This window comes from Amblyraja radiata, chromosome 7 (assembly GCF_010909765.2).
Source record: "Amblyraja radiata isolate CabotCenter1 chromosome 7, sAmbRad1.1.pri, whole genome shotgun sequence".
Taxonomy (NCBI): domain Eukaryota; kingdom Metazoa; phylum Chordata; class Chondrichthyes; order Rajiformes; family Rajidae; genus Amblyraja; species Amblyraja radiata.
In genome coordinates, this window is record NC_045962.1 from 44,131,334 (window position 1) to 44,251,777 (window position 120,444).

At 44.3% G+C, this 120,444-nt stretch overlaps 1 protein-coding gene across 3 annotated transcripts; it reads left to right on the top strand.

The window, feature by feature from the left end:
• The first annotated feature begins 9,911 nt into the window (after positions 1-9,911).
• Positions 9,912-116,907, top strand: ino80d (INO80 complex subunit D). 3 transcript variants are annotated; one of them, XM_033024350.1, is made up of 11 exons: positions 9,912-10,100; positions 48,975-49,059; positions 52,579-52,825; positions 57,189-58,003; positions 72,677-72,785; positions 86,188-86,412; positions 93,764-93,873; positions 98,080-98,213; positions 102,924-103,135; positions 104,562-104,719; positions 110,774-116,907. In XM_033024350.1, exons 3-11 carry the CDS (start codon positions 52,608-52,610, stop codon positions 111,901-111,903), a joined length of 3,111 nt encoding a protein of 1,036 aa, XP_032880241.1. In that variant the 5' UTR covers positions 9,912-10,100; positions 48,975-49,059; positions 52,579-52,607; the 3' UTR covers positions 111,904-116,907. The 3 variants fall into 3 exon arrangements, with proteins under 3 accessions (XP_032880241.1, XP_032880240.1, XP_032880242.1); XM_033024349.1 differs by having other exon boundaries at positions 48,979-49,059; XM_033024351.1 differs by lacking the exon at positions 48,975-49,059.
• The last annotated feature ends 3,537 nt before the right edge of the window (positions 116,908-120,444 follow it).

The following is a 120,444-nucleotide window of genomic DNA, read 5'->3' on the forward strand; positions in this document are numbered from 1 at the left end:
GCCAGATGACATCCGCTTAATGCTCGCCGGTGCCGACTTCACCGAACCCATGCAGCAAGATGGTGGGACCATCAACCCAGTCTCCGCGCCCACCTGCCAGTCGCCTCGATGGGACAGCAGAGATGCCCCGCCCACCACTACCACTGTAGAGCCGCAGCCACGTGCTGGTGACCGGGGTAAGCGCAAATTGTGCTTTTACCATCTCCGATGCCGTCAGCCCTGCTCTTTTTTGGGAAATGCCTCGGCCGATCGTCTGTAGAGGCGATCGCTATCGGCCCGAACAACCGCCTCTACGTGCGCGGCCGTCGCTCCGGCCTGCGTTTTCTCGTTGATTCTGGGTCCATCGTAAGCATATTTCCACCGACTGGACCGGACACCCCGTGCTGGTAGGCGGGGCATCTGCTCACGGCCGTAAATCGTAGTACGATTCGAACCTACGGCACACGGATCCTCTCCCTGTCCTTTGACTTCCACCCTTATGAATGGACCTTCATCATCGTGGACATTGCGCAACCGCTCCTCGGTGCCGGTTTCCTCCGGGCTTTCTCGTGTGCGGGGTGGGCGCATGATTCCGGCAACGGACCTCGGACCCACGGCCCCCGGTTCGACCCAGCCCACAGCTCAGCGCCATTGCCGAGGTTGAAGGCCGCTATGCCTCTTTCCTCGCCGAGTTCCCGAAGCTCCTCACCCTGTTTCAGCACGGCGGCCCCCAATCATGGGGTCGTCCATCATATCGCCATCGTGGGCCCGACTGTGCACGCCGACTTCCACCCAACAAGCTGCGCATCGCCCGGGAGGAGTTCCACCTCATGGAAGACATGGGGATTGTCCGGCACTCGGACAGCCTGTGGGCATCCCCGCTACACATGGTCCCCAAGGCATCTGGGGGGTGGAGACCATGTAGGGACTATGGGCGTCTGAACGCCATAACAACCGCAGACCGCTGCCCCACATCCAAGACTTTTTCGCCCACCTCGAGGACGCTACTTTCTTTTCCAACGTCGACCTGGTCCGCGGTTATAACCAAATCCCTGTCTACCCGGATGACGTTCCCAAGACCGCGCTGTTCGAGTGGCTTTGCATGCTCTTTGGTTTAAAAAATGCCGCACAGGCGTTCCAAAGGCTCATGGTCATGGTCGGTAGGGATTTACCTTTTGTCTATATTTATCCCGACGACATCCTGGTCGCGAGCCGCACCCAGCAAAAGCACTTCGAGCGCCTGCGGACCCTGTTCCAGCGGCTCCTGGACCACAACCTCATCATCAACCCCTCCAAATGCCAATTCGGCCTCCGCCCCATTTCATTCCTGGGGCACAGTCATGTCTCAGGGCGCCGCCCCTTTACCCTCATAGGTGGAGGCCATTCGGTAGTTTTCCTGGCCGCGCACGGTAAAAGGGTTGGAGGAATTTGTCGGCATGGTAAATCTTTACCACTGTTTCATGCCGGCAGCGGCCCAAATCATGCGCCCCCTCTTCCAGTGCCTCGCGGGCAAGCCGCGGGAGCTCGAATGGTCTGCCGAGGCAGACGCGGCGTTCGAGGGCGCCAAAGCAGCCCTGGCCAATGCCACGGGCCTCAGGCTCGACGGCCCTCACTGTAGATGCCTCTGACAATGCTGTGAGCGGCGTATTGGAGCAGCTAATTGATGGCCGCTGGCAACCGCTGGCCTTTTTCAGCCATCAGCTGCAGGCCCTTGAACGCAACTACAGCGCTTTCGACAGGGAGCTCCTCGCTCTATACCTGGCCATCCGGCATTTCCGTTACTTTCTGGAGGACCACCCTTTCACCGACCATAAGCCTCTAACTTTCGCCCTGGGTAAGGTGTCACGCCAGCAGCGACATCTCGCCTTTATTTCTGAATTTACCACGGATGTGCAGCACGTCGCGGGCAAGTGCAACACGGTCGCTGATGCCCTGGCCCGCCCTGCCCTCCCTGACGTGGCGACCGTGGACCACGGCATGAACTACGCGGAACTGGCTGCGTTGCGGCGCGGATGCTGGGATGGCAGACTACCGCACTGCTGCTTCTGGCCTCCGGTTAGCCGACGTCCCGTGCGGGTCCTTGGGCACGGTGGTACTCTTTGACATCTCCACTGGTCGACCTCGACCCATCTTCATCGTCATCCACGGCCTGGCCCACCCGTCCATCCGGGCGACCTCGGCGCTGTGCATGTGCAGTGAGGACCCCGGTGCAGGATTTTGCTGTCTCTTTGGCCTGATTTCTGCACATTCCCGTCGACTTGGTGGGTCCGTTACCGACATCCCGAGGTGCCACTCACCTACTCACCATCGTGGTGAGGTGGCCGGAGGCTATCCCGCTTTCCGACACTTCCGCCGCGTCTTGTGCTCGAGCCCTGCCGGCCAACTGGATTGCCCGGTTTGGGGTTCCATCAGATATCTCTACCGACCAGGGGGCACAATTCACGTCCTCTTTGTGGACAGCTCTGGCACAAGTGAACGTGGCGCGGTTGCACCACACCACCGCCTACCACCTAGAAGCCAACGGGCTTGTCGAGCGCTTCCACCGCCTCCTCAAGTCGGCGCTGAAAGCTCGGCTCACGGGTCCGGACAGGGTAGACCAGTTGCCTTGGGTGCTGCTGGGTATCCGCACCGCTCCCAAGGCGGACTTGGATACATCGTCCGCCGGCTCGGCTCTGCGGGTGCCCGGGAATTTTCTTCCTGCAGGCGGTCTCGGCGTTGTTAGTGACCTTCCAGGAGTGGGGGAGCGGGCTGGCTCCGGTGCCTACCTCGCGCCACGGGCTGACCGCGGTACACATGCTGCCGGTCCTGCAGAACTATGTTTGTTTTTGTCCACAGGGATGCTCACCGGTCCCCGTTGCAACGCGTCTACGAGGGACCATTCCGGGTGTTGCACTCTGGTGTCGCAACCTTCACCTTAGACTTGGGTGCCGGGAAGAAATCATCTCTGTCGCCCGGCTCAAGCCTGCTCAAGTGGACGTTGACAGCCCAGTGGTGGTGGCGTAGCCCCGACGTAGAGGTCGTCCGCCGGCTGATCCCGCTGCACCTGTTGTGCCTGTTTCCCCCGACCCGGTTGTTTCTGTTTCTCCCGCCCTGTTAGTCCTAAGGCTTTGTTCTGCCAGCCCCCTCTGTTACGCCCGACCTGTCTCCAGTCATCACGCGTTCTGGTCGCCGTGTCCGGCCCCCTGCTCGGTTCCGCACCTCGGGTTCTGGGGGGGAGGTCCTGTAGCGACACCTGGTGGTGGCCCTGGGGAGTCGAACCCTCGTGATTGGCTGGAGGAATCACATGAGCGCGGGTGGTTTTATTCGTGGGCTTTTTACCAAAGATCTTATAGCAGAGCAAGATGGGTTACTCTCACGCAAACGTGTAGTACGCTCATGGGCGGAATCATGGGTGATTATAGGACTCATTTTAGCTACCAGCCGCCGCCATCTTGCTTCCGGCCAAAGATCTGATTTTTGCTTCCGCCTCCGCTCCCGTATCTTCACTTTGGTCTTTGACTTTGACCATGCCGTCCACATCTACGAGTGTTGCCTACTGCGCTGCGGTAAATTGTTCCAATCGCCAATGTAGGCGACCCGACTTATCTTTCTTCAGGTTCCCCGTTAAAGAGGAAAGGTAAGAGAACTTTTATTACTTATGTTGCATATAGAAAATCTTATTTTGCCTGTACAATCTCACTGTAGTTAGATCATAGAGCTCAGATAGTCGAGCCTTCATGGCAGCATACGTAAAAATCTTTCTACCTCTCCGTTATTTAATGCAGAATAAGCACATATTGACTCTGTTGTACACTGAGAATTTTATTCGGTCTGCACAAACTTTCAATATAGTTCAGACCTTAAAGCTGGGTGCTCCCCTTTGTCCCAGATGCAGTCGAGGCATCATGGCAGCATACTTGTAAAAATCTTTCTACCTCTCTGTTATTTAATGCAGAATAAGCACATATTGACTCTGTTGTACACTGAGAATTTTATTCGGTCTGCCCGAACTTTCAATATAGCACTGCCCGAACTATCAATATAGGTTCCTTAAAGCCTGCCTTCTCTCCATGCCCCCTGATCCCTTTAGCCACAAGGGCCACATCTAACTACCTCTTAAATCTAGCCAATGAGCTGGCCTCAACTACCTTCTGTTGCAGAGAATTCCACAGATTCACCACTGTGTGTAAAAAAAAAGATTTTCTCATCTCGGTCCTAAAAGATTCCCCCTTATCCTTAAACTGTGACCCCTTGTTCTGGACTTCCCCAACATTGGGACTAACCTTCCTGCATCTAGCCTGTCCAACCCCGTACGAATTTTCTTCTCAGGAGCATTTCCCCAATAGCACCCCTCAAGAGCTTTTTCTTTCTACCTCTGTTATTTAATGTAGAATAAGAACATATTGACTGCATGATATTTTCTGTAATTTCAGATGTCGACAGTGGGTGCAGAATACCCGCCGACATGATCTCCTACATCGAACTGCGGCGTATTTGTCACATAACTGCCGTCTTTGTTCTGAGCATTTCGAACTTAGCCAGTTTTCCAACAAGCAGACCAAGAACAGGCTAGTTTGGGATGCAGTTCCAACGCTCTTTGACATCCCTAACCCTCCGAAACAACTGTACACTCAACGCAGGATACTTGAGGAATAATGAGAACCTTCCATCTTCACCGAAGCCTTCAAAGCAGCAAAGGGGCAAGTAATTTTAAAATAAACATTTAATTTCTCTCTTTTGCAAAATCTATCACAATGTAATATCCTAACTGATACAATTGTCCGTGCACAATATGAAATATCATGTATGGCACTAACATTTTCATGTGTGAGATCTTTCAGAACATTCCAGAGCTAACGCCGGAACGCCGCTTGCCAACCGTGTGACTCGGTGGCATGCGAACACCTTCAGCCGTGGTGAGAGAGGAGCGGTCAAAGAGGGACCCTGACTGGGACCGGAGCAGCGGACAGCCTCACTGAGCAATGCATCCTGGGACAAAGTTTCGCGCAAGATCACTATTTTACTTACAATTTTTGTAGCATGAATTGGGTATCTCACATTGATTTAAAATGAGAATTACCCGTGGATGCAAATTTATTTACATGTATATGCATATGCTAAATCCATTTCATTTGTATACCTCTTTTAAGCCCTTTCCCTCGGCAGTGTCACACAACATACAGCCCGACCATTGTTACTGCTTAGCTGCGGACCGGAGTCGTGAGGAAGGACTTCAATTCACACCAGATGTAACTCACAGAGTGTCACACAACATACAGGCCGACCATTCTTACTGCTTAGCTACGGACCAGATTCGTGAGAATGTTATTCAATTCACACCAGTTGTAAATCACAGAAGAGCTCTGAAGAAGGAAAGACAGCGTACTTTCCGCCTCAAGAAAAGGGTGCAACAGATGAAGAAATCAGCGAGAAGTGGAGCTACAGAAAGCTTGATCAGTTTAGATTTTTTACAAGAGCCAGTAAAGTCTTTTTTTGAATCACAATTGCGGAATGCGCCAGGGCGTAGAAGCGCAAGAGGAAGACGATGGGATTATGCACACAAGATACTTGCCTTGTCCCTCTACCACAAGAGTCCCAACACATATCAGTTGTACCAGAGCATATTCACACTTCCATCAATTTCATCGCTGCGTAGATGGTTGTGTAATGTCGAAGTAAGATCCCACTAAGATCTTCGCGCTTTGGAAGGACAGGGTAGCAGGCATGTCAGAGAGTGATAGAGTCTGTATAGTCTCCTTTGATGAAATGAGTCTACGTTCAGGCCTCTCGTACAATATTACAGAAGATTCAGTTGAAGGTTTTGAGGACTTTGGATCGCTAGGGAAGACGTCACGGCCTGCCAACCATGCTCTTGTTTTCATGGTTAGAGGCCTGTTTGGGAAATGGAAACAACCTGTGGGTTACTTTCTGTCGCGAGACTGCACAAGGGCGGACAAACTGCAAGCATTACTCAATGAATGCTTGCATAAGGTTAAGGCAATTGGACTACAGCCTAAGGCCGTGGTTTGTGACCAAGGCCCAAGCAATGTTCGGTTGTACAACAACTTGGGTGTGACAGAAAAACATCCTTTCTTCTTCCACGTGGGAGCCAAGATCTTTTGCCTGCATGACCCGCCACACTTGCTAAAAAACACGAGAACAAATTTGGAGAAGTATGTTTTTGAGGTAACAGGAGAGGATGGCGGAAAGAAACATATCAAGTGGGCACATATTCGCGCATTTTATGAAAAGGATTCACAGTTTCCCGTTAGGAAAGGCCATAAACTGACCAGAGCCCACTTTGCTACTGAACAGCTTCTCCAAAATGAGAGTCAACAAAGCAGTGCAGGTGCTCAGTCATTCGGTGTCAGCAGGCATGTTAACCTATTCAACTATGGGACAGTTGCCTGGGGGTGCTGCTTATACTGTGGATTTCATTGCAATGATAGATGGACTGTTTGATGCATTTAACGGCAGGAGTCTCAAGACAATAAAAAAATTGAGGAGGCCCATGTCTGAAAAATCGGCGCATTGGTCATTCTTTGAATCATGCTTGCCTGTACTGCAAAGCTTAAAAGTGCTTGGAGCGAAAAATGTATTGTTTGTCAAAGGATGGCAGCTTGCAATTTCTTACATTACACAGCTGTGGCAGCACATAAAGGAAAATACAGACGCTTGTTTCATGCTCACATCCAGGGTTAATCAGGATGTCGTTGAGAATTTATTCGCGACCATTCGGCGAAAGGGCGGATTCCGAGAAAACCCATCAGCAAAGGAATTTCGCTGTGCTTTAAGAATGGTCATGGTAGCTGAACTGATAAAGCCTTCTCTAAGTGCAAACTGTAAACCTGACGATGCTAAATTTCTCTTATCACTGCAAACACTGACAAAAGACAGAGTCAAGAAACCATCTCCATCTATCTCCCATCACAATAAGGCACAACATAACACTGTATTTTGCAGCAAGTCACTTGATCTCCCGGAAGAGAACACACTGGCTTACATCGCAGGCCACATCTGCCGTAGATTCCTCACCTCACATGAACTGATCTCAAAATGTCACATATGCAGAGAAGTTCTGCTACGACCTGATACAACCTTAGTTGATCCTGCCCTCATATTCATCCACCATAAGGCATATGACACATCGACATCAGACTTCGGCTCCCTGATGGTGCCTTCAGAAGTTTCTCGCATTCTGTCAGGTGTGCGAGAAAGTGTTCCGCACAGAATTCGACAATGCTAACATGACCAGGAACAACATCTCCAATCTAATAAATACAGCGATACACAATACTAAGGAATACAACGACATGAACTTATGCTGCCAGAGAGTCAAGGCGCGAATTGTAGCTATCTTTGTCAGTGTCCGCATACATTATGGACTCAAATTCAAGAATAGAGACCTGCAGGACCTGACCATTAAAAGGAAGTGTAAGAAAGTTCTAAAAGTGACGCATAAGTAAAGTACATGATGTTAAATTATTTATTGATGAAATGTCAGAAATAAAGTGTTGACCATTGATTAGTATTATGAATTATTTAAAATTGAGTGGGTTGGTGCAATATACTGCTAATGTGCCGTTATGAGATATTCACACTAAAATCTTACCATGTATGACAGAATGAAAGGTGTTATCCTTGCTTGTTTATGGATCTTGCCTTTGAATTATTAAAATTGAGTGGGTTAGTGCAATGTTGGCTCCATGTGCTGCTAATCAGCACGGCCAAAACACCAGAGTGAAGCTGCGGGGAGGTTTACAATTTTTTACAATGTTTATTATTTAATGTCCCTTGTCTGGTCTGAAATAAAGTTCAACATTGGATATAAAAATCAGAATAAATATAATTGTGTGTGTTATATGATTATATACATCTATATCACATTCATGTATGTGTGTTCCTTCCAGCACAATCTAGTCAGTTGTATGCTCGCTGAATAAAACCATCCTTAAGTTATACATCATTTATAAATCTTGCTTAAACAAATTTAATTTTGTGAAATTCTACAATTAGATAATCCCACCATTACAGACCGATCTAATTCCACTCTCTGGTTATTGGGAAGACCAGACCCCGTTTATTGTGGAGAAACAACTCCGTAGAAAATAGAAAATAAGCACAAAAACTTTAAGTAACATTTCAGGGCTAGAGCAACTGTAATCTTCATATTGCTATTATTTTCCCAAATAGTGCAGATGTGAACAGTGTGATTACATTAATGTGATTAGATGAATGAATTACAGAGTGCAAGTGTAATACAAAATCAACTCAAACACAGCATATGAGCCATTAAAAAGAACTGATTTTAAAAACATTAAAAAGGAAAATTACCAGAGGCAAAATTTATAAACATTTTTTTCTTTAACAAGAATTAAGAGAATTATGAACTAACATAATTACGAATCGAACCCTATATCACACACAAAAACTTCCCCGCAACGTTGATTACCCTGCGAGTCTGGTCGGGTCGGCTAGGTTCCGGTTAACACAAAATCTACTCAAACACAGCCTATGAACCATTTAAAAAGAAATTATTTAAAAAACATTAAAAAAAACACTATTACCAGAGTCAAATTTTATTCTTGACAAGCATTAACAGAGGTGAGAACTAACAGAATTACACCTAACATCCTATAACTCTGCTATAAGATTACATTGGATTACATTGCGAGTCGGGTCAGGTTACTAAAATGGGCGGAGAAAAATGCCCAGGATTCCCTCCGTAGCGTACTACACGTCAGCCCATTGTATTTCGCAGGTGTAGCCCATCTTGCTCTGCTCTAAGATCTTTGCTTTTTACCAAAGATTAGAGTAGTGTCTTTGCTTTTTACTGTATTGAGTCATTCTAGCGCCACAGTGTGGATTCAACATCATGCTTTTGACTGTCTCAATCGATTTGAGTAATCTCGTTGTTTTCGTGTTCAAAATAAAACAATTTTATTTACTCACCGTCTCGACTCGCCAAAACAGATTAAAAACAAAGCGAAAATGAAAGAAGGGCTTGCCAGGGAAAATAATCAGTTGCAACAAAACTATTTTGCCCACAATAAATGTGTGTACCTATCGAAGGTACACAAAATTGCTGGGGAAACTCAGCGGGTGCAGCAGCATCTATGGAGCGAAGGAAATAGGCGACGTTTCGGGCCGAAACCCTTCTTCAGTACCTATCGTTTCGTTTATCTTGTTTCAAGAATGCTCCCGGGGCTGTCATAATGCTTCTATTCGGCTGCTGGTGTTGGTTAACGGGGCGAAGGAGCAGAGTCTGATGAAGGGATCCGACGCGAAAGGTCGCCTATCCGTGTCCTCCAGAGACGTTACCTGACCCGCTTGTGTTCTGCTGTATGTAGGAAGGAACACTAGATGCTGGTTTACGCCGAAGATAGACACAAAAAGCTGGAGTAACTCAGCGGGACAGGCAGCATCTCTGGAGAGAGGGAATGGGTAACTTTTCGGATCGAGACGCTTCTCCAAACCACGGACTGGTTCGAGGACGGTGCTCTAAAAGTTTCGCTATTAAAAAAAAAAACGACTTTAAATGAGCGTTTTATCTTTCTCACCGGTTCAACTTCGGTTGCGCTTTACGGAACAAATGTTTCCTTTAATCAGGGGAAAACATGCTCGAAAGCTTTAAAAACCTGGAATACACCCTCTCAACTAAATAAAAGCCAAAATCATCAGCAGCGACCCACTGTTTCCTCGTCCACCGCTCACCTGAAGACTGGAGCGGCACAACCTGGGCGCCCCTGCTTTCAACCAAAGATACTAGTATCTGCTTTCAACTGAGTGAGAGGAAAAAGATCGAGCCGACCGAGTGAGTGTGCGGCGCCCGCCCGCCCGCCCGGCGCAGCGGTGGCGCCTGCGCAGTGGTGGCCTGCTGGTTGCTTCCCTCCCCCCAGCCTTCCCCTTCTCTAGCTCGGGCTGCCTTGGCCACCCCTCCCCCACCGCTCCCGCCCGCCCGCCCGCCCCTCGCAGCCCGGAGCCAGCCCGGCCAGCACAGCGAGCCAGCAACGGCAAGCCTCCGCCACAGCGCCTCCACAGCACAGGCCTCCCACATCCACGGGCTCTCGTTGCAGGCGGCGCCCGGGAACAGGCGCCCTGAGCCGGGCGGCGGTTTACAAATTTAGACCGGGGATCGAGAGGTGGGTTTTATTTTTTTTCCTGTTTTCTTCCTTCCACGCGTGTTTATTAATTTAACATCGAGGTGATGGGGTGGGTGGGCGGAGGCCGCGCCGGCGGTGGGTGTGGGGAGAGGCGGGCCCCGCGGCCCGTTGTGGTGGGGTTTTTTTTAGCTCGGGTGATTTGGCGGCCGCAGGCCGCGCGGCCTAACCACCCGGTCCGGTCCCGTCCCCTCCCCCGGGCTCCCATCCGCCTTTGTGTGCCGAGTTTCACGCCCACTGACCCTGTGACGAGGGGCGGAGAGTCCTCGCCCGGCCTTCGGCCCGATCCAGCTGCCTTGCAAGCGCAGGCCCCGGCCGGGGCCTCGGGCGCCCCGCTGCCTGTCAGCCGGTCCATTCCCGGCTTCTATTGTTTGCTGGCCGGTGTGTGGGGGTTGCGGGTCGGAGGCAGGGCTCGGTTGCCGGCTACTTGTACGGGGGACACCCACCTCTCTCTGGCAACATTATACCGCTGCCCTGCCCGCCCGGAGTTGGATGCACTCCTCACCTTCACCTGTCCCCTTCCTTCCCTCGCTTCCTCTCAGCACAGATCTGGGTTACACACAGAGTAGTCTGGTACGATTACACACCCCTCTCCGGTTTACAGAGCAGAGCTCTCTCATATGCATATAACCCGTGGAGATGTCCCTTGCACATCTTACTGATTTAGATTCTTAAACTATGGTTCCAATAGATTCGGTTTAGCTGTGAAGTCAGTCTTATACTTGTCATCGTACATTGTGGGGAGATCTCCTTTGTAACTGTTCCCCCTTAACATTTGCAGTACTAATGCTCTGCAAAGTTCTCCTGTTTGGCTGCATAGGACATCTCGTGCATTAATACAGATTTTTATGTGTATGGATGATAGTTGCAATTAAATGCATTTCTAGCATGAATCGCCCCCTCGTGTATGCTGTCATTGAACAAGATCATGGCGGAATTGCAACTTCAACTTGACCTTCTTGGTATCCATCAGTTCCATTATTGTCTTAGAATCAGTGGATCACTTGACTTGAATGTGCTAATACTTGAGCATCTGCAGCTCGTTTGAAAGTATACAATTATAAACATTCACAACCCTTGGAATGAAGAAAATTCTTCTTATCCTCTGTCTGAAATAACCATCCCCTTATCCTGAAGATGTGATCCTAGTTCTTTACTCTGCAGCTGGGTGAAGCAGTCTCTCAGCATCTGTGTAGATCTTATAGATTGTGCCCTAAGAATTGAAGGCAGATTTTTTTTCCAGCAAGACAGAGATCATATAGAAACATATTATAGAACATATAGCGAGAGAGATTTTCATTGTAGTCGCATGTGGATCAGTAAGGGAGTGCCCTTTTTTCTATACTTGCGTAAAAGTTAAGACTTTTACTAAGAAATTGATGTTCTTTTCAGATGAAAACAGAACTCTGTGTGATTTGATTGTACAAAGAAATCTATCAAACCAGCTTTGTACTTTAATATCTAAATTGCAATGATTCAGATTTTTTTGTGACTACGTATTTATTACAAGTGTATGTTACTTGCTGCGATCTGATGGCCTTTAAATGGTGGAATTGTTGGACTGTTACTTATTGGTGAATGAAGGTTTAGTTTATATTTAATATGTATATATTTTTCAAGTTTTCCGCCTTACCTTATTTTGTTCTTCAGAAACAGTGGTGGCAAGTCAGCCTGTCCAATTATACTGAGGATAGTACATAGAACCCATTACAGGCTTTGTATTGTATGGGAAAACTCGAGGTTGAGAAGAATGTTTACCTAAATTTACTAGAGAAAAAGTTAGCATCTGGCTAACTGAAAGATGGTGATTGGAGTCAACTATGTTATTCCTTGTATAGGATATTTGGGAAGTGACTGAATCATGTAAGCAAATGTATTTTTATTGAATACTTTGTTATGAGAGTCCACCTTTCATGTCACAATGTTAATAATTTGCTGGCAAGCCACTTGTACCCTCTTAACTCTGGTTATACACTGGCTCCCTTTCATTCACGCCTCAGTGCCAATTGACCAAGATGTGTTGCCGACCTGTCAACGCCTCTCCATGTGGCCTTAGCTCTCCTTATCTCAGTATGCCCTTCCAGGTCATCAACCCTGAGAAATTTTGCCAAAATTCATTTTGTGCACAACAGAACATCCCCACTTTTCATCACTCCTCCATTCAACTGCCATGCATTCTCTTCAACATTTCTCTTCCAAAACATATTTCGGTTAATTGTGTTATCCTCTAAAGCATTCAGTATTAAAAGTTTGTTTCTTAACCCAACAGTAAGATGTTTTCATAAATTGGAGGTGCTATATAAAAGCATGTCCTAAATTCATACATTAAACATTATTTGCAAATGAGAATTCAAAGTGCAACAGCAGAAGTTGCCTCTATATTTTTCATATAGTCTATATGCTACTGAACTGTCTGTAGTCTTTGGAGATATTGACCACACCATCCAAGTTGCTTTCCACCATTAGCAAATGCTTGTTTGTTTCCATTCCGAATCTGTTGCAGCAAGCGGATGGCCTGCAATGACTTTTTGCATCATTGCCTCAGGTGTCCTCCAAAGTATAATCTTTGGCCCCTTCCAATTTTCTACTTGCATGTTTTCTGTTTACAACGTAAACCGTACACCAGCAACATCCATGTGTACCTTGCCATTATGGCTCATGATCTCTCCAGTCTCTTTCTGTGCCTAACTGGCATGGAATGAGCAGAAGTTTTCTCCAAATGAATATCAGGTAGGCAAGGACCCATAGGCTTTGCTTCCTAACCATTGATTCTGTCACTTTCCCAGGCAATATGCTGATGCTCAGCCAGATTGTTCACAACTTTGGCGTCACTTTTGACCCCTATATGAGCTCTCGGCTACGAATCCATGCCATCACTCAAATTTACTATTTTCATCTCCGTAACAGTGTCTGACTCTGCAGCTGTTTACCCTGTTTTCCATTACCCTCATTCATGCCATTATTGCCCCTAGTCCTGACAGTTCTGCACATTCCTTGCCTGCCTTCCTTGTTCTATCATTCATAGGTTAATGGTCACCCAAAACGGGTGTTCATATCCTGGAAACCATACCAAGCGACCTACACTGACGTCCGGATCAGTGACAAATTAATTGTTAAATTCTTACTAATTTTAGCTCCCCTCTGGCCACCTTCCTTCTCCAAAGGGCTCAATGAGATTACAGAACCAAAGCCCTTTGATAAATACTGGAGTAACTTTGCGGTCCAGGCAGCATCTCTGGAGAGAAGGAATGGGTGACGTTTTCGGGTCGAGACTCTTCTTCAGACTCCAGCATTTTGTGTCTACCGATTTAAACCAGCATCTGCAGTTCTTTCCTACACCCTTTGATAAATAAATGCTTCTCCATTTTGAGTCTCTTAAGCACCCCCCTGATTTTAATTGATTCACTCTAGTTCAGTGCTTTCAGCTTCCAAGAAATTTCTGTCCTTAACCGTACTATTTTTCTTCTTTTGAGATGTCCCTCAAACTCTATTCAAACTTTAATCATCCATCCTAACATCTCATGTTGCTCATTTACAAATTTAGTTTCACATGGCTACTTTGAAGCCCTTCAGAATGTTTTAACTTGTTAGTGGCACCATATATATACAAGTAATTCAAACCATTGACAGCTGCATTTCACTATTTCCTTGCTTGTGACCGTTACCCTTAAAATTCTGCATAAAGATATGATGTTAAGTGGCTGGAATGTAATGTGGAAAAATGTGAGGTCACCTGCTTCTGTGTAGAAACAGAAAAACTGTATTCTTAAAAAGGTGATGAATTGGTCGGGTTGATGGGTTCAATGGACCAGAGTATGTTTGTACACAGGTTACTGAAAGCCAACGATACAAGAGCATTACTTGACAAGGAAGGTAAAAAGTATGTCATCCTTTATTACAAGAGGATTTGAACGCAGGAGTACAAAGATTGTACTGAGATTATGTGGGACCACGGTGAGACTGCACCTCAAGTAATGTGTAGAAACCAGGAATTGCAGATGCTGGTTTATTTTAAAATAAAGACACAAAGTGCTGGAATATCTCAGCGGATCAGGCAGCATGCCCTGGAGAACATGAATAGGTGATGTTTCAGGCCAGGACCCTTCTTTAGACAGTCAGAAACAGGGTCCTGACCCAAAAAGTCACCTATACATGTATTCCAGGGATGCTGTCTGACCTGCAGAGTAACTCCAGCACTAGGTGTCTTTTTTGTTTGTACTTGTCCTAGGAGTGCAGTGGAGGTTCATCGTACTGTTTCCAGGGATGGAGAGCTTGCCGCTTGAGGGGCGATTGAGTGGTTTAAGTCTAGAGTTCAGAAGATTGAGAGGTGATTTCAGATAGGATGTTTTATCCTGAACAAGGCTCGTAGTCTCAGAATAAGGGCGCAGCTGTTTAGGAATAAGATGAGAAATGTCTTCACTCAGAGGATGGTGATCTTTATAATTGTTTACCCTGGATGGCTTTGGCTGCTTATTTATTGATAATAATAATAATAATAATAAATACTTTATTAATCCCCTTTTCAGGGGAAATTCAGATGTCTTTGCAGCACACTAATAAAAATACAACATAGCATTAAAGAAGAAGTTTAACATTAAAACATAAAAACATGATGGCATTCAAAATCAAAATTGATAGCTCTCTGAATTTTTGAGGAATATGGGATAATGCAGGAATATTGTGTTAAGGTGGCCAAATGGCCTTTTGCTCTGAGTACTTATGTTATTGGCAGATTGGATGTGAAATTGTGAAGAACAGTTATGCATCAGTTTCATATCCTTGAATGTTTGATGCTGTTCATGTATTGGGTGCTGAAATTAAAGAATGCAGTGGATAACACTCTAGTATGTATATGTGGTCTTGTATGTATAAGTGGTGAGATGTGGTTTACTGCTTGAAAGTTTCCCATAAAGTGAGTTCCTGATCTGCGTTAGTCTGTAGATTGTAGGGGGTGGGGTGGGGGGGGGGGGGGGGTGCCCTGGTGGTCACTAGGGGAAGGAGGTGAGTGGGGAAAATTAAATGCTGCCCTTTGCCCTATAAAGAAATATGCAAAAATTAACTTGGAAAACACTTGCGAGCTAATCATACATGGTTACAAATACTGTAGATGAATCTAAATATGGAACTGAAGTGGATTTGACAATTCCCGCTATTTTATTTTATCCAGGGGTTTGTACGGAGTGAGATATTATATATAATATATATATTTATGATTGATTTTAATCCTTGTTCCATTTTGGCAGGATCTTCAAAGGGCTTTGATAGAATGGAAAGGATGTAAATCCAGCAATGGTCTGAATTGTCTTTGACTTGTATGGTTCCCTGGTTGGACATCGTTCCATTACACAATAGGTTAGATTTCTCAATTGGGTCAGTTCATATTGTACTATGCATATTGGCACTCAACTGGCAGCTGATTTCTCTGAGTCCTAGGAGGAAGCTAACACAATAGACAATAGGTGCAGGAGTAGGCCATTCGGCCCTTCGAGCCAGCACCGCCATTCAATGTGATCGTGGCTGATCATCCACAATCAGTACCCCATTCCTGTCTCCTCCCCATATCCCTGGACTCTGCTATCTTTAAGAGCTCTATCTAACTTTCTTGAAAGCATCCAGAGAACCGGTTACCGCCCTCTGAGGCAGAGAATTCCACAGACTGACAACTCTCTTTGTGTAAAGGTATTTGCTCATCTCTGTTCTAAATGGCTTACCTCTTATTCTTAAACTGTGGCCCCTGGTTCTGGACTCTCCCAACATCGGGAACATGTTTCCTGCCTCTTGCATGTCCAAACCATTAATAAGTTAATTAATAAACTTTATTTCGGACCCAAGGTCCAGACAAGGGACAACATTACATAAAAATACATTGCATATAAAAACACCGGCGGCTCCCAAGGGTCGTGCCATCATATTGTCGAACCCCTCGGCACGGGAGTGGTTCAGTCCGGAGGCGGCCCTTAGCCAGAGGGTTTAAAGGCAGGGGTTTGGGTGCCATCTTTCTCTTGTTTGGTCTTCCCTACAACCGGGAGGAACATAATAAAAGGTGCCTCTCAAAACACTGGACTTCGTGCTTCCTTTTGAGACCCACGCACTACATTGGTGACCCCGACGCTCCATTGGCGTCATGATGGAGAGAAGAGAAAGCCCTACCTCCTCACAGGCTGGCCCGGCCCTGTCTCTGGACGCGGTCTCGTTGAAACTGCCCAACTTCTGGACCACCCGGCCGTTCATCTGGTTCCAGCAGGCGGAGGCCCAGTTCAACCTGCGGGGCATCTCGGTCGATGCCACCCGCTTCTATTACCTGGTGGGGGCCCTCGACCAGGACACGGTTGAAGAGGTCACGGACTTCCTCGCAGCCCCCCCGGACACTGATAAGTATCTCGGCCTTAAGGAGCTCCTGCTCCAGATTTATAGCCTAAGCAGGATGGAGCGTGCTGCTAGGATCCTGCATATGGAGGGCCTAGGCGACCGACGGCCATCTAGCCTCCTAAAGGAGATGGTGGCTCTCATGGATGGGCACACGCCGTGCCTGTTGTTCGAGTATACATACCTGCATCTGCTGCCGGCCTACATCCGTCTGCAGCTCACAGACGCCTCCTTTGCTGACCTCGGGAGGCGCGCCGACGCGCTGTGGATGGCGCGCCCTGATGACGTCACCCCGGCAGCTCCCGATTTCCTCCGGTGGGGCGGGGGAGCTGTGGAAGGAGTGACAGCTCCAGCCCGACGGCCCGCTCGATCGCCCCCAGCGGCAGTGAGGGGTACTGCACCTGCAGTCCAGCGCCAGCAAGCTGCAGGCACCACCAGCAGGAGCAGGCAAGCTCCAAGTAACACAAACTTGAGGCGCTGATGCTATTTCCATCAGCGCTGGGGTGCTGCAGCACGACAATGCCGCCAGCCGTGCACGTTCCCGGGAAACGCCTGGGCCGGATGCCAATAGTCCCCGCGGCAGCTGGCCAAATTCACCGTCTTTTCGCCTGGGATCGGCGCTCCGGGACCCGCTTCCTCGTGGATACTGGAGCGGAGCTCAGCGTCCTGCCCCCTTCGCTGGCCGACATTCGTTCCGGTAAGCGGGGGCCCGTCCTCACCGCGGCGAATGGCAGCCCCATCGCACATATGGAGTGCGCATGGTTCAGATCGTGTTCGGCTCCTGCCATTTCTCGTGGCGGTTTACCATTGCCGACGTCTCCCAGCCATTGCTCGGGGCCGATTTCCTCCGGGCGCATTCCCTCATGGTGGACGTCAGGCGTCATCGTTTGGTCAACGCCGCTACAATGGAGCCGATCATGTTGCGTTTGTATCAACTGGTGGGACAGCCCCTGACGTCCGTGGACTCCCGCTTCGCACGGATCTTGGCCGCGTTCCCAGACATTCTGACCCCGCAGTTTCGATCATCGACCCCCAGCCACGGAGTGGTGCATTTTATCCAGACTATCGGCCCACCACTCCATGTACGAGCACGCCGACTGTCGCCGGATAAACTGCGTCTGGCACGGCGGGAATTCCGCACAATGGAGACCTTGGGGATCGTCCGCCCTTCGAGCAGCCCTTGGGCGTCCCCACTCCACATGGTCCCTAAGTCGAGCGGGGGCTGGCGACCTTGCGGGGATTACTGACGGCTGAACGCCGCAACAACAGCGGATCGATACCCCGTACCCCACATCCAGGACTTCACCGCCCATTTGGCTGGGGCCACAATATTTTCAAAAGTGGATCTGGTACGGGCTTATAACCAGATCCCGGTTCATCCGGATGACGTACCCAAGACGGCAATCATCGCGCCATGGGACATTTCGCCCACACGTGCCATCAGCCCTCAGGGACTGCCCATACGTCTTCCTGCGCCGTGATGCCCACCGGACGCCACTCCAGAGGCCGTACGAGGGCCCGTTCCGGGTGCTGGAACACGGGCAGTCGACTTTTGTCCTGGACATGGGGGGCCGGCCGGAGGCAGTGTCGATTGACCGTTTGAAGCCGACACACCTGGACATTGACCAGCCGGTGCTGGTTGCCCAACCTCGGCCTCGAGGGCGCCCCCCTTCACGGCTCCCTCCGCCTGTCACTCCACCTGTCCTCCCGCCGGTCCCTCGACCTGTCCCTCCACCTATGCCTCCGCAAGCCCCACGATCGGCTGACTTCCGCTCGCGGGCTGGCCGGGTCGTGCGCCCGCCGGTGCGTTTCGTGCCTCTGGTTCTGGGGGGGGGTCCTGTGGCGGCTCCCAAGGGTCGTGCCATAATACTGTCGAACCCCTCGGCACGGGAGTGGTTCAGTCCGGAGGCGGCCCTTAGCCAGAGGGTTTAAAGGCAGGGGTTTGGGTGCCATCTTTCTCTTGTTTGGTCTTCCCTACAACCGGGAGGAACATAATAAAAGGTGCCTCTCAAAACACTGGACTTCGTGCTTCCTTTTGAGACCCACGCACTATAACACCATAAAATACATATAAAATCTTAGTATATCACTTATAAAAGCATCATAAATTATATACTAAAAAAAAGGACAATACATGATTTAAAATCCAGAATAAAAAAGGAAGATCAGTGTCCTACAATGAGACAGTGATACCAGTGTCTCCACAACCGGGATTCATAGCATGTAGTGCTAAACCTTATGGTTGACAAAGCCACGATATTTACATTTTTAGAGTCATTTATCCTGCAAATGAATTTATACATATGATCTCGTAGGATAGAAACATAGAAAATAGGTGCAGGAGGAGGCCATTCGGCCCTTCGAGCCAGCACGGCCATTCATTGCGATCATGGCTGATCGTCCCCAATCAATAACCCGTGCCTACCTTCTCCCCATATCCCTTGACTCTACTAGCCCCTAGAGCCCTATCTAACTCTCTCTTAAATCCATCCAGTTATTTGGCCTCCACTGCCCTCCACAAATTCACAACTCTGGGTGAAAAAGTTTTTTCTCACCTCAGTCTTAAATGCACACCCTTTATTCTAAGACTGTGGTCCCTGGTTCTGGACTCGCCCAACATTGGGAACATTTTTCCTGCATCTAGCTTGTCCAGTCCTTTTATAATTTTATATGTTTCTATAAGAACCCCCCTCATCCTTCTAAACTCCAGTGAATACAAGCCTAGTCTTTTCAATCTTATATGACAGTCCCGCCAACCCAGGGATAAATCTTGTGAACCTATGCTGCACTGCCTCGATCACAAGGATGTCCTTCCTCAAATTAGGAGACCAAAACTGTACGCAATACTCCAGATGTGGTCTTACCAGAGCCCAATACAACTGCAGAAGAACCTCTCTACTCCTATACTGAAATCATCTTGTTATGAAGGCCAACATTCTATTAGCTTTCTTCACTGCCTGCTATATCTGCACGCCAACTTTGAGTGAATGGCGTACAAGGACACCCAGGTGTCGCTGTACCTCCCCCTTACCTAACCTAACCCCATTGAGGTAATAATCTGCCCCCTTGTTTTTGCCACTAAAGTGGATAACCTCACATTTATCTATATTATACTGCATCTGCCACGCATCTGCCCACTCACTCAACCTGTCCAGGTCACACTGCAACCTCCTAACATCCTCTTCATAGTTCACACTGCCACCCAGCTTTGTGTCATCCGCAAACTTACTAGTGTTGTTCCTAATTCCCTCTTCCAAATCATTAATATATATATGGTAAACAGTTGCGGCCCCAACACCGAGCCTTGCGGCACTCCACTCGCCACTGCCTGCCATTCTGAAAATGATCCGTTCACTCCTACTTGGAAGCACATATGAATTGAAAAGTTTTTGCCTCTGTATTTGTTTACAATCTGCTTTAGGGCATATATGCACAAGTCAGTGCCATGTTTAGCTTTAAAACCAAACTGGTTATCTGTGGAGTTAAACTCATTTACTCTATCCAGCAGAATTCTTTCTAAGACTTTTGACAATATGCTGGCTAAAGCTATGGGCCTGTAATTATTTAGGCTGCCTGCTCTACCAGCCTTGTCCTTAATGATCGGCACTAGCAGAATGGACAACATTGAGACAGGTAACAAGCCATGAATCATAAACCAGTAAAGCAAATAGCAAGGAGAGGAGCTATCCTCATATTCGCATACTTAAGATGTTCAGCAGAAATATGATTCAAGCCACTTGCTTTGTTGTTGGACAGCTTGTTCATGGCATGATACACCTCATGTGATATAATCACCATTGAGTCATTACTCTCAATATTGTTCACCTATACAAATCACCTTGGACACAGTTGAATAAAGTACTATAATGTTGTCGCCATAACTTCGCGATATTAGCTGTTCCGGAGATTCCATCTACAGTGCATGGTAGAGATATTTTGCAACTGTTAAGAGCTCGCATTTCTTTCCAAAAAACAGTAGCATTGTTACTTAGCAGCAGCTTAGCCATGGAATCAGCCCTCATAGCCTGCTCATTTTTACAGATGAAACGGACAGCATACTTATCTTACACTCGTGAGCTTCTTGTACTCAAACACAGGCCCCTGTCTGGGTCTACCTGCCATAGCCCATGATTTAGTGGCTTCACGGGCTTCAGCATGATACTCAGCTACATACTTATTCCAGCCAGGCCTGATGTTATGTGTCTTGTTTTCATGCTTGCAGTAGGGCTTACTGCCTACATATAAAGCGCTTACTATATCATTATACATGGAGCAGATATCTCTCCTAAGCTTCATATCCTTACAATTAACATTACTACACATCATTGCATCTTTAGGTAGTTGAATATTGCTTAAGGATTTATCTGTATGGGCATAATAGGCTAAGATGTCTTCCTTTGTGTGGGTTGACCAATCCAGTTTTTCTGTGTTAAAGCTATTTCTATCTCTGGACACCACAGGTAGGTATTCAACATTTATTGTTATAGCAACAGGTATATGATCAGTCATTGCTGCCCCATACAAAATGCTTATACACCCCAATGAGGCATGTGCATCAGCTGTACTAATACAGTGGTCCAGCCACACTGCCACCCAGCTTTGTGTCATCTGCAAATTTGCTAATGTTACTTTGAATCCGTTCATCTAAATCATTGATGTATATTGTAGATGGCTGCGGTCCCAGCACCGAGCCGTGCAGTACCCCACTGGTCACTGTCTGCCATTCAGAAAGGGACCCGTTAATCCCTACTCTTTGTTTCCTGTCTGCCAACCAATTTTCTATCCGTGTCAGCACCCTACCCCCAATACCATATGCTCTAATTTTGCCCGCTAATCTCCTATGTGGGACCTTATCGAATGCTTTCTGAAAGTCCACTACATCCATTGACTCTCCCTTGTCCATTTTCATAGTTACATCCTCAAAATATTCCAGAAGATTAGATAAGCACGATTTACCCTTCGTAAATCCATGCCAACTACTGCTACTGCTATCCAAATGTGCTGCTATTTCATATTTTTTAATTGACTCCAGCATCTTCCCCACTACAGGTGCACAACCTTTTATCCGAAAGCCTTGGGACCAGACACTTTTCGTAATTCGGAATTTGTCGGCCTTCGGAATGGAAATTTTTTTGCGTAGATTTTAATGGCTGGCTCAGTGGTAGAGTGCTCGGCACATATCCGCAAGGTCGCGAGTTTGCGCCTTGATCCCGTCAGTTCCTCGGTCGTGAGTTTGAGTCTTCAATGTAGTTTTTTCTTGCAGAATAAATGTCTGTATGAAATGCAGTGTGTTGAATGAATTCCTGAATTTGTAAATGTGACCGCAGCATTGAATCACTTTTCGCACTCATTTCACCCTAGCGGGACTACATGCCCTTAGGCGGCCTAAGGCGACATTTTCACACTCTTATATCCGTGTGCAGCAGAGGCGACGTGCGTTTGGCGCCAAACGTGAGCTTTGGCGTGCCATGTTTAGCGCCAAACATGAGCTTTGGTGAGCTTTGGTGTGCAGACGACATCCTGGAAAAAATGTCCGGTTTCTTCCAGGTAGGCGATATACCCTCCCGGGCAATATACCCTCCACTTCTCTTTTATGAAGGGGATTTAGTTCCCCTTTCTTCCAGGACCGACCGGAGGTTCCGCTGTCACCTCTGCGGGCCACCCTCGGTGAACGCTCACTCAACTTTGTCTTGGGATTCCTACTCTCCCGCGCAATATACCCTCACCTTCTCTTTTATGAATGGGGATTTAGTTCCCCTTTCTTCGAGGACCGACCGGAGGTTCCGCTGTCACCTCTGCGGGCCGCCCTCGGTGAACGTCCTGTCTCCCTGTCCCTGGGATAGTAGGGGGCGATCAAACAGCACAATACCCCCCTCCAACTCCAGAGGAATCCGCTCCCCGATGGGCCGCTACGGCGACAAGTGGCAGTTCGCCCACAGCCCGAGCTGCGCGACCCCAAGAACAAGACGTACCTTGCACACCATCAGCTTCTGCCCATACGGGGAGCGTGTTCCTCTGGAGTTGGAGCAGGGCTGGGCTGGAGTTGCTGATCTGGGATCTCCGTGCTTGCAGTGGGCCTGGGGGTCGGTGTCCCGATGAGGGGGCACAGCTCGGGCTGTGGGCGAACTGCCACTTGTCGCCGTAGCGGCCCATCGGGGAACGGCTTCTGGTGGTCCTGACGTCTCCGGCCAGTTTGCAGTTTTCCTCTGGAGTTGGAACGGGGCTGGGCTGCTGCTGGCTGTGGGTCTCTGGGATCTCCTTGCTTGCAGTGGGCCTGGGGGTCGGTGTCCCGTTGGTCCTGACGTCTCCGGTGACTGTCACTGACCTGCTGGCATTGCCGACGTGAAGACAGTGCAAAGCCCCCGCGCCGGTGCAATGGGCGGGGAGCTGAAGAGGGGAGGGAAGGGGTCACACACATGGCCGGGAAGCAGAGGGGTGTAGGTGGGGTGAAATTGAAGGGAGCGACAATCTGCTGCTGCCTGCCCGCTGAGTTAAAACGTTCCCACGCAAGACTCACGATACACTGTGTATCGTGAGTCTACCGTGGGAACTTTTTAACTCAGCGGGCAGGCAGCAGCATATTGTCAATTATTAACCCTCCCGCGCAATATACCCTCACCTTCTCTTTTATGAATGGGGATTTAGTTCCCCTTTCTTCGAGGACCGACCGGAGGTTCCGCTGTCACCTCTGCGGGCCGCCCTCGGTGAACGTTTTCAAGGACCTTTCTTCAAGGACCGAAAAAATGTCCGTTATTCGGGGGTTTTCGTCATTTGGATCTTCGGATAAAAGGTTGTGCACCTGTACCGATATTAGGCTAACTGGTCTATAAACACCTTCTGCTTTGTCACAGAATAGCATCACAAATTGAATCACTCGGGACTTTATTTTGTCTTCAATATTTCTTCATAATTTATACTAATGGCACCTGTCTTGTTAATACTAAGGAAAAATTGCCACATAAATAAACTTGTGTTTTCCTGTCACATCACCAAGTTAAAATGAGAGGGTTTTGCTGGGATATTTATCTGTCTTTTTGAGGTGGTCGAACATGTGTCAATGTATTCCGGCAAAGCTTCCTGTGCTTGAACTGGAATTGTTTCGCCTAGATGCAGTTCCTCCCTTGGTGATGATAGGGTTCTGTTTTTGTGAACTGTTCGTAACCTCGACAATTTGCAAGTTGGAAACGAGGGCGCGAACTGAGTTCCCACACGGCTGAAGATGCCTGCAGCCCTGCCACGGGTGGCAAATCCCCAAATACTAATTTCTATGTATGGGCTGTCCATAGGTCGGCTGTTCATAACCTCGCAAGAAACTGTTTGTTTAACAGTCTATTGGCACAGGCGGAACATGGGAATTTTGGGCGAGAGCTCAGTGTGCACGAAAAATGTCAGGTCTTGAATCTCGATTGGGTGGTCTGGAACATGACCCAGATATGTCCAGTAATTTGATTTGTTGAATCACAATTTTGAATTTTTCAATTTGGCGTCAGCCTGGACTACTTTTCAAGGAAAAGAGTCTGTATTTCCACCATGCTTTCTTAGGTAGCCTATTTCAATGTAATGCCCCCTTGCTCTGGCGTCTCTCCCAGAAGAAAAAACACACTCCCTTCTGAGAACGAGAGCTGCAGCATGAGAGAATCTATACAGCTTTATATGATGCGCAGTATTCTGCTATTGAGAACTTGGTACTTTTCACTGGCTTGTCAATAAGCAGGATTTTTGTAAAATAGTTTAAAATGCACAGGCATATGGCGTGGCAGCTTTGTGTGTGGAAGTGTTAAGGGAAAACAGCAGAGAATACTAGGAGCTGCTGCATTTGGTTCCTTGCTCTAATTTTTGATTTTGTGCAATACAGTAGCAGCAACACTAATTGGTGTTAGTGTAGTGTCAAGAAAAGACGGAACAATATTACTTTGCTTCTTTTCTTCCAAAATTGATTTGAGCCCTGTTCATCTGGGCCAGACTCCCATTATCCATACCAAATAAACATACAAAGTCCAGTTCACAAGTAAGTTCTGATAAGAGTTTCAACCTGAAGTGTCAACAATCCCTCGACCTCCACAGTTGCTGTCTGGCTTGCTAAGATCGTACAGGAGTTTGTTTTCTGCACACTCCACTGTTCAAAACTTGCTGAATTATACAGAATATTGTCAAGAAGCACCCAAGTTTTAAAATTTGCATTCTATCCAATGGCATTTGGAATGGCCTTTATACTCCCACTCCCCCTGAATCGAAATTGAATTGCCTGAGGTTGAAGAAGTTAATTATAACTGACATCTCATGGTCCTGGTTTTAATTGCTCCATTTTTACCCTTTCAGCTACTCTAGCCCAGGGCTCTGAAATTGCCTCCGTAATCCTCCTTTAAAGTGCTTCTTACAAACTGACCAAACATGAGCATCTTCCTAATATTTGCTTGTGGGCAGGATATTGAATTTTGAGTATTAATGTAAAACACCTCAAGACATTTCAGAATCAAAGATCATTTATAAACAGACATAAAATGCTGGAGTAACTCAGCGAGTACAGGCAGCATCTCTGAAGAGGAATGGGTGACATTTCGGGTCAAGACCCATCTTCAGACTGAGAGTCGGGAGAGGGAGATATGGAAGGGTAAGGTGTGAAAATGTCAGATCAAAGCAAATGATGATCAAAGAAATGTAGTGGTTCATTTTTATCTGAGGGGAAGGTGACAACGAGGCATAACATTAATCTGGATGACAGTGAAACTGGTCGGAGAACTAGGGTGGGGGAGGGACAGAGAGAGAGGGAAATCAAGGGTTATTTGAAGTTAGAGAAGTCAATATTCATACCGCTGGGTTATAAAGCTGCCCAAGTGAAATATAATGTGCTGTTCCTCCAATTTGCATTGGGCCTCTTTCTGACAGTGGAGTAGTATATGTATATATGTGTATAGTATATAGTGAATGGAAGTTGCTTTTACTGACGAAGAATACTTGTACATTAGTGGAAGTGATATTTCTGACTGTTCTGTGTCCACGTCCTATAAGCTTAAAACTTATTGTGGATTTTATTTCACTCTTCAAGACATCCCAAAGCTGTATAACCATATAACCAGATAACAATTACAGCACGGAAACAGGCCATCTCGGCCCTACAAGTCCGTGCCGAACAATTATTTTCCCCTAGTCCCATCTACCCGCACTCAGAGAACCCTCCATTCCTTTCCCATCCATATACCTATCCAATTTATTTTTAAATGATAAAATCGAACCTGCCTCCACCACATCCACTGGAAGCTCATTCCACACAGCTACCACTCTCTGAGTAAAGAAGTTCCCCCTCATGTTACCCCTAAACTTCTGTCCCTTAATTCTGAAGTCATGCCCTCTTGTTTGAATCTTCCCTACTCTCAATGGGAAAAGCTTGTCCACGTCAACTCTGTCTATCCCTCTCATCATTTTAAAGACCTCTATCAAGTCCCCCCTTAACCTTCAGCGCTCCAGAGAATAAAGGCCTAACTTATTCAACCTTTCTCTGTAACCTAGTTGCTGAAACCCAGGCAACATATATAGTATAGTATAGTATAGTAAATATAGTAAAACTGTATAGTAAATAAAGCACGCTTTGTTGTAATGTGAGAAATGCTTCAACCAGACTCTGCACGTCAAAGACACAGCAGCATTGTGATTGTGACGTAATCATCTGTTTTACAGCTATGTGGGATAACAAACAAAAAATGGCCAACATGTTACGGAGAAACTCCCTGTTGTTCTTCTCAAATAACTGCCTGGGAGTGTTAACTTTCAGGCTAGGAACTTTCAGGCTAGTAATCCCTTTCCATGATGGAGCTCGGAAGAGAGCGCTTACTTCAGAAACTTGGTGATAGTCATGCTGTTGAGGTAGCCAGCTGATCTAAATTGGGGCCTCAATGCCAGAGGATGTTGGTCAGGGAGAAGGCATGACATTGGCTCACTTGTCCTTTCCTTAAATTTAAAGGATTTTGTGGAGATAGTTAATGGTTATTGATCTCTCAGAATTATTTTAAATAGTGTTAATGCCCACGAACCACATAACAGCAACAGCTTGGTTACATGCACAACCTGATTGTTTTTTGAAGACATGACCAAAAAGGTTGATGAGGGCAGAGCTGTAGATGTTGTATACATGGATTTCAGTAAGGCATTCATCAAGGTTCTGCATGATAGGCTGATCTGGAAGGTTAGATCGCATGGGATCCAAGGAGAGATAGCTGAATGGATAGCAAATTGGCTTCATGGTTGGAAGCAGAGGGTGATGGTGGAAGGTTGCTACTTGGACTGGTGGCCTGTGACTAGTGGTGTGCCTCAAGGTTCGGTGCCTGGCCTGTTACTGTTTGTCATCTATATCAATGATTTGGATGAGAACATACAGGGCAAGATTAGCAAGTTTGCTGATGATACAAAAGTGGGTGGTTTTGCAGATAGTGAAGATGGTTGTGAAAGATTGCAGCAGGATCTTGATCGATTGGCCAGGCTGAGGAATGGTTGATGGAATTTAATACAGAGAAATGTGAGGTGTTGCATTTTGGGATGTCTAACAAGGGACCAGTGAATGGTAGGCCTCTGGGTAGTGTTGTAGAGAAGAGGGATCTAGGAGTGCAGGTGCATGGTTCTTTGAAGGTCGAGCCGCAGGTAGATAAGGTGGTCAAAAAGGCTTTTGGCACATTGGCTTTCATCAGTGGGAGTATTGAGTATAGAAGTTTGGAGGTCATGTTGCAGTTGTATAAGATGTTGGTGAGACCGCATTTGGAATATTGTGTTCAGTTCTGGGCACCGCTTATTGGAAAGATATTGTCAAGCTTGAAAGGATTCAGAGAAGATTTACGAGGATGTTGCCATAGGGAGCGGTTGAGTAGGATGGGTCTTTATTCCTTGTAGTGTAGGAGGATGAGGGGTGGTCTTTCCAAGGTATATAAAATCATGAGAGTAGGTCCGGTAGATGCACAGAATCTCTTGCCCAGAGTAAGGAAATCGATGACCAGACATAGGTTCAAGGTGAAGGGGAAAAGATTTAATAGGAATCTGAGGGTTAACTTTTTCACACAAAGGGTGGTGGGTGTATCGACCAAACTGCCAGAGGAGGTACTTGAGGCTGGGTCTATCCCAACTGTTTAAGAAACATTTAGACAGGTACATGGATAGAACAAGTTTGAAGGGATATGGACCAAGCGCAGGCAGGTGGGAGTAATGTAGCTGGGACATGTTGGCCGGAGTGGGCAAGTTAGGCCGAAGAGCCTGTTTCCACATGGTATCACAATATGACTGTAAAAATAAATGTGTCAATGGGGAGATAGAGTTTGGGGACAAGAAAGTTTAAGGCTTGCAATAACAATGTTGTTCTCTTTCAAGGTTTTCCAAAATAAAGGTGTTTTTAACAACTATACGTTTATTTTTGTTATTGCAAACTAAAAATACGAAAGGCGTTTTGTTACATTATAAAGTATCATTGCATGTGTCAATTGCTTGTCAATTCCAATGGCCTCCGGTGAAACTGAAAAACTGTTCTTAAGAGAAAATGGTGTATGATTACTACAAGGAGGATACATGGAACGTTTTTTTCCCCTCAGACTTTCTTTCTCAAAGAAAGCTTTTTTTCTGTTTGTCAGTCTCCAAAGTGGTTCTCTGGTTCATGGTCAAAGTCATGTTATAACCAATTTGGCCCATGTAATACCAATAATGTTCCTCAATTTATCAATCACATTATATCCAATTTGTGTTGCGTAAATACACATTATGGTAGACCTACTTGTACAGACCTGAAATGGATCAGCCACTCTGCACTTTTCGCTGAATGCATGTGTGAATGTTTCAGCTTCACTTTAATGTCATTGAGGATATGATGTTCCTGGAGTTGCCATCTCCTGTTGACTGCTTAATAAGCGAGTTCGGTATTCCGACTGCGCATGCCCAGGTCATCGGTCACTGAAGATAAACATTGGAGAGTGCGGATCTATTGTGTGTTATCTTTGGTTATCAGACCTTCGTTTCAGTGAGTGCTTTATGCTTCGTGCTGCTCCATGTGGTCGGGGTCGGCGCGGGTCTACGGCGAGCAGGTGCTGCCGAGCCGCCGCTGGGCTGTCCCCCCGGGTGTCCCGGAGGCGGCCGGAGTTGTTGGGCCGGGCTCGCAGCCAGCGAGGGGGGGGGGGGAACGACGACCACCAGCCGCACCTCTCTCCCTGTCCAGTGGCTGTCAGTTTGCCCCCTCGGTGGAGGGCATGTTATTACAAACAGTGAGTCAGTCGGAGCTGGGCTAGGCAATCAGTTCCACTGGAGCTGCTTGTAGTCTTCCGGCATCAAAGGCCCTGCTGGTGGAGGATGTTGTGACTCAGATGTTGAGGTTTGGTGGCGACGGGGGCCGAGAACCGGCCACTGGCGGGGACGCACATGGAGCGCCGTGGCAGGCCAGGCAACATCTCTGGGGAAGGGTCTCGACCGGAAACGTCACCCATTCCTTTTCTCCGGGGATGCTGCCCGTCCAGCCGAGCCGCCACAGCACCCCGCACGCACCCCGGGCGTCTCTGACTACCCGGGGAAGACGAAGGGGGACGGACGGGCAGGGGTTAACTGGACGGTCCAACGGCGGCTTGGCGTCGCCAGCGGTGCTCGGCACACGGGCTCGACCCGGGCTGTGGATGAGGCGCGGTTCTGTGAGCGCTCTCCCCTGTCTCCCACTGGCATCTGCCCCCTCTCTCTTGCTGTTACACCCGTTTTCCCGCTATCTGGCACCCCTGTTCCTCAGATTAAATATATTTTTACATATAAATCATGAATAAAGATAAGAATTTACATACAGTTTATGCAGCCATCACTTCGTTCGCTTTTTCTTTATACTGATTGGTTGCTGGAATTTCAGCTGCCAAGGCTTTTAGTTCTAAAATGTTTTCAAGCCTTATAACCCATTAATATTTTGATCATTTGTACAATTACATTTTCTATATAGTTCAGTGTTAAATGTTTGTATGATAACATTTATGTAAGATGCTATTTAATGTTTTTTGGCACGTTAATGGTTTAATATAATTAATTTAGCGGCTATTCCATCTCCAGTTTAAAGTGTTCTGCCACTGGCTGTGTTGTCCTTTGCCCAGACACAACATTCTGGCATTCCTCTTCTAAACCACTCGCCCTTCTCTCTTCTTTAAAGTGTATCATTTGTCAAGTTGTGTTTATTGTCATATACACTTAATTCTTTTTCTCTGTTGTCAGCCGGGCAACCTAGGTTTTTAGGTTGCCAAATGACAGTTTAGGTGGTCATATAAGACGGCTTGCATAACGCATGTGATAATGTGCTCGGACGAAGTGCATAGCTACCAGTCAGAATTATGCTCAATGAAGCATTCACATATTATTTCTGCTTCAAATAAACATAGAAACATAGAAAATAGGTGCAGGAGGCCATTCGAGCCAGCACTGCCATTCATTGTGATCATGGCTGATCGTCCCTCATCAATAACCCCTGCCTGCCTTCTCCCCATATCCCTTGACTCCACTAGCCCCTAGAGCTCTATCTAACTCTCTCTTAAATCCATCCAGTGGCTTAGCCTCCACTGCCCTCTGTGGCAGGGAATTCCATAAATTCACAACTCTGGGTGAAAACGTTTTTTCTCACCTCAGTCTTAAATGACCTCCCCTTTATTCTAAGACTGGCCCCTGGTTCTGGACTCGCCCAACATTGGGAACATTTTTCCTGCATCTAGCTTGGCCAGTCCTTTTATAATTTTATATGTTTCTATAAGAACCCCCCTCATCCTTCTAAACTCCAGTGAATACAAGCCTAGTCTTTTCAATCTTTCCTCATATGACAGTCCCGCCATCCCAGAGATCAATCTCGTGAACCTACGCTGCACTGCCTCAATCACAAACAATCCTTCCTCAAATTAGGAGACCAAAACTGTGCACAATACTCCAGATGTGGTCTCACCAGAGCCATATACAACTGCAGAAGAACCTCTTTACTCCTATACTGAAATCCTCTTGTTATGAAGGCCAACCTTACATTAGCTTTCTTTACTTCCTGCTGTACCTGTAAGCCAACTTTCAGTGACCGGTGTACAAGGACGCCCAGGTCTCGCTGCACCTCCCCCTTACCTAACCTAACCTCATTGAGATAATAATCTGCCCCCTTGTTTTTGCCGTCAAAGTGGATAACCTCACATTTATCTATATTATATTGCATCTGCCCACTCACTCAACCTGTCCAGGTCACCCTGCAACCTCCTAACATCCTCTTCACAGTTCACACTGCCACCCAGCTTTGTGTCATCCGCAAACTTGCTAGTGTTGCTCCTAATTCCCTCTTCCAAATCATTAATATATATGGTAAACAGTTGCGGCCCCAACACCGAGCCTTGCGGCATTCCACTCGCCACTGCCTGCCATTCTGAAAATGACCCGTTCACTCCTACTCTTTGCTTCCGGTCTGCCAACCAGTTTTCTATCCATGTCAACATTCTACCCCCAATACCATGTGCTCTAATTTTAGTCACCAGTCTCCCGTGCGGGACCTTATCAAAAGCTTTCTGAAAGTCTAGATACACTACATCCACTGGCACCCCTTCATCCATTTTACTTCTCACACCCTCAAAAAATTCCAGAAGATTAGTCAAGCAAAGTCAAACAAAGATAAAGTCACAAACTAAACATATTCACCAATCAAGACATGATATATACCACAATGACATGCAGCAAAATTATAATACAGTATCTCAAATCTTTGTACATGTTGCAATGAATGCAATTTGTATTATTTCTTTCCACTTCCAAACAAAAATGTGGGTGGATTATTTAGCGTATGATCAACCTCGGTGAGACCAAGCGCAGACTTGGCGATCGTTTTGCACAACACCTTCACTCAGTTCGTAATAACCAACCTGATCTGCAGTAGCTTTCTTCCTGCTGAATAAGCTACGACAGGCTTTGCTGTCATTCTGTGTAATATGGAAGAGTTTGAGGCAGAGTTAGAAATCTTGTGGCATCAAGTTATGATGGAGTTTAGCTGCAGTAGATTACCTGATGATTGGATATATGTGCAGGTGTGTACCAGACCCACAGTACATTTCCCTACTGTTTCTATGCAAATACCCAAATACTGCACAATATTTGGTGAGGTCACAATAAATCACAATCACAGTAATACTTTATTAGCCAAGTATGTTTTGCAACATATGAGGAATTTCATTTGCCAAGCCTGTACAATAAAAAGCAACGGAACACACATAACACATTTTAACATGAACATCCACCACATGACTCCACATTCCTCACTGTGATGGAAGACGAAAAAAAAGTTCAATCTCCTCCCTTAGCTCCCGCGGTCGGGGACCTTGAGCCCTCCGTTGATGGCACGATTTTGACTCCCACAGCCGGTGGCGTTTGGGCCCTCCGCGTCGGGGCGGACATCTCCTGCATTGGGGGAGATGTCAGCTCCCCTGCGGCGGCGATCAAACCTTCCGCGACGTTGGAGCTTCCCGAGACTGCAAGCTCCCGATATAAAGTCCGAAGACGCAGTTGGAGCAATCCCTGGCAATCCGTGGAGCGGATCCGTGGACTTAACATCCCTCCGATGTTAAATCCACGTCCCGTGGGGGCGCTCAAGGTCAGTCCGGGGAAGCCTCCAGCTCCATCGATGGTAGGCCGTAGAGCGACCGGAGACGATCCGAAAAGTAATCTCATCTCCGGAAAGGGAAGAACTGAAAACAAATGTGAGCCAGGCATGCAAAAACTAGTCTCGCTACCACCAAAGATTTAAGGTTTCCCTTCCCGATTCATCTGCACTTCACAACAGTGTAACAAAGTATACGGAGAGATTTTCTTGAACTTAGAATAATTAGCAATGATCCTTTTAAGATAGATCCATCCAGGAGCTGCTACTCTTCTTTCAGGTGTTGGGTGTCTTGAATTCAGGTGCTGCAAAGAAAATGTGACACCACAGGATGTTGTAGCTGTTTCGAAAAAACGTATTTCGACCAGTGAGCAGTTTCGAATGGATCTGGCCCTGCCTCTTGATTTTAATGCTGGCTATGTCATGGATAGAATGGTACACCTTGCCTGGCCCTATTGCCACATTACTGCCTCTGTATTAGCAGCTACTCGTGTTTAGGTCTTTGGAAATGTTTCAAGGACGTTGTAGTCCCAAACTGCTTCTATTGGAACTCATCCTGTTGATGGCAATTAACCATGTGCATGCTTGAGGACAGGTTGGGAATGACAAGACAACTTTTAAGAAGCTAGTCACAAACCATGCACTTGTGCAACTAAGACATTTTCTGAGTTTATGGTCAGTTATCAATTGCATGTTTTAATACTTTTTCCCCCCTTCCTTGTAATGATGACAATTGTAGGTGCCGTGGCCAAGATTTAAGAGTCATCACAGGGCTCGAAATTAACGGTTGCCCGGGTGCCACAGACCACTCAAAGCGCTGCCGGGCAACCTAAACACCGATCCATTTTGCCCGCTTGGCAACCAGATACTGGTTTGTACCGAAGATAGATACAAAAAACTGGAGTAACTCCGCGAGTCAGGCAGCATCTCTGGAGAAAAGGAACATGACGTTTTGTGTCGGCGGTGACGGTTGTATTGCGTGGGAAAAATACTAGGTGCGGGGTGAGGAAGGGTCGCAGCGAATGACTGGTCCCGAACAACGGCAGCAGCGGCCCCATCTCCTCCTCCTCCCGCCCCCCCGCCCACCCTGATAAGGGCCGCTGCTTGCAAACCCGCTACCCGGCACTTAAAAAAAAAACCCTCCCGCACGCCGAGGCCGGGTGTAGGGAGGGAGGGGGAGTCCTCGGCGTGCGGGAGGGTTTGTATTGAAAGCGGTTTTCGCCGTTAGCGGGATTGCTGTCGCGGCAGCTGTGCGGGACCCGTCTTTCACTCCGACACTTCTGAAGCAGCTGCACCATAGATCCTATAGCGAGAGGATCTTTGAGCTGCACCGCTCGGCCCCGCACCTTGCTGTTGGCTGGCGGAGAAGAGAGGCGGTGGCGAGGAAATCCCAACCGCCAAGGCAGCGGAGTGATGTTGTCCGAGGAGTGCTGACCCTCCTTCCTCCATACCTCGCCCTCCTTCTCTCTCTCTCTCTCTCTCTCTCTTGTACGCCCCCTCCACCCCCCCCCCCCTTATCCTGGGACCCCTCCTCTCCATCCCGCACTGATCCCCATTCCTGCCTCTATTCAGTCCTCACTGACATCCCCTGTGCTCCCCTCCCCATCTCCCCCCCCCCCCAATCCATTCATCCTGCGCTGATCACCCTATCCACCTCGCATTAATTCTCCTGCCGCTATACCCCCCCCCCCCCTCCCATCCATCCTACACTGGTTCCCCAATCACCCTGTACTTACCCCTTTCCCATCCATCCTGCACCTCTTCCATCCATCCTGTACTGATCCCCCATCCATCTTGTACTAATCCACGCATTCATCCCATTCTGACCCACCCTCCATTACCCTGCACCTTCCCCCATTCATCCTGCACAGACCCTCCGATCCACACTGTACTGACCCCCCCCCCCCATTCATCCTGCGCTGATCTCTCCCCCCCCATCCATCCTGTACTGATCCTCCTATTCAAGAAGAATGGGGGGAACAGTCTGAAGAAGGGTCTCGACCCGAAATGTTGCCTATTTCCTTCGCTTCATCGATGCTGTCTCACCTGCTGAGTTTCTCCAGCACTATTGTCTATCCCCATCCATCCCGTACTGAACCTCCCCGTTCAACACCACTGACATCCCCCGTGCCCTCCCCTCACAATTTTACCTACACCAACCAACACGTACTAATTCACCTTCCTCAATCCATCCATTCTGCACCGCCTGCCTTCTAATCCCCCCTCCCCGACCCTATTGTCCTGGAAATCTCTTCTGAGCGCACATTGACTATGTTTGATAACGGAATGCAATCAAATGTGTTATAATTCCCAATGTTATTATTTGTTATAATCCATAAAGATGGATTCATTATATTGTGAACACGTGAAACATTAAAACCGCAGTGTTCGATTGTCACTGTTACCGTTGACACATTATTACAGAATTCATTTTAACAGCAAATCAATGCTCTTAATATGGAGTATCAGTACTGTTATTTAATGAGCAACATTCACAACTATACGTACGCATATATGTTACCATGGTCCAGGATTTATTGACACAGGTTGATCATACGCTGAATAATCCAACCACATTTTGGTTTGGAAGTGGAAAGAACTAATAGAAATTGCATTAATTGCAATGTGTAAAAAGAGTTGAGATACTGTCTTATAATTTTGCTGCATGTCATTGTGGGATATATCATGTCTTGATTGGTGAATGTTTAGTTTGTGACTTTATTTGAAGCAGAAATAATATGTGAATGCTTCATTGAGGATAATTCCGACTGGTAACTACGCACTTCGTCCGAGCACATTATCGCACGCGTCATGCAAGCCATCTTAAATGACCACCTAAACTGTCATTTGGCAACCTAAAAAGCGGCCAAGGTTGCCCGGCTGGCAACATGGAAAAAAAGTTAAGCGAGAGCCCAGCATCATTAAATTTGGTGAGGTGGGGAAGACTGGAGGATGGCAAATGTTGTTCCTCTATTTCAGAATGGCTGCAAGGAAACCCCTGGGAACTATAGGCCAGTATGTGGGAGATTGTGCCTCATGAATGGGATTAAATGTTTTGAAGATGTGACCAAAAAGGTTGATGCGAACAGAACTGGATTTCAGCAAGACAGTTCACAACGTTCCACATGGTAGGGTGCTCTGGAAGGTTAGATTACATGGGATCCAAGGAGAGAACGGGGTAGTAAATGGGCTTCATGAAAGGAAGCAGATGGTGATCGTGGAAGGTTATTTTTCAGACTGAAGGCGTGGTGAGTGATGTATTTCAGGGTTCAGTGCTAGGCTCATTGCTGTTTGTCATCTATATCAATGATTTGCGTGAGAATGTACAAAGCATGATTAGTAAGTTCGGTGACGGCACCAAAGTGGGTGGTATTGTACATAGTTGGTTGTCAAAAATTGATTGATTAACTGGGCAGGTGGGCTGAGGAATGATTGATGGAGTTTAATACAGAGACGTATAAGGTATTCCATTTTAGGAAGTCTATAATCAGGGCAGGACTTACATCGTGAATGGCAGGGGTCTGGGGAGTGTGGTTGAGCAGAGGGACTAGGAGTGCAGGTACATAGTTCCCTGAAAGTGGTATCACAGGTATATAGGATAGTCAAGACGGCTTTTGGCACATTGGCCACCATCAGAGTATAGAAGTTGGGAGATCATGTTACATTGGTAAGGCCTCATTTAGACTATTGTGTTCAGTTCTGTCACCCTGTTATAGGGAAGATGTGGCTAATCTGGAAAGGGTATAGAGAAGATTTACGAGGCTGTTGTCAGGACTCAATGGCCTGAGCTGTAGGGAGAGGTTGAGCAGGCCAGGACTTTATTCCTTCGAGCGTAGGTGGATGAGGGGTGATCTTATAGAGGTGCATAAGATCATGAGAGGGTGATGGGGTACGTGGGGGCACCGCGAGACGGCTGCCCTGCCAGCAGCATGTTAGTCAATTCTACTTTTTTTGTTTTTATTAGTATGTCCAAATGTTTGTTTTAATGTCTCTCGGTGTGTATTGTGTGGGGGTTAGTGAGGGGGGGTAAGGGTGGAACCGATTTTGGTCGCCTCCTCCACTGAGAGGCGACTTTTTCCATGTCGCCTCCCTCGTGGCCTAACACCAAGGATTGGTGCGGCTTTCCCGGAGACTGGCCCGGAGCTTCAGCAGCGGGTGCAGCGTGGACTTTTTCATCGCGGAGCGGGCGAGCCCTCGCCGGGGGTCGCCAGAAGGGAGTGCTCCGATCGCTGGCCCGCGTCAGCCTCAAGCCGCGGACTGCGGTACTTCTTGCCGCAGGCGTGGACTGCGGAACTTCCAGCTGGCGCGCCGTCCGGAGCCTGGGATCCCTCGTTGGGGACCCCGGAGGAGAAGAGCTCCGACAGCTGGCCCACGGCCTACAACAGCTTGAAGCCGCGGTCTGCGTTGCTTCTAGCGGCGGGGACTTACTTACCATCCGGACCGGGATCCCTCGCCGGGGATCCCTGGAGAAGAGCTCCGACCGCCGGCCTGCGGCCTACGTTATCTTCAAGCCACGATCTCCGGTAGGGAAGCACCGATTCGGGACTTACCTTGCCTGTACATCTGGCCGCCCGCAGCGGTGACTGCGGAGGTTTATGGTCCCGACCACGGGGAAAAGTGGAGGAGGACTGACTGAACTTTGTGCCTTCCACCACAGTGATGAATGCTGTGGTGGTTGTTTTGAGTTAAATGTTTGTTGTGTATTGTGTGTTCTTTTTTTTATCCAGGCCTAAGTTGGCATTTTGGGTGGGCATAAAAGACCCTAAGGCATTTTTTTCTTTTTGTAGTTCTGGATCCTTGCGGTTACATTTTATATCTTTTGGTAGTGTATTCATAACACAGAAAGTTGGTACAAGCTTTTGTGTAGGCAATGTCCTCAGGCAGCTTCTATTTAGCTTCATGAGGATTGTGTGTGGTTCTCAGCACCTGTGATATCCTCCCATTTATTTGAAAAATTCCTTTTAATATCATCCTAGGCAGAACTTTCTTGTTCTTTATTCAAAAATTACCCATGAGATAATGTATTGATATTGTACATAACTAACGGCATTTCTAGATGCTTCTAATCGTTCTTTGTATGGTAGTGGAATATTCAGTCAACGGTTACAACTTGCATTTACATAGCTCTCTTAAATAACAAAATGTTCCAAGGGAATTCACAGGGACATTATCTAAAATTATTGACACAATTCCCCAGGAAAGATATTAGCAAATATAAGCTTGGTCAGTGGAGTTTATATAGTATTTTTCAAGCAGAAGGGAAAGGTGCAGAGGTTGAGAGAGGGAATTCCAAATCTCTGTGTTTTTTGTTTCATTGATCCTCCTGACCATTCAGAATACTATTATCTACAAAGGGGCCAATAGCTTAAAGACTGTCACTTGGACTATTTTCCTGTTGCTATTAATACATTTTTATGTTCTGTTTCCTAACATTCCAACCAACAATTTCAGAAAAACACAATGATCTCATTTTAGTGAGATATATTTCACTTAGGATTTCAACCAAGTGCAATAGTGTGAAATTGTTATTCTGAACTGTGAATATACCAGAATAATTTTAAATTGTAGTTTTTTTTATCCTTCTATGAGTGGTTGCACAACATTACGGGCCTGTTGGAGTTCGTCCATTTTCTACGGCAGAGCACTATCGGTAGTGATATTTAAATTCCTCCCAAGGTCTGAAATGAAAATGGCTGGTTTATCTCCTCATTTTTGCTGCCTTTTCAGGAACACAAATGAGAAGATGTGTGCAGCCCACAGAAGCTGGCAAAATCCAGCCTACCCTTCTCCCTAATCCTCGATCCTATGCGCATGCTGTCCATAAGCACAACGTTTGTAACCTGGGGAGAACCTGTGGTGCAGGAAGAAGTGTTGGGCAGTTTTATATAAACCCCCAAAAAGAGTTGTTCCTACTCTTTATTACACACATAAACATATTAATCTCTGTTTTATGGAGTATAGCCAAAGTCAATTCCTCTTAATTCAGTCTTTTTAGGTATTGGGCTGAGCAGATTGTGTGTTCAAACCCCATCTGAGAACCTTGAGCATGTTAATAGACAATAGGTGCAGGAGTAGGTCATTCGGCCCTTCAAGCCTGCACCGCCATTCAATGTGATCATGGCTGATCATCCACAATCAGTACCCCTGCCTTCGCCCCATATCCCGTGACTACGCTATCTTTAAGAGCCCTATCTAGCTCTCTCTTGAAAGTATCCAGAGAACCGGCCTCCACTGCCCTCTGAGGCAGAGAATTCCACAGACTCACAACTCTCTGTGTGAAAAAGTGTTTCCTCATCTCCATTCTAAATGGCTTACCCTTTATTCTTAAACTGTGGCTCCTGGTTCTGGACTCCCCCAACATTAGATTAACTATACTAATCCATGCCTATATAATCTCCACCACACATATGCATGCCACACATTCCACCTAGTAATCCAGTCCGGGTTTTGGGCTGCTGTTGGCAGTTTTTTGTTGCTGCGGACAGAACATAGTTGATTTTAAAATGCATGGCTGTGTATCTCTCTTCTTTATATCTTAATACAAGACTGATGGTTCACTCTTGACTTTGTAATGGATTGCATACAAACAGGGAAAATGTTTCCTGCCTCTAGCGCAGAGGTCGGCAACCTATGGCCCCTGGGACGAATGCGGCCCTTAACCCGAAATCATCCGGCCCGCAGGTGTATTTTATTTTCCCATCGTCATCTGGCCCGCATACTTCCTTCATCTCCAGTACCTCCCAGGCCCGAGGCATGGTGACGCAAGGAGGCCTGCACTGGTGGTTGCAATTGCGGAGCCGCCAAGCGCCTGAGCGGGGCCGAGATCTGGCTGTACCGCATCCTGAGCAAAGCCGCTGGCACGACCGCACACCTTCTGTGTCTGGGCTTCACTGTTGGGATCGGGGTTGTCAATAGGCCGGGGACGAGTGAGTATGAGTATTGGAGCCACCGCCTTTAGGACTGAGCCAAGGCAATGGTCCGTAGGTTGGCCATGTTTGTGAGCGCCTGTAACTAGGGGCCAGTGCTCCGGGTGGCGTCCTCGAAGGGGCGGGATCTATGTGAACACGTGATTTGATGCCTACCATCCGGGGCGGGATCTATGTGAACACGTGGTAGATGTGGCCCGCCATCCACTCACAGACCTGCGTCGTGGCTCCTATGCATAGAAACATAGAAAATAGGTGCAGTAGGAGGCCATTCGGCCCTTCGAGCCAGCACCGCCATTCATTGTGATCATGGCTGATCGTCCCCAATCAATAACCCGTGCCTGCTTTAGCATGTTCAAACCCTTAATAATCTTATATGTTTCAATAAGATACCCTCTCATCCTTCTAAATTCCAGAGTATACAAGCCCAGTCGCTTCATTCTATCAGCATATGACAGTCCCGCCATCCCGGGAATTATCCTTGTGAACCTACGCTGCACTCCCTCAATAGCAAGTATGTCCTTCCTCAAATTTGGAGACCAAAACCAAAGATCCTTTAGCGAGCAAGATAGCCCACGTGACGAAAAAGACGTAGTACGGTCATGGGCAGATTCATGAGTAATTTTCGGCCCCATTTCCATAACCGGCTTCCGTCTCCGTACCAAAGATTCCATAGCGGAGCAAAGATACAAGTGCGGAGACAGAAACCGGTTACGGAATCATCCACGTAAAAATCAAAGATCTTTGGTAAAAATCTTCTCATTTTCTTTCTGCCTCTCTGCCTCACAATAAAAAAGCAAAAAGATGCTTCCTTCCACAGCGTGTGGGAAGTCTGGCCCGGATCAGCATGGCTGGGACGCCAGGGTAAAGTTGCGGGGAGGTTTGCAATGTATTTTTATGTAATGTTGTCCCTTGTCTGGGCCTTGAGTCCGAAATAAAGTTTATCATTATATATATAAAAATCTGGAGAAATATATATGTATGTTTTATATGATTATATACATCTATATCACATTCATGTATGTGTGTTCTTTCCTACACAATCTAATCAGTTGTATGGTCACTGAATAAAACACAGCACATGAGCCATTTAAAAATAAAAAATAATTTTTTTTAAATAAATAAATAAATAAACATTTAAAAAAAAGAAGATTAACAGAATTATAATTTATTAACACAAACTGTTCCACCCGCAAAGTTGATTACACTGCAAGAGGGATATACAAAATCGGATCGGGTTACTGAAATGGCCGAAGAAATGGCCCACATTCCGCTCCGTTGCATACTACACGTCAGCCCATTGGATTTAGCAGGGCTATCTTGCTCGCTATAGGATCTTTGACCAAAACTGCACACAATACTCCAGATGTGGGCTCACTAGGGCCCTGTACAAATGCAGAAGAACCTCTTTGCTCCTATATTCGATTCCTCTTGTTATAAACATAGAAACATAGAAAATTGGTGCAGGAGGAGGCCATTCGGCCCTTCGAGCCAGCACCGCCATTCATTGTGATCCTCTTTCAATAACCCGTGCCTGCCTTCTCCCCATATCCCTTGACTCCACTAGCCCCTAGAGCTCTATCTAACTCTCTCTTAAATCCATCCAGTGATTTGGCCTCCACTGACCTCTGTGGCAGGGAATTCCATAAATTCACAACTCTCTGGGTGAAAAAGTTTTTTCTCACCTCAGTCTTAAATGACCTCCACTTTATTCTAATACTGTGGCCCTTGGTTCTGGACTTATAAAGGCCAACATGCCATTCGTTTTCTTCACTGCCTGCTGTACCTGCATGCTTACTTTCATAGACTGATGAACAAGGACGCCCAGATCGCGTAGTACTTCCCCTTTTCCCACCTTGACGCCATTTAGATAGTAATCTGCCTTCCTGTTTTTGTTACCAAAGTAGATAACCTCACATTTATCCGCATTAAACTTCATCTGCCCACTCCCCCAACCTGTCCAAGTCACCCTGCATTCTCATAGCATCCTCCTCACAGTTCACACTGCCACACAGCTTTGTGTCATCTGCAAATTTGCTAATGTTACTTTGAATCCCTTCATCCAAATCATTGATGTATATTGTAAATAGCTGCGGTCCCAGCACCGAGCCTTGCGGTACCCCACTAGTCACTGCCTGCCATTCTGAAAGGGACCCGTTAATCCCTACTCTTTGTTTCCTGTCTGCCAACCAATTTTCTATCCATGTCAGCACTCTACCCACAATACCATGTGTCCTAATTTCACATATCTATAAAAACATTTGCAGTCAGTTTTTTATGACCCTTGCCAGTTTTCTTTCATAATCTATTTTCCCTTTCCTAATTAAGCCCTTTGTCCTCTGCTGGACTCTGAATTTCTCCCAGTCCTCTGGTAGGCTGCTTTTTCTGGCTAATTTGTATGCTTCATCTTTTGTTTTGATACTATCCCTGATTTCCCTTGTTATCCACGGATGCATTACCTTCCCTGATTTATTCTTTTGCCAAACTGGGATGAACAATTGTTGTAATTCATCCATGCAGTCTTTAAATGCCTTCCATTGCATATCCACCGTCAACCCTTTAAGAATCAATTGCCATTCTATCTTGGCCAATTCACGTCTCATACCATCAAAGTTACCTTTCTTTAAGTTCTGAATTAACTATGTCACTCTCCATCCTAATGAAGAACTCAACCATATTATGGTCACTCTTGCCCAAGGGGCCACGCACAACCAGACTGCTAACTAACCCTTCCTCATTACTCAATACCCAGTCTAGAATAGCCTGCTCTCTCGTTGGCTCCTCTACATGTTGGTTTAGAAAACTATCCCGCATACATTCCAAGAAATCCTCTTCCTCAGCCCCCCTGCCAATTTGATTCACCCAATCTATATGTAGATTGAAGTCACCCATTATACCTGTTTTACCTTTGTTGCACGCATTTCTATTTTCCTGTTTGATGCCATCCCCAACTCCACTACTACTGTTAGGTGGCCTGTACACAACTCCCACTAGCGTTTTCTGCCCCTTAGTGTTTCGCAGCTCTACCCATATCGGTTCCACATCCTCCAAGCTAATGTCCTTCCTTTCTATTGTGTTAATCTCCTCTAACAACTGGTGCAACCCTGGAAATATCAAGATGCTTTCCCGTTCCTGCTCGCTGAACGCACTATGGGAACTACACTCGCCCCCCTGCAGGAACTATACATCAGAAGGTGCAACTCCAGAACCAACAAGATCATGGGAGACCCCTTTCACCCCAGCAATGGACGGTTCCAGCTGCTACGGTCAGGCAAACGCCTTCGTTGCCATGCTGTGAAAACGGAGAGGATGAGAAGGAGTTTCTTCCCAGAGGCCATTAGGACTGTAAACTCCTATCTCGCCAGGGACTAACATTACTGTACCATTTTACTGGTGTGTGGTGTCTTTTTTAAATTACTGTGTTTTTCCTTTTCTTCCCTCCCACAAATATGTAATATGTGAATATGTGTTTCTGTTCCATTCTGTTTGTAGTTTGTTTGTTTCTTTTGCACAAACCGCGAGCATTGCCACTTTTAATTTCATTGCACATCTCGTATGTGTATGTGACGAATAAAAATGACTTGACTTGGAGGATTCAGAGCATTGTAGCTCACCAGTACCATAGATAAAGTGCAAAGTCAACAATAGGGCAGAGATGAATCGAACAGTACCCTAGCTTATGAATGGACCATTCAAAAGCCTGGTAACGGAAGGGAAGAAGCTGTTCTTGAGTCTGGTGGAATGTGCCTTCTAGCTTCTGTACAACTGCTGGACTGGCACAGGGAGAAGAAAGAAGACTGGGGTGGGACAAGTCGTTGATTATGTTGGCTGCTTTTCCGAAGTAGCATGTAAATGGTATCAATGATGGGAAGTCTAGTCTATGTGATCGACTGAGCTACATCTACAACTCTGCAATTTCTTGTGGTCCCAAACCATTGTTCCCAAACCAAGGTGTGATGCAACCCGACAACAAGCTTTGTATTTTAACCTCCAGTGTAAAAATAATGAATATGAAGGAGTCGACAGTGGAAATCTACAGTGCAGTTAAACTGACACACAAATAATATTGTTTGAATAATTCAATCAAACTATCCAGATCTGAAATTAAATCATTACCTTGTTACTACCAAATATATTACATCTCAGTAAAAAAATGAAATGCTTTGATAACTTTGTTTGATATCTTTTAAATTTTTTAAAGGCCCATTCATAAAATGTAATAATGCCGATGTTTAAGAACCACTTTATTATGTAACTGTTGTGTCATAAAAGAACAGGATGTATTGATAGGAGGGAACTGCAGATGCTGGTTTACACCGAAGATGGACAAAAAGGGTGGAATAACTCAGCGGGTCAGGCAACATCTCTGGAGAAAAGGAATCGGTGAAACGCCACCTATTCTTTTTCTCCAGAGATGTTGCCTGACCTGCTGAGTTACTCCAGCATTTTGATATTTTTGTGATTTTGGATTAATAGCTTATGTGCAAAATATTTCCTGGGTTTGCTTATGAAAACAACTTTTAAAGGCCCAAATCCTTTTGGTCCAGTAGTGTTCTGCTGCTTTCTGAGAAGTGTTCACAAAAGTAATTTGTGAATACATTACTTCAAGTACCGAATAATGTTAGACAATTTACATTTTGTCTCTTTGAATATCTCTGTGTACATATTTCATAATGTTCGGTGTAACAAGTGTGAACATATCGCACTTAAACCACAAAGCAGCCAGTAAAGCCCAGCACAGCATTGTGCAAAATACCAATGACTAATACCAAAAACCCTCATCGCTGGTGGGTGCAATTCAAGAAATTAGAAATTATTGTCCTTGTAAAAGTAGCATAAATGTATTTTCTGGAAAAAAAACAAAGAAAAATTGAAATAAATTGTATTTACAAAGTGACACTCACATCTTAGGATTTCACTGCTGAGGTATATTCGCTTGTTTTATTGTTGGAAATGAAACAGCCAATTTACAATGAGCAATCACCCATAAACAGGAGTTGATTGCGATAAATTATTTGCTTTTTAATCATGTGAATAGCTTGCACCAGAACAAAGCCCATTCTGATATGCAGATATTGGCTTTAGTTTATTATTGTCACGTGTACAGATATACGGTGAATAGTTTTATTTACATGCCATCCAGTCAAGTCATACTTTTCATGAGTACAATAAAGCCATATACAATTTCAGCAGTTAGTGCAAAGAGAAAAAAAACCAGAGCGTAGAATATAGTTACAGCATTATAGCTTGGCAGTAACAGAGAAAGAGCAAGGGCTGCATTGAGGTAGGCTGGAAGATTGGGGCTAGACCCTAGCATATGGGATGACCATTCAGTCATCTAATGACGTGGGGAAGACGTTGTTCCTTAATCTGGCGGTATGAGCTTTCAATTTTTTCTATCACATGCTCGATGGGCAAGAGAAAATGACAGGTGAAAATTATCCTTGATTTTGTTGGCTGCTTTCCTGAGGCAGCATTAAGTGTAGATGGAATAGATGGTTTTGGTGGGGGGGGGGGGGGGGGGTGGAAAGGCTGTTTTGTGTGATCGACTGGGTTACATCCACAACATCTGGGACGACAGATGGCACAATGGGCTAAGTGTTCGGCTGGCAACCGGAAGGTAGCCGGTTCGAATCACGCTTGGAGTGCATACTGTCGTTGTGTCCTTGGGCAAGACACTTCACCCACCTTTGCCTGTGTGTGAATGTGTGTGAGTGATTGGTGGTGGTCGGAGGGGCCGTAGGCGCAGATTGGCAGCCACGCTTCCGTCAGTCTGCCCCAGGGCAGCTGTGGCTACAGAAGTAGCTTACCACCACCGAGTGTGACTGAGGAGTGAATGAATAATGCGATGTAAAGCGCCTTGAGTATTAGAAAGGCGCTATATAAATCCCATCCATAATCATTATTATTACATCACTGCACTTTCTTGCAGTCTTGAGCAGAGTTGTTGCCAGACCAAGTTGTGATGCATACCAGTCGGCTACTTTCTGTGTTGCATCTGTAGAAGTTATTGAGAGTCATTGGAGGCATACCAAACTTCCTTTGTCTTTTGTGTGCTTTTGTGGCGTAGACAGGAAAGACTGGCTATCTATGTGAATGTGTGTGAGTGATTGGTGGTGGTCGGAGGAGCCGTAGGCGCAGATTGGCAGCCACGCTTCCGTCAGTCTGCCGCAGGGCAGCTGTGGCTACAGAAGTAGCTTACCACCACCGAGTGTGACTGAGGAGTGAATGAATAATGCGATGTAAAGCGCCTTGAGTATTAGAAAGGCGCTATATAAATCCCATCCATTATTATTATTATTATTATCTACATTTACTGATTTCAGTATTGAGTTTTGAGGGCTGTGATATGGAAAAAGGTGTAGGTAGCCAAAGCGCACGAGGTCAGAGTTGATGTGTGGATGGGTAACATGAACCAACAGCTGAAAGCGCAGGGCAACCCTTGCAGATGGAACCGAAGAGTTCTGCAAAGTATTCGTCCAAACTGTGCTTTGTTTCTCCAACGTAGAGGAGACGATATCATGAGTATTATATGTTATATTAGAATGGATGACAGTTAAGTGAATCGCTGTTGTTGAGGTCATTAAACAAAATAACCTATGGTATTAGGAATAGCATAGATTGAGACTTGATTTAGCTGGCAGAAATCATAGTACAGGTGCACAACCTTTTATCCGAAAGCCTTGGGACCAGACACTTTTCGTAATTCAGAATTTGTCGGTCTTCGGAATGGAATTTTTTTAGCGTAGATTTTAATGGCTGGCTCAGTGGTAGAGTGCTCGGCTCATATCCGCAAGGTCGCGAGTTTGCGCCTTGATCCCGGCAGTTACTCGAAGAGTTTGAGTCTTCAATGTAGTTTTTTCTTGCAGAATAAATGTTTGTATGAAATGCAGTGTAGGAGAGGTGTACTGACTGTGTGGGCAGAACTTTGGAAGTGATTGCCCACCAGTCTAAAAAGCCGCTGTGTCTCCCTGTCCCTGGGATAGCAGGGGGCGATCAAACAGCACAATACCCCCCTCCCCCTCCAACTTTAGATCCAGCCCGCTGCTCAGGCGCTAGCGGGCTGGGCTCGGGCACGGTGTCGGGATAGCGGAGCGCCGGGTAAGCGGTCCTACCGCCTTGTTGCTGCCCCCCCCCCCCCCCCCCCCCCAGATGGACGCTCCTCCGTGGAGTCGAGCAGGGGACAGGTTTGTTGTAGAGCCTTTCTTCTCTGCCGGACAGCAGAAAGCTCCCTGTGAAAGAAAAAGCCTCTACGACGCCCCGAGCTGCGCCCCGTCATCCGCAACCCAGGTTCCTCTGTAGTTGGAGCGGGGCTGGGCTGGGCTGCTGTTGGCTGTGGGTCTCTGGGATCTCCGTGCTTGCAGTGGGCCTGGGGGTCGGTGTCCCGATGAGGGGGCGCAGCTCGGGGAACGGCTTCTGGTGGTCCTGACGTCTCCGGCCAGTTTGCAGTTTTCCTCTGGAGTTGGAACGGGGCTGAGCTGCTGCTGGCTGTGGGTCTCTGGGATCTCCGTGCTTGCGGTGGGCCTGGTGGTCGATGTCCAATTGGTCCTGACGTCTCCGGTGACTGGCACGGTCCTGCTAGCATCGCCGACGTGAAGACAGTGCAAAGCCCCCGCGCCGGTGCAATGGGCTGGAGAGGGGAGGGAAGGGGTCACACACATGGCCGGGAAGCAGAGGGGTGTAGGTGGGGTGAAACTGCCTCACGATACACTGTGTATCGTGACCGTGGGAACTTTTTAACTCAACGGGCAGGCAGCAGCAGATTGTCAATTATTAACCCTCCCGCGCAATATACCCTCACCTTCTCTTTTATGAATGGGGATTTAGTTCCCCTTTCTTCGAGGACCGACCGGAGGTTCCGCTGTCACCTCTGCAGGCCGCCCTCGGTGAACGTTTTCAAGGACCTTTCTTCAAGGACCGAAAAAATGGCCGCTATTCGGAGGTTTTCGTTATTTGGATGTTCGGATAAAAGGTTGTGCACCTGTAGTAATAAACGGATGATTTTTGAGTTAGAGTTTATGACTGGAGGGATATGGCAGGGACTGGTCTGGCGTCCCAGTTTTTTATGATTTACATGTTTGGAAGAGAAGACCAAAACCAATATTGCTAGATTTGTTGAGGATACAATGCTTGCTGAGAGGAGAATGATGACGGGCAAAGTAAATGTGTGAGAATAGAGGGGAAAAATGGGAAAAGTCTTTCCAGGTGAGACAGAGGTTCGCCTGCACCTCCTCCAACCTCATCTATTGCATCCGCTGTTCCAGGTGTCAACTGCTCTACATCGGTGAGACCAAGCGCAGGCTTGCCGATCGCTTCGCCCAACACCTCCGCTCAGTTTGCATTAACCAACCTGATCTCCCGGTGGCTCAGCACATCAACTCTCCCTCCCATTCCGAATCCGCCCTTTCTGTCCTGGGCTTCCTCCATGGCCAGAGTGAGTCCCACCGCAAATTGGAGGAGCAGCACCTCATATTTCACTTGGGTAGTTTACACCCCAGCGGTATGAACATTGACCTCCAATTTCAGGTAGTTCTTGCTCTCTCCCTCTTTCCCCTCCCCTTCCCAGCTCACCCACAACCAACTGTCTCCGCTCCTTCCTTTCTATTTCTGGCCCCATCAGTCTGAAGAAGGGTCTTGACCCGAAACATCGCCTATTCCTTCCCTCCGTAGATGCTGCCTCACCCGCTGAGTTTCTCCAACATTTTTGTCTACCGGGGAAAAATGGGAGGTAATTTATGTTGGTGGACATTTTTTTATAAACAGCATTTTCCAATGATGATGGGTTGAAGATGTTGATGGTCAGAGGGTGTCTTCGGTCCGGGGCTGTCAGTTGGTCCGGCGGGAGTTGAGCTGGGGTTTCCGCTTCTTCTCCGCGCTGGCTGTGACCGACGACACCAGCGGCCCCAAGCCCACAGCTAGTGCGGAGAAAAAGTGCCAACTCCAGCCCGGTGCCGGCGAAAGCCGAGCACCAGCCGTACACACAAAGCGCTGCAGTAACAGCCTCTTTCTTCCCTGCGCCGGCTGCAAGCTCGACACCTCCAGCCGCCCCCCCGGACAAGGACTGGACATCCGGACGGCGACGGGGACGGCCCAGCAGCAACTCAACAGACCCGGACCCGACACCAACCACGGACGAGCATGATCTCGCTCACTCACCAAAGCATAAAGCAATAAAAACAACAAAATAATCTTAGCTTTTAACAAAGGAACAATAAATACAACTATTTCATGGTTTGAAAGCAGTATTTTCTTACCAAGAAGAATCAAAGCTGGAAAAAAACGGATGAAGTGGTCCACTACTCCACTGCTTTCCAGCAATGTTATGCACCGTGACCGTTGACCTGGGCTTGCGCAGTTGGAATACCGAACTCGCTTATTCTCATTGGAGTTCAGCAGAGTGAGACGTGATCTTTTGAAATGTACAAAACTCTTAAAGCACCTGATAGTAGATGCAGTAATGATGTTTTATTTATCTATAACCACGAGTCACAGTCGCAAAATAAGAGGTCTGAGTTGAGAAGAAATGTTGTAGTGAATTTTTGGAATTCTCTATCCAAGAGGGCTGTGAAGGCTGATGTTCAAGATGAAGAACTTTGGGTATTCAGAGAATCAAGCAATATGGGATTATTGCAGGAAACTGGTGCAGACATTAAAAATTAACCATGATATTATTAAATGGTGGTGCAGGCTTGAGGGCCTGAATGCTATGTTTTTACTTATTTTATGGTCTTGGGTTCCTTAACCTTTTTTCCTGGTTCATTGGTGAAATGGTGAAAAGCAGAGTGTCTTGAGCTCATTGCTTCATATGCCCTTCGGCCCAACTTGCCCATGCCAACCAAATTGCCTAACTGGGCTGGTCCCACTTGCCTTCACCTGGCTGGTATCCCACCAAGCCTTTCCGATCCATGTATTTGTCCAAATTACTTTTTAAATGAAAATTTGCATAACGTTTTCTTTTGTAAGACAGGTCATCCAAAACCCGGGGAGGAACAGAGGGACCTTGCTGTACCAGTCCAGAATCCTTTAAGGTGGCAGCAGAGATAGAAAGGTTGGTAAAGAAGGGATGCTTGGCTTTATTAAAATATGAAAGCAAGGAAGTTATGGTAAGTTTTATAAAACCTTGAGACCGCATCTGGAATGTTCTGTGCTGTTTTGATCACCACAGTGAAGAAACGTGATTGATGTGCCTAATTCATCCGTGTCAACCAGGTTACCTAACTGAGCTAGTCCTACTTCCCTGTGCCTGGTTCACATTCCTCCAACCCTTCATATCCATATATCTGTCCAAGTGTCAAATAAAGGTCGTAATTGCACCCACCTCTACCACGGCCCACGGTAACTTGTTCCATATAGTTCTACCCAATGTATGGAAAAAGTTGCCCCTCGGGTCTCTTTCAATTCTTTCCTCTTTCATCTTAAATCTATGTCTTATTTTGTGCGATGATTTATTTAATGGCTGTTAAATATATATTCTTAAAGCACATTGACTGTGGGCAAAATGTTTTCTATTAAAATTGATACATATGTTGAAATGGTTAGTTGATGATTTGGACTAAATTGATGTGATTCACATTCATTGCAACTGAAGAAAACTGCGCTGTTTCAAAACTGTTAGCTTTTGTGAAAAATTCGGCACGGTGCTGCTACTTTGCAATTAGCGTAATCCATTATCCTTCTGTATATGCTACAGTGCCCTCCATAATGTTTGGTACAAAGACCCATCATTTATTTATTTGCCTCTGTACTCCACAATTTGAGATTTGTAATAGAAAAAAAATCACATGTGGTTTAAGTGCACGTTGTCAGATTTTAATAAATGCAATTTTTATACATTTTGGTTTCACCATGTAGAAATGACAACAGTGTTTATACAGTCCCCTCATTTCAGGGCACCATAATCTTTGGGACATAACAATGTCATGTGAATGAAAGTTGTCATGTTTAGTATTTTGTTGCATATCATTTGCATGCAATGACTGCTTGAAGTCTGCGATTCATGGACATCACCAGTTGCTGGGTGTCTACTCTGGTGATGCTCTGCCAGGCCTGTATTACAGCCATCTTTGGCTTATGCTTGTTTTGGGGACTAGTCCCCTTCAGTTTTCTCTACAGCATATAAAAGGCATGCTCAATTGGGTTCAGATCGGGTGATTGACTTGGCCACTCAAGAATTGACCATTTTTTAGCTTTGAAAAACTCCTTTCTTGCTTTAGCAGTATGTTTGGGATCATTGTCTTGCTGTAGAATGAACCGCCGGCCAATGAGTATTGAGCATTTGTTTGAACTTGAGCAGATAGGATGTGTCTATACACTTCAGAATTCATTATGCTACTACCATCAGCAGTTGCAACACCAATGAAGATAAGTGAGCCAGTACCTTCAGCAGACATACATGCCCAGGCCATAACACCCCCACCACCGTGTTTCAAAACCTTGGGCAGTTCCTACTCTCCTCCATACTTTGCTCTTGCCAACACTCTGATATAAGTTAAGCTTTGTCTCATCTGTCCACAAGACCTTTCTCCAGAACTGTGGTTGCTCTTTTAAGTACTTCTTGGCAAACTGTAACCCGGCCATCCTGTTTTTGCGGCTAACCTGTGGTTTACATATTGAGGTGTAGCCTCTGTATATCTGTTCTTGATGTCTTCTGCAGATAGTGGTCATTGACAAATCAACACCTGACTCCCGAAGAGTGTTTCTGATCTGTCAGACAAGAGTTTGGAGTTTTTTCTTTATTATAGAGAGAATTCTTCTGTCATCAACTGTGGAGGTCTTCCTTGGCCTGCCAGTCCCTTTGCGATTCGTAAGCTCACCAGTGCTCTCTTTCTTCTTAATGATGTTCCAAACAGTTGATTTTGGTAAGCCTAAGGTTTGGCTGATGTCTCTAACAGTTTTATTCTTGTTTCTCAGTCTCATAATGGCTTCTTTGACTTTCATTGGCACAACTTTGGTCCTCATGTTGATAAACAGCAATAAAAGTTTCCAAAGGTGATGGAAAGACTGGAGGAAAGACTAGGCGCTGAGAGCTCTCTTATTCCTGCATTAAGGAGGCAATTAAACACACCTGAGCAATTACAAATGCCTGTGAAGCCATGTGTCCCAAACATTATGGTGCCCTGAAATTGGGGGGGACTATCTATAAACACAGGCTGTAATTTCTACACGGTGAAACCAAAATGTATAAAAATGGCCTTTATTAAAATCTGACAATATGCATTTTAACCACATTTGATTTTTTTCAATTACAAATCTCAAGTTGTGGAGTACAGAGGCAAATAAATAAATGATGGGTCTTTGTCCCAAACATTATGGAAGGCACTGTATATGTGTGGTTGTATTGTGCGATTACAAACCTCGCCTTGGGCTGTGAACCATGAATTATTTTTGAAATGCTATGTAGATTAATAAATGTGTAGTATCTATCACGAGCACCCTATAGTCGTACTCTGAAATCACGAATCAGGACTTATCAATGTATGTAGCTGGTAGTGAAAACGGCATACCAGCAGGTCTTCAGAGCTAAGTTTCAATATTGGGTAAAGTGGACCAAATGTTAATCTATGTTCAAATGTGAAATGCTGGTCATGGCTATATTTGATGCAGGCATTCATTTGCCAATGTGCATAATTTGTTCGTTCTTATGTGCCTTGTATTGAAACTTGAAAAATGTTAATAATCAGATAGAACCCACCTTAATACTCCTTCCTTTCATCAAGATATGAATCAACCGTACAAAAACAGTCCGTAAACCTAATGTTAGCTCAACCTGAATCCTAGGTCCCTGCTTTATATCCTGAACTCAGCTGGGTAGCCAATAATACTCTGCAATAATGTCTATCCAGGGCAATATGCCTGGGTTCGGGAGAAGATTTGCGTTTTTCTTATATCATGACCTCAGTTAATCCCAACCTAAGTGCTAATAATGTACAATTACAGTTCTGATGCATGAATTTAGCAGTCAATTAGTGAAGAGTAAGATCCCATAGGTAGTGATTATTGACCAGATTAACTGCTTTGAGTACTGATATTAGCTAGGGCAATCGGGAATGTTCTGCTGCTCTTCAAAATTAAGACATGGGAACTGTTATATCCAGCTTAGCAAGCAGGTTTAACATCTCAACTGATGATCCCACACGCTCTATTCCCTCAGTACTGCACTAGAGTTCCAGCCTTGATTTTTGTGTTCTGAAATGGAACTTTAACCTGCAATCTTCCGACTCGGATGCAAGTATACTGCCAACTGAGTTATTATAGTTATGAACCAATGAGGAGCAGATGACCAGGCTCCCTATCCCTATTGTCTCATGGTGAGGACTACTAGGCTTTTCACGTCTCCTCCCCCAAGCCCCATTGGTTATTTAGCCTGTTTAATGGTCTGCAACCAAAGGCATGAAAGGCCGGCCACAAAGGGAGACTCGTAGAGATCAATTAGATATCTGACAATCTGTGTCAAAAGAATAAATCAAGGCAGGGACTGGAATATATCAATTCCATTCCAGCCCATGCTGGTCAAAGGTGTTAATTCCCCCTCCAATTTGTATCTGACACTTTGCCTTTTTCTCTGTAGCTAATGTTCACAAGGAGAAGAATCACGTGATGTATGAAGGCAAACACATACACTTCTCAGAGGTCGATAACAAGCCCTTGTGCTCCTACAGTCCCAAGCTCTGCAAGCAGCGCCGGCTCAACGGCTACGCATTCTGCATCCGCCACGTTTTGGAGGACAGAACCGCTCCTTTCAAGCAATGTGAATTTGTGGCCAAGTACAACAGCCAGCGGTGTACAAACCCTATCCCAAAATCTGAAGATCGAAGGCAAGTCATCCATTCCTAATTGGGTACAATCTGCTCTTTGGTAGACTGATGCGGTCGTACCCAACCCTGGTTTTATACTTCACATTTTTACTGTTCATTCAAGTCAATAGAGAGTAATATAGAATACTAGACCAAGTGTAGACCCGTTGGGTCTGCTCCCCCAACGCACCCGTTCCCTACCCATAGCCACCACGGAAGGTGTGGTCCTCCAACTCAAGCTGTTCCCAAACGTAAGATTCCACCACTCCCCTTGCCTTCCTCAGCAGTGATCTTTTAATGGCTCGACTAGCAGTCGCCCTCCCCCTGCTAGTCGAACCATTGCGATCAGTTGAAGTTGGTCGGTTTGAAATTCAGTCTTTTGATTTTTTTAAACTTTTATTCAGTAATGAGTCAAGAATAAGTCTAGAAATAAAGCATAAAATGTTCAGATAAGGTGTTCCCGGCCTTGACGGGAAAAATGTCAATCGCAATATGTAAAAACGTAATCGTTGCCGCGTAGTGTTTTTGCGAAGATGTAAAGACAACCACAGATACACACACATATGCACACGTACAAGATCAGACTTTTAATAAGTATATGATAACATATCGTTGTCTTCATGCTAAATCCAATACTTCCCATGAGTTAAGTATGAATTGCTTCTAATTTCTCAGACCATAAAAATCGATGCAGTAAAATGCTTTATTTAAATTGCTGAGCAGAATTAATTACTTTGTTTTTAAGTTCACTAACCTGCAAACTTGTGGAGTTTCTCTCAAGTTAAAAAAAATACTACTTTTCAATCTTTTATCATCTTGCAACACCTGAACTTTGGGAATGAAACACTGATAATGTTGCCACAATAAGTAAATGGCATGCATCCATGTAAAAAAAATCAACAAGAACAGGAGAGGATTGTTGCTATTCCAAGGCAATTGGCTGTTCAACATCAAATGAAGGTAGATCTCTGGAAAAGATGATAAAAGATTTTTTTAAAGTAGCATATGTTTCTCACCGCTCATATTCCCAGGATTGTAATTAATGCTGCTGTAGAATTCCACAAGAGATGATCAGGAACCCTGCCTTGATGAAATATATTTTGTGTTCCTCTTACCCTACTGTTACCCTGGTGCAGATCAACTGAGCGCAGGGCAACAATTAATCCTTGGACCATGATGACCTGCTTTGCTTAGAGACCTCTGCCGAAGCAATTAACAATTTTCTCCAACAGAGAATCCACACAGTTCTCTGCCAATACTGCTGGAAATTGTTCCACTGTGACACATTTATTAGATTTGTTCTGAGGCACATTGCCAGGTAACAATAATAAATAGCAACAGAAAATGTAGGAAACAGTCAGCAGGTTAGAGAGCATCTGTAGAAAGAGAAACGGGTAATGTTGTAGGTTGAACAACCTTTGTTAAATTTAAGATATTTTTAATTAAAAAAATAAATTGAATTCAGAATTGAAAATATATACAAAACACCAAATTGTGCAAATCCTCATCATGGGTTCTCAGTGTCTATACTTTCAATAGTGTCATCATACTCTAGTGTTTGCACCTATCTTTAAAGAAAAAACGCTTGCTACTCAGCAGTGTTTGCACCGACCTTTAAAGAAAACACCCGTGCCACTTATGAGGTCACTTGGAGTGATATTGATTCCCTTGATGGAGGAATATGGCCACTCAACGTCCAGCGATGGAAGGACAGTAGGCTGTGGTCCTCCCCCATAGAGCTTTTGGGTTGACTGCACCAAGCCAAGTTCAAGTTCACATTTATTGTCACATGCACCATTAAGGCACAGTGAAATTTGATATACCATGCAGCCATACAATGAAAAAGAACACAACACACAATAAAATTTAACATAAACATCCACCACAGTGGAATCAACATTCTTCACTGTGATGAAGGCAATAACCTTCAGTCAATCTTTCTCCTTGTTCACCCGTGGTCGGGGCCATGAACCCTCCGTAGTCGCCGCTATGGACGGCCCGATGTACAAGCCCTCTAGTCGGGATGCTCGAAACTCTGACGTCGGGACGGACGGAACACACACTCCATGGCTGGAGTTCCCGAATCGGCTACTTTCTTACCGGAGACCGCTGCTTCACGATGTTATAGGCCGGAGGCCGGCGGTACTTCTTAGGGCGATCCCCGGCAAGGGATCGCCCCGCTACGTGATGGAAAGTCCACACTGTACCCAAGGCTAGAAGCTCCGCAGACAGCAGCTTCACGATGTTATAGTCAGCAGGCCGGCGGTTGGAGCACTTCTTCTGGCAATCCCTGGCAAGGGATCGCCCCGCTCCGTGGGTGGATGAGTAGGCAGGTCCTCTTTCCTTTCAGATTTGGTGAGGAGTTCATGTAGCTTATTGCCACAGTAGTCTGGCAACCAAGAGTGTCCCTTACTCCACAGCAGAATTGAAGAAGGAATAAATAGTTACTGGGAAACTTGTCTTTGAATTGAGCTTGGCGTCCTCATAAAACAAAATGTTTTTTCAGGTGTCTGTGGTTCTAGTTAAAATGGGAATGAGATTAATCATTTGTAAATCTAGTGAGGTTTTTTTCTGAAAACTTGATGTGAATAAATGTGAAGTCAAACTCAGCACTTGAAGATGAATGTGATATTAAATCTTATCATTTTTAGTAATGATTAATAACTCTAAAATAAAAACACAGCTTTCTCAAGGAAGCCATTGCTTAGTGGTGAACTTTATCGTCAATTCTATCCTGTAGTGAGTGCCACAGACTGATTGCAAACATTCAAAAGCTTTTTTTTTAATCAGTTATGCACCACCGAGATGTCTTTATTTGTTGAATTAAAACAATCTCAGTTAATCATAGCTGAATGTAAACTTTGACCAGAAGGTCGTATTGTCCGAAGAAGGGTCCCAACCTGAATTGTTATCCATGTTATCCAGAGATGCCTGCTGACCCGCTGAGTTACACCAGCATTTTGTGTCCTTTTGTGGAAACTAGCATCTGAAGTTCCTTGTTTTTGTATATTCCATTGTGCCTGCTCTTCACTGCAGTATTTCTGACCCATTGCCTGCTAGCATGACCTAGTCTGCCCTACAGATAAGTCAATTTAATTTTGAAATCTATCAGTTAGCTATGTCAATCCATCTGTTTCACTCATTTCTTTCTGTGGCATTTCACTGGAAGTCACAATTTTTGTTCTAATTTTTCTTTTGTCAGTCCCGCTTACTGTATAAATTCTTGGTTATTGGAATATCATTCTAAAAATGTTAGCTTTCTGTGTTGCCCTGTCTTTTATAATGAGTTTGTGCAACTTAGATTCTGTTGATGTTTTTTTACCGCTCTTATCTCCCCGACACTCCATCTCACTGACCTCTGCAATAGAAAAATGAGTATGCAGAAACTATTATGGGGCAGTATTTCTTTCTGGTATCTCATTGTTATTTTTCCAAAGCCTTTGCTTTCAGTTTGCACGATGCATTATACGATGCTTTAATCCACCATCTCAACTTTCCAATACTACTATAACTACCTTGCAGTAGAAAGTATTTCTCCCTAGTACAGTGTTTACGGATATTTTGTGAATAGGTGACTGTGATATATAAACGGGTAACACTCCAAGAGATGCCTTTGTCTTATCTCAACAGGCAGCAGGAGAGTAATGCTAATATGAAATAATTGTTTTATCTTTATCTTTCATTGTGCATAACTGCTATAAAGTCAACATTGAGAATATAATACATAACTTTGATACACATAAACCAGCTGCAACCTCTTCCCCACAAGAATTCCTGATTATAGTATGATAGTTATGTAAGGATTTGATAGAGCAGATCGGGATAAAATGCCTTCACTAAAGAAGAATTCAAAACTAGTTGCTCAAGCTAATAGCCAATAATTCCAAAATAGAAATTGGGAGCTGTTTCATCGTTGAAAGTATTGTTAGGTGAACTTTGTTAATGCAATTAGTAATTAAGGTGAATAGTATAGATATACTTAAGGAACATTTATATGTAATGTGGCAAAAATGAATAGAAATTTAAAACAAAACCAAAAAATGCTGGAAGAACTCAGCCAGTCAAGATGCATCAGGGGAAAGATAAACGGATTAACATTTTGGGTGAACTGGGCAGCTCTGTGCAAAGGTCCTGGCCCAGTATACAACTTTTCTCTTCACTGATAATGGCTGAATTATTCCAGCAATGTATGTTGTTGTTTCGTATTCCAGAATCACTATTCAAATGAAAACAATTCAGCGCTGAATGTATTTATAATCGGCCACATCCTGGTTCTGGTTCCGGGGTTTGGAGGAACATGGAATCTGAATTGCACAAGGTGTGTTTCATGACACTGCAGCAAGACTTCCCTTACTGTGCTAATACTTTCATCCTTCTCCAACAGATACTGCAACAGCCACCTGCAGGTCCTTGGTTTGGTGCCCAAAAAGGAACGGAAGAAAAAGTATGAGCAGCTAGACGAGGTGCGCCCCAGACTGCACCCCGATGTGGCCATGGCAGTCAGCCTGGCAGTGCCCACGCTGGCCCTGAAGACGGCAAATGGTTTGGATGGACCCACGCGAACTCCGCAGATGCCGCGGCTGCCCCTCCAGTGCTTGGAGCGCGAGCTGGATGACCCCTTTGCTTTCCCCGATGACGACGATTGCGCACTGAGGAAAGGGACTGTCAAACGGAAGCTTCAGACCAAACTTGCTCAGAACCGGCAGCAGCTGCAACAGCGGCTGCTTCGCAAGCCCGAGATTTTGAGACTGCAATCAGAGCACTTTATCCCCCGCCCTGCGCCGCATCGGCCGCTCTACCCCGGCACTCCCCCTCTCTCCAGCCCCCCACGACCTACTGTACTGTCACAGGGCCTGCTATGCAAACCCCCACCGCCCCCCAGCCCCGGACTGCCGCCAGCAGCAGCCCAATGTACGGCTGCAGCGACGCCTGCCTCTCCCTCGCCAAACAGGAGGCCCCACCGGACCGCCTCCCCGCCTCAGCGAACAAGGACGCCGCCCCTCCCGCAGCCTGCTGCTGTCCCACCCACGCCTGCGGCCAAGGCAGCGGACTCTTCCAGGCCCAACATGGTGGTTCTCAAGGCTTCAAACTCCACGCCAGTCTGCAGGCAGCACTCGGCCTGTGTAAACAGGCTTCAGAGACTAGCAAAGCTGTGTGCTGAGAAGCAACATTTGCATCAGGATCTCTTTCCACATTTAGGTAAGAACCTGCAATGCTAGTTGGTAATTGTTTATTACTGTCATGTGTACCAAGACACAGTGAAAACTTTTTTCTGTGTGCTATCTAATCAAATCATACATAATCAAGCCATACACAAGCACAACAGATGGTGCAAAAAAACCCCAGGATGCAGAATATAGTGTTTCAGCTCCAGAGAAAATGCAGATTAAAATGTGATAGGGCCACAATGAGGTAGATTGGAAGATCGGGAATAAATCCTTTGTTTATGAGAGATCCGTTCAGTAATTTGGTTATACTGAGGAAGAAGCTGTTTCTGAATCTGGTGATACATGCTTTCAACTCTGCCTGTCCCGCCAGGTTAACCCACAGCCCTGCCTGGAGTTACGGGAAATATGGCCCAGGTTTACAGCCAGCGCGGAGAAGCAGCGCTGATGTCCCGTCAGTCCAGGCAGGGCTGTAGATTAACAATTTTTTTTAAAAACTTGGTTCTAACAAACTGGGTATCTTCATTGCTGTTCACAACACATACATCTAATCTGAATGCCCGGTAATGTGGCATCTTGACACCTTTAAATATATTACCAAAAGAACATTTGCTGCAGTTATGTCCTTTGGCCATCTCTTGTTAGTTAGTGTAATGTAATGTTTAACCTGTCAGATGGGTATAGTCAGTTTTAACAGCTATTATCATAAAATGCCTTTAGAAAATTCCTTGCAACCTGTATATTTTGTTGTCGATAAATTATGTGGAAAGTGAGTGTTTCTGTACCAATAGCAATAACGACCATGGCCATGTCATGATAATTTTCGGTCCATCACATAAAACATGCTTGCATCAATCTGTAGTGTGCATGGTTAAGCATATATGTTATCATGGTCCAGGATTTATTGACACGAGTTGATCATACGCTGAATAATCTATTTTTGTTTGGAAGTGGAAAGAAATAATAGAAATTGCATTAATTGCAATGTGTAAAAAGAGTTGAGATACTGCATTATAATTTTGCTGCATGTCATTGTAGTATATATCATGTCTTGATCGGTGAATATGTATAGTTTGTGACTTTATTTGAAGCAGAAATAATATGTGAATTCTTCATTGGGCATAATTCCGACTGGTAACTACGCACTTCGTCCGAGCACATTATCGCACGCGTCATGCAAGCCATCTTAAATGACCACCTAAACTGTCATTTGGCAACCGAAAAAGCTTTGTCCGAAAGATTTGCAGAAGCTTGCAAAAACAGAATGGTGGACTTGATAGGAATGGTTAAAATATGCAGAAATTTGATAGGATTGCCAAAAAGAGGATGGGTTTACTTTTGGGAGAGTCCAGAACTTAAATATAACCAAGGTGACATGTCATTTTAAAGTGTATTAAGAGCAAGGGGGTAATCGGGGAAAGAGTGAGGCCTGTTACGGCTTTGAGGGATAACGTGTGTGATTCCACAGGAGGTTGGTGAGGTTTTAAATGAATATTTCTGCATTCAGTTTAGAGAAAGATGTTATGGGTCGAAATTTGGGGTTGGGGGAGGGGGGGGGGGGGGAGATGATGGTACTCTGGAGCATATTATCATTTAAAAGGAGGTATTAGATATTTTGGCTGACATAAGTGAATCAATTCCCAGGACCTGATGAGAAATATCCCTGGCTACCATGGGAGGCAAAGGTGCAGATAGCTAGGGCTCTGGCAGACTTTAAAATAATCATTGGTCCTGGTTAGGCGCCAAAACAATGTAGTTCCATTATTTAAGAAGGGGAGCAGGGACAATCCAGGTAATTATAAGCCAGTGAGTCCTGCATCTGTGGGAGATAAATTACTGGAACAAGTTCTGACGAACAGGATTAAACTACACTTAGAAAGGTAATGATTGATGAGGGATCTTAAGTAGATTTGTTGGTGGGAGATTATGTCTGACTAATTTAATTTGAGTTTTTACTGGAGGTAACAAAATATATAGATGAGGGTCATTTACATAACATTTAGTATGGTATTTGACAAGGACCTGCATGAGTCTGATCCAAACGGTTAGTGCCCATGAAATCCAAGGGAAATTGGATCCAAAAGGACACACAGTAACTCAACAGATCAGGCAGTATCTCTGGAGAACATGGATAGGTCTCAGCCTGAAACATTACCAATCCATATTCTCCAGAAATGCTGCCTGACCTGCTGAGTTATTCCAGCACTTTGTCCATTGTGTATTAATTAACATCTGGAGTTCCTTGTTTTTAAAATTGGATCCAAAATTGATTTGGTGATCGGGAATAGAAAATGATAGTGAAGGGTATTTTTTAAATGGAAGTTTGTGATCATTGTTATACTACTAATTGGTACTGGGATCCATGCTGTTAGATATATCCAGTGCCCTCCATAATGTTTGGGACAAAGACCCATCATTTATTTATTTGCCTCTGTACTACACAATTTGAGATTTGTAATAGAAAAAAATCACATGCGGTTAAAGTGCACATTGTCAGATTTTAATAAGGCCATTTTTATACATTTTGGTTTCACCATGTAGAAATTACAGCAGTGTTGATACATAGTCCTCCCCATTTCAGGGCACCATAATGTTTGGGACACATGACTTCACAGGTGTTTATAATTGCTCAGGTGTGTTTAATTGCCTCCTTCATGCAGGTATAAGAAAGCTCTCAGCACCTAGTCTTTCCTCCAGTCTTTCCATCACCTTTGGAAACTTTTATTGCTGTTTATCAACATGAGGACCAAAGTTGTCCTAATGAAAGTCAAAGAAGCCATTATGAGACTGAGAAACAAGAATAACACTGTTACAGAAATCAGCCAAACCTTAGGCTTACCAAAATCAACTGTTTGGAACATCATTAAGAAGAAAGAGAGCACTGGGGAGTTTACTAATCGCAAAGGGACTGGCAGGCCAAGGAAGAACTCCACTGCTGATGACAGAAAAATTCTCTCTATAATAAAGAAAAATCCCCACAAACACCTATCCGACAGATCTGAAACACTCTTCAGGTGTGGTATTGTCAATGACCACTGTCCGCAGAAGACTTCATGAACAGAAATACGGAGGTTAAACTGCAGGATGCAAACTCTGGTTAGCAGCAAAAATAGGATGGCCAGTTTACAGTTTGCCAAGAAGCACTTAAAAGAGCAACCATAGTTCTGGAAAAAGGTATTGTGGACAGATGAGACAAAGATTAACTTATATCAGAGTGATGGCAAGAGCAAAGGAGAGAAGGAGCTGCCCAAGATCCAAAGCATACCACCTCATCTGTGAAACACAGTGGTGTGGGTGTTATGGCCTGGGCATGGATGGCTGCTGAAGGTACTGGCTCACTTATCTTCATTGATAATACATCTGCTGATGGTAGTAGCATAATGAATTCTGAAGTGTTTAAGACACATCCTATCTACTCAAGTTCAAACAAATGCCTCAAAACTCATTGGCCGGTGGTTCATCCTACAGCAAGACAATGATTCCAAACATACTGCTAAAGCAACAAAGGAGTTTTTCAAAGCTAAAAAATTGTCAATTCTTGAGTGGCCAAGTCAATCACCAGATCTGAACCCAATTGAGCATGCCTTTTATATGTTGAAGAGAAAACTGAGGGGACTAGCCCCCAAAACAAGCATAAGCTAAAGATGGCTGCAATACAGGCCTGGCAGAGCATTACCAGAGAAGACACCCAGCAACTGGTGATGTCCATGAATCGTAGACTTGAAGTAGTCATTGCATGCAAAGAATATGCAACAAAATACTAAACATGACTACTTTCATTTCCATGCTCTCTTATTCCTGCATTAAGAAGGCAATTAAACACACCTGAGCAATTACAAATGCCTGTGAAACCATGTGTCCCAAATATTATGATATCTCAAAATGGGGGGGGGGGGGGGGGGGGGGGCTATGTATAAACACAGCTGTAATTCCTACACGGTGAAACCAAAATGTATAAAAATAACCTTTATTAAAATCTGACAGTGTGCACTTTAACCACATGTGATTTTTTTCTATTATAAATATCAAATTGTGGAGTACAGAGGCAAATAAATAAATGATGGATCTTTGTCCCAAACATTATTGAGGGCACCGTACATCAACAACTCTGGTATTAATGTAGGAAATATGGTTGGTAAGTTTGCAAATAACACAATAAATAGTGTTGTGATTATTGAGGGGGATAGTCACAAGCCACAGAAAAATATTGATCAGCTGGTAATTTGGCCTGACCATGGACAAATGGAATTTGATTGTAAAAAAAAAATGTTAACGGATGTATTTTAGGAGGTCAAATATGAGTAAAAGAATGGTGGTTCCAAGGCAGTACAGACACTCCCTGAATTACTTAAGGGTTCCATTCCCAATAACAGTCCAACAGCTGATTTCACCATAAGCCAGAAATATCAATTTTCTATAGCTTCTCCATGTACAGTGCTATAAATCTTTCACTTTTATCAAACATTCACCATAATACTACCCATAAATTAAAAACAATGGATTGTATGCTGTATCCAGTCACTAATGAACACATGTAACTCATTATCATTATTATCATCACTATCTAGAAAAAAGCTTTAAAAATATATGGCATATTTTGTTGAAAGTCTGATTTCCGTAAGTCAGGTAATCTGTAAACCCGGGAGCCCCTTTACCGAGAAACAGAAGGACTTTGGTGTACAAGTCGAAAGAATCCTGAAGGTGGCAGCACAGGCAGAAAGTGGTTTAGAAACGATGCTAGTCTTTGAAATATAAAAGCAGGGAAGTTATGGTAAGTTTTATAAAACATTGTGAGTTCATGTTCTGCACAGTTTTGGTTGCCACAGAAAGAACGTGATCGAGGGAGAATGTGGAGAAGGTGCAGAAGAGATTCACAAGGATGTTGCCTGGGATGGAGTGTCTCAATCATGAGGAGAGGCTGAATATCTAAGTTTGTTTTCCATTGAATGGAGGAGGCTGATGGGGACCTGACAGAGATGTACAAAATTATGAGTGGGTGTATAAGGAGGACATTAGTAAACTTTACCCAAAGCAGAATGTTTAGAACCAGAGGACATAGGCCTAAGTTAAGGAGTAAAAGGGTTCGAGGATATATAAGGATTTTTTTTTTTATACATGGGTGATTGCAATCTGAAATGCATTGCCTGAGAGGGTAAGAGAGGCAGACACTAACAACAAGAATAACTGGATGAGTGCCAATTGCCAAGGTATAGGAGGCTACGCCCAAATGCCGATAAATGTGATTTGTGGAAGGGTGCTTAGTCATGCAGCTGCACAGCACGGAAACAGGCTCTTCGGCCTTGCTCGTCCAAGCCAACCAGCTAATCCCACTTGATTGTTCCTGGCCCATATCTCTCCAAACCTTTCCCATGCATATATCTGTCAAAATGTCATAATTATACTTGCCTCTAGCTTGTCATGTGATAGCCTCTTCTATGTAGTTCTTCCTACTCTCTGTGTGACAGAAGTTGCCTCTCTGGTCTCTTAAATGTTTCCTCTTAAATCATCTTAAACCCATGCCCTCTCGTTTCAAATTCCCTTACCCTGGGGCAAAGACTGTGGCTTTTCACCCACTCATGCCATTCATGATTTTAAATGTCTCTGTAAAGTTATTCCTCAGCCTCCGATACTCGAGAGCAAAAAATGACCCAACCTTTCCAGACTCTCCTTATAACTCAAACATCCAAATAAATCTCTTTGCACCCTTTCCAGTTTAATGACATTTTTATATAGCAGAATGACAAGAACTTTACTGAATACTCCAAATGGGGCTTTACCAATGTCTTGTGCTACTTTACTCAACCTTGACTGATGAAGGCAAGCACACCAAACACTGCTTAATCACCCTGTCTACCTCTCGCCATTTCAAGGAACTATGTACCTGCATCGCTAGGTCTCTGTTATACAATATTCCCCAGGGGCCTATTATTTACTGTATACCATGTCTTGCCAAAGTGCATCATCTCGCACTTATCTGAATTAAAATTTGTCTGCCATTCCTCTGCCCGTTGCCCCAGTTGATCAAGATCCCAATGTAATTTTAGATGACTTTCTTCACTATCCACTCTACACCAATTTGTTCATTCATTTCATTACTTTCCTGCTGTGTGCTTATTAATATTCCTTAACATCACTACATTTCAGAGTAAAACATTATGAAGCCCTTTCATGTTATTGTGTATAAATACAGGGTCTAGCCTGGTAAAGTTAATGAAAAAGAATTCAGATGATATCTGACAGAATTTTTATCCTAGCATTTAGAATATTGTAACATATTGGCACTTTTCTGAAGCTTCCTGTGAAAGTTGTTAGATATGTTTCCCTCGCGCCTTATCTATTTTATCAACAATCCTTGCAGGATCTAAAATCTGCCCAAAGTGAGAAATGTCTATTTCCTTCCTTGTGCTCCCCAATAAATAGTGATGAATTCTTTTTTTTGTGGTCTCATTCCTTCTAACAAACTGAAAACTAGTCTGGTTAGCAGTTGCAAATAGATATTGATATCCCATTGCTCGAGTTGTGCTCAATTTAAGGAGGTGCTTATGTTGTTAATCTTTTAGTTTAGTTTAGAGATACAGCGCGGAAACAGGCTCCTTGGCCCACCGAGTCCATGCCGACCAGCGATCCCCCACACATTAACACTATCCTACACACACTGGAGACAGTTTACACTTTTTCCCAAGCCAATTAACCGACAAACCTGTACTTTTATGGAGTGTAGGAGGAAACCGAAGATCTCCAAGAAAACCCACGCGGTCATGGGGAGAACGTACAAACTCCGTATAGACAGCACCCTTGGTCGGATTCAAACCCGGGTCTCCAGCGCTGTAAGGCAGCAACTCTATACCGCTGGACCACCGTGCCGCCCACAGTTCTTTCCTGAAATGAGAAACTGAGTGCAGAACATGTCCACCTTGGTTAATGGATGGATAAGACGAGAATTCATAGCCAAAGATCAAAACTATGTGGATGAAGATATTATATGATGTGCTTGAGTTACGTGGACTTTGTAACTTTCTCCAGTTCTACACACAATAAGATCTCTGCAATTCCGTCCTGTCAAACATCTCTAATTTCCTTTGCGTACCACTGGCAGCTATGTCTTTAAGTGGCAAAGCCCTAACTCTGTCCTGCCCTCCTAAATATTCCACCCCTTTGCTCACGTTAGCACCTTTGATTCCTTGAGCCTATCTCCTTGACCAACTTTGTGACCATCTATCCAAAATTCTCCTTTGTCCCTCTTTCTATTTTTGTTAGATGGCACTTCAGTGATGCACATTATAATGTTTTACTTTGTAGAGGACACTGTAAAAAGGCATGTTGTTGCTGTTGTATCTCTTCTACCCATACCTTGGCAATGGCCAATTGCTGGTACCATTTTGAGATAGATAGCTATAATCTGAAACAAGTTAGAACATTTCAGTTTTCTGAGTTGAATCTAGTGCTCTCTTTATCATGGTCAGTGAACGCGGCCTGAAAAGTACTAAATATTGACATCTTGTTTGTATCTTAGTAAAACACCTAGTCTCTCAACGGGTGTGTAAAGGACCCTTTGCCAAGAGTCAAGACAAGTGTGTTTAATTGTCATATATACCGACAACAGAGTAATGAAATTCTTTGCAACCAAAGACAGTCCATAGCTCACAGTTCTGTTTATTTATTTATTTTTTAAAGAAATATTTATTTTATTAGAAGCAATTGTACAAGGAGAAAGTAATCGACATAACAATTATACAATTTTCGTACAGCTTCAGTTTTAACATTATATAAACTGATAAGTGAATCGGAAAAAAGTAAAAAGGAAACAATGAAAAGGAAGAAGAAAGATACGAAAAAGAAAGAAGAAAAACCCCCTAAACTAACAATTAAGTGAAAACAAAAAGAAAAAGCGGAGATATATCCCACTACCCTTCCCTTCACCCACTCACCCGACCCTAGTGTCGGTTTTGAATTTGTGTTCAACCATTCTGTTGTTGAAGAAATTCAATGAAAGGAGACCATATTTTGAAAAATTGATCTGATTTGTCAGACAAAACAAGCCTTATTTTTTCTAAATGTAGTGTCTCGGTCATTTCTGTGATCCACATCTTCACTGTGGGGACTGTTATCTTTTTCCAGAATTTGAGTATAAGTTTTTTCGTAGTTATTAAACCATAGTCAAGGAAACGTCTTTGAAATATCATTAACTTAGAGCAGCCCTCTGACATTCCTAATATTATTCATTTTGAATCTGACTCCAATTGAATTTTGAGTGTTTTAGAAATCATAGTTCGCAGTTAAGGTTAGTGTTCAAGAGTTTGTTAGTTGTTGGGAAGAAGGTATTCTTGAACCAGGTGTACGGGTTTAGGACTCCTCTACCTTCCTCCTGATCATAGGAGTGAACAGAGTGGCGTGGGTCTTTGATGATATTGGCTGCCTTTTTGAGGCAGTGCCTCCTATAGATCCCTTCGATGGTGTGGAGGTTAGTACCCATCGTGGACCGGACAGTGACCACCACTCTTTATCAACCCCTTTGTTCCTGGGCCATCTAGTTGCCGAACCAGTCCACGATCCAACCAATATGCTCTCTACCATGCACTTGTAGAATTTCAAGAGAGTATTCATCGACATATTAAATCTCCTAAAGAAGTAAATGCATTGATGGGCTTTCTTTATGATTGCATCAGTGCACTGGGACCAGGACAGGTCTTCAGGGATGTTCATGCCCAGGTACTTTAAGTTGTTGACTCTGTCCACTGACAAACCCGTTGATGAAGATGGATAAACACAAAAAGCTGGGGGTAACTCAGTGGGTCAGGCAGCATCTCTGGCGAAAATAAATAGGTGATGTTTCGGGTTTTGACCCTTCTTCAGTATGACAGACAAAAATTCATTCTTCATATGAAGGTGGATCCTTGGCTTTCCCCTTCTAACGTCAATAATCAACTTGGTCTTGCTGATGATGAGAACAAGATGATTGTGGTAGCACCATTCAATCAGATTTTCAATCTCTCTCCTAGACTCTATCTCACCATTACCTGCTGTCTCTCCAACAATGGTGCTATCGTCTGTGGATTTAATGATAGTATCTGGCTACACAGTCGTGGGTTTAGTTAGTAGAGCAGACGATTGAGCACACAGCTCTGAGCTGCCCCAGTACTGATGGTTATCAAGGTGAACATTTTTGTTGCTAATTCATACCGATTGTGGTCTGCTGATGAGGATGTCGAGGATCCAGTTGCATAAGGATGAGCAGACACCCAGTTCCCCGAGATTGATAACGTTTGAACCTGGATGAACCAGATTTCAGGCTCCTGTACCTTCTACCTGATGGCAGCGGAGAGATGAGTGTGTGGCCAGGATGGTGTGGGTCCTTGATGATGCTGGCAGCCTTTTTAAGGCAGCGACTGCGATAGATCCATTCGATGGTGGGGAGGTCAGAGCCGATGATGGAATGGGCATTGGTCACAACTTTCTGCATTCTTTTCCGCTCCTGGATGCTCAAGTTGCCGAACCAAGCCACGATGCAACCAGTCAGCATGCTCTCTACTGTGCACTTGTAGAAGTTCGAGAGAGTCCTCTTTGACATACCGACTCTCCGTAATCTTCTCAGGAAGTAGAGGCGCTGATGCGCTTTCTTTATAATTGCATCAGTGTGCTGGGATCAGGAAAGATCTTCGGAAATATGCACGCCCAGGAATTTGAAGTTCTTGACCCTTTCCACCATCGTCCCGTTGATATAAACGGGATCGTGGGTCCCTATCCTACCCCTTCCAAAGTCCACAATCAGTTCTTTGGTTTTGCTGGTGTTGAAAGCCAGGTTATTGTGCTGGCACCATTTGGTCAATCGGTCGATCTCACCTCTATACTCTGACTCGTCACCATCAGTGATTCGTCCCACAACAGTGGTGTCGTCGGCCAAGTTGATGATGGAGTTCGCACTATGTCCGGCTACGCAGTCATGAGTATAGAGTGAGTAAAGCAGAGGGCTTAGCACGCAGCCTTGAGGTGCTCCCATGCTGATTGTTATCGATGATGACAGATTTACACCAATATGGACGGACTGTGGTCTGTAGATGAGGAAGTCGAGGATCCAATTGCAGAGAGATGCGCAGAGACCCAGATCTGAGAGCTTGGTAACCAGCTTGGAGGGGATGATTGTATTAAACGCCGAGCTGTTGTCAATGAATAACAGCCTGACATATGAGTTTTTGTTGTCCAAGTGGTCCAGAGCAGAATGGAGAGCCAGTGAGATCGCATCCACCGTTGATCTGTTGTGGCGGTAAGAGAACTGCAGTGGTCGAGGTTTTTGTCAAGGTAGGAGTTGATATGCGCCATAATCAACATCTCAAAGCACTTCAGCACCACAGACGTTAGTGCCACTTGTCGATAGTCATTGAGGCACGTTACCTTGCTCTATTGATGCCCTTTTAAAGCCGGTGGTAAACTCAGACCTCCGAAGTGAGAGGTTGAGAATGTCCGTAAAAACTCCAGCCAGTTGGTCCGCACAGGTTTTGAGAACACGACCGGGTATACCACCAGTTCCAGGTGCTTTCCGAGGGTTCACCCCCCTGAAGGATCTTCTGACTTCGGCCTCTGTGACTCTGACTCGGGAAGGCACATTTAGCGTCAACTTCAGTTCAAGTGCTTCTTCAGCTTCCTGCAAAAAGGAGTAGATATTTCAGGAATGTCGATGCAAGCTAGGAGTTAGCAATTTAGGTGCTTTTTTGGTTAATGAGCGTCACAGTGATTTGTTGTTTCTGCAGAATTCTGTGCAAGGTTTCCTGATGAATGCTCTTTCTATATTCAACATCTAGGCATATGCATCTCTCGGCAGTATGGTGTGCGATGCTGAAGTGTGCCATGACTGCCTCCTCAAAGCAAGTCCCGTCTGATATGAAGAACGTAAATTTAAGCTGAATTAGTGTTTCTCTGGTGTTTTATGATTTTGATTTCCAATTCAGTGTAAAAGTAGGCCTGCAAAAGGTATTCTTGATAGTGTTCCAGTAATTTTTTCAGAACTGCTTTGAATGCTTACTTAAATAAGGAGACCGATGCTCTGCACAGTATTCCAGATGTCATCTTTCCAACAATCCTCATAAGTGAAGTATGGGCTCTCTGTTGTAAGTAATATCCCCTTGCAGTCAAAAATAACATTCTGTTGACTTTCCTTATTTATTTTTTGCCCATCTGCATACAAGCCTTCTGCAAAGTTTACACAAGCATGTTGAGATGCAGTCTCTACCCAAAGTGTCGACCATCCCTCTGCCTCCACAGGTGATGCCTGACCTGCTGTTCTGCTCTAGATTCCAGCATCTGCAGTTACTTGTGTCACTGGATTCCACGCTATTTGAGTGTGGAACATTTTGTATTTTTTCTGCCAAAATGAACACCTTTACATTTTACCAAAGTATACACCATAGGCTAGATCTTTGCCTGTCACTTAACCCATTTATATCCCGTTGTTGCCTCATAATCTTTCATAACTTGAATTTCGACCCATTGTCATGTCATCAGCAAATTTAGCAACCATATCATCAATTCCAAGTAAGTTATAGAATGAGTAAAAAAATAATTGAAACCCCTTCACTGGTCACTGTGGCATGTCACTTGTTTCATCTTGCCACCTGGAAAATATTCATTTTTACTTATTCTATTTCCTATTACCCAGCCTATCTTGTCATCATGCCCACATGTTACCTCCGACACCATTAGCTTTTTTCCACAAGAACCTATTTTGATACGGCACCTTATTGAATGTCTTCTCAAAATCTTAGTACATCTTTTGGTTTCCATTTATGTATAGAATCTGCTAGGTCTTTTTGTTTATGAATGAGTCAGGGTCACTCATTATAGTTGGGCATAAGGCTTGAGGAAAGGGGAAAGTTGGTGGAGATGATGTTGAACTAGAACTTCAAAAACATTTTTTGTTGCTCCACGAGACTGCTTTTAACTAGTCTTCCAGATATTATAGGGTGCATGCCATCACTCTAGGCTCAATGGGAGGTTTAGGTGGTATCTAAGCTTAGTGAATTAAAAAAAAAATGTAGTCTGTAGTCAGCATTCGTGTTGATTTAGGAGTGTGATTTAGCGGGTCAGTATATGTTGATACGGTAAAGGAGCAGAATTAGGCCATTTGGCCCATCAAGTCTATTCTGCCATCATGGCTGATCTATCTTTCCCTCTCAACGCCATTCTCCTGCCTTCTCCCAATAGCCACTGACACCCTTACTAATCAAGAATCTGCCAATCTCCGCCTTATAAATATCCATTGACTTGGCCTTCTGTGGCAATGAATTCCACAGATTCACCACCCACTGACAAAATAAATTCTTCTGCATCTCCTTCCTAAAGATATGTCCTTTTATACTGAGGCTATGGCCTCTGGTCCTAGACTCTCCCATGAGTGGAAACGCCCTCTCTATATCCATATGTGTATACAAACACACTAACTCCCATAGCGATCTAGACTACACTTCTTCCCACCCTGCTTCCTGTAAAGACTCAATCCCCTACTCCCAATTCCTCCGTCTACGCCGCATCTGCGCCCAGGATGAGGTTTTCCATACTAGGTCATCGGAGATCTCATTCTTTAGGAAACGGGGGTTCCCCTCTTCCATTATGGATGAGGCTCTCACGAGGGTCTCCTGCAGCTCTGCTCTTGTTCCCCCTCTTCCCCCCATTCGTAACAAGGACAGAGTCCCCCTTGTCCTTGCCTTCCACCCCATCAGCCGTCGCATACAGCATATAACCCTCCAATATTTTCACCACCTCCAACGTGATCCCACTAATAGCCACATCTTACCATCTTTACCCCTTTCTGCTTTCCGCAGAGACCCTTCCCTCCGTAACTCCCTGGTCAAATCGTCCCTTCCCACTCAAACCACCCCCTCCCCAAGTACTTTCCCCAGCAACCACAGGAGATGCAACTCCTGTCCCTTTACCTCCCACCTCGACTCCATCCAAGGACCCCGACAGCCTTTCCAGGTGAGGCAGAGGTTCACTTGCACCTCCTCTAACCTCATCTACTGTATCCGCTGTTCCAGGTGTTAACTCCTGTACATCGGCGAGACCAAGCGCAGGCTCGGCGATCGTTTTGCTGAACACCTCCGCTCAGTCTGCCTTAACCTACCTTATCTCCCGGATGCTCAGCACTTTAACTCCCCCTCCCATTCCCAATCTGACCTTACTGTTCTGGGCCACCTCCATTATCAGAGTGAGGCCCACTGCAAATTGGAGGGACAGCATCTCATATTTCGCTTGGGTAGTTTATACCCCAGCGGTATGAACATTGACTTCTCTAACTTCAAATAGCCCTTGCTTTCTCTCTCTCTCTCCATCCCCTCCTCTTTTCAGTTCTCCCACGAGTCTTACTGTTACGGTGGCGCAGCAGTAGAGTTAGCTGCCTTGCAGTGACTGCAGCGCCGGAGACCCGGGTTCGATCCTGACTACGGGTGCTGTCTGTACGGAGTTTTTATAAGTTCTCCCCGTGATCTGCGCGGGTTTTCTCCGAGATCTTCGGTTTCCTCCCGCACTCCAAACATGTACAGGTTTGTAGGTTAATTGGCTTGGTAAATGTAAAAATTGTCCCTAGTGGGTGTAGGGTATTGTTAATGTGCGGGGATCGCTGGTCGGCGCGGACCCAGTGGGCCGAAGGGCCTGTTTCTGCGCTGTCTCTCTAAATTAAACTACATTCTATTTCTGTCCTGCCCACTCCCCTGACTGCACCAGTGTGTGAAAGGCAGTAGTAACACTAGGGGTCAGTATGTGAATGTTAAATGGTAACAGTTATTCAATGCATCTGTGTGCTAAAGGGATTTATAACAATCGGCATCAGTGGGATTTTAGTGGGTTGTGTGTAAGTTTAAGGAGACATTGCTTTAGGCGTCACTGTCATGGAAATTTTAGGAGTTATTGTAATTGTTGAATGTGACAGAATGCATGCTGTTCATGGAAAAAAAACCAGCATCTAGAGATCAGTATGATCTTATAGGGAACACCATATATCACCCTGCTAAGACTGAATGAAAAGGATACATTAACTCTGTAGGTTGGTGTACTGTGTTGAACGAGACAGTAACAAGAGGCCGGAGAATTTGTGTTGAAGGAAACAATGACCCTGGTCAGTGTGTGAGTGATGAAGGTGGCACAGTGGTATAGTTGTTGCCTTACAGCGCCAGAGACGTGGGTTCAATCCTGACCATGGGTGCTGTCTGCACGGATTTTTTACCTTCTCCCTGTGACCACGTGGGTTTTCTCCGGTTGCTCTGGTTTCTTCTCACATTCTAAAGACGTGCAGGTTTGTATGTTAATTGGCTTCTGTAAATTGTCACTGGTGTATCGGAGAGAACTGGTGTATGGACAATTGCTGATTGGTGAGCTGAAGGGCCTTTCTATGTTGTATCACTAAAACTAAAAGATAGTAAGGTCACAACGAGGTATTTAAAGCAGACTATGAGAGCATCAGGTAACATTAAAAGTAGTAATTTTAGTAACCGTACTCGTGATGGTTAGCAGAGTATTGTGAAAGGTCATGAGTTCCTTCGAGAAAGATCCTAAAATGCCCTATGTATGATGATTCATTATTTTTACCTTCAACACAATCTGTGAAATGTGTCAACATGTAATCCACAGTCACACTTTAAAAAAAAGAAGTCTTCCCCTGTGTCTCCATGTCATTCTTTACATTCTGTCATATATACAGTGAGAACTCTTTTCTTTTCTTCAGGGCTAGACTGGTCAGAGGACAGTGAGGAAGATGAGGAGGAAGATGAACGTGTGCCTCGTTGCCAGTATGCTTGGACGTTGCGAGACAAATGGTCAGATGTTCACCTAGAGTGAGTAGCATTTGGCTAATCAACTAACATTGTGCTGAGGCTTTGTTTTGGGTACGGATAACTTGACTTTGAAGGCAATTTCACCTTTTTTACTGAAATAAATCATATCGACATCATTTCCTGCCTGTGACAAATGTACATTTACAATGATATAACCTTTCGTAGCTTGTAATTAACTTTGATCTCCACTAGCTAAAGCACACGAACTGGACAAAATTTAGGTCTCCAGTTGCAAAAAGATGAACAGAAGAACATTGAAAAATAATTTGTAGAGATTATAGCAGAACCAAGAGAGGGTAACAGTTCAGAAATGTTTCACAGGCTAGGGCTGTTTTCTAAACACAATGCTGCTGAGTGACCTGACGTGGTAGGTTTTGGAAGCTGTGAAAAAGGAAGGGCATGGGGAATCACATCTATAATACCTGCATCCAATAAATGTGTCAATAGAGATGTTCAAAATTCTGAGAATTTTGTTGGGGTAATTATTCAGATGTCAGAATCCAGAGGTCACATATTTAAAATACTGTGGAGGAAATCCATTTTTTAATGCTATTATTTATTAACTGAAATGCGGGTGGAAGTAGAGTCGATGATAACCTTTGAGAGGTAATTGGATAAATATTTGCAGCTTTTCAGGATTACTAGAGAAAGGGCAGGGGAGTAATTGGTAGCTCTTTGAAAGAGTTGGCACAGACGTGCATGCTTCTTCTGCACTTAATGCTAACCTACATGATATTTTTTGAGTTGTATGTTCAGAAGCAAAGCTAGGTGAAGAATTTGGTTTTAAATTACTCTGCTTATGATGCCATTATTAAGCTACATTGCATCAAATTAGAACAGTTAAAACTTTCAGTAGGAATTACTGTCCAAGAAATGTTCTATAATCCATACCATCACTCAGTCTGGCAACAAAATTTAGGGATTGAAAAAGGCATTGAATCCATTGTTAATAATAATAATAATAATAATAAATTTTATTTAATGGGCGCCTTTCAGACATCTCAAGGACACCTTACATAGTAATCGGAATAACATATAATCGGAATATAACAAGTAATAAAGACATCACAGAGACACAAATTAAAAACAGAATTCAATCCAAAAACAGAAAATCAAAAACACAGTGTGAAGAGAGAGCAGCGGCAGCCAAAGCGCGCCAGCGTCCACTCTCTCTTCACGGCAGCTATCTTGGACACAGACCTACAGGACTACAATTAGACAAAAAAAATCATCCCCCCACAGTGGATAGCACTGTGGGGGAAGGCACAATGTCCAGTCCCCACCCCATGTTCACCCCAAAGTCAGGCCTATTGAGGCCACCGCAATTGCCTCTACGGAGGCCCGATGTCCCTGGCCGTTCTCACCGGGTGGTCTTGCCCCGGCGTCGGGAGAGTCCTTTCGGCGGCTGGGCCACCTGGAACGGCCGCTTCCTGGTTGGAGCCCGCGGCTGCCGAAGCCGACAAGGCCGCGCCGGTTTGGAGCTCCCAGGCTCCCGATGAAAAAGTCGGCGCCGCCTCTCCGCACTGCCGCCTCTCCGCACGCCGCCTCTCCGCTCCGCAGACCCGCAGCCCGGAGATGTTGCTCTCGGCGGTCCAGCTCGCCAGAGCTCCAGCGCGGCGACCCAGGCAAGGCATCCTTCGCTCCACTCCGCTCCGCTCCAGCGCTCCAACACTGTGCCGTCGCCGAGCCCGAGGTGCTGGGCGGTCCCCGCCAGGAAACGGCGCTCCAAGCCCGCTGGTAGGCCACGAGGACGGGTCGACGGGCAGCCCGGAGAAAAGGCTGCCACACCGACCAGGTAGGGACCGAAAAATATAGTTACACCTACCCCCCACATTAAAAAGACCATATCCCCTACAAACAAAAAAACAGGACTCACTAAAAACTATTAAAAAAAACGAATTTAAAATAGACGGCTGCTGGCTAGCAGCCGTTCACCAAGATGGCTCCTCCCCTCAAAATACATCTCTTGTTGCCTGTTAATAGAAATACTGTAGGTCATTCATTCCGACTGATCTACATTGTGGAATATGTCCCACATATTCCACCTCTGACCCGCTTTCCATATTCCCCATTACTTTTTTCACGCATGTTGTTTTCTAGCTTCCTGTTAAATTAGTCTGTTAAATGTTCTATTCATCTCTTCTGCAACAGAATGTTCACAAATCCTATATTCATAGCACTCTCCAGTTATTGTTATTGAGTGTGCTTCCTTTGCTTTTCTCTTGATTTTTGCTTCACTCCACCATCCCCATCTCCCCCAACAAATGTGCAAACATCTTTGCATCAAACTCATCATTTTTCTTTATAATTATAACAATCTTTATATGGTCACCCCTCAACCTTCTTTTCAGAGAGGTAAACCTGTTCACTTTTGATAATTTTGGCAAATAAGCCATAGCTTTGCAGTTTTGCTGCCATTCTTGTGAATATATATTTCACGTTCTCCAGTATCCCTTTTTGTAATATCAATAACTGTACACAGGACCCATCTAAGTCTTTGTGTAATTAACTTTTCTGGTTGGCTTGTTGAATCATTTTATATGGCAGTAATTGTTGTGCAACAGAAGCACCCAGTAGGTCAGGCAGCATCTGGGTAGATAAACGATGCTTCAGGTTCTTTCTTTTATTTATATACATAATCAACATGTGTTGCATATAGTAAATATTATTAGGCACCTTTGAACACTCAAACCGGAGGGAAAGTAAAGCATCTTCAATCCCAAAGGATTGCCTAGGAAGACATCTATCTATATTACTAAAAGTCTGTTCTTGACCGGTTTTGGCCATCTGTGCTGCGATTTCCGAGAGAACGCCGCCACCTACGGCCGTCATTTTTGGCCACCTTGCTCAGAGCCCCCCTCCGCCGCATGTGTGCCGAGGATTTGTCCCATCGATTAAAAATGACAGAGATATTAATGTTTTTACAAAATTCCCCATTCTCTCTGCTGCCCCCGCTGGCGGCGGGGGGGGGGGGGGACTATAAAACCAGGAAGTGGTGTGCCACACAGTCTCTTCAAGATGGAGGAAGGCAGAGGGTCACGTTTCTCTGAGCTGTGAATAACACTGAACACATGTCTACTCAAATGTAAATGCCCTTAGTGGTTCTAAAATGCTTGCAGAATGTGTATTGGTTCTAAAGCTTGCAAAAAAAGTGTCTATTGGTTCTAAAGCTTGCAAAAAAATGTCTATTGGTTCTAAAGCTTGCACAAAAATGTCTATTGGTTCTAAAGCTTTCAAAAAATGCTATTGGTTCTAAAGCTTGCAAAAAGTGTCTCTATTGGTTCTAAAGCTTGCAAAACATGTCTATTGGTTCTAAAGCTTGCAAAAAAAGTGTCTATTGGTTCTAAAGCTTGCAAAAAAATGTATTGGTTCTAAAGCTTGCAAAAAAATGTATTGGTTCTAAAGCTTGCAAAATGTGTCTCTATTGGTTCTAAAGCTTGCAAAATGTGTCTCTATTGGTTCTAAAGCTTGCAAAAAATGTCTATTGGTTCTAAAGCTTGCAAAAAAATGTCTATTGGTTCTAAAGCTTGCAAAAAATGTCTATTGGTTCTAAAGCTAGCAAAAAGTGTCTATTGGTTCTAAAGCTTGCAACAAAATGTCTCTATTGGTTCTAAGCTTGCAAAAAAATGTCTATTGGTTCTAAAGCTGGCAAAAATATGTCTATTGGTTCTAAAGCTGGCAACAATATGTCTATTGGTTCTAAAGCTGGCAAAAATATGTATTGGTTCTAAAGCTGGCAAAAATATGTCTATTGGTTCTAAAGCTTGCAAAAAATGTCTATTGGTTCTAAAGCTTGCAAAAAATGTCTATTGGTTCTAAAGCTTGCAAAAAAATGACTATTGGTTCTAAAGCTTGCAAAAAATGTATTTTGGTTCTAAAGCTGGCAAAAAAAATGTCTATTGGTTCTAAAATGGTTCATACTAGCCCCCCCCCCCCCCCCGGTTGGCTTGGCTTGGGTGTGGCTTGAAGTTGAAAGACACCACACTGCAAATGGTGGCATGAAGTTGAAAGGCACTACTTACTGCAAATGGTGGCTTGGTTGCTTTGGCTTGAAGTTGAAAGGCACTACTTACTGCAAATGATGGCTTGGGTGTGGCTTGAAGTTGAAAGGTACTACTTACTGCAAATTATGGCTTGGGTGTGGCTTGAAGTTGAAAGGCACTACTTACTGCAAATGGGGGCGTGGGTGCATTGGCTTGAAGTTGAAAGGCACTACTTACTGCAAATTGTGGCTTGAAGTTGAAAGGCACTAACTGCAAATTGTAGCTTGGGTGCTTAGGCATTAAGTTGAAAGGCACTGCAAATGGTGGCATGAAGTTGAAAGGCACTACTTACTGCAATGGTAGCTTGGGAGCTTTGGTTTGAAGTTGAAAGGCACTACTTACTGCAAATGGTGGCTTGGTTGCTTTGGCTTGAAGTAGAAAAGGCACTACTTACTGCAAATGGTGGCTTGGTTGCTTTGGCTTGAAGTAGAAAAGGCACTACTTACTGCAAATGGTGGCATGAGGTTGACAGGCACTAATTACTGCAAATGGTGGCTTGGGTGCATTGGCTTGAAGTTGAAAGGCACTATTTACTGCTAATGGTAGCATGAAGTTGAAAGGCACTATTACTGCAAATGGTGGCTTGGTTGCTTTGGCTTGAAGTTGAAAGGCACTACTTACTGCAAATGGTGGCTTGGGAGCTTTGACTTGAAGTTGAAAGGCACCTCTTACTGCTAATGGTAGCTTGGGTGTGGTTTGAAGTTGAAAGGCACTACTTACTGCAAATGGTGGCTTGGATGTAATGGCTTGAAGTTAAAAGGCATTACTTACTGCAAATGGTGGCTTGGGTGCATTGGCTTGCAGTTGAAAGGCACCACTTACTGCAAATGGTGGCATGAAGTTGAAATGCACGACTTACTGCAAATGATGGCTTGGGTGCTTTGGCTTGAAGTTAAAAAGCACTACTGTAAATGCACTTACTTCCTGTTTGCACTGTATATTGATTTTAGATAAAACGCTACCACTTACGGCTGTGATTTTTGGCCATCTTACTCAGTCCCCCTCCGCTGAGCAGGTGCAGAGAATTCTTCCCATCAATGAAAAATAAGTGTTATTAGTTTTTTTTTAAATGTTGAGAATCTCTCTCCTGCCAATCACTCCATGAAAGCCACACCTTTTCCGGTGGGGGGGGAGGGGTTATAAAACCCGGAAATGTGGGTGTGGCTCAGTCTCTGCAAGATGGAGGAGGGAGAGGTCACGACTCGCTGTCTTTAGTGGCTTTGCACCCTACTTCAAATGGTATGAAACTGCACTTGAATTTGGTGGCCTTATACCCTGCTTGAAATAAAATTTCAAGGATTAGCCGTGAGTCAACTACCAGCCCACCAGCCGTGAGTGAGTTGCCAGCACAACAGGCTTGATTGACTGAGACGCCAGCCCAAGAATCCATTTGGCGCACAATTTGCATACTAGCCCTCTGGTAACCAGTCCAGCCCACAACACCCATACTAGCGCTCCAGAAAGTCCCCCCCCCCAACTGGCCACCAATATTAGAATTGGTGGAGAGGTGGAATATTGCGTTGGATGACCAGCCCTCCTGTGTGATGCGGGGACCCAACGGGTCCCACTTAGTCTAGTAAATGTATAGAAATATCACTGGATTGGTGACCGAGGGTCATGGGTACAAACTTTTTGTACTTGGAGAGTTGGATCAGAGGGACACATCCCAGTACCTTGTTAAAAAAAATGTGTCTTATACATCTGGATGCCGAACATGCACAGATACACAGATACAGCAAGACGCTTGTTTAATATAATTTGAGCAAAATTGTACTACAGGAAAACTGAAGCAGGACATAACCAAAAGTGGGAGAAAGACACAAAGTGCCGGAGTAACTCAATTGGTCAGGCAGCAGCATCTCTGGAGAAAAAGGGGTGACATTTCTTCAGACTAACTTCTGCTTGCTCCGCTCTTGCCCCCTTCCTCCATCCCAGTCGTTTTAGCATTTCCAGAGTTCCCCACATTGTTTTCCTCTAGAGATCGCATCTTCCCATGCCAACAATGGACCTACTAGGCTCCACGCTGCCTGAGATCATTTGTGGCTGGCCCTGATTGATCCTGGTCTTTATTCTCCTTCAGCTCTTCACCAACCATCCCCTTCTTTCAATCTGACGAAGGGTCCTGACCCAAAACATCACCCATCATTTTTCTCCAGAGATGCTGCCTGTTCCACTGAGTTACCCCAGCACTTTGTGTCTTTCTTTGTTATAAACCAGCATCTGCAGTTCCTTGTTTCTACCAAATGTTAGAGACCTACTTCAACAATAGTTGAAGGGCTTGACTTTACCTGGTCTGTCTTTCTCTCAATGGCTACATTTTTTAAATTTCTGCTTTCTTGACAATTATGTAATCTTGCTGTCATTGGTTATCTGTCAGTTTCAATTATGAGCTCAAGTATAGTATAGTTCTTATTTGAACTTACAGCTTTCAAACCCAAAAGGAAATTTGTTGCCAACTACATCAGACTGACACAAACTTTGTCTTCCCCAAATAGCATTGTCTAATTAGAGTAAGTGTTAAGATCAATAAAATAGTCAGAAATATGCTCCACCCAGCCCAATCCTTTGACCTTTTGGTGCCATGCCAAGAGAGTACTGCATTGTTCACATTCGGCCCATCGAGTCTACTTCGCCATTCAATCATGCCTGATCTCTGCCTCCTAATCCCATTTTTCTGCCTTTCTCCCCATAACCCTTGACACCCGCTTGTTGTATGTACCAACATCCTGGAGAAACATTAAACTAAACCTATCTCCTCAGTTAATAGTAGGGAATCCCCACAACACCTTTGGTAAATCTGTAGAGTTTTTACAATGATCTAACAGAACGGAACTCTCCTGGTTTATTGCTAAATCAAATTCCTTAAAGTACATTGTCATTTACCAATTGCTACTTGAAAGTCTTTTGTGTGTTCAACTTACCCACCACACCTGTACATATTACAATGGTGTTATTTGTGAAACAATCCTCAAAGTGTCTTTGGACAGCATTTCTGATCAGTGGTAAAAGTGCAGAAATATGGATGAATGCTACCACACAACAGTTACTCAGAGAGAAAATGAGCAAGTCTATATTTGCATTCATCAAATCAAATTTCATCATCACATTTTTTTTATAAAGCACATTTAAAAATAACCCAAAACACAATGACTCAAAGACACAAAACAAAGTTTTGTCATCGGTCTGAAGAAGGGTTTCGGCCCGAAACGTCGCCTATTTCCTTCGCTCCATAGATGCTGCTGCACCCGCTGAGTTTCTCCAGCATTTTTGTGTACCTTCGATCTTCCAGCATCTGCAGTTCCTTCTTGAACACAAAACAAAGATCCGCCACATCAGGGGGATTCAAACACTAGTGAATAAAAATAAGTTTTGAGCCTGGACTTAAAAGAGTCGATGGAGGGGGCAGATCTGAAAGGGAGGGGGATGCTGTTCCACAGACTAGGGGCCGCAACAGCAAAGGCACTGAAATGCCATTTGTAAGGACTAGTGCATAATCTCCAATATAACTCTAGACTGAAGATGAAATGAATTAACCATGGAGGACACGTATACTTTTGCTCATCAATCTAAATTCTACTTAATTCAAGTGCTACTAGCTCTTAACGAGATCTGGTAATGTTGACTGCACACTCACTGAGCCATATTAACTTCTGGTTTCACAATGTATTTTATAAATACTCATCTTTTTAATGAAATCTTCCCACAAGCCAGTCTCTCCATTTTTCAGTATAGCTTCTTCAGACTGAAAATTCCCATGTTTATTGTGCTGCTCCAATTCTGAATTGACTTCTTGTCGTCCCAGAGTCTTCCATAACCACAGTCCTTTCACCAACTCCGATCCTATGCTCTGGAGAAAAATACAAAGTGCTGGAGTAACTTGGCAGATGAGGCAACATCCCTGGAGAAAATGGATAGGTGATGGGTGAATCGGGAACCCCCCTCATATGCTCTGGAATTTTCTCCTCAAACCTGTCTGTATTTCTACATTTCTCTTACTTTAAGATGATTCATGATGTTTATGGTCATCATTGCTCATGCAGAGCTGCCAAGTAGTACGGATTTTCCGTATTTTGTACGGAAATACGATAAGAATACAGATGTACGATTTTGCGTTGTTAAATACGGGTTGTTTAAAAGTCCGTATGTAACAATGCAAAATCGACCATAGATAATAGTAAACGAGGTGCAGGGGGCAGATGGGAGCGGCCGGGATCGGCCCGACTTCCTATTTCGTTGGCATGCCACTCGCCAATGGAGGGGTGGTGGCTCGGTGGGGTTGACTTGGGAGCTTGCTGCTTGGAAAATGCAGGGATGTGGGGGGTCATGCTGTACCTCTGGGGATTGGAGCAGATTAAATCTATTGGTGTTTTGGGTTTCAAGATCTGGATGATTGTTTTTGGTCTGCCGCGGTGCTTGGGGTTAGGGGGCTGGGGTCTCTGTCTCGTTCTTTCTCTCCCTTGCTCTCTCTCCCTCTCTCGCTGTGTCTCTCTGTCTTTCGCTCTCCCTCCCTCTCTCTCTCTCCCGCTCCCCATCTCGTCTCTCTCTCGCTCTTTCACTCCTTCTCTCTCACCCTCTCGCCTCGGCATTCCCGGAATCATTTGCCGTTTTGCTGGGAAGGCTGCATTGCGGTTCCTTCCTGTTGGGGGAGGGAGCCCTGGCCCGGGGCAGCTCCTGGTCCGTTCCCTCCGCGGGTGCCGCCTGGCCCGCTGAATTCCTCCAGCACTCTGTGTTTTTTGTTTGGCTCTGGAGTTGAAGGTGGACACGGGGTGGGGCTGGGGTGGCTCAGCGGGGGGGGGGGGTGGGCGGTGGCTCTGGAGGGGGGGGGAGTGGGTGGCGTTTCGGGTCGAGACCCTTCTTCAGACAATCACAAGTACTCTCACTGACGAGAGTTCAGTCTGGGGAGGGATCTCGACCCAAGGCGTCGCCCGTTCCTTCTCTCCACAGTCACTGCCTGTCCCACTGAGTTATTCCAGCTTTTTGTGTCTATCTTCAATTTCAGAGTTAAATAAAAAACAGTGCTGGAGGAACTCAGCGGACTAGGCGGCATCTGTGGAGGGAATGGATTAGGAGTTGTTTCAGGTCAGGGTTCTTCTTCAATAGGAAGGAACTGCAGATCAGGCATGATATTCTTCCGATTTAAATCGGAATTCCGATTTTTTTTGTTTTCGTATTTGTCAATTTTTTGTGCCCAATTATTTGGCGGCCAATCAACCGCTATCTCTAAAGGGGTTGCGTCCAATCACCGACCAGTTTCCCTTAAATTTCCCGTCCAATCAACAAATCGGTCTCCTCCTGTCCAATCAACCGCACATTAAAAAATAAAAAAAATCGCACCGCGTGGAAATACTGGAATGCTCTGACAAAACTTGGCAGCTCTTCTCATGTTGTTAACATAATTTTTCTGATAACCCCCCAATGTGAACAATCTTGATTGAATTGAAGATGCCATATGGTAACATTGCTCTCTGTTCATTTCTCCTTAGATATCTTCTTTCTCTGAAAGCTGTAGTTACTTACTTACTGCCTATTATGCCTCCTGGCATGTAGGGCAGCAACGAAGGTCCTCCACTCAGTAGTGTTGATTCCTTCAGTAGCTGTTTCCATAACATATTTGTTTTACGAGACAGGGTTGTTAACCCTGTGCTCAACCTCCAACCTGGAGGACCAGTGGATCGCTCTTCGTCTCGCCTCTACCCTTCAACCTGTCCAGCATGGGAGACCCTAACAGGCGATGAATCTCCCGCTGGCATAGCTCTAGGAGTCACTGAGACACGCAAGCTCCCCGACCACGACAAGGTTGCAATCTGAAAGCTGTGCTCTTTGTTACATTCCTGATTCCTGACTGTTCATATGTTAATCTTGGCTGGTGTAGAGGCGTTTGTGGTTTCAAAGACTTGAGCACCAATCTAGGCCAACACTTCAGCAGATTAATTAGCTGTGCTGGACTAACAGAGGATTAATTGTTCAGATGACATGTTAAACCAGAGTCCTCCTAGGTAGACATGTGAACTTCTGTGACTAAGCAGATTAGTTCTTTGGTAAATAAACCAGTTGGTTCTCCGAGATAATATTTATCCCTATACCTTGATCATAATTAAGATCTGCTCACTATTTCAGGATATTGCATGCACATTTGCTGCATCAATCAATCAATCAGTTTTATTCATCACATATAAGTGCAGTGAAATGAATTTGCCAGCAGCGGTACAATAAAAAAAAGAACGCACAATACACAATAAAATTAAACACAAACATCCACCACAGCATTCTTCACTGTGGTGGAAAGCACAAAGTCCAGTCAGTCCTCCCCAATTGTTCCACCGTGGTCGGAGCCATAAACCTCCGTAGTCGCCGCTACGGAAGGCCCGATGTACAGGCCCCTTCGCCGGGATGGTTGAAACTCCGACGTCAGGACGGTCGAACACACTCCGCGGCTTGGAGGTCCTGAATCGGAGCTTTCCTACCACAGACCACGGCTTCAGGATGTTATCGGCTGTGGGCCGGCGGTCGGAGCTCTTCTCCGGCAATCCCTAGCTAGTGAACCCAGGCTCCGCAGACTGCAGCTTCAGGCGACCAGAAAGACGCTACGGCTCTTTGGAGACCTCTCACGACCATAGGAGACCTCTCACGACCCTACAGGCGACCCCTGGCGACATGTCGCGGGTGACCTCTCACATAGAAACATAGAAAATAGGTGCAGGAGTAGGCCATTCGGCACTTCGAGCCTGCACCGCCATTCCATATGATCATGGCTGATCATCCAACTCAGTATCCTGTACCTGCCTTCTCTCCTTTAGCCACAAGGGCCACATCAAACTCCCTTTTAAATATAGCCAATGAACTGGCCTCAACTACATTCTGTGGCAGAGAATTCCAGAGATTCACCACTCTCTGTGTAAAAAATGTTTCTCTCATCTCAATCCTAAAATATTTCCCCTTTATCCTTAAACTGTACCCCTTGTTCTGGACTTCCCCAACATCGGGAACACTCTTCCTGCATCTAGCCTGTCCAACCCCTTAAGAATTTTGTAAGTTTCTATAAGATCCCCCCTCAATCTTCTAAATTCTAGCGAGTACAAGCCGAGTCTATCCATTTCTTCATATGAAAGTCCTGACATCCCAGGAGTCAGTCTGGTGAACCTTCTCTGTACTCCCTCTATGGCAAGAATGTCCTTCCCCAGATTAGGAGACCAAAACTCACGACCATAGGAGACCTCTCATGACCTCCCACGACCATAGGAGACCTCTCACGACCTATCACGGGTGCCGGCAGTCGCCTGTAAAGGTCGCGTAAGTGGGACAAGCCCTTAAGTTAATTGACAAAATTTCATTTACCAAAATTCAAAAACAGATCCTTGTGTGCACAAATTCAAATCAAGCTTTCTACCTTCCTTAATAAAAATAAAGAAAGCTGTACTTGGTGGACTGACACTTTCATTTTTTTCTTTCTTTCCTCAATGCAGTTTTCCATCATTATTTCTGAAACATTCTTTTCTCTTTGTCTCCTGGACCATTCCCTTCTCCCTATTTATTTTTCCTTCCATCTCTCATTGCACCGGAAATGCCAGGTCAGGATTTTCATGGATAATCTCGTGTGATGCTCTCTTTTAACACATGGACTGTCATTACCTTGCAATTGGGCACTTTCTTATTGTAGAGTAGGTGGTAGAATGGCAATTAAAACTGAACGCGTTTTTCAGTATCCCCCCCCCCCTCACAGACAAATGTAAAGACCCAGTGCTGTACAGTAAATGTTGTTCATTTTATATAATCTCATTTAAACATGCCAACTGCCTTGGATTTAACTCTTAAAGGACAAAACTAAACCATTGGATTTTCAGACCCGAAGACTCAAAAGATAAATGTAATTTCTAAAACTTTGACACAAGAATGTGCTTCTCTCTTTCTTCCTCTCTGGACTCGTTCCTTCCACCCCATCCCCCAAAATAAGTTAGAGAAATATCCCAAAACACAGTTATATATTTATAATAACTAGACTGCATATTTATTCATTACTTCATTAATATAAAATCCTTATCTCTCACCACATTTCTGAGGAACTGGATTCAAGTAAAATTCTAGAATGCTGTTCACGGACTGACATTCCAGTATCCTGAGGGAACCATGTATTGCTGGAGACACCATCCTTCAGTGAGATGTTGAAACAATAACTCCTGTCGCCCTCCATCACCACTCTAATGTAGAGGTGCTCCCATAGCACCGATCATTGGTCCTTCCCAACCTAAAGACACATTGACTTATTGGTTGTGGAATCTTGCTGCTTTTAAGATCTGGCAATGTTCAAAGTGATTCCTATGTTTACCCAGATAATTCCCTGTTTTTCCGCAATAACCTATTGTAATATGTCTTTGAGAGATGTGATGAAGCACTATATAGAAACATAGAAAATAGGTGCAGGAGTAGGCCATTCGGCCCTTCGAGCCTGCACCGCCATTCAATATGATCATGGCTGATCATCCAACTCAGTATCCTGTACTTGCCTTCTCTCCATACCCCCTGATCCCTTTAGCCACAAGGGCCACATCTAACTCCCTCTTAAATATAGGCAATGAACTGGCCTCAACTACCTTCTGTGGCAGAGAATTCCACAGATTCACCACTCTGTGTGAAAAATGTTTTTCTCATCTTGGTCCTAAAAGATTTCCCCCTTATCCTTAAACTGTGACCCCTTGTTCTGGACTTCCCCAACATCGGGAACAATCTTCCTGCATCTAGCCTGTCCAACCCCTTAAGAATTTTATAAAAACACACATTTTCAGTATTTTCCTGTCTGTGGGATCCTGTGATTTTGGATTATTAGAAAATATGCACAAATCAAGCCAGATAACAGTAGGACGTTAGTCACCCAACACCTTCCATAAAATGCATCATTTTATTTGATCATGATTGCTAAACGTGACTCTGCAAGGGAATCTATCCCTTGAGGTTTGTCCATGATGATCCATTTGAGTTGGTCTGTGCAAAAGGACCCAACTTTGGGACTGTTCTCTTTGTAATCCATTGAATGGAGCCATACAACAGGAGAAACTCTCAGGCTCTTCCATTACAATAACCAGAGCCACAATTTTAATTAATTCCTTTGGGAGATATTATGTCAAAAGTCTAACCCTGTGCACAAAGTGAGGTTTAAAAGAAGACTGCATTAAGTTATAACTATGAATTAACAAAGTGCCATTTAGTGGGGACACGTTGGCAACTAGTAGATTGATGTCTTTTACCTGGCCAACTGAACAACGCAGCATTGTTTTCTGCATTGGCGCATTGATGATCACTCAATTTTTGTATGCATGGGTTTCTCTGGAGGCAAGGTTAAACTTTGATTCTGTTCTTTTGTGCAGGTCCGAAGATGAGTCACGGAGTACAAGAAGGTTAAGAGTGACACGACTCTGCACTTACTTGCAGCACAGATACTCGCAGCTCTGTCATGTGGAGCGAGCAGCGGCACGCCAACAAAGATGTCGGCACGCCTTCCGGAGGGCCTTGCTGCAGGCAGCCAGCAACGAACCTGATTACACCGGGCAGTTGCTTCGAGACCTCAAAACAGGACCCCCCATGCAGACCAGGTCAGCTACTGTGCCTAGGGATAAAATAGCTCTTTATCACAAGCTGGCACATTTAGTGGAAGCAGGGGGTGTCTGTTATAACCATAATGGTCAAAAGTAACGATGTGATTTCATCAATCTGAAGCTTGTAAGATACGTTTATTGCTCCGGTGGTCTAATAGTGTCCCTTTAAACAGACAATACTCATTTTAAGTTTTGTGTCAAGTTTTAAGATTTCGTATCTTGCCTTCTACATCAGATTGTTTGAATCTTTTAGGAAAGGGAGCTCTTTTATTTGAAAGTGGTGCCGCGGTGTATTTCTCTCTCAAACGCTTTGAAAGGTAATTGCTCCTTGTTCCCTTCCAGCTAATGGATTTGAAATTGGCAACTTCAGTTCCTGCAAAAGTTCTTAAAAGTTGAGACATTGCTGTTTGGTATTGGGCCGGAAGGTGTTTATGCTAAAGTTTTCCGGGCAGTGTTTTGTTTGGATAGTCATGGAGCTGTTTTGTTTATAGTTCCTCAAAGTGCAACAGCAATCCCAATATTATTGCCATTCATTGGGGAATTTTTCAAACACTTTTACTAGGCCCACAAAGAATGAGTTTTATTTATTTTCAAATGGCGTTGATGTAAATCATCTGGTATTTGACAATGTAAGGTCTCCTGAGCGATAGCTATAACAAGAGACAATGATCAGACTTTCCGAGCAAAGCAGAGATCATAGTTAATGTAAGAATGTCTGACTTTGGGGGCAGCAGTGGGCCGCATAGCCGCATTGACCCTTCTCTACTTAAGATCAAGACCAATGCCGTGTTATATTGTTTTACTGCCCATTCTTTCAAATATGTTGATTCCCATAGTGTGAAAATTTATTGATCTTGGCCTTGAATATACTAAAAAAAAGAACAACCACAGTCCTTTGAGACGGTAAACGTCTCGTCATATTTGTAAATTTGTAAATTGCTGACGCCTTTTCACTTCGTCATTTCAAAGTTTCAGATTCTGTAGCAACAGGAAAAGACCTTTGGTATCCACCCAGTCCATCACTCTCAATCTTGGATGTCGCAATCCAACACAGAAACATAGAAAATAGGTGCAGGAGTAGGCCATTCGGTCCTTCGAGCCAGCACCGCCATTCAATATGATCATGATTGATTATGCAAAATCAGTACCTCGTTACTGCTTTTTCCCCATATCCCTTGATTCTATTAGCCCTAAGAGCTATACCTAACTCTCTCTTGAAAACATCCAGTGAATTGGCCTCCACTGCCTTCTGTGGCAGAGAATTCCACAGATTCACAACTCTCTCGCTGAAAACGTTTTTCCTCATCTCCTAAATGACCTACCCTTTATTCTTAAACTGACCCCTGGTTCTTGACTCCCCTGACTTCGGGAACATTTTTCCTGCATCTAGCATGTCCAATCCCTTAAGAATTTTATGTGTTTCTAAGATATCCTCTCATCCTTCTAAATTCCAGTGAATACAAGCCCAGTCGATCCATTCTTTCATCATATGTCAGTCCCGCCATCCGTGAATTAACCTGGTGAACCTACGCTGCGCTCCCTCAATAGTGAGAATGTTCTTCCTCAAATTAGGGGACCAAAGCTGCACACTATACTCCAGGTGTGGTCTCACCAGGGCCCTGTATAACTGTAGTAGGACATCCTTGCTCCTGTACTCACATCCGAATATGAAGGCCAACATGTAATTTGCTTTCTTCACTGTCTGCTGTACTTGCATTCTTATTTTCAGTGACTGATGTACAAGGACACCCAGGTCTCGTTGCACCTCCCCCTTTCCTAATCTGACACCATTCAGATAATAATCTACCTTCTTGTTCTTGCCACTAAAGTGGATAACCTCACATTTACCCACATTATACTGCATCTGCCCACTCACCCAACCTATCCAAGTCACTCTGCCGCCTCATAGCATCCTCCTCGCAGCTCACACTGCCATCCAGCTTCGTGTCATCCACAAACTTGGAGATGTTACATTTAATTCCTTCGTCTTAATCGTTAAAATAATATATAAATAACTGGGGTCCCAGCACTGAGCCTTGCAGCACCCAACTAGTCACTTAGCTCATAGAGCAACCCTCTCATTCCTCAAATATTGAATGTCCACTGTAATGACTCCAGGCCAGGGTACAAAGATCAAAACTGCTCGTGGTATTCCGGACTGGAGATCAAGTCCCATATCATCTCAGCCAGGTCTCCTTATTTTTAATTCCAACAATACATGTGTGGTCCAAGATGAACTGGCTGATTGGATCTAAAATTGACTTGGTGATAGGAGGCAGAGTGTGCTAATGAAAGGTTGCTTTTCTCATTGTGAACAGTGATGCATTGAAGGGATCGGTACTAGGACCCTTGGTCGTAATGTATAATAACATCTTGGATGCATCTTTTAGAGGTATGATTAGTAAGTTAGCGGATGACATAAAAAATAGTGGTGCTGTGGATGGCAAGGAACTTTGTCTCAAGCTACAGCAGATTATAGATTATTTGGAAAGTTGGGCAGAGTTTTGGCAGATGGAATTTATCCTGACAAGAGCAAAGTAGAGTCAAACAGTTGTAGGACATATATACAATAAATGGTAGGGTGCCAAGGAATGTTGATGAATAGAGGGAACTGGCGGTTCAAGTCCATAGTTCCCTTGAAGTGGCAACATAGGTTGATAGGATGGTGTAGTCAAATGGCATGCTTGCCTTTATGGGTTGAGGTGTAAAAGATAAACGTTGGGAAACTTTAAAGCAACTTTGCAAAATTCCAGTTAGACCACACATGAATGTGCATTCCTGGTCACCAGGCTCTGGGAAGGATATGATTGAGCTTTAGGGAGTGCAGAGGAGATTCACCAGGATGATATTTGGACTGGAAGACTTCAGTTATGAGGTGAGATTGCAAAGGCTGGGTTTGGTATCTCTGGAGAGGCGGCTGAGGAGTGACTATAAAGGACTATATAAAATTATAAGAGGCGCAGATAGTCAGAATCTTTTTTCCCTATCCAAAACAAGCAGACATTGGTTTAATGTGAGTGGAAGGAGTTTTAAAGGGAATTTGAAAGAAACTTTTTATTTTCCATAGAGTGGTTGATATCTGAAACTCACTGCCAGAAGAGGCGGTAAAATCAGATATATTCACAATACTTGAGAGACATTTGGGCAATTGCTTCGTCAAAGCATAGCAGACTATTTATTTGTTAAGTATACTTTCTGTTCAGCTGCTTTCCTTCTTTCTACCTCTAGGTGTACTGATCATTGGATGAGGTTTTGCTTGTTACTTAAAACCATGAATAGAATATAGTACTTGGCATGGAACAAAGCATTGTACATTTCTCACATGGGAAATATGCATCTCAAAACATTTAGTTTTTTTTTCTTAGAATACATAAGTCCAACCAAAGCTTTGATTAATGGTTGGGTGGGAGCCATTCAGGTTAAATGATTTGACGCATGTCCCAGTGCATTAAGCTTGTTGAACTTCCAGTTAGCATGTCTTTATTGTAGCTTTTAAACCGCTTAACATTGAGGTGGAATCCAGAAGTGCTATAGTGCATTATGTTTAGAAAGTTTCTCTGTCTGCTGTGTTAAACTACTTTGAAAGTGGCAGTTTAGTGTTTCAGGTTAGTGCAGATGTAGTGAGTTGGTAGCTCCAGTGGTTGTATAATTGATTCATAGAAGGACCAGTTTTTGAGTTTCTAACTTAATTCTGAACAACAACAGGTGCCTGGGAAAGGATTATACATGAATCAGGACTTCTTAAAGTTGGACATGTCCAGTTCTAGAATTTCTTCCAACTGGCTAGGACTGATTGGGGATTGTGCGAATCACATCTACCTCGTTTTTTTAATCAGGTCCCCAGAACGTCCTTGCCCAGATTCATATTGAACAGCTAGGTCGTAAGCAGCACGGGGTCTTGTTGAATATCATTCTCACAGGAACGCGTGACAGTTGGTTAGGCCTTGTCCCCAGGCGAACCAGCTGTGGAGGAGCTTGAGTTTGTGACTACCCTTGACATTTGCAAACATTAAAAAACTATTAAAGATGAAATATGCTATTAAAAGTAAATTATTTCTTAAAAACACTGGAAAGCACTTAAAAAATTAACTACAATTAAATTAACTCAATTAATTCAGAGTATAAATTGTTTGTAACTTGCCAATCTGCTTTGCAGTTATGCCTCTCCATTTAAATGAATGGAATTGCTGAACTTCTGCCAGATCTAACTTGGCGCTGCCAGCTCTAACTTGGCGGTGATTCAGCAGGTGCTAGGAAACTGCAAAAATCTGCAGTCCAGCAGCAGAGCAGAATGACGGCGACCATTAGGTCTTCAGGGGGACAGGACAACGTGCACTCACAAGAGACTTCAAATTTCCCTCAAGTTATGGAAGTAAAAGTTGACAGATCCACTCACATGTTAGGTCATAAATATTTATTTTACTGCCCTTTTAATCCTTCTTCATTAATCAAGCCCAACAAGAAAGATTAAATTAAAGTGCTTAAGCTTATTCAGTGCTCTGTATATATAAATCAGTGAGGCATTTATTGAATGCATTGATATGTATGATGTTGCATTTTTCATTGAAGTGGTATGCGCACAAAGAAGTTCTACTCGGATGCTGAGCACAGATAATTAATGTAACAGCGAGGACATTAATTAATACAAGACATCGAGTAGCTTGATTACTGCATGCTGGAAGAGTACCAGGTCCATGAAAGGGTACACCAAAGTTTCATTAATGTGTGAACACAGTTCGTTCAAATAAACCAAAATATTATGTACATTATGTAATAGTCCACTATAATGAAGATAGTTATGAGATGGGCTAATAGAGGAGAAAGGTTAGTTAAACCCAACACATGCATCCTTCTCTGTGGTATAATTTTTGTGGATAGCTAGTTCCAGATAGAAAACTCAGACTTTATCTTTCTCAGGGCTGAAACATCATGCCACATTAGAACTGGTGAGAGGTGATGGTCTCAGTTCATCAGAAGATTGGTAGTGAGGCAGATGGAAACTTGGAGATTTTGACTTGTAGGAAGATGCAAAGCTATAAGAGTGTGTAACCAAGTCAAGTTTACCAAATAGCAAATTGCAATCAAACCAGGGAGGGAGAAACTAGAAGGAAGTAGAATGGATCGCAGGGGGCAAGATGAGAGTGACCTTTTCGAGAAAAAACATTGAAGAATAGAACAAGAAAAGAAAGTGTGGGGATGGATGGAAGAGGGAGTGATACATATAAGGCTTGCCAAGTATTGACTCCAATTCTGAGCACCGCACTTTAGGGAGAAGTATGCTGGAAAGTACCAGGGATGAGAAACTTCATTTGTGTAGAAAAAGGCGCGTGAAGCTTTAAAACAACATTAATGGGGGATTTAGCAGGGGTTCAAAATCTTGATGTGATAATGCTTCTGAATATTTACTCTGAGAAGGTTCCATAACAAGAGACCAAGGCTTGGTTAGTAAAAGTTCCAAAGGGTGAATTACTTTTGTTTTACCTTCTTGGTACTTCGGGTTTGAGGATGACTTAGAGAAATGGAAGAAGGCTGTGTGTGATTTCATTTGATATGATGCAGCCCCCTAGACACACTTTCACACCTGTCTGGAAATATACACTTTTTTTCAGCTCGTCTCTTCTCTCCACTTTACTCTCTCCTTCCCCTCAAGCATTTCATCTTCTTCCAACCTCTTCCTTTACCGTTTCCCTTAGTCATTAGTTGTAGGAGCAGAATTAGACCATTCAGCCCATCAAGTGTACCCGGTCATTTATTCATGGCTGATCTATCTTTCCCTTTCAACTCTTCTGCTGCCTTCTCCCCATAACCCCTGACACCCATACCAATCAAGAATCTATCAATCTCTACCATAAAAATATCCATTGACGGCCTCCACAGCCTTCTGTGGCAATGAATTCCAGATTCGCTAATCTCTGACTAAAGAAACTTAGCCTCCACAACCTATTCCCTTCCACCCAGTTCTCCTTCAGCTTCCTTCTCCTTCACCTTTTCCTTCTCCAATCACCCAACCCCTGCACCTTACCAGGGTCTCCAGTTTGCAGCAGCCTCCACCCTCTCATTCTCCAGTCGCAAGCCACTCCAAAGCCATCAACTATACTTCCCCCACCCTCCCATCCAACATGAGGTGATGGACTTCAATCCTGCCTTCTGGCGATGAGTGGTTCAGATTTTGAATGACTGCTTAGAGAAATGGAAGAAGGCTGTGTGTGGAAATATATATTCAGTAGTTGCTTTGAATTGAGAACAGAGTAATTAGTTAAAAGCCAAGGAGATGTCAAGCTATGTGGGGAGTGTGGCTTTACAAATTGGACCATCTGCATAGGCAGTTTACTGAATCTCCTCCTCCACTGCTGGGTGATTCACTTATAAAATTGGTGCAGTGCTGAGAACAGAAGTGAGCCAAAAGAATAAGTAGAATAGAATTAGAAGTGTAGATGGAGAAAGCAAGTATAATTTAAAAAAATTATGGGATAAAAAGCAGCAGTTCCATCTATAGCGTTCATTCTAGCTATAAAAGCTACTGAGACTTTCCTAGGTTTTGGTTCAGTATGAAAGTGGAAATAAATAGAATTGTGACAGTGGTGAGGGGAACAGACTGGACAGGAGAGGACAAACTCCTGTTTGCATCACAACGGGGAATCTGATTTCTGTTTGGTGGATGTTGAATAAATGGTAGCAGTCCTTGAATCTCCGTACGGTCTGGCTAATTATGTTCCTGCAGTTAAAATACCAAATGCAGATTCACTGGCCATTAGTTTTCTTGCTATTTTAGGACTTTTCAGAGTTTACCTAGCAGCAGCTGTCGCTGCACTCTGGAATGATGTGTGTCCGAAATCCTTTGAAAGCAAGTTGTATTCTGACTTTAGATTGGGCTGGTGTGGGCACAATGCCATAGAGTAGTTTTTTGTAGTGTTTTCTGCCTTTTAGTTTAATCAGCTCTTGATTATCTATCGTTGAACTAATTGTTTGCATTTGAGACGATTTTCGAACATAACTGCTTTAAATTGTATCAATGAGAGGTGTGGGGAAGTTATTTTGCACTTCTTCGGCCTTTACTGTCTTTTAAGTCTGTCTGTGACCGATGGACTCCCTGCAACAGCCATGCAGCTGACAACCAGCAGATGAACAAAGTATCCCAATGGCCTCCGTGTTATCACTCCTTATTGAAAATTGCCTCAACATTCATCCCTGGTGGTACCATTCTGGGATTCTGAAGAGAGAAGGCTTTTCAACATCTGTACTCCATTGTTCAAGTTCATGGGAATTCTTGTGTGACCTGGCCTTAAGACAGCTGCAAACATTCGTACTTATCAAGGGATGACTAATCTCAGTGTTGTGTTATTTTCAGCGTGAAGCAGCCCGACCACAGAGTAGTGGAACCAGCACTGTGCACAGGAGGCATCAAGGGCCAGCACTGCCCCAACATGTCTCTTCCATACACCAGGCATTGTTTCCAACGTATCCTTAAATGACTCCTTTTCTCAAACGGATGAACTGAGTTTACACTATAACTGCAAGGCAAGAGGTCTCAAAAAAGCATTGCTAGGAATCGCTGAATCATTCATTTCCATCGTCCGTTTTGATTAATGACGAGTACACCATGAGGATTATTCAAGCGCTTTTAACGGATTTGATTGAAGCTTGTAGCACAGGAGTCCATGCAGCTTGCTATTTCTATACCGCTTTTTTTACTGGGATAATCCAAAACTAATCTCGCTGCCGCACCCTCTCCCCTACATCTTGCATTGCTTGAATTTTTATCCTTAAAATCACAATAGTCATTGCCTCAAATGTTCCCTGAGTCTTCTAAAACTCTGAAGAAAATTGTTGATGCTCGCTAGCACCATTCCTCATGATTTCACACCCCAGCCAGAATAATCTTTCCATATTCATAACTGTTCAAGAATTTTCTAAGCCTCCTTTAAATCTGATTTTCTGCTGTTGTGGAAATGGTCTCTGGAGTTTCTCAAGCCCCTTCTTATAACTAGTTTTGTATTCCTGCTGAGTGTATGCTACAGATCTCTACGACTTCTTAATATCCTTTCTATAAATAAAGCATTGAAAATTACACACAGTGCCCCAACTTTAGTCTGAGTGTTACCTTGTGTTAATTTATCATTACCCCTTTTTGTTTTAATAACATCGGAAGTGTTGTAGATCTTTGCAGTATTGATTGCCTTGCCACAAATAAAGTGTTTGATGTTCCATGCTTTTCCTATTTACTCTTCAGTTTCTTTTAAGTAAGTGTACCCCACCTTCCCAAATAACCAACAGATTTAAAACACATTTTCCATGGTAGATTTTATCTGCACAGTCTGTCCAACCCACTGGCCAATCCCTGTTATATTCAAGTGCATTACAATTCTGTTTGTGGAATAAATTAATATAATTCTAGTGGACAATCTTAAAGTATTTACAAAATTAGACCCAACAGTAACCTCCTTGGTTCCCATCCTTCTCCAATCTGCTTAGAATATTTTATCTATAACCCTTTGAAGTTAATGCATTAACCAATTTACTATTTTTTCTGCCACATTTCTTGGTCTAACATATCCTTGGAATTTTTAATAATCTCTCCATTGAAGCATCAAATTGAATATCTTTAATAAATTGTATTTTGCTCGCATGTCCAGTTTTTTCAAACGTACATTTAACCCACGCATTAATTATGGACTCTCAAAGTTTACTACAATTGGCAAAAGTGATTTAACAGTACCCTGGTGTATTTTTTTAAATATACAGAGGTGTTATTATTTATCTTCAAATTCCCTCGAAAAATCTGCATACCTAGAAAAGGTTAGAACGATTGTATGATCTGCATCCATTCCGTGATCTTCCAGCAGTATGCTTGCTGTCACACACTTGTCTATTTTAATTTCTGTTTTTGTTCTTTTTACAATTCTGCATTTCTAAACCCAAGCAATATCTAGGTTATCGTTACACCTGTTTTAATTTAATGCTCCTGAATTTCCCATGTATATTCTGATTTGCTTTGTGCATTCATATTCAATACCAAATTGGTTTCATGCATAATGTTTTCCAAATGTTTTATCATTTAACTTCTGAGGTAACTTACTTTTATGGCACCGTTCTTGCCACATAGTGCCACTCAGTTTTCTTGCTTTTCACTTTTGCAGTTGATATTTTTTCGTAAATTTCAGTTATATGATTCAGTTATATGACCCTGATTTATTTGCCCACTTGGCTTGGAAATTGGTGTTCCAGATTGGTTTTGGTGAAGGCTGCCAGCTCAGAGTTGCCTTAAGGGCCTGTCCCACTTTCATGACCTAATTCACGACCTCTGCTGAGTTTGCCCTTGACTCATCAAGTAGGTCGGGGCGTTTTTCTAGCCTGATGAAAATGTCCACGAGTAAAAAAGGTTGTGAATTAGGTCGTGAAAGTGGGACAGGCCCTTTGCACGCAGCATCTGTCGAGATAAATTTGATTAACTGACACTCAAATTTTTACAAAGAAAAATTCAATTTAGCGAAAATGATAAAGAAGTTGATTTATTAGAATTTTCATTGTGTGCCAGCCATGGTTCAGTGGGAATACATTTACCTCCGATTTAGGATATCGTTTCAAAACCCTAATTCAAGATACTTGAGCACAGAGTTAATCTAATGCTCAGCACCACCCTGAGCGAGTGCTGCGCTGATGGAGAGAGCAACTAACCTGAAGAATGGCAATGCTTGTGGACATTGAAAAGATTTCACAGTGCCATTTGCGGAAGACCAGTGAAGTTAGTCAAGAATTTCTCAATATTTATCTTGCGAGCAGCAGCTGTTCATTGAACTTTGCTCTGTAAAATGGCTGTCAACTTTCTAATGCAATGGCAGTGAAAATTCCTAAAGTGCTTCATTGTTTGCAGACCTTCTTAGAAGCTCCTGAGTCTAGGAAAATGCAAGTTATGTTTAGTTTTAGAATGCTTCGTAATTTTTAATTTTGGTGATAAAACCCTGAGCAGCAATTCTAACTCTTACCAGACGCCAATGACAGTGACGCCTCTGCTTCTAGGCGACCAGCACCCATTTTGATTTCTTGAATATTTTAAGAGTGATTGGAAGGGAAGAAACATATGGTTGCATTTAATTTGCCTTCATTCTGAATGAGCCTGGGTTTCTGAAATTGTTTTATGAGTGCAGGGAGGGAAAATTTGCTCACTCCTAGCTTTCCCTCATTGCGTCTTAAGCTCTGGCTGGCTTGGTTGCTCCATTAATTCAATTATTTGCAATGATTAATTAAGATTTGTAACCGAACATGAATGATGTTAATGCAGCAATGCAAGTTGGCTGCCAATTACCACTTAGTATTTGGCATATATTTAAATTTTGCCTTGAAGGAAAGATTCATGATAAAGCAAGTAGCACAGACAGCATAAAATTACGGGGATGCTCATAGATTAAACAAGTGAAGGGAAAATTACTGCAGTTGGGTTTTAATATTTTGGACAATAGTACAGACGCAAGTATTGTATAAATGATGAAAAAAAAATCAAAACAAAAATAGTAGGTGTGCCTTCACGTATTACCAAAAGGCAGTGATTGGGAAAGACATTCTAAAAATGCAAGTTTAGTTTACTTTTTAAATGTTTCAAACTTAAAATATCGCGATGAAACCCTTGAGCAGCAATTCTAACTCCGTCCAAAACTGTAACCAATAAAAATGGAAGAATAACGTCTATAATTGGAGGACAAGAGTATAATGTTTGGAGGAAGTTGCAACAGCTCTAAATCACCCTTATCACACCACATTTGATAAATGTGTCACATATATAAGATTAAATACAGTATACTGCCCTTTGATTTAATGCAGCAGAGATTAACATACGTTACATGGGTTCCAATGCTTAGATTGCGAGGAGAGTTTGAATTATGAAACAAGACTTGGATTCCATGAACCATTGTCGATGAAGAAATAATTTGACTGCGGTTTCTAGAGTTTTGACTGGACTTGATAGAATAGATGGGAAATGTTTGTCTGGAACTGTACAAGTCCTGAGTCAAACCATCCAGCAAGGCTTCTAAAAGTTGCAGCTTCATGCAGACAGGGCTAGATGTGTGGAATATTCCCCACAAGAAGCAGTGGCGACTAACTCAGTTAATGTTTGAAATGCATAGGATTGCAAGGTACGGTTATAATGTGATATAGATTCAAGGCAGTGGGATGGAGTTGAATACAAATCCAGCCATGATTTTGTTGAAAAGAAGAACAAGATTGAGGGGCTGGATAGCCTACTCTTCCTATTCTTAAACAACATGTTCAGCTTCTTGCACACTGTAAATCTTAGTTATCCAGAAATTATGCTTTGATTAAGTTCAGTGACCTCTCCAACTACCTTCCGTTGGAATATGACTTTGGTATCAAACCTCCTGTTTCATTCTCACACATTCTGCATCGTACCTTGAAAGCATAAAATTGAAAACCTTTAAGAATGTGGGAATTTTGTGTAAAAGCACAAAGCCTCAATATGATAACTTTGCAAGGGTTCCAGTAAATGACCATAATGGGCTAATTGCTTTGATATTTAATTAAATCGCATTTGCCGTGGATTCTATTGTAAAACAATCACTGAATCACAACAGTTGCATTGCTCTATTAAACAGGTATACTCCACAACTCGGTCCCAGGCTGATTCTGTTTCCTTGACCCTGTGCAATTCAGATATCTTGTTGAGTCACTCGCAGCAGCTGTTCTCAAGCTGCACGGCCAAGTTCGCAGATGGGCAACAGTGTTCCATTCCAGTGTTTGACATCACGCACCAGACTCCACTGTGTGAAGAGCATGCAAAGAAAATGGTAAATAAGTTGTAAAACGGGCTCATTTATTTTCCGTTTTTAGAGTGAACCGGTTGTAATGAAGATTACTGACGGAGATAGAAACCTCCATACGAATGCAATGTCAATGCACACAGATGCCGCCAGATACATTAAGTTACTTAAGTAAACATGCAGGTACAGCAGGCAGTGAAGAAAGCTAATGGCATGTTGGCCTTCGCAACGAGAGGATTTGAGTATAGGAATAAAGAGGTCCTGCAGTTGTACAGGGCCCTGGAGAGACCACATCTGGAGTATTGTGTGCAGTTTTGGTCTCCTAATTTGAGGAAGGACATCCTTGTTATTGAGGGAGTGCAGTGTAGGTTCATGAGGTTAATCCCCGGGATGGCGGGACTGCCTTATGAGGAAACATTGGAAAGACTGGGCTTGTATTCACTGGAATTTAGAAGGATGAGAGGGATTTTTATGGAAACATAAAATTATAAGAGGACTAGACTAGCTAGAAGCAGGAAAAATGTTCCCAATGTTGGGGAGTCCAGGACCAGGGGCCAGAGTCTAAAGCCCCTGTCCCACTTAGGAAACCTGAATGGAAACCTCTGGTGACCTTGCGCCCCACCCAAGGTTTCCGTGAGGTTCCCGGAGGTTTTGGTCACTCTCCCTAATGGTCGAAAGTGGTTTCCGCGGCTTCTTCTATGTTCCTGCGATTATGTCAACAAATTCAAAACCGGCCTTGACTAAAAATAGGTTGCCGTTTGGTCGAAGCCAATGAAGTGGGGTTGCTATTTACTTACAGGCAGTCGAAGGCAATCTCCTTCGCTGACCGGCCATTTTGATTGGCTCATTGGTGTTTTCAGCAAAGATTCAGCAAGGATCTTTGGTTTTCAGGACCTAGAAGGAAGGTAAAATGCCCGGAAGGTAAAATGCCCGCTAACTTTATTAAACTTCTTAAAACTGTCTCCACTCCATCTCCCCACCCCCCCCCCCCCCCCCCACTCTCCTCCATGTCTCCCCTTCGCTCCCCCTCTCTCCCCCTCTCTCCCCTTCTCTCCTTCCCTCCCGCGCTCTCTAAAGGACTTACCGTGCTCTGTGGCAGCCGTTTACCTTCCTCTTCATTGCGCAGACAGCGCTCCTCCTCTGTCCCTGGCCCCCACCTTCGCGATGTGTTTGTGTTTGTGTGTGTGTGTGTGTGGTCGGTAGCAAAGATCCTGTAGGATCTATGGTCAGTAGATGCAGCTCACGCTTCGGTGGAGGCTTTCCAGGCGAGTGACCAAAACCTCTAGCGACTCATGGAAACCTTGGGTGGGGCGCAAGGTCACCAGAGGCTTCCGTTCAGGTTTCCTAAGTGGGACAGGGGCATAAGAATAAAGGGGATTCCCCCAATGCAATTTAAAACTGAGATGAGAAAAAACTTTTCACCCAGAGAGTTGTGAATTTGTGGAATTATCTGCCACAGAAGGCAGTGGAGGCCAATTCACTGGATGAATTTAAAAGAGTTAGATGGAGCTCTTGGGACTAGCGGAATCAAGGGGTATGGGGAGAAGGCATGCACGGGTTACTGATTCTGGATGATCAGCCATGATCACAATGAACGGCTCGAAGGTACTCCTGCACCTATTTTCTATGTTTCTATTGTGCAATTTATGGCTGATGTGGTGCGAGCACACAGGGATATGCTCAGCAGGCCGGGCTATACACACAGGAAAACAAAAGGATGGTTCGGATGTAGACAGGAAGAGCATGTCATATGCCATTGCAGTTCAAGGGTATTAAGGGAGAGCAACATCATGTAGAGTAAAGAAAAGTAAAGAACAAAAATTGTCTATGTTGAATTGAGTATTTGCACATAGAAGTTTACAAAACAAAATCCATTGTGCAACTGTGTCGCAGAGTTTGAAATATGATAAAATCCTTCAACCTTTACTGGCAGTATGTTTATTTTGAGGTGGTTAGGTAGAGATGGAGACAGTCATGATGAACATGAGAAATAGTGGGTTCTGTGGCCAACATTCCTCTCATAGTTTAGTTTATTATTGTCAGGTGTACCAAGGTACAGTGAAAAGCTTTTTTGTTGCGTCCTATCCAGCCAGTGAAAATTATATACATGATTATAATCAGGCCATCCATCGCACAAAATCCATTATCCATCCAGGATAAAGGGAATAATGTTGAGTGCAAGGTAAAGTCTGAAGGTCTCCAACGAGGTAGATGGTAGGTAAGCACTGCTCTCTAGTTGGTGATAGGATAGTTCAGTTGCCTGATAACAGCTGGGAAGACACTATCCCCGAATCTGGAAATATATGTTTTTACACTTCTGCACCTCTTGCCTGATGTCCCTGTCACACGGAGGCCTGGTCCCCCACGCAATCCGTTCCCCAATGTAATATTCCACCACTCACCCATTCCCCCAATGCAATATTACACCACTCACGCATAGCCCCCAACTTTGCAGGCAAGGCTAGTTTCACCTCATCCCCCAACACTCTGTCCCCCTCATCTTCACCCTTCCCTCATCTTTCCCCTCATCTCCTCCCCTCCGCAATCCCTCCCTCACCTCTCCTTTCCCCTACCCTCAGTCACCCTCCCTCTCTCCAAAACTCCTCTCCCCTCCCTACCCCCCTCCCATCCCTCTATCCCCTACACCTCACCTCCCCTATCCCTCCTGACCACCCCCACTGCCCACCTCTCCCTCTATTCCCCACTGCCTACCGCCCCCACTCTCCCCTCCTCTCCCTCTATTCCCGCACTCTCCTCACGTGCCCCACTTTCCCCCTCTCCCTCCCTACCCTTTCCTCTCCCTCAATACCCCCACACTCCCTCCTCACCTCCCCAGGATCTTTCCCCTCTCCTCCTCCCCCAATCCCTCCCACTCCTTTTCCCTACTCTCAGCCACTCCCTCCATCCATAAAAAGCAGCATCTGCAGTTCCTTCCGCCACAGGCCATTCATTGTTAGCTGTGGTTTAGATCCCGCTGACTTGACGATTGGACGAGTTTGCATTGTGTGCGCGTGCATGTCTGTGCGCGCGTGAGTCTCAAACTCCGCGCAAACTGCTCGGCCACCCTGCAACCCGACTCTCCCTCCCTCCCTCTGCCCACTCCGGCTCAGCCGCCGCTCACCCGTCCCCATCCTGTCCGACCGCCCCCTGCTGCCGCTTGGCCCGTCCCCCCCCCTGCTGCTGCCGCCCGGTCTCGGGGGGGGGGGGGGGGGGGGTCGGTGTTCGTCACGATGGGCACCATGAGTTTTGATGAGCTGGTGGAGAAGATCTCCGAGAAGGCCGTGAGGGTGAGTTACTGCAACGGCGGCAGCGGAGGAGACTCAGGGTGGTGTGGGGGGAGGGGGTGGTGTGGGGGGAGGAAGGGGTGGGGGGGGGGTTGTGGGGGTGGGGGAGCTCGGAGAAAAGACGGGGCAGAGGGTGTATCACAGTGGAGGGGGGCAGGAGCCAGCGAGGGGAACCAGAGAGGAAGGGGCTGTAGCTGACGGTGCGCTGAGGACTCACAGTGGTCGCTGGACGTTCTCCTCTGCCGGGATCAGAGTCTCCGTTTTCCAACATCTTCGACTCCGCGTTGGGTTGGGTTGGGCCGGGCCACTTCTGGACCCTCCGAAAATTGTGTCTGGTTGGAGACCAGGCCATCCATCCAGAGCCTCCCTCGGCTCCAGTAAAGACGAGATGGAAACCTCCGACGGCCATCCAGAGCGTCCCTCAGCTCCAGTAAAGACGCGATAGCGCAGGTAGGAGCGGACCGTCCAACGGAGTGACAGGAGAAAAGACCAATCCACGCGGCGCTGATTGGCAGGAGAGGAGATCGATCTGAGCACGCGCAATTTTTAAACCTCGCTAACTTTTACATTAGACCCCCGATCGGAACGAAACTTGGTGCAATCGCAGCAGAGGAGAACGATCAGTAAGCTGGTGAAAAATCGTAGTGCTATCGTGTACCGTTTTTGAGCAAATAGAAAGGCCGCGCATTCCGGAAGATGACAAGATCAGAGCTTTAGTTATATTTATGGAAAGAACAATAATGAATAGCTTTAGTTATGTATAGATTGATATAGATAGATGGATGGATGGATAGTATTTGTTCATCAACTAATGTTTATTGGATTCTACTGTGTACAGAATAACTGATACATTTGTCCAAAGACAAGCATGTAAGCTCAAACTAATTGAATGAAGCATTTGCACCTACATTCCTTTTCAAATTAGCTTACCCATCACATGACATACACTTTTAAGCATTTTTACCATTTGATTACAAACCAAACGATGACAATTTAATGCACAAATAAGTTTTCTTCACTTCCAGTTTTATCCCCATTCTCCCTACTACGATTAGTCTGAAGAAGGGTTCTGATCTGAAATAATATCACCTATCCATTTTCTCCAGAGATGCTGCCTGTCCCGCTGAGTTACTCCAGCATTTTGTGTCTGTGGTATAAATTAGCATCTGCAGTTTTTTTTAATCATGTTATTACACTGTAAAATTATTGCATTGTGTAATCTAGGCTACGTGGTCAGCACCTAAATGGATTTTTTTTCCATCGGAAAGTATGTAGAGCTACCTGTACTTTTCCAGACTGCTGTCTCTCTATCCCCCCCCCCCCCCCCCCCCCCCCCCCACTTGTCGCTCCCTTTCTTCCTCTCCCCCCCCCCCTTTGCCTCTCCCTCTTTTTCCCACCTCTGCTGTGCCACCTTCTTTCCGATCTTATTCTGTGGCTTTGTTCTTCATTTAAGGATAATTTTTTGCGGGGTGACAGTAACCGGAAAGTCCTGCAACAGAGGAAACCCAGGAAGAAAACCAAGCCTCCAGCACTTACCAAAAAACACAAGAAGAAACGGCGAAGAGGCCCAAGGCGGCCTCAGAAACCCATTCCTCCAGCAGTACCCCAGGGCAATCTCACAATGCCTTCCAGTCTTGGCATATCAGTCATGGCTTCCCATGTCAGGTGAGGACTTGCTACTGATGGTGTGTGACTGCAGGTTGTTTGTATTTTGTGTTCATTATTGTTTTTTCCATAAAAATAACATTGCATAAAGAATTGTGATTTAATTCTTATTGGCAGTGTGGCAGACAGCTCTGGTTTCTCAGTGAAATGAGATATACCATTGCATCTTCAGTTTACTTCAGATGTTGGGTTTCCCTTCTCCATTGGCCCTGCTGTCTGCAGTAACTGATACGTTAACAAATGATGATTCTTGTGTTGGAGGAGATACTGCAGATGCTAATTTATACCAAAGATAGACACTAATGCTGGAGTAACGCAGTGGGGCAGGCAGCATCTCTGGAGAAAATGGATAGGTGATTTTTCAGATCAGAACCCTGGTTGAAGGAGATACCATTGCAAAAGAGTTGTATCAGAATAGGAGTTGAGGCCAATTGAGGTACCTCTTGAGAAATGAACATGGGAACACCTTGTCTCTGTGTTCTGTGACACCACTAGGTTGGTGTTTTGCCTGCTGGGGAAGCTTGGGTGCTGTGACTAGTTTTAAATGTTGGTCAAGACCAAGTGGGGAGCATTCTTGCATCTTCGCAGATTGTGGATTCATCTCTTGCTGCAGATACTTTGCCATGTTATTTCAGATGGAGAATAAGAAGTGTTACTGTTCAGAACGACTTGGGATAGTGTACATTTTCTGGAGAAGGTATCCCTGTAGGTAGCAGCATATTCAATTCCATTTGGACACTGGCCTGACTGATTATGCAAACTGTATAAAGGCACTTGATCTGAGCGTAATCTGACAATATCTGATGCTGATCAGCTCACTGGGTAACTTAGTAGCCAAAACTTGGTCGAAAAAATAGGTTTCAATGCCCATCGAGAAGGAAGAGTGGGGTGAAGGGCATGAAGCACCAGTCGCAAGTGTTATAGCCAGGCATCAACAAGACTTTTGTGTGACCGTAATGATAAACGGAGAACAGAAGCAATTGGATAATATGGTGAAGATAACTTTTTCAAACTCATTCTTCTTTTACTAATTGAATTTGAGTGTTTTAACATCATACTGTTTTTTTCCCCCAAACTGTGGTATATTTATACCAGAAGACATGGCTATATTGTATAGCTTTAAGAGGGCATAGCTTTAAGGTGAGAAGGGCAAAGAGATATGCAGGGCAAGATCTTTACATAGAGTGTGGTGAATGCCTGGAATGAGCTGTCAGGGGTGGTGTAGAGAAGATATAATAGTGGCATTTAACATGCTTATGGTAGGCACATGGATATGCAGTGAAATGGCACATGAATGTGCAGGCAGAGGAAATTAGTTTAACTTGGCATCATGTTTGATAGGGACATTTTAGGCTGAAGGACCTGTTCTGTGCCCACAATGTTCCATGTGATGCCTGCCCCTGACCACTGTTTTGTTGAATTCCAGGGACTCTTCAACTCCAGAACTCAGTGCTGACGAAATCCCTGATGACATCACCAACGAGATCACGGATATGCCAAATGACCTGGAACTAAATCAGGAAGAGCTGGCAGAGGTTCTTCAGCGATTGCCTGATGATTTGCAGGACTTCGACCTCTTTGAAGGTGATATTACAATGAAAGTGTTTTTGTTTGAAATGATTCCAGGGAGTGTGTATGTTTTTTTAAATATTTTTCAGAGTGTTGACATCTCTGGTAGGGCCAGCACCTTTTGCCCATCCATAACTTTCCTTGAGAAGGAGGTGTTGAACCGTTTTATTGAACGACTGCAATCCCTCCAATGGAGGTGCTTCCTCGGTGCTGATGTTCCTTATGTGGTAGTTATTTGGTAACGACTTCTCTTTTGAGAAGCAAGGAGAGGGAAGAATTACATTTCATGTTTTTCTTCACTCCTTACAATGCTATGTACGACAGTGATCGCAACTTCTACTGAAGTGTGGATGGCCGTTGGCTCGCTAGAAGCTTATCCGCCCTTTGACAGGTCTTGTTTTTGGTCCTGCTGGGGGTCCTCAGACCCCTCCTCACCTGGCAAACCAGGTGGGGAGACGGTTTAGTCGCCGACTATCCGTCCATGGAGCAGGTAGCACGGGATTACATGGTACCCGTGGCGGGGGGAGCTCCCCCCTGACCTGACCTGAAATTATGGTACAATTTAGTTTCAAAGTCGGTTAAGAAAGAATCAGTCCTATTTGTTGTAGGCCTGGCTTCATATACTGTGAATGCCAGCTTGGGTAGGGATGGCAAATTTTCTCCCGTTAAGTGAATCAGGTGGGTGTTTGCAACAATCTAGTAGTTTCATTACCTTTTAATGTAAAATTGTAGGTTATTTAGTTAACTGAATTTTAAATTTCACAGCTGCTGTAGTGGTATTTGAACCTTCCTTTTGGGATTACCATTCTTGCTATCGATAGCCAATCTAACTACCAAGATACATGCCATTTTATGTCATCGTCAAGATTAAGATTTTTTTTTTTTTAGTTGAAATACCTGAATCATAACTGGGAAAAAATTCCAAGCAATTACACATCTAGGAAGATAAAGCCACCCCAGCCGTTGCAACTATCCTCTTTCAGAGTGTTGAAACACCTTTGAGTCTGGGAACTCTTGTCCCCATTGCAGATGAGTGGTAGTGATCATGCCTCGCTAAAGATTGTGAATTTATATCCCTTTTTAGCACATTTAAGCTGACATAGCAGGGCACTACTGATAGTGCGTTGCTTGTTGGACAAGTCATCTTTCAAATGAAATAATAACCAAGAAATAATAACCAAATAATAATCTTCTCGACAGCCATACAAGTGTTCTTGGTGTTGCGACTAATGCTCATTCCTCAAGCAATATTACTAAATCAGATTTTATTGCTGTCTATCTCATTGCTAATTGTGGGAGCTAGCTGTATGCAAATTGATGGCCATGTTTCAAACATTTCATCAGTAAGAGTATTGAGTATAGAAGCTGGGAGGACATATTGCTGTTATGTAGGACGTTGGTGAGGCCACATTTAGAGTATTGTGTTCAGTTTTGGGCACCATGCTATTGGAAAGATGTTGACAAGCTGGAAAGGATGCTGAGAAGATTTACAAGGATGTTGCCAGGACTTGAGGGCTTGCTATAGCGAGAGGTTGAGCAGGCTAGGACTCTATTCCTTGGAGCGCAGGAAGATGAGGAGTGATCTTATAGAGGTACAAAATCATGAGAGGAATAGATTGGGTAAACACACAGAGTCTCTTGCCCAGAGTAGGGGAATCGACAACCAGAGAACATATGTTTAAGGTGAGGGGCGAATGATTTAATAGCAACCCGAGGGGTAACTTTCTTATACAAAGAGTGGTGGGTGTATGGAACAAGCTGCTGGAGGAGGTATTTGAAGCAGGTACTATCGTAATGTTTAAGAAACATTTAGAGAGATACATGGATATGATATGTTTAGAGAGGTATAGGCCAAACGCAGGGACTAGTGCAGATTGGACATGTTAGTCGGTGTGGGCAGGTTAGGCTGAAGGGCCTGTTTCCCACACTGTATGATTCTATGACTATTGTCATAGTGCCTGTTCCATCAAAGGTTCTCTTAATTGGCTGTGATGTTTTTGCAGCTCCTCTTGTGATAGAATGCAAGAGGCAGGAAGTGGATTCTTAAAATGGGGAAACCAGAAATTATAGCATATAATGAAAAAGGCCGGAATTCAGTAACCATTAATTGTGAGCATTTATCTTGATGATATGTTGAGTGGAAAATTGTGAGGCAGAACTGAATGAACAAAGCTGGCACTTGTTTTTTAATTTGGGCGAACGTGAAGTCATCCGCTTTGGTTTAAGGAGGATATGTCAAACAGAGTACTTTCAAATTAGTGAAGAAATAGAGTTCAGATCAGCTTTGAGATATTTGTAAATCATTAAACTCAGCGATGCACAAAAATAATCAAAAAGGTTAGAAGAATGCTACTCCTATTGCATTTTCCCGAGTACAATCCGATCACCAGAACCTCTCTGGAATTCATACATCAGATTTGTTCCCATTTAAAACCAAATTCACGTCCACTTTAATGAAGAGATGATGCAATGAGCTATGGTTAACATTTTGTGAATGTTATGTTTGGTAACACTGCTTTCAGTGAATTATTATATCAACGGGCTCACAGTAAATAAACTGGTTCCCATAACTGTTTTCCATGCTAGAACTGAACTTGAAGATTAAGAATGTTCCCAGATGATTATTTGAGGCAATTTCACCACAGTTTTGAGCATTGCTGTAGTGGTTCTTCAAGGGTTTAGACAGTGCATTATTTTCTAAAGCAGAGTACGTGATTAAATTATAAACAATTCCCATAACCAGACTGAAGACCTTAACCCTTTTGGTATAGTTATATAAAGTATGATGAGTGAGCAGATTGCTCAATACTCATTAATCTTTTCAATTTCCTGTTGCAGAATGTAACCATCAGAATTATATTCCATGTCTTTGCATCTCTGTATTTTGTGTATTTTGCACTTTTTCATGTACCTCAGCTCTTTTTCTTTCCATCTCAAATTTGCTTCATATTTATCCCTTCTCATTTCTCTGTCAACTGTCAAGGTCTACATCTTATGTTGTCCCACCTGTCAAACTCTGCATTGGTTCCTAGATCTTCCTTGCTGCTTCCCATAATCGAAATGTCCCCAAAACTCTCCTATTAAACCATGGGTCGTTTGTGTAAAAATTAAATTTGTCAATCATTGAATAATATGGATACAAGCATAGCATGTTTTATTTAATCTCAATGATACTTTCAAATTCGGCAGGGGAATCGGTATGTTCAAAGTTTGTTACAGGCAATTGTAAACCTCATTTCTTCTGCCCAGTAGGAACAGAGTAGGCAAGGGTTTAAGATGGCTGATGTCATGGATCACCGTGAGTTTCCCCCATCCCCGTGCTGAAGGGATATGCACGAAGAAACTACGTGTAGTCCTAATCTGAAAGATAAATGTTACACCTCAAACATGTCGCTATTTTATCTAGCATGGTTTGAAAGCTGTTGCCCAATTGGTTTGTGGGCATGAGGCCCGTGAGTGAACATTTTAGTGGATCTGACTGATCCTGATCCCACTACTACTTTACAAATTCCTACTTGCAAAAGACAACCTGAAATCTCTACTGCTAAATTTGACAGGCCAAGACCCCACAAGCTGGAATGATACTAGAAATGGAAAAACATTCAAATTAATATAGCATCTTTTATGAGACACGTTCCACTGTGCGCTACAGTGCCCTCCATAATGTTTGGGACAAAGACCCATCATTTATTTGCCTCTGTACTCCACAATTTGAGATTTGTAATAGAAAAAATCACATGTGGTTTAAGTGCACATTGTCTGATTTTATTAAAGGGTATTTTTATACATTTTGGTTTCACCATGTAGAAATTACAGCTGTGATTATACATAGTCCCCCCATTTCAGGGCACCATAATGTTTGGGACACATGGCTTCACAGGTGTTTATAATTGCTCGGGTGTGTTTAATTGCCTCCTTCATGCAGGTATAAGAGAGCTCTCAGCGCCTCGCCTTTCCTCCAGTCTTTCCATCACCTTTGGAAACTTTTATTGCTGTTTATCAACATGAGGACCAAAGTTGTGCCGATGAAAGTCAAAGAAGTCATTATAAGACTGAGAAACAAGAATAAAACTGTTGTAGACATCAGCCAAACCTTAGGCTTACCAAAATCAACTGTTTGGAACATCATTAGGAAGAAAGAAAGCTTACTAATCGCAAAGGGACTGGCAGGCCAAGGAAGACCTCCTCCGCTGATGACAGGAGAATTCTCTCAATAATAAAGAAAAATCCCAATCACCTGGCCGACAGATCAGAAACACTCTTCAAGAGTCAGGTGTAGATTTGTCAATGACCACTGTCGGCAGAAGACTTCATGAACAGAAATACAAAGGCTACACTGCAAGATGCAAACCACTGATTAGCTGCAAAAATAGGATGGCTAGGTTACAGTTTGCCAAGAAGTACTTAAAAGAGCAACCATAGTTCTGGAAAAAGGTCTTTTGGACAGATGAGACGAAGATTAACTTATATCAGAGTGATGGCAAGAGCAAAGTATGGAGGAGAGAAGGAATTGCCCAAGATCTAAAGCATACCACCTCATCTGTGAAACACGGTAGTGGGTTGTTATGGCCTGGGCATGTATGACTGGCTGCTGAAAGTACTGGCTCACTTATGTTCATTGATGATACAACTGCTGATGGTAGTAACATAATGAATTCTGAAGTGTACAGATACATCCTATCTGCTAAAGTTTAAACAAATGCCTCAAAACTCATTGGCCGGCGGTTCATTCTACAGCAAGACAATGATCCCAAACATACTGCTAAAGCAATAAAGGAGTTTTTCAAAGCTAAAAAATGGTCAATTCTTGAGTGGCCAAGTCAATCACCAGATCTGAACCCAATTGAGCATGTTGTATGCTGAAGAGAAAACTGAAGGGGACTAGCCCCCAAAAAAAGCATTAGCTAAAGATGGCTGCAATACAGGCCTGGCAGAGCATCACCAGAGAAGACATCCAGCAACTGGTGATGTCCATGAATCGCAGACTTCAACCAGTCATTGCATGCAAAGACAATAGACAACAGGTGCAGGATTAGGCCATTCGGCCCTTTGAGCCAGCACCGCCATGCAATGTGATCATGGCTGATCATCCCCAATCAGTTCCCCGTTCCTGCCTTCTCCCCATATCCCCTGACTCCGCTATCTTTAAGAGCCCTATCTAGCTCTCTCTTGAAATTATCCAGAGAACCGGCCTCCATCGCCCTCTGAGGCAGAGAATTCCACACTCACAACTCTCTGTGTTTCCTCATCTCCGTTATAAATGGCTTACCTCTTATCCGGGGGGGGGGGGGGGGGGGGGCACTATGTATAAACACTGCTGTAATTTCTACATGGTGAAACCAAAATGTATAAAAATGACCTCTATTAAAATCTGACAATGTGCACTGTAACCACATGTGATTTTTTCTATTACAAATCTCAAATTGTGGAATACAGAGGCAAATAAATAAATGATGGGTCTTTGTCCCAAACATTATGGAGGGCACTGTAAATACTATTCTGACATTCAACCTGTTCAAAATGTAGGTATTGCCGAAGGCAGATTGGACACGGTGAAATACCATATTTAACAATGAAGCTTTAGACCCTTTTAATTGATAAAGGGCTCCCTGCCTCATGCTCCAGGAAACATCAGAACAAAATATGAGATGAGGTGAGGTTGATCATGAAGATGTTACATAATCTGATGGGCACAACCTTGTCACTGCGGTACTGGTGGATACAAGTCTTCCGCTTTATATGGCATACAGTACTGGTGGATCTAGTCTGTCACCACAATACCACAGTACTCGTGGGTCAGATCTGTTACACCATAATCTGGGTACATTCCTGGTGAGGATAGGTCTGTCAGTCTATAACATGGATACAGTACTGGTAGGACAGCGGTTCACTGGGTTGGCTTGTAAGGAGCAGGCTTTCATTAGTTCAAGCATTACATATCAAATATGTAACCTATTCTGCAGAATTTCAGGTTGGATTTATGGAGAACACTATCACTGCTTTTGGTTGTTTGGTATGGTCTGTCAGCAGTGAGGTGACATTCTTTCTGCTTCTGCTGGCGTCCCGCAGGTAAGAACGGTGAACTGCTGCCAACGACAGAAGAGGCGGAGGAGCTGGAGCGGGCGTTGGAGGCGGTGACTTCGTACGCCGCCTCGCTGGAGTGCCTCAGTTCCATCGGTGATCTAGCGCACACGGACGGAGACGACGACCAGGAGCTGTCGGGCAGGGGAATGGGTGCGTTCGTCGCCGCTGCCGGCATCCCGGTTCTCAGCCGGGCCGTCAACAACGATCTGGGGGATCTCCTCAACGGCCGCATGTCCACCGAGAACTTCTCCAGCCTGGAGCTGGACGAGAACCTCCTGCCCGCCCCCTCGGCGCTGTCCAGCCCGGCCAGCTCGCAGGGCGCCTATGCCTCGCCGCCGGCGGTGGGCCATGCCTCCTTGTCGGCCCTCGGCGAGCGCGCCTACCCGGCACATTTCCACGGCCTGCGGGCCGATGGCAGCCGCTTATCTCCCCGCGCCCATCTGCTGGGCAAGGCCGAGGAGCTGCTGGTGCCGCGGTCTCGTTGTGGGAGCGAACATTCTTGCACGTCCCCCTACAGCAGTGAGCAGGCGCCGTCGCCCTACAGCGACCATGTGGTCTCGCCGCCCCGCCCCCCGCCGCCAGCCTACCCCTCCGACGGTCTCTGTGCTCCCTTCTCGCCTGATGTCGCTGCCCTGCTGCCCGCTCACGTGTTACCAGCTCAGCTCGTCAACTCCAGGCCCCAGTGGGGCACCATCAGCCTGAGCGAGTCGGCCAGCTTCAGTGGCCTGATGGCGCCCGGGCCTGAGGGTCACCTGCTCTCCACCTCGCTCTCCACCTCGCTCTCCACTCCCCACTTGCCCTCCACCTTCTCCAACGCCAAGGCACCCGGCAATGCTGTCCTGCTCGCTGCACTCGGCGAGGCCGGCTTCAGCGGCAATGGCTGCGGCGCCAGTCTGGGCCCATCCTCCCCTCCAGACCTCTCCTCTTCCTCCAACCCCGCCAAGCCGCCTCTGCCACAGTTCAGTGCCGCCTTTGGGCCGCAGCTCGGCTCCCACAGCGGCATCCCCAAGGACGTTCAGCCCACCCACAGCTCGGTCGCACCCCCCACGGGCTTCTCTGTCACCGCCGCCATCAGCACGAACAAGGTCTCGGCACCCTACAGCCCTTCGCAGTGAGTCACGGCGCAATGAAACACCACCCTGTTTTCTCCCTTGCAAGTGAGGGTCGAGATGTTTTCCCCATCTCTGATATATTCAGTGGCTTCTTGGAATTTTTCAAGGGTATCAGCTGGTCGTTTTTCTTAAATCAAACTCTTCCTGCATGTGGTATGAGGGGTAAACCTGTAAGGGCCAAGGCTTTTGGGAGAACCTGACTTGTGACCAAACAGAGATGCCAGTGATTCCTACCTTTATTGATACAAAGTACAAACATAATGGGTAATGCTCATCATTCTCGCATCCAACGTTCCTGATGTCAAAAAGGGGCACATACCTTTTGATTTTGGTAATGAACGACAGACCCAAATCTCTTTGCACACCTGTTTTCTTGGCATATTTCCCTGCTTTCTCCACCTCTAGCATTTATGAACACTGCCTCCTCTATCTCCCCTCCATTCCCAGTCCATCATTGGCATCTCTGTTGTGAGCAGCATTTTAACAAATTGGCAGCCAGACCAAACTCCTGCCAACATTTTTTTAACCAGATATCTCTGACCTGGATATTTTGCCAAGCAGCCACTATGAGTTTAGGTGACTTCCTTTCCACCTTGCTAGGACTTTGTGTGCTTTTTGAACAGGGGAATGGGTGACATTTTGCCCCCTTTTCAGGGCTAAAAGAGCTAATACATTCAGTTTGAGTATATTTTTTATGTAAATACATTAGTACATTTTATGACATTGCTTATTGTATAAAACCATTAAGTATCAAACTCGAGGTAGATGTTTGGCTCATTGAGGCTTTTTATATAATAAAATTGACTCAGATACACACTAAGTTGTAGATCAGGTGCCCACGGTCTCTGCACAGACATGCCCCACATTGCTGTGAGATTCTTAAGCTAGGTGCAGTGCTGACATCATTTATTTGCTAAAATGTAATCCTAAAACTCAGCCTAAAGTCTTCTGTGAATGGACTACTAACAAGCAAATAATTTCAATCTGCAAGGATAACTGGGTGTTTTATAAATGCCATATTTGCAGAGATATCTCCTAAGCTCAAAGCCACGAATAAGATTTATTTTGCCTTCCAGCTGAACATTGCACCCTTCTCCAACAACCCCCTTCACCTCTGTTGTTCTACCTACAATCTCCAGTCCCTATGCCTGCCCCTTCTTGCAAGGGTGTTCAAAACTTAAAGCATCAGTTCTTTTGGCTCCAATTTATATATTTCCATGAGAGGCCAGTTGGAGTTACTCTTCCTAAAATCACAGGTGCTGCACCTGAGAGACCTAATACTCGCAATAAAACTTGTTCACTGAAGCTTTTGTTGCATTTTAGTTAGCTTGGATGGGAGAGAAAATAAAATAACCAGTGTATCTTGGTGTAGGACAGCAGAGGTTGAGGATTTTCTAGGAACAGTGGGAAATTGGGTAGGGTAATGTTACTTCCATTTTTGGGAACCCTTAAAAGCTGGGCTTTTGAGGTGTCGTCATATCGTTAACAGCATCACAGCGTATGGAATCCCAATTTGCTCTCAAACCAGTACTTTTGATGCTCTCAAAGGTTAGTTCATGTGTGGTCTGGAGGTGCTGATCCCTGGCTTCTAGAGTTTGGTTGTTTATTCCACTGCCTCAAGACCTGTATGCAGCTGACACAAAATAACGGTAGCTAAAGTGTGCCACCCACTGTTTTCTACAATGCATCCAGTGTCTTATAATGCCAAATATTTTAGATTTTTTTGAGAGAACTTTTATGTTAAAAGCTCAGCATGTGTATAAAATCTATCCAATGAGCTATAAGCTTGTTTCACTTGTGGAGTTTTCAGATGATATGCTACAATGGGGTTACTCCAGTTTTAACATTTTAATCACACGTACACACTCATAACCTATATTATACATAATATACATCGTATGGAGCTCCTCCATTCAACACTTATGGCATCGCCCAGTTCCCACAGCCTGATCCTCTTATACATTTCCTGCACTCTTAGAACTTCCCATTAAAAATTGAAAGGTCAGGGAAGAGATTCAATGAAACTTTGCTTGTGAATGCTTTGTGCATTTGATTTGAAATAAGGGGCCATTCCCAGTACATCTTGAAAAGGTGTGGAGGATTCCAAGTTAGTGTTATTTGTTTCTTTGAATAAAGGTGAACTTGCTACACATTGTGGAACAGATCCATGCCAGATATGTTTTGTGGAAGGACAATAACAATTTTCTGCACACACAACCCCTTTTTAAATAAAAAAACAAATCGTGCATTCCCAATATTCTATTTTAATTTAAACATCCACATTTTGTTAAACATGATGCCTCTCATCACGGAGTATGCATTCTAATTTTACATTGGTTGTTTACTTAATTGATTGCCATAATAAAGTGCTTCATTGTGTGTGGGTTTGAAAATCGAGTGTGATCTAGTTTAATAATGCTTTCTGTCAGATTAGTTTGGAAGAGAGCAGGTTTTGTCAACCACTTGCTTAATGCGGGAGTTGTTCTATTCAAGTGTCCCAGTTTCTGGGGAGTTTCTTCTGTCTGTCTCAAGTGAAAGCTTGTGAAAGAGAGAGAGAGAGAGAGAGTGTGCAGAAAAGAATCACAATCGCAACTTTGGTTAATTCGGTTACATAGAACACAAACGTGCTGGAGTAACTCAGTGAGTCAGGCAGCAGCTCTGGAGGACATGGACAGGCACTGTTGAGAACCAACCCAAAACGTTGCCGTTCAGAGTCCAGAGTGAAAATGTCATCTATCTTGTCCTCCAGAGATGCTGCCTGACCCACATAGTTACTCCAGCACCTTGTGTTCTGTGCACGATTCCAGCATCTGGTTGCATTTGACAGGTCATACACTCCAGTTTCCTCTAGTCATGGTCTTCCTGTTTGAGATGCGGCTGAGGGACGTGTGTGGTTTTTATCCAGTGGATTATTGACTGGAGACAGCAGATAATGGTCCCCAATCAGAGAACCACTTCATTAGAGTCCCTTCTGACAATTTTAACCGTAGAAAACGACCCACAAGCTTCCCGCTCTAATTCGGGTTGGTGCATTTCTTCGGCACAAACTTACTGGTTTTACTATCTCTCATTACTCCTTGCCCCCAGTCCGCGTTGTATCTCAATACATCGATCTATAGGTCTATTACACCAGTCTTTGCATGCATGCTCCCCTAACACCTTGGCATATGCATCTCTCCACCCAAAGCGCCCTGATTTGTGAGCAATTCTGCGTCCAACTCAGTCTGAACCGCCCCATCATTATCAACCTGATCTTTGAACCACTTCACCCACCCAATACCTTGATCTGTGACACTCTCCACCCCCATCACTCTGGTCTCTGACCTATTTCACTCCTACCGCCCCAATCTCTGAATCACTTTACATCTATCACCCTAGCCTCTGAACCACTTCACCCCTAATGCCCTGGTCTGTGAACCTTCCCATCACCTCAGTCTGTGAACTGTCCCTCCCCATTGCCTCAGTTTGATGAACTGCCCCAAACGTCCCGGTCCCCGAACTGTTTCTCCCTTAACCAATCTGATCTGTGAATCTGCCTACCCCTATCCCCTCAGTGCATTCACTGTGTATTTCTCCATCCTAACCCACTCTGTCCATGCTGTCCACTCTGTCCCAAACCTTGGTCTGTGTACATCAGAGGAAAGTTCCCTGTGTGTGGTATAATTCTGAGTAGCATGAGTATGTTGTTCAGGGTGTAGGTGAGAGCAGGTATTTAGGTGCAGGTTACTTTTGGGCGCTTTTGTCTATTGTGATAACACCACTATTATTAAATTCCAGGTGTTTTAGTCGGACAACCACATAGCTACAGAATTATGGTGATTTTGAGTCTCCCATCTGACTTACTGTGGTAAAAGCATGGATAAGGTTGGCCTAAGAAGGGTCTGTTTCCATACTGCATAGCTCTATGACTCTGAGGTTGGAAATGTGTTTTGGAGCTTTAGTATCGTACAGCCATTTATGGGGGATCATCAGCTCACTGTGCAATGTGTTGGGACCAAGGGCACTTCTGAAGGTTTTGGAACGTAATTCTACTCCTCCAGCTATTTGTCAGGAACTTCTGGGTGGCCCATGCTGTTACAATTTACAGATTACCTTTGTATAAAGTGGGATCTTAAATTATTCCATGCCATTTTATCCTGATTTCTAGAATAACTCATTGTGTTTTGTATACTCTTTCCCCGGTGGCTTAACAGGAATGAGATATTCTTGGCTGATTCTTAGTCATTGCCATTTCTGTTTCTTTAATCTAGGGTCTTTCTTTAATTTTATGTTACAGAGGGAAGGAATATTTGGTATTTATTTCTTGCTGCACTAAGATAAGGGTTTTTGTTTAATGTTGTTACCTGACACTGGATCTGGTTAACCGCCTGTAGTTATCCCTCCTCCATTCATTGCTTTTAATTAACTAGTTTCTCGACCAAAAAAAAGAAACAGCTTTCAAGGGAGTGGGATGAGCAGACTTTACTTTTATAAAATTGATGTTACTTAATGGAAATTTATTTACTATTGAAATTCCCTCATTACTCTCAAATGCTAAGCCAGTAATGAACTGTGGAGAAACTATTAATATGAATAGTTGCAGTCTGAACCATGTTTTGTTCAATGCCTATACATCTTGTTCATTACTCATCAGCGCAGGTCTGGTCAGATTGGAAGTTGTGCTCAAAATTAGATGGGGGGTCTTTGACAGTGCTGCAACTGACGTGCACATCCTCGATGACATGCAAGCAAAGGATTTGTCCATGTGATATGGTTTTGATCTGTCTTTGGTTGCTAACATAAGAAGTAACTGGGGATTAAAGAGTTGCACTCTCTGCTGTCGCAATGAATCACCTTTGATTTGCATCAAGGGAGTGGGATGAGCAGACTTTACTTTTATAAAATTGATGTTACTTTATTGAAATTTATTTACTATTGAAATTATAGCAATTTTTAAAGAATCCATCTGTTTCATCTGGGTTTATAACTGCTGGAATCCATATGTGTGCCCTAACGGTTATATCAGATTGGGATCAAACTTGGAAGTATTGCTGGAATCCTCATTATCCTCATTAGCACCTTTCAGTTGTTTTATTTGCCTTGTGCACAATGCCCGCCAATAGACAATACAGTATAATTCACCCAGGTGCTAATTGTTATCCCTCAGATTGAAAAGTACCACGGACAGCCTGGTGAAACCATTTACTCTTGTCATTCTAGTATAAAACCACACTTTGTGGCAGAGAAGATTTCACCAAGCCAGCTCTTGACTTGGCCACATATTGTCCTGCATTGAACAATTAGGAAAAAAATTGTTATTTTGTGCAACTGTGTTTTTAACCACCCAAGAATAAAGTCTTAGCCAATTTAGGATAGTTATAACCACATTATAAGCAATGACTTATGTTGTCAGCAGCTGGTTTGAAGCATGTCAAGGCCATTAAGATGGTGGAATGGGATGTGTGATCCCAGTAGTTTAAGCAAATTGCTGGAACTGAATTCCCATGTGCATTGTTACCCAAAGAAGTGCATTGAAGAACTACATAGGAAGTAAGCCATACTGAGTTTTAATAACACTTGAGTGATCGGACATTATCTTTTACCATCCATCTTTGGAAAGGATCTTGTAAAAATACTGCAAGATTCGGCACTGCAGAGATTTTTCCTTTCAATTATTATCTTTCCAATACCTGTCAAAATCCTCAGATTTGTCAAAGCACAAAGACCATCTATTGTGTATATAAACAGTTTTTAGTCTAGTTGGTGCAAACTGAGCAGATTTGAGAAGAGGGTTTGTTTGCTTTTGGATACAGTCTGGCGACGGTGGAAAGTGAGCAGGAGCTTAGGCAATAGCAATTCACCTTGAGGACTTAAGAACATGTTTCATTCAGATTTAAAAAAAACCCCTCTTGAAGGAGTTTGGCTTTGCCAGTGAGTTTAAACAACTTGGCCTAAAACTAACATTGTTGATGAGATCAAATTCCTCCAACTATAATAATTTTTATGGGGTAAACATGAAATAACCAGCGAGAGAGGCCATGCAAGGCACAAGTGTCGTGCAATTGTAGTTCAGTCTAATTTCCAAGACAAAGCCACATCACAATTTCTGAACAAGAGTGGTCCACCAAGGTGTATAAGAGGAACTGCAGAGGCTGGTTTACATTGCGGATAGACACAAAATGCTGGAGTAACTCAGCAGGACAGGCAGCATCTCTGGACATAAGGAATGGTTGACGTTTCAGTCTGAAGAAGCTTAACTCTCAGACTGAAGAAGGGTCTCAACCCGAAATGTCACCCATTCGTTCTATCCAGAGATGCTGACTGTCCCACTGAGTTACTCCAGCATTTTGTGTCGACCAAATCATTTGAGCAAAATTTGGTTACTAATATTTTGGAACAAAAGTATGAGGGAAAGTTGATAACGAGACACCCTTTTACTAGGATTTGTGGAAATTCATTGCTGGGCAGCCGCTAAGGAGTAGAGGTCCAGGACCATGTTGCACGTCACATAAGATCAAGCAACCATCTTCTGACCAAGAAAAGCTTTAATCAATCTCTAAATGAGACACACTTTAAAAGGGACTACTATCCTGCAGTGTACAAAACAGGCAATGCAGATACTTTGAACGTTGACCACATATAATAAGCATCTAATCATTGAGACATGTATCATTGTGTGGCTTATACATATCCTGATCCTTACAGTGAGCTTTATGTACTGATGGAGTTGAGAGGTTACTGCTGCCATCAGGCCATCATCATTGGTTGAGAGTATGCTTTATTCTCCTGTGGGCTTGTGGGCTTGCTGGCTTGGTGTTATTTGAATCAGTTTGAACCCAGATTATTGTGAACAGGTTGGCTAACACTTGAGGCTTGCTTTTGATAACACTCTACAGTGCGGTTTGGGAAAGGATGGAACTGAATGAACACAAACCATAATGTTTCATTGTAAGTAAAGCCAAATTATGAGTTGATAAGTTTCTATTTCAATACTTTCAGCTTTTGGACCAAGTGTCAGTAGGAGATTGTAACAACGGCCACAATTAGCATAGTTTTATAAAATATATCTGTAGCATTTGGTTTCTCTTGGTATCACAGTGTATGTAGAAAAACAGAATAAATATTATTAGCCTGCAAGTTGACGATAGAATATATGATAAAATATCTATTTTGTAGCAGAGTCTACTTTAACAGAGTCTATATGAACTGCAGTAATTAGAACTACTGGGAAGTCTCACAGCAAATGTAGAATTATTTATCTGGCAAAATAGTGAGTGGAGGGTAGTTAAATATTATAAATTATGAATGTGACGTCAGGCCAGGCAACTACTGTAGTGTTATGTCCAGGCATAATTGATCTGGAAATTAGCATAACATCTCTACTCTGCCCCAGGTTTGTGTTATTACTATTGTAGCCCTGTAATAATCCATATACGAGCAACCTTCGTTCTGTTCATAACTTGGAAGGGATGACCTGGCAATTTATCCTTTTATTAACAGGGAGAGTCATTGGTTTCTCTAATCGTGTATTTATTGATTTGTCAATGAAACCCTTTTTAGAACTTTGGGAAGTTCAAGGCAGGTGATGGTGAGTGATAGATTCTTAGTTTTCATACATAAATATATATATATATAAAATTTATAAAATCTTTTTTATTGGGAGGTAAAAGTGAAGGACTATGTTAAGCTTGTATGTTGAGCATAAGCATAAAGCCATCCTGACATTTTCCTCTTAGGTTCTCAGGTTTATATATTTTTTAAAAAAGCAGGGAGGAGAGAAAGGAAGGAAGTTAGCAATGAAATAAATATTTTTAATTCCACTTTTATTAGAATTTTGCAGGAGATAAATAGCTGCATCCCACCCAGAGATCTTTTGTAAAAAAAAAAGAAGCAGGAGCAGAACATGAGCATGGAGGCTGATATCCTTCATAAAGGATGTGTAGACTTTTGGTATTTCTCTTGTGACGTACCAAACTTTGGGCACAATCGTGACTGGTTTCTCTTGTTGTTTGACTATATTAAACAAATCCATCAAAGAATATTATAGATTACGATAGTTAAAAGCACAAGAAGCCTGTGTCATTTTATATCACTTTCCCAAGCATGCATTGTACCCACTGGGAATACTGCCTGCTCAGTAAGTCACAGGTATGGGAATACTTGTGCACGGCTCCATGAATCTCCCGGTGTTTTTTTTTAATGATTTAAGGGCATGTAGTGGCAATAGCACAAGTTGTATTTTATATAAAATTGTGCATATAATTTAAAAAAAAAGAAACTTACAACTCATTAGAAGTAGACTTAACCAAACTCTAGAAATGTGTGTGGGGTTTATGGTGAGAAGCATGGATGGTGTGACCGTTAACTCTTTTTTTAGGCCCTTTTTCCTTCACCAACCCCAATGAGTGGTAAAACTGCAGAAGGATGAGAGCTTGAGAATGTCTCTCCTAGAGCAAAGACTTCCATTCTACTGGGAAGGGTTGTTTTAAGATGATGAACTACTCTTTGTAATCAGTTGTGTGTCTGCTGATCGTGACCTTTGAATGAGTCGTGTATGTGTGTGTC

Bases quoted from the DNA above. Each gene is read 5' to 3' on its own strand.
- ino80d (XM_033024350.1), top strand. From the start codon at position 52,608: ATGTATGAAGGCAAACACATACACTTCTCAGAGGTCGATAACAAGCCC. The intron at 58,004-72,676 runs GTAAGAACCTGC...TCTTTTCTTCAG, and splicing joins GGATCTCTTTCCACATTTAG to GGCTAGACTGGTCAGAGGAC. The intron at 103,136-104,561 runs GTGAGGACTTGC...GTTGAATTCCAG, and splicing joins GTCATGGCTTCCCATGTCAG to GGACTCTTCAACTCCAGAAC.